Source organism: Papio anubis, chromosome 2, assembly GCF_008728515.1.
Source record: "Papio anubis isolate 15944 chromosome 2, Panubis1.0, whole genome shotgun sequence".
NCBI classification, from domain to species: Eukaryota; Metazoa; Chordata; class Mammalia; order Primates; family Cercopithecidae; genus Papio; species Papio anubis.
In genome coordinates this window covers 157,730,179-157,840,573 of record NC_044977.1, presented here as the reverse complement: position 1 = coordinate 157,840,573, position 110,395 = coordinate 157,730,179, and the positions used below count along the sequence as shown (strand labels likewise).

General features: G+C 46.5%; 2 protein-coding genes across 2 annotated transcripts; one reads left to right on the top strand and one right to left on the bottom strand.

The window, feature by feature from the left end:
* Positions 1–21,237: 21,237 nt before the first annotated feature.
* SRPRB (SRP receptor subunit beta) lies at positions 21,238–36,255 on the top strand. The gene is made up of 7 exons (XM_031663754.1): positions 21,238–21,752; positions 22,295–22,389; positions 23,459–23,536; positions 26,753–26,835; positions 30,900–31,036; positions 32,530–32,584; positions 35,128–36,255. Exons 1-7 carry the CDS (start codon positions 21,599–21,601, stop codon positions 35,339–35,341), a joined length of 816 nt encoding a protein of 271 aa, XP_031519614.1. The 5' UTR covers positions 21,238–21,598; the 3' UTR covers positions 35,342–36,255.
* A 4,093-nt stretch (positions 36,256–40,348) lies between these two features.
* On the bottom strand, positions 40,349–108,668 carry RAB6B (RAB6B, member RAS oncogene family). Its single transcript, XM_003895094.4, has 8 exons — positions 108,190–108,668; positions 77,689–77,747; positions 57,716–57,769; positions 57,391–57,496; positions 55,586–55,697; positions 54,248–54,341; positions 50,708–50,774; positions 40,349–44,951 (listed from the first exon to the last, which is right to left on the bottom strand). Exons 1-8 carry the CDS (start codon positions 108,257–108,259, stop codon positions 44,887–44,889), a joined length of 627 nt encoding a protein of 208 aa, XP_003895143.1. The 5' UTR covers positions 108,260–108,668; the 3' UTR covers positions 40,349–44,886.
* Between the last annotated feature and the right edge of the window lie 1,727 nt (positions 108,669–110,395).

The following is a 110,395-nucleotide window of genomic DNA, read 5'->3' as shown; positions in this document are numbered from 1 at the left end:
CTCGGGAGGCTGAGGTGGGAGAATTGCTTGAACTCAGGAGGTGGAGGTTGTGGTGAGCCGAGATCGCACCATTGCACTCCAGCCTGGGCAACAAGAGCGAAACTCTGTCTCAAAATAATACTAATACTACTACTAATAATAATAAATAAAGTGTTAAAAGTGGTAAAATAAAATTCAGTAAAGTGAAAGGAAATATTAAAATAAAAAATAACTTTCTTTTATACAAATAATAGTGAGGACAATAATAATTAACAAAAATAAATAAAATGTATCATTCAGCAAATGAATAAAAGCTGCATTTAAACCACACTTGTCAAAGTAAAAAATAATGTAAAGAAGACATATTGCCTTGGATAGGAAGACTCAGTATTGTAAAGATGTCAATTCTCCCTAAATTAGTCAATATGCAATTTTTTAACTTGACAAAATGATACTAATCCTCAACTAAAAAACGAAAGTGAGACAGATAAGAAAAATTCTGAGAAAAAAATAATGAGAGTGGATGAGCTCTTCCGGCTATTAAAATGTATGATAAGCTCCTGAACCTTGGCCTTAGCAATGATTTTTTGGCTATCACATCAAAAGCCCAGGCCACAAAGGCAAAAACGAATAAATGGGACTACACCAAGCTGAAAAGCTTCTGCATAGCAAACAAGCAACAAAATGAAATGGCAACCTATGGATTGGAAAAAATATTTGCAAACTATATATCTAATAAGATACATAAAATTGATAAAGAACTCATACAACTCAATAGCAGGAAAAAAAATGATCCCATTTAAAAACAGGCAAACATCTGAAAAGACATTTCTCCAAGAAGAAAAATGGCCAAGATGGATATGAAAAGGTATTCAACATCACTAATCACAAGGGAAATGTGAATTGAAACCATTATGAGATACTAGATAATACTAGGATGACTATTATCAAAAAGTCAAAAAATAGTAATAATAAATGTGGATAAGGGTGAAGAGAACAGAGAACCTTTGTGCATTGTTGGTGAGACTGTATAGCCATTGTGGAAAACAGTACGGAGCTTTCTAAATAAACTGAAAACAGAGCTACATATGACCCAACAATCCCTCTTTAGGGGATATACCCAAAGAAAATGAGATAACCACCTTGTATAGATATCTGCGATCCTATGTTCATTGTAGTATTGCAGCCAATACAGGGAAACAACCTAAATGCTTGTTGAAAAATGAATGGATAAAGAAATTGATATATATATGTATAATATATATATAATATTCCATCATATATATATATATCAGGATTAAAGAAATGCCAAAATTACTTTTATTTGTAAGTGATTACACACCTAGGAAATCCATGAGAACCAAATAATAAAATATATTAAATATAAGATTAAAACCATAATATATATATATCATGGAATATTGTTCATCCCAAAAAGAATATCTTGCCATTTGCCACAACATGGATGAAACTGGAGGACATTAAGTGAAATAAGGCAGACACAGAAAGAAAAGTATTACATTATTTCACTCATATGGGGAATCTAAAGAAAACATTCAAATACAGGTATACAGAGATAACAAAACCTGAGGTGGAGGGTGGAGAGATGTAGGTCAGAGGATACAAAGCAGCAGACAGGAGGGCTAGGCGCAGTAGCTCAGTGCTGTAATCCCAGGACTTTGGGAGGCAGAGGTGGGCGGATTGCTTGAACCCAGGAGTTTGAGACCAGCCTGGGCAACATGACAAAACCCCATCTCTGCGAGGCCTGGTGGTGCCCGCCTGCAGTCCCAGCTACTCAGGAGGATGGATTGAGCCTGGGAGGTCGAGGCTGCAGTGAGCAGTGATTTGATAGTGCCACTGCACTCCAGCCTGGGGACAGGAGACCCTGCCTCAAACGAAACAAAACCGAGTAGCTGATATGTATGATGAACATGCTAGAGATCTAATGTACAACACAAGGACCCCAGTATAGGTAATAAATTCTACTTTATTTGGGATTCCTTGCTTCACTGTAGTAATCTTTTTTTATTTTATTTATTTATTTATTTATTTTTTTGAGACGGAGTCTCTCTCTGTCGCCCAGGCTGGAGTGCAGTGGCGCGATCTCCACTCACTGCAAGCTCCGCCTCCCGGGTTCACGCCATTCTCCTGCCTCAGCCTCCCGTGTAGCTGGGACTACAGGCGCCCGCCACCGCGCCCGGCTAATTTTTGTATTTTTAGTAGAGACAGGGTTTCACCGTGTTAGTCAGGATGGTCTCGATCTCCTGACCTCGTGATCCACCCGTCTCGGCCTCCCAAAGTGCTAGGATTACGGGTGTGAGCCACTGCACCCGGCCGATCTTTTCTTATTTTTAACTACATAGGTAACTCATAACATGTTGTATACCTTAAATATATTCAACGAAGCTTATTTTAAAAAATGAAATGTATAATGATGACTGGAAAGGGTGGTAGTCACATGGAAATAATGAAGCAGAATAAAAGTTCCAGATATTAAATGCAAATGAGAATTTAGTACATGATAAAGCTGGCATTATACTCTGGGGGGATAGACAGGCTACTCATTAAAGCGCTTAGAAGCAAAGCGGCTGAAAATTTTGGCACAGAAGAAAATCTCGTGGACCTCTAACTCACTGGTTAAAGTAAAAACTTTCAAAACGTATTAAAGGTTTAAATATAAAATTAAAACCATAAAAACATTATTATGGTAACATATTTCTTATATAGTAAGTACTTGGGAAGATTTTCTAACATTCCACAAACCTAGTAGCAATTAAGGAAAATATTAATTTCAGATCATACAAAATTCAGAAGTCCTGTAAGACAAAAACAAATAAAATGTGAAGATTTTTAAGAAAGAACAAAGGGCTAATCCATATTTTGAAATCAGTATAAAAAGACGAACAGAATTTGAGAAGGGAGCGCGGCCAGCTCTGCTGGGCCCTCCAGGCCCTCCGCCCTGTAGAACCCAGAGCCCTGGCGGTGGCTGTCCCGCCGGGCCCATTTCTTGAAGCAGCTTTTCCCCACCCGACCGGCCGGCTGCCGGGTCTCCCCGCCCAACCTTGCCAGGCTCAGACGAAGCTTCCGCCGAGCCGCCTGGACGCAGAGCCCTGGGTGGCAGCAGCTGTGGCAGGGCGGGAAGCAGGGAGGCGGCCCCAATGCCGCGGAGGCCACTAGGGGGTGCGGAGGGCCAGGAAAGCGGGTCTACGCGCAGGCTCAGCTGCCCCTGTAGGCCGTGGAGCCGCGCACATCCGGATACTCGGGTGGCCGCAGTGTCCCAAGTGGGCGACACTCATCTAGTCCCGAGGACAACCGACAAAGTCCTTAACGGGCCCAGAAGGTGAGGGGAGTCTGGCAATGAGGGGTGGAAGGCTTAGCGGCCATCGCCCAGCTGGTTTTCCTTCTACCAGACGCTGGTGCCGGAAAACAGAAGTGGAAAAATAACTTGGCGCCATTAGGCCCATCGGAAAGGCCCAGCAACCTTTGGGACGATTATTGGCTGTTTATAGAAGGCCCGTGTGTATCCTATGAAAAAGCTGCTCTCAGCTTCCCCCCAGTCTTTTAAAAGAAAACATTTGCTACATCGAGCCCTTCTAGGTGTAAAGAGGTTGCGACTTACCAGAGTTAGAGAATCACACATCTTGTAAATTTCCATTTGTTAAAAATAATAGTAATAACAGGACATAAATGGCTTCTGGAGATGACTTTTTGCAATAAAGTTGTTAGACCACCTCTGGAAGTGACAGCAGGAGCCACACATCCACATTTATTAAGTGGAGTAGAGCAGGAGTCGCCAACCCCTGGATCTAGGTTGCATGCTCCTTATGAGACTCTAATAATGCCTGATGATCTGACGTGGAACAGTTTCATCCTGAAACCATGCCCCTACCTTCCATGGAAAATTTGCCTTCCCTGAAACCAGTCCCTGGTGCCAAAGAGTTTGGAGACCACTGGGTTAGAGGATGTGGGGCAGAAGACCTGAGAAGGAAAAGGACTTTTGGAAGTGAAATGATAACATCAACTCTAAGTGACACATGGCCCATATCCACCAGGTTGGTGGTGCAGAGGAGTTGGAAGAAATGAAGGATTCTAGATCAGAATGTTCCTATTTAGAAAACACTTCAAGTATAACCATGTGTGTACTTCATTCAACCCTACTGAGGCAGGAGAATAGGGTCTGGAGACAGGAAACATAAAGCAGATTCGTGCAGACTTCCTAGAACTAAATGAAATGGAAACACATCAGCTATCAGAGGAAATATACTTTCCATTTACATTGGGCATACACAGAGTAAATGACTGTTTTATTTCATCCTGTCTATTTACATAGGGCATATACCAAGTAAACGAGTTTGTAACTTTATTTCATCCTCTTCATTTACATAGGGTGTATACCAAGTAACCAATGGAAACCTTGAGAGGGTATTTAAACCCCAGAAAATTCTGTAACTGGACTCTTGAGCACCTAAGTGCAGGCCTTCTCCCACCCTGTGGAACATACTTTCATTTCATAAATCTCTGCTTTTGTTGCTTCATTCTTTCTTTGCTTTGTGTATTTTGTCCAATTCTTGGTTCAGTATGCCCAGAACCCGGACACCCTCCACTGGTAACGTATTTTGGCAAGCCAGCCAGGAGGTAAGCCCAAAGTTTGGGATTTTTCATCTTTTCCTTTCCACTCCATACAGAGGAATCTCTCCCTCTGTCTCTCTTTTCCTTTCCAACTCGGGACCCTTGGTGGGCAGCACCTAAATATGGAGGCAACTGTAGGTTTCTGGGTGGGGCCACCCTGAAGGACTTTTTTCTATCGTTCTGGTTGTGGTCCCTGATTCCTACGTATGGCGCAGCTCAGGGCAAACTTGCAGCTCAGGGCGAACTTGCACATGTTTCAGGCGACGGAAACCTTCTTTTCTAGGCTAACTTCTTCCCTTACCCTACTTGACTGGCTAAGGACAAAAGAAGCCTACCCAGCTTCCAGCTCCTGTCATTACAGTTCATGGCTATCACTCTAGTGGAACAGGAAGCATGGGATAGCGTGGCTTTATCAAATTAGAAAGATGCTAATTGTTAGTGATTACACCCAGGAACCAAAGGAAAGCTCACAATAGGCCATTGCCTCTGGAGGGAAACTATGCAAAGCGGCACTGGTGCCCACCTAAGGTCAGAGATGCCTGACACTCTTAAGACTGGACCCCAAAGGGAGATTCCCCAGGGGATCCTCTAGACCTCAGCCTCTCCAAAGGGGATGCCCTTGGCAGCAGTTCTAAGGACTAGTACTAAACCCTCCTTAGAATTTTCTCTTGCAGTTACAATACTGTTTGGCCCCAATATGGTTTGGAATCTGGCATTTGCTGTTGAATGGGAAAGTGGGATGCAGTTGCATGTATACAGGCTTTGGTGCTGCTGTTCTAAGCAGGGGCAGGCCTAGTTAGTATGTGATATTCTCCTTTGGTGCTGTTTGACCCCAGTGTTCTTTCGAGTCTGGGGAGGTTTGGCCTTTAAAATCAAACTGCCATGGAAATTGCTTTACCTGACATAATGGTTCACAGCCTTCATTGGATTACTTATTGGGTAAACGGAGTAAAATTGGCAAGCTTGTATTGCTATCTAATGGTTAGGGTTCCAAAGTAAAAGCTATTGAATCTTCATTTGTGTGTGTATATACATGTCTAGATGTGTTTATTTGTATGCACACTTGTTATATGTTATGTCTTGGCTTATAAGTAAGAGAGCACTCATAAATTAAGTAAATAAGTCTAAGCAATTTTCAAGTTCACGTGACTTAAGTATAACTTTCCTAAACAAGCTAGTTTTAAAATTATTGGTAAAGTAAAAATAGAAATGCCTTCAGAATTGTCAGCATACATTTTTGTCTGGATTTTATATTTGTCTCTCTTAGATATTTTGAGGTGTTAGGGTTTGGCATAGAGGGTTATAAAACTATAAACCCAGCCAAAACAAAATGATCTTGGTTTGTGTGTCTTTTTCTCTTTTTTTGACAAATGGGCATAATTTAATGTTAGCTAAATCTTCTGGGTGACTGGCAAAAAAACCTATGTATTTAACTTTGAGGATCTTACTTAGGTTTAGGTGAGCACCCAGTATTCACTGGCTGTTCAAAAGGTGGTTAACAAGGAAATAACTGACTTTAAATGATAGTGTCTAATATCTCAGTTTACAGAGGTAATCTAGATAAACTGTTAAAAGTGAAAGAATTGAGTACAGTGAATGGAACAAATGTTTTAGGTTTTGTGTAAAGTCTTAAAATTATTTTTGATACTCATTTAATATCTGGGCCATTTCCAATTAAGAAAGGTTGTGATATGGGGAAATATGTTTCTAAAATTGTGGAATTGTTCTTATCTATAAATTCCTGTATCTGATAGTTCAGGATTTCTTGCTTTTTAGCGTTTCACTAAAGTTTTAGGTTACTAAGGATAAGAATTCTAGTTAATACATAATTCTGTATACAAAACATGCCAGAAAAGTTGTGTTATTAGTGAGAAAAAGAGTAATTTTGTCTAATTTAGAAGTTACCTAAAAGTTAGTTCAAATTACAGATTTGAAAAGGTTACTTATGAAACAATGTATTAAGGAACCAGTAAGTAGAGGAAAAAGATGTAGAAAAAGTTGAGATAATAAAATATTCTTTAAAACCTGATAGAGAATTGGAGACATTTGGCTAATTAACATTTTCATAGTTAAAGCTCTTAGTCTTGATTAAAGTAAAATAAGCATTGTAAAGAAATGCATTAGCAGTTTGGCAATTCCTTTTTAATACAGTTAAGCATGAAGCTGGATTTAGTGTGAAGCCAAATTTCACATATATGCTTGCATTGCTTCACACTGTTTACTGCTTTGTGTGGACAGTGCTGGCACTGGAGTACTTATTGGCTATGGTCCTAGAGTGTATTTCTTGATTGCACAGGATGTATGGTGATATTGGTGAACTTAAGGATACTGAATTGTGTATCAGGAATAAAACATTCATTATGTGGGTTTTGGGGGGCCCTGGGTAAACACTATAGCCTCCAGGGTAGATTGAGAAGGAAAAATTTAGGGTTGGGTTCCTATTTGTTTTTGCTTCTAATTTTCATTTGTTTGCTATTTATTCTCCTCTGGCTTTGCTTGTGTATGCATATATAAAACCACATATATATATATATTTTAAATTTCTAGTGGAAGGCTTTTATTTGGTTCTGTGAATAGTTATTTTGTTCCCTGTGCATTTCTAGCAAGTCATCATTTGTTCCATTTATCTGGAATTCCTAGGCTACCTTTGTCAGGCTGCAAGGAATTGATGGAGCACACTAGCTTTTTAACCTTTAACTAACTTGTTGGATTTTAGGCTTCCTGATAATTTGAATGTGTTGAGTATATTTTCATAAACAGAATTTGAGTCATATTTCTCTCTCTGCCCATTTTCTCCAAAATTCATAAACTATCTGTGAATATTCTTAATTCATGGCAATGTGTTTGTTTGCATATAGTCAAGCAGGGTTCCTAGGGCCACTTTGGGAGACAGAACCCAGAAACATGGCATACTGGCAAAAGGGTAAGAATTTCTTACCAGCCAGACTCTGGTCTCTGTCTCTCTGTGCAAACTGGTTAAATGAATGGTAAAAGTCACTGTTTATCTCCTCTGTAAAGTTTTGATTAATACAAAAAAAGAATTCTGAGGCTGGTCTTAAACTGTAGTGAATCTGGTGTGCTTTGTGTCTTTCTGTATTGTTCTGTCATAAAGAGGGGTACCTTAGAATAAAATGTGTGCTTAGGACCCCATAGGCCTGCTGTTCAAGACATCCCAGCAGACTGATCAGTCATGTCTTTGGGAGCTTGACCTTGTAACCATGTGGCCATGCTTTCTCTTTTCACAATGGCAGCCTGGGTTTAGGGTTCAACTCCTGGCTTAGGGAATTAATCCTTTATCTTCTGTCTGTGTATTTATATGTGCTGTGTGTGTACTATAAAAGAGTATCAATTAATTGGTTTAATAATAATAAGAGCTTATATCAAATATTTTGTCAGAAAAGTAAAAAATGTAATGCCTTTTATTTACCTCATGTGACTTAAGTAATCTTTGGGAAATAAAGATAGTCTTAAAGATTATTGGTAAAATAAAAATATCTTCAAAATGCAAATATTTAGTCTAAATTATGCAGGTCAGATATTCGGTTTGTGAAATGCTTTAAGGTCATAAGCTGCTTCTTTGACTTTTAAGAATTGCTCAATTTATTTTGGAGCATTAGATTCTAGATAAGGCCTGGGGACAAATAGAATTAGCTATGCCCCCTAGCTATGCAAAGAAAGTTATAAAGAAAGGAGATTTTATATAAGAAAGGATTTTATATCATAAATTCTTGTCCTAAAGTAAAATAAGTGGTTGTTAAAAAAGAGGGATGTTTAGGACAAGTTAGAAAGTCCAAGCATGTCATAGATGGTCTGTGTAAGTCATGAAATAATTTACAAAAGAGAATGTATGCAAGAAATATACAATTTAACGGTGATTAAGACTCCTAAATGCTTCATAAAATGCCACTATGACTCTTAACTGTACAACTTGCCTGCTTTACAGCTAGGTAGATGCTGGAAAGAGTCAGACCTTATGTGTACTTCTGTCTGGGTCCTAGACTCCACACCTAATAAATAATTAAAATCCTGAACTTACTAAGGTTTTCACCAAAAGTAAAACTCGCTAAGAGTTAACATCGTAACACATGAGACTACTGAAGCAACAGTTTTACATGCAGGGTATGTAAGAAAAGTGAATGCATTTTCAGTGAAAGATTATAACAAGGCATGGGAATGTAGATTTTGTTTTTTTGCCTAAAGGGTTAAAGGATTGTTTTAAGTTCAGACAAAGCTAAAAGTTTGAATGAGTTGTGGAAGATTTATAAAAATTAATATTGTAAAAAATTATATGTGTGAACATATTGACTAAATTTAAAGGGGTATTTTCTGGTTTTTCCATAAATTGAACATCAAAATAAAAGCACAAACAAGGTTTTCTTAAAGCACTGATCTGCTCTTTAACAAAAATTTCTAAAGGGTTATATAAGGTTTATGAGAATCTCACCTTATGGTCAAACCAATTAAGATTGGAAAGATATGTCTACAAGGTTTTCTTAAAAATTGGGGCTGACATTAATAGTACACTAACACAAAGGTGAAATTTGACTTTCTCTCTTGAACAAGATTTTCATGCAATATTAAAAGATGATGAAAGATTTTTGCTTGCCTTTTGAATAAACTACCCCCCCCCCCCCACACACACCAAAAAAAAAGGAAGGGAAAGACAAGAGACAGATTGTTTGGAAAGTAAGTCTTCCCTCTATCAACAAGTAAAGGTTTTTGCCTTTTAACACATTTTTGAGTCATCATTTTGCTAAATGAATGACTATGGTAACCTGGAATTCTATTTCATAATATTGAGTGTTTTAAATCTTTTAACATACTTAATAGGCTTCCCAAAATCAAATTTCAGCTTCAGAATTGTTTTTTCTAACCTCTAACTTTGAGATGCTGCAGAGGGCCCCAGAAGCATCCAAAAGAGAGGTAAACAGAATTATTTGGCATGTTTAGTTACATGGGAAGCAATGTCAAAAATAAAAAAAATTTAATCTTCTTCAGATTATATTTTAGTGAATAATATTAATATATGTTCCAAAATTGTATGAGATTTCTAAAATTCTAATATGTCTGAGTATATGCTATCAATCATAATTATGTAGACCACAGAAATAACCAAATTTTCTTGTCAGGTATGTTTTTAACTATAACTATTTAAAGTCATTTCCACAGTTAATTGCTTAATACTGATGCAGTTTCTGAAAACTTCACAAACATGCAAAGTCCTAGAATATGGTGTCTTTTAGGAGATTCATAAAAGATTGGAAGGGACTCTAAAAAGCACTCTTGAATACAGGTTTCTAATAAGTTTAGAATCATGTCATTTGAACTGGGTAAGAATTGCTGGAACTTTAATGAAAAGACTGACTGGGTTATAAAACTGCTAATCCAAGTAGAACAAAAATTAATTAAATACCAAGAAAATTCTTTGCCAGATTTTCATGCTAAATTAGCTGATACTGAAACTGTTTAGATATACAATTTGAATACATTCCATCATCTAAATCAAAATACCTATGATAACCTATCAGTTATCAGTGTTATGCACCTAATTTGGGGAAACAACTGGTATTCAAGAGGATATAAGTCTAATGTTAATTAAGCATGAACTCATAGAGAACCAGGATGGCCACCTTTTCCTTCCTCAGTCCTTAAAGCTTTTGTTAGTAAAATTTCTGCATTACATGACTCATCATGGAAAAGATAAAATGATCCAAATTGAATATATTGATGTGGTGACTTATAAATTGCTAAAATAGTTTATAACAAATGTTTGGTCCCATATTCCTGGGAAAACAATAAAAGCTTCAGGTACATCCGGTCACCTGATGGGCCATTTAAACATTTTATAGAGGGATTTCATTCAATTGTTATTTTCAGTGCATGTTTTCTGGTTGTATAAAAGCTTTCCCATGCAAGAGGGCTGATGTTATAACACTGAGTTATTATGCCACCATGTATTTTCACAAGGTAAAGACAGCTTTTTATGGTTCACTAAGGACAATCAACTCCTTCACAACCTAGAACCCGAAGATTGGATCTTCTGAGAACATCAGATAAAGACTGTCCTTGCCATCCACACTACAGCAAAACTTCTGGACCTTGAACTTTGGGTTCATGATCTCACAACTGAGAAGAGTGCCTCCACACTCTTGGAACTGTACACCCATTGGAATCCTTAAGGCAAGGCTAACCAGGGAAGCTTCTCTCGAAGAAGAAGATGGCATCCTTGATGTGAACAGCTTTTCCCAAGATCATGAATCAAGACTTCTCTATTATCATGAGACTCTTATCTTTGAATATTTTTTCCTTGCTTATGCCTCTATGAAAAATAGAAGTGGAAAAGGGATCTATTGCGTACACTTATGGGGTATACTTTTATTTGTGAAGAACTTGGCGGCCAGCTTTAGGCCCCTTTTCCATGATTTGGAATAAAAGACGCAATGATTAGAAATGTATTCCTCATAATAGGCTCTATAGCAGTTTACTATAAAGGTTATGGTTGCATAATAGACTAAATTCTCTTAAGAAAGTTATGCTAAATAATAGAATTGGTTAAACAGAAGAGTATCTGTGCAGCTGCCAGCACTCAAGGCCTATGGAGAAAACATCAGGTATTACCGAGATTCGGTTGTAGCGAAATAATGAAGAGACTGCTTAGTTAAGTGAGTACACTCTTTATCTAGCTCATTCTTTCATCTATTTGAGTTTAGGAGGTTTGGTTTATGGGGACCCTGGATAAGGAGCATACTCGCAACTTTGGTATTATCCTCCTGATAGTCATAATAATAGTCTCCCTGGTGTGCTATATTCTCTCAAAGGTTTTAAATGTTTGCATACAGCCATCTCTAGAATGTCAAATGGTCTCTCTTAAACTGGAATGACAGGAACTGAAAGAAATGTGCGACCATGAGGACACTGTAACCTATGAATGATGTGCTGAGACCAAAAACCCAAAATATTGGTAACTGAGAGTGGTGCTAAGTAAGGCCCTAAGTTTTGGTCACACTCTCAGTTAAGTGAGAACCTGACCAAAAAAGGGAAATTTTTTAAACAAAATTATGGGAGGCCATTTTTTTTTGGACTGAGCTCATGCGCTAGGCCCCAACAGACTAAACCAAACCAAAATGGAGTCACCTATGCTAAGACCTTAAGCAAACACATAGATCCTAAAACAGACCACAAGCCAGGTTTTGTTTTTCTCCTACAAATCTCTATAACAAACATTCCTGATAGCATATGTATCCACCCTCTGAAGTTCCCATTAAATCTTTTAACTGAATTCATTTCCTCTTGCCAAAAGACCATAAAGCTTCAGATGATCATACAACAAAAGTTCCAGCCAGTTCCACCACCCCTGGCCATCAGGGAGCTACCCTGCCTTCACTAGACAGAGCAGGGTAGGAGTTCCGTGAGCCTCAATAGGTAGGGACTACACCTCAAGCCAGCATGCAGCAGTTACAGGAGAAAGACCATCGGCCCCTCCACCTCCCATAAAGATTTATGGGGATCACATCTCTGGAGGAAATGAGGCAGAAGAATAGGGTCTGGAGGCAGGGAATATATGGCAGAGGCATACTGACTTCCTAGAACTAAATAAAATGGAAACACTTCAGCTATCATGGGAAATGCCTTCTCTATTTACATAGGGCATACCCTGAGTAACCAATGGAAACCTCTAGAGGGTATTTAAACCCCAGAAAATTCTGTAACTGGGCTATTGAGCCCCTATGCTCAGGCCCTCTGCCACCCTGTGGAGTGTACTTTCGTTTTCAATAAATCTTTGCTTTTGTTGCTTCATTCTTTCCTTGCTTTATGCATTTTGTCCAATTATTTGTTCAAGAAGCCAAGAACCTGGACACCCTCCAGTGGTAACACTACTATGCATATAGTGGACAAAATTAAGTCCTTATTTGAAACATCTAGTCTTCTAGAGGTTTAGAAGTGCACAAAGTATGTTAAAAGTAGAGGTAGTAAATAACACATTTTGTAGATACCCTTTTGATTCATATGAAATAATTGTCTTTTAGAAATTGATCAAACCACTTCACATTATATTTATGCTGATTCAGGGAGGAAGGAGCAGAAGAAAGTGCAAAGGGCTTTATACCAGTGTGTTTACAGTATGACAGAATTGACTATTGTCCCTTATATCTGCATTTCCTTTTACTTTGCTGTGTATATAAACAAACATTTACATAGCTTCGGGATTTTGAATTGGTAAATATTCATGATGTGTGAAAAAGCGTGATACATACTGTATGATCCCAATCGCATAACATTGGATGGTGTCCTAATTTATAATATCTAGTCTTTCTGGATGTTAAAGAGGTTGCCAGCATATAACAAAACTAGAGTTAGTAAACTAATACATTGAGTACACTTTATGTTAAAATTCATAGGAAAGATTGTTCTTAAAAACATTTCAAAAGTAGAATTGTTAAAATTCCCTCTAAGTATTAGAGATGTTTATACCTGTCCACTGGGTTGATAGAGGTAGGAAGGGGAAGGGTTCTAGGCCATGTTCCTATTTAGAAGACACATTCAAATTATAGCCTGTGCTTTGTATGTGCACCATTTATTCAATGCTACTGTGTATAAAGTGGAAAACTCAAGTCCTATTTAAAACACCTAGTCTTTCTAGATGTTTAAAATTGCACAATATAGATTAAAAATAGAGGGCTAAAGTAACACCCTTTATGCATTTTTGTGGTGGTTGTTATTTCCTAGGACTGGTTGCATTTGAGAATGGAATTTTTAAACTTGATGCTGACTGTTCATTGGGTGGCGGCAGGCGGGAGGAGGAGGAAGTATGCAGGGAGAAGGGTTCTGGGCCCGTGAATTAGATTAGTTCAGATGGTCTAGCCATTGTTCTGTATGTGAATTTTAGTTAATATTGATGTGTTTTAAAGAATAAACAAGTCTTAATGCTCAAGGTAGTTTAAAAGTAGAGGTAGTAAACTATCCCTTTATAAATGTCCTTTTGTTAGTTTTTAGGAAGACCTGTCTTCTGGGAGTAACCTTTGTTAATCCACCTCTTGGAGCTAGACATAGTCCTGTACTTAGTCACTGGCATGGGAGAAGAGGAAGGGTGAAGGGAAGGGCTTTTCACTAGTATCTCCATATCCAGAAGATAGTTTGAGATGACAGCCATAGGTCTGTCAGCATTTTGGTAAAGTGCCCACGTTTATTGTGGACAGAGTTTATTTTTTGGAACACCTAACTTTTATGGATGTCCTGAGGTGACAATGTATGATTAAAAATAGAGCTAGTGAATTAGCCAATTTGTAAATATGTTTTTGTTATAATCGATAGAAAAGATGCATGTTGGACATAGAATTGTTAAACCACCACTGAGCAGTGTATATCAGGACTTGTTCATTAGGTTGGCAGCAGAGGGGCAAAAGGAAGTATAAAGGGGGGAGAGATATATGCAGATATACATTTACATTTTGATGATAGCTACTGATGTGTATGTGCATCTCTTTTGGCTGTACCATAGGAATACATTAAGTAATTCAATGAAAATATACCTTCTTGCTAATATTTTAATGGTATACATCTGCTAATGAATTCTCTTAGAAACATACTTAGTGTATTCTGTTGCTTTATGTTTCATTTTAAATTGAACATTAAGGGAATGCAGTATTTTAAGTGGAACTCTGCCAATGCTTTTATCTGGAGGTGTGATGCCATTTTTGTCTTTTATAAAATTTTTGTCCCAAGAAAGGCAGGATTATATTTTTTCTTAATAGATTGAGTTGGTGTAGTGTTTTCTTGACTATCAAAATACTCATATAGCTTTAGGATTTTGAATTGGTAAATATTCATTATGTGTAAAAAAGCATGACACATAAAATTGCATGATCTCAATCCCATAAATTTGGATGTTGTGTCTATACACACACAGGACCTAGAAGGACAAGTCAAACTGTAAACTGCCTGTGATTGTGGATGACTTTGCTCTTTGCTTCATGTGTTTTCCAGTTTCCTAAAATGCACATGTTAGCTTTTAAAAAATAAAGGATATTTTAAAAACCTTAAAAAAGATATGAACATTGTGATAACAGGCAAAAAATACTAGAGACAGTTACTAGATAACATACATAGAACCAACACACATCTAAAATAGGAAGCGACTCACTCATAACTAAAGAAATAGAATACATGAGAACATGCATTTTTTTTTTTTAGATCAGCTAAAGTTAAAAAACTGCTAACATGCAGAGGTGGGAAAGGAACAGAGAAAACGATTACTGTTACTACTTTTGATGTGACTCTAGATTGGAGAAATCTTTCCCTAGAGGGACGTTTCACCAAATCTGTTATCCTTCAAATGCATATGTCCTTTATTCTCGATTGCACTTCTACGAATATATCCCACGGAAGTACTCTCACAGAGTGTTTATAATAAGGTAAAAAAATATGAAATCCTAAATTTCCATCATTAGAGGACCAGAGTAATTTAGGACATATCTCAACACTGGGATACCCCGCAGCATTTACAGAGAGTGCAGTAGAGCTATATGAACTGCTGGGGAAAGGAGGTTCAGTAAAACAAGTTTCATAATCAGATGTATGGTATATAATCATATATTTGAATAAAAATCATGAACACATATGCTTGCGTGTGTGTGAAAGGACAGTTACACATAAGCAGTAGCCTTGGAAGGACAGAGAACAAAATAATCATTTTAATTTCGCATTTTTATATACCATTCAACTTCTCAAAATGAAGATCTATTACCTCAATTACTTTTTTCAAGTGGCTCTCAGGGAGAAGTTAAATAGTAAAATAATCTGAATTTTGCAATTCCTGGTATTATGCAATTGTGTATTTTAAGGTCTAAGGAAAGTATGCCCAGATAATTCTACAAAGGTCCCAGCTAGATTCTGTTAATATCAGGAAGGATTTAAAGTAGAAGAGGCCCCTTCTGTGTTTAACAGACAAAAAGTTATACTTGAATGTGAAGGAAAAAGTGCCATTGGGTGGAAAAGGCTGGGAAGGATGAACAGAAGTGAGTGGAATGTTCTCTTGTAGAACACCATGGTGGCTCTTCTCGTCTACATCACTGTAACACCAGCATGTGTACTTCCACATGCCAGTGAGCAGTAATGACAGCATGCTTTGAGTAAAGCCAGGACAGCTGTGGCTGACACCATTTTCCTTCTTCCCCCAGGAGAGAACCTGGAAGTGTGGCACGGTTCCTCTGTAGTACCAGGCTACCTGTGACTGAGGCTCAGGGCTGTAATCTGGCCTGGCCTTAAATCCTCCTCCTTGGTCTCAAAAGGATAAGGCATCATTTGTTCACACTGTGCTGCTCCATCAGCAGATAGGGACCGCCCAGGACCTCCAGGTGTTTCCTTCCAAGATCAAGGCATTTAAATAAGTGCAAAGTGGGTGCCTGCTAAGAGCCAGCAGTTTTGGTATAGAGCCAGATCCTCCCTATGCCTACACCTGAAGAATGGATGATTACATTGTTACAATGTATGCTGTGGGACTGTCCACAGTATCAGAGAGCTGAATAAGCTTAGATATGGTGCAATCAAGTGAGCAGGTCAGCTCTGAAGTGAAGCTCTTTGTCAGGACCTCTGGTATTTCCAGTAGACTCACCTTTCTCCCCTTCTGTCCTTTAAGAGACAGGAGGGAGCTGCCCAAGCTGTCTGGCCAGATGTCTGGACAAAGTGTGATTGATGGATGTGGGCGACTGATCCTACTTGTATCTGACTAAGAATATTGAATGATGTTAGAGAAAATCCTAAATGGTGCCTCTATTTAAATGTAATTATTATTATTATTATTTTTTTTCAGACAGAGTCTCACTCTGTCGCCCAGGCTGGAATGCAGTGGCGCGATCTCAGCTCACTGCAAGCTCTGCCTCCCGGGTTCATGCCATTCTCCTGCCTCAGCCTCCCAAGTAGCTGGGACTACAGGTGCCCACCACCATGCCTGGTTAATTTTTTGTATTTTTAGTAGAGACGGGGTTTCACCGTGTTAGCCAGGATGGTCTTGATCTCCTGACCTTGTGATCTGCCCACCTCAGCCTCCCAAAGTGCTGGGATTACAGGCATGAGCCACCATGCCTGGCCTTCAAATGTAATTATTCTTACCAGCAGATCCCACTTTCGAAGAAGCTAAAATTAGAAATTAAATTTGTTAGGCTAAGGTGACACATCCTCAAACCCGCTAAAGCAGGGATGTGAACCAGGAGGGTGTCAGACAGGAGCCTGGGGTACGGCAGTGGACACAGTAGGCCTGGGATCATTCATTCAACAGTTGACCAGTGCCTCCCATGAGCCAGGCACTGTTCAGGGACCGGGAATACAGAGGTGCGTACTATAATCTCTTTAAAAATAATGTGTTCATTTGTATTTACTGCTCTTATCCATACAGCCTTCTTATTAGTACATATGTACAGAGGAATGTCTGAAATATTATTTATCAGATATTATAGGTAGAAAAATGGAGGTGATCTGTGGCTTTCATTATTGCTTGAGTTTTTAATGTAATAAGCATGTGTTAAATTCTGTTTTTAAAAATCCTCTAAACATTTTTTTTTAAAGCCATAGCAGGGGAATCCCATGATTGGTATCCCTAGGTCTGAGGTATGTTCCATTGTACATTGGAGCTTTGGGGAGCAGATGGAAGAAGGTGTCTGGTGAGTGGGACATTTTAGTTTATGGAAGAGAAGGAAAAAATTCCCTGACTATATTGGTTTCATTGTAACTCTCCATCTGCTAGTGGAATCAAGAACTAAAAACTTACCAGTGGGCAGCAGTCAGCATCGCATGTCTTTCCTTTGCGTCTGTGCCCACAGAGCTCCTGATGAAGATGGGTGAGTACAGGGAAGCAGCTAATCTCACCCCTGCTGCTCATTCCTGAGAATGGGGGTGCTCACTTCTCTCTGAGTGTGGGAGTTGTGCACATTTCTTCTGCCCAGGAAACATACTGAAGAAAAAAAGTCTGTTTTCTTAAACCTTCTTTCTTCCTTTCCCAACTTCACCACCACGGCAGCCCTCTTCCATTCACATAGCTCTGACCAAATATCCTCAGAGAGTTAAGACAGTTACGGTTGGAACTCTCTGTGTCTGGCCCTTCCTTCTTCCCTGCATCTTTAGTCCCCAGTCAGGAGGTCTAATGGTAATATCCAGTGGTTTTTCTAAAGAGGAATCAGTGATTATATTATACAAGGGGTGTGTGTGTGTATGTGTGTTTTGAGTGGCGAATACAGAGCAGGGGTTAGGACCATAAGAAATAAGAGAAATGGAATGTGGCATGACTGCCGCCAGTTCTGATAGTTTTGAAATTGGTAATTTAAAATAAAGTAGTTGGTTTACTTACTTAAGCCTCACATCTTAACCATCCTTCCTTGATCTGGAGTTCCTATCACCTACCTTTATCAATAAAAATGCCTTGAAAATGAATCCTACTGTGTTAAAGCATACAGTTAAGTAGATAGAAGCCCATTGCTTGGGATGAAGTCCCAGGCCTGCTCATTACTATATATCCTTAGGGAGGTTACTCAACCCTGCTTCAGTTTCCCCTCTGTAAAGTTAGAAAATGAGTCAGTGTGAAAATTAAACAAATTAATACATTAGGCAGGGCGTGGTGGCTCATGCCTGTAATCCCACCACTTTGGGAGCTGAAGCAGGAGGATCGCTTGAGCCCAGGAGCTCAAGACCAGCCTGGGCAGCAGAGAGAGACTGTGTCTCTACAAAAATAAAAATAAAAAAACTACCTGGGCATGGTGTTCGTGCCTGTAGTCCCAGCTATTTGGGAGGCTGAAGCAGGAGGATCACTTGAGCCCAGGAGTTCCAGGCGTGAGCCATATCATCACTGCACTCCAGCCTCAGCAACAGAGTGAGACTCTGCCTGGAAAAAAAAAATACTAAAAGTATTTGGAATGATGCTTGGCACCAGGAAGTGCTCATTAACATTAGAAACTATCTTCATGCCCCACTGTCTTCCCCATACACCATAGTCTTGCTTCCATCCCCACACTCCCCCATCTCTTGCTTATCCCCTTGAGCTCAGACTCATTCAAAGCCTCGTCAAAGGAGTCTCTCTGCTACAGAAGATGCTACTGACTACTTATAGGACATGTCTGTTTTACTCCTGTGCCACTGACTCTTCTTTCCTAGGCTTTTTTGTGGGTTCCTTTCCTCATTCTTCATGCTCTTCATGATTTTAATGACCACTTATTTATTCCTGACTCCCAAATGAAAACCTAGTGTATACTTGTGGAACTTTATGTTTACTCATCACTTGCTTGACATAAGTTTTTAGATTTCCCAGAAGCACCTGAAACGCAACATATAGAAAAGAGACAGTTTTCATTCTGGCTACTCTTACATTGGATCCACAGCCCCAAGCCCCCTACCATTGAGGTCCCTAATTCATTTAATGGCTTTCTCATCTTCCTAGTCACCCACACCCACCACCTAGGATGCAGCCTTGATAACATTCCTTTTACTTAATTCACAATATCCAACTAATCACATCCTATGTATTTTAACTCTCAGACATCTCTCAAATTTGTGCCCTCATTTTCATACCTATTTCTGTCTCTGTATTAGATTCTGAGTATCCTTTGCCTAAATACTGCATCTTTTACCTAAATGCTCTCAGCTGCTCTCTCTGCCTGAAGTTTTTTTTTTTTTTTTTTTTCTCTCAAGTGTTAGTTCTCCATAGATCTGCCAATTATCTATATCACCCCAAATAAAACTTCTTACTGCATTCTGGATAAACTCTAAGATCCTCAACATAGCACACAAAATCCCTTCTGGTCTGATTCCTGCCAATCTTTCTAGCTTCATCTCCTGTCACTCCTACTTAAATGACTGCTCTAATCAATATTTGTAGATTTTATAATTGATGATTTGGCATCCATTCATCACCAGGCCAAACTAACAGCCAACATTGTTTACATTTCCCCCGTGGCCTGGCTTTTGAGGGTGTGCCTAAATCATATTACAAAGCTTCCTACCACAACCCTTAACATCTGTGTTTCACTTCTTGCCCAATCAAAAATGTCTCTATCTAGCTACTTGCTGACACATTAGTAATAAAGGCAGAGTCCCAGTTCCTCTCTTTTTTTCTTTTTTGGAGGCAGGGTCTAGCTCTGTTGCCCAGGCTGGAGTGTAGTGGCATGTGATCACAGCTCACGGTAACCTGGAATTCCTGAGCTCAAATGCTCCTGCCTCAGTCTCCCAAGTAGCTGGGACTGCAGGCATATGCCACCATGCTTGGCTAATTATTTTTTAATTAAAAAAATGTTTTTTTGCAGAGACAGGGTCTCACTATGTTGCCCAGGCTGGTCTTGAATTCTTGGCCTCAAGTAATCCTCCTGCCTTGGCCTCCCAAAGTGCTGGGATTAATAGCTGTGAGTCACCAGGTCCAATGCCAGTTCCTCTCTTTTTCCTGTCCCTGTGCACGTTGAGGTTTTGTGTGGCCCTGAGTGTTATCAAGCTAAATAACAAGCAGAGAGGGAGGCTCTAAAAGAAAATATTTATTCACCAATAGGTGTTGCAATGGGAATATGTATGCCATTTCAACTATGTGCACATTCAGGGAGGTGTAAAGGAAGACAAAGATTTTTAAAGAAAAATGAGTCAGATTCCATAACTGTTTTGAGATAATTATCCTCGGCTACAAAGATCAAACAGCAAGGATGGCATCAGTAGTAGGCTGGACAAGCAGTTGCTGGGTAGCTGTCCTCACACACATATTTTTTGTGTGTAAGGTTGCAATCGCCTTTGTGCACGGTTGTGGTTTTTGCAGTCTTCTGTGACAGTTTTTGTCATCAGGCATTGGTGCATGAGAACCCTCCCTCCATGGCCTTTCACCAGCTCCATTTTTCTGATTTAAATAAATAAATAAATAAATAAAGTGACTCCATTTTGATTCTGACAACTTTTTCAATGGCAATGTGGAACTGTAGTAACTTTTTTCAATCTTTCAGTGACACTGACATCTTCATGTCTCTACTCAGTCATACAATTAAATTAAATCATGTGTACATTTTAAAACAATGACACCTGTTTAATGACAGAGACTGTGAACTGGGCTGGGACCCTCGAGGTTGGCCACTTTTGGTGTTTTATTTGGGCCACAAGTTTTTTAATGCTTTCAATTACCTACCAAAATTTCAAAAGTGGAAAACTTCCCATAAAACCTGCCTTTATTGCTTCTCTTGAAAACTGGAAGAACTGGCCACCTAGGTCCCACAACACCTACCTGGCTGAATAGGGTCGGCCCCACTTTCAGCAGAAATAACCTCTGCAGTTTTCAACAGCCCCAGCTCTCCTGGGCGTTGATTTTCCTAGTTGCTTCCTTTAATGCAGACATTTGAGTTTGCAGCCCTAGATTTACAGTGTAGGGGCACTGAATTAGTTAGCTTTCCCACGCACATCATTTCTTATACTCATTTTCTTCTGCACAGCACCTCTTTTTCCTTTAACCACTCGCACATGCTAACTCGTTCTTCAGGACTCAGTTCGAATTTCCAGAAGCTTTTCTCTGAACTCATGATGGACTCTGCGTCCCATTATGTATTCCCGCATCGCTCCGTGCATCCATGTGGCACATCCCTTGCCACATTAAATTCAGATTAAATGTTTGTAGGATGCTTGAGTTCTTCACAAGTCTCACGTCACTTAGCGACGGTCAGGAAATCCTCAGTGGTAGTTTCGGGAGTCATTCATTGTATTGATTTCATCATTCTTTCAACAGCCATAACGTACGTGACGACGACTGACTCGTATCTTAAAAGATGTGTGTGTCCCTCGACCAATAACCTGTCTGCCCCTATCGTTCTGCGGGAGGACCGAGTACCAGAGAACTACAACTCCCATCAGGCACTTGGGGATCACCGCGGCTGAGGGAGAGACTAAGGCTTAGGAACCACCATTCGCGTGAGGCTCTGCTCCCTGCGCCTGCGCAGAGTGCAGGGCCACGTTGCTTTTGCGGTACCAGAGACCACGCGTCTCATCCATGGCTTCCGCGGACTTCCGCCGGGTGGCAGATGGCGGCGGTGCTGGGGGCACCTTCCAGCCCTACCTAGACTCCTTGCGGCAGGAGCTGCAACAAACGGACCCAACGCTGTTGTCAGTAGTGGTGGCGGTTCTTGCGGTGCTGCTGACGCTAGGTAAAAGGCGGCCGGTGGTTATGGCGGGTTCGGGGCGGGCAGAGGTCCGGGCTGAGAGAGCGCCTTGAGGGCATCAGGAGGGTGAGACCCACCCAGTCTACAGCCCACCTTCTCGCCTGAAGCAGCGGCAGCAGCGGGGCGTTAAGGGAGATCCCGGGCGACCCCCGGAGTTACATCCTGGTCTTTGGGGCGCGGATTGCTCTTCGTCATCTTCCCTGTCATGCTTGAGTGCGCTATTCCCCACCTTCCGCTGTTCTCAGTGCAAGGATTCAGGGTCTTGACAGCAACTTTCAGCCTATACCAAGGTAGTGAGATCGCACTTGAGTCCCCAGTCAGAGTAAGGAGTGCAAAGAAAAGTTGACAGTTGACACTGCCCGGCTCAGTGGGCCCCTAACAACAGCAATAGTAACCATTATGATAAAAGTCAGTTCCAGGTGAATGAGGTGTTTCATCACAGACTTCTGTGAATTTCCCCACCCCAGCCATGCACATATACTGATTGCCAAGGCGTAATTTCTGTTGTTTTTCTTTCTATTCCACAGTCTTCTGGAAGTTAATCCGGAGCAGAAGGAGCAGTCAGAGAGCTGTTCTTCTTGTTGGCCTTTGTGACTCCGGGAAAACGTTGCTCTTTGTCAGGGTAAATGATTTCATTTACACCCCTGTTAAGCTTAATAGAAAATTGTATAGCATCCCAGTATTCCTGTCATCTCATGGTTTATTTTGTAAAAGAAGCTGATGCTGGTAAATTTGAGAGTTACCAAATTTACTTGACTTACTTGGGAAAACAGAAAGACTCTTAGAAACCCATAATTGAGAAATGTTGATCATTTTTCCTCTTTTTTCTTTCTTTTTTTTTTTTTTTTGCCCTTGCCAGATGCTGATATTTAGTCTTTATCACATTTAAGGGTTTTATTTAATTAGTTTCATTCCAGAATAGCAGAAAGCACAGAAGCCAGTGGTCTACAGTTTATCATTCCTTGGTTAACAAATTCTTATGAGAGTTTATCAAAGACACTTTTTCACAGGATGATCCTTCTTTGACATAGTGGGCTAGTTAGCTTCTTTTTACTAATATTTATTTTTAATACATTTAGTATTTTTAACAGTGTGTTTTAACATGGTGAATAGGAGAGGTTTTCTGCTTTTTAACTTTTCTTTCTGAGAGTATAAATTATTTCCCTTCCATTCAAGAAATAGCTCAAATCTTTTTTTTTTTTTTTTTTTTTTTTTTAGGCAGGGTCTCGCTCCAATGCCCAGGCTGGAGTACAGTGGCGAGATCTCCGCTCATTGGAGCCTTGACTTCTGGGACTCAGATGATTCTCCCACCTCAGCCTCCGAGTAGCTGGGACTACAGGCGTGCGACACTAAGCCCGTCTAATTTTTTATATTTTTTGTAGAGATGAGATTTCGCCACATTGCCCAGGCTTCAAATCATTTTTGATGGTTAAAAATCTTTACAGAAGATTGGGAAATTTGGCCACTAACTGTCTTTTGAGAATAATGTTGTTTTTATACCATTAAGGAGTAAAATTTGCAATTAATTAGATTTTTTTTTCTACAGGTAAAAAATATTAATATGGTCTTTTTCACCTATTGCAAGCAGCATTCATTTACTTAACCTTACACCTGGGAGACTTAGAATAATATAACTCAATTTCGGTTTGCTATTAAAATGTTGAATATCTCCCATCTTGTTTTTTTTACAGTTGTTAACAGGCCTTTACAGAGACACTCAGACTTCCATTACTGACAGCTCTGCTGTATACAGAGTCAACAATAACAGGGTAAGATGTTTGTGGAGTTTTGGAGTCTGACAGTCTTACTTTACTGTGGTGTGTCAGTTAAGGACATTTTTAGGATGAGTTCATCTGAGGATGTAAGTACCATTTGTAGCTTATTTTTATGGAGAAACATATTCTTTGTGACAAATTCTGCTCTTGACAATCTGTACAGTAGATTTAATCATGCCCTCCTCTGCATTGTTGTACCTTAATGTACAGTAATGTTATATCACATTTTATTCTTATTTTTTGTTTCTGTGTCTTCTTTCCAACTTTACAGTGAGTTCTTAAGAGTGGGCATTAAACCTTTTATGTTTTGAATAGGTAATACATGCACGTGGTACAAAAATTCAAAAGGTTAGAAAGGATATTTGGTGAAAAGTAATTTTTCCTTTCCGTTCCCCACTACCCCGTCTTCTCCTTAGAAGCAGTAACTTACTTTTTTTGTGTGTAGCCTTCCAGATGTTCTGTGCATATATAAACATGTCTGTATATCCTTTATTGTTTTTCTTTTTAAATCCTGTTCTGCCCATTATTTTTTTTCATACAGCTGATACGACTTGGGCTTTTCTTATTCTCCTATATTTGTATACGTAGTACCACCTGGTTGGTTTATGAGCTGCATAGTACTCCACTTTGTTGCTATACCACACAATTAAATTCTTACTTAATCAGGACCATGTTAATAGACATTTAGTTTTGTTATCATAACCTTTGTTTTTACAAGCAGTGCTGCAATGGATATCTTGCAGAGTATATAGGAGTATATTTCAAATATAAGGAATCACGGGTCCTGGCTTGGTGGCTCATGCCTGTAATCCCAGCACTTTGGGAGGCCGAGGCAGGCAGATCACTTGAGGTCAGGAGTTCAAGACCAGCCTGGCCAACATAATTAAATCCCGTCTCTACTAAAAATGCAAAAATCAGCCTGGTATGGTGGCGGGTGCCTGTAATCCCAGCTACTCGGGAGGCAGAGGCATGAGAATCACTTGAACCCGGGTGGTGAAGGTTGCAGTGAACCAAGATTGTGCCACTGCACTCCAGCCTGGGCGATAGAGCGAGACCAAACAAATTGTAATGTGTAATAAGTTTGTTTGTTTATTTGCTTGTTTTTGAGAAACAGTCTCACTGTGTTGCCCAGGCTGGAGTGCAGTGGCGTGATCTTAGCTTACTGCAACCTCTGCCTTCGGAGTTGAAGCGATTCTCCTGCCTCAGCCTCCTGAGTAGCTGGGATTATAGGCACCCACCATCATGCCTGGCTAATTTTTGTATTTTTAGTAGAGATGGGGTTTCACCATGTTGGCCAGGCTGGTCTTGAACTCCTGACCTCAAGTGATCCTCCCACCTCGGCCTTCCAAAGTGCTGGGATTACAGGCGTGAGCCACTGCGCCCAGCCATGTAATAAGTTTTGGTGAGTGAGTGGAGTGAGGGCTGGTTGGAGGGTGTGGGTGGATGGATAGATGGATGAATTAGAATTGTGATTTGAGACCTTTTCTTCTTCTCTTTGTCTTCTTTCCCCTTTCTCAGGCCTCCAGAATTAAAGATTGTAAAGAAAGATAAAGGGACATATTTGTAAATATCTTAGAGAGATATATATATTTTTTTCAATGATGACACTCTTTGTGGCCCAGACCTTTCTAAACTCCCAAGGATTCAGATTTTGAAATTCCAGGTTTGGAAGGTCATCTGGTACCTGCACTAGATTTTTAACATAGGATATTCCAGGATACACTTTAGATGTGTACCTTCTAATATGTAGCCAATGGCCACATGTGACTGTTGAGCTATAAACTAGGACTAGTCCAAATTGAGACATGCTATAAATGTGAAGTACACACCAGATCTTGAAGACTTAGTATGGAAAAAAAGAATGTAAAGTATCATTAATACTTTCTTTTTTTCATTACATGTTAAAAGGTAATATTTTGGATATATTAGATTAAATAACTATTAAAATTAATTTTACCAATCTCTTTTTACTTTTTTATTATGGTTACTGGAATATTTAGAATTACATATGTGGCTTCTGTTAGTCTATATTTCTATTCTATCTCTATTTCTACTGAATATTTAGAGCATTTTTCCCTTCCTTCTTCACTCTTCCTCCTACCCCCTTACGTTTTCGATCTCATCTCTTTAGACAATAATGTACCTAGTAATGTATCTTCCAAATTGCTTAGGGTATGTGGTGTAGTGTTGCTTTTGAAATGGAGCAATAAGTCCCAACCTGGGGTCTCCAGACTCTTAACAGTCCTTAAAAAAAAGAGAGGGACTAATAAAAAACATTTATATTTGTCTATAAAGAAATGCACAGGCTATGTGAAAGGTAAGGTCATAATAAACCCAGCTGGAATTGTGTTAAACCTGTACAGATTGTCTGCTTCTGAACTGTGGGTATGGTTGGCTATGGATAACGTAGAACATCTAAGAAATGATCAGTGGGTCTGCTGCATGTACCAGGCCACATCTGAGAGTCTTATTGTTGAGCACAGCCACAACTGCACTGAATATAAGCTCTATTCCCATTCCAGGCCTTGACCTTATATTCAAGAATGGCGGCCTGGAATGGTGAATAGAACTTACTAGGGTGCATCATAGATTTGCTCAATAGGGGCTCCAGAATTGACACAAATACTGATCGAGTTGGAACAAATAAATGATGTGTCTGGAAGATAAATATTTTAAAAATTAGATTAAGCGTGGAAATGATTAAAGTGTACTTTGTTATAAAGATTGGAGATCCCAGTAAGTGTAATAAGCTCTATGAAAAATTGTAAGTTCTTATATTACATTATTAGTTTATGAGTATTTGTTACTGTTTTCACATTTTTGCTTATATTCATACTGTACTCCTACTTTGCTGTACTCACACTGGTTTATCTCCCAAGCTGACTCAGGTAAATCATGCTTCCCTGACACCCCCAGACAGGCTTCTCCTGTACCCTCAGAACATTTATCAACGTTCCCATTTTATATTTATGTGTAATTTTACTTTATGTTCACCTTTCTCATACATTTTGCCAGACCAGGAACTGTGTCTTTGGCCACTGTTACATCCCCAGAACGTTGACTAGTGTTTTATGAGTAGAAGATGCTCTGTGAACATTTGTTTGATTAATTGATTAGGTACCAGTCTGGTAGCCAAAATATGATACTAAAGGTTTATACTGTGAACGTGGAACTCTACTGAAACATTAATGTTATTGCTGCCATCCCCAGGGCAATAGTCTGACCTTGATTGACCTCCCCGGCCATGAGAGTTTGAGGCTTCAGTTCTTAGAGCGGTTTAAGTCTTCAGCCAGGTAAGAAGGAAAGAAGTGAAATGGGCTTGTCTAGGTCTGTATCTGTGTATCAAAGCCACTCATGTGATTTGCTCTGGTGGTGTTTGGGAGGCAGTTTGGTATCCTTTGGTAGGCCTTGAGGTGACCTTGGGGTCAGCCAGTTCTGGCTTGCAAGTCCACCTTCACCTGGATTATGAGGATTTTATGGGATTAAAATGCTTAAAAAGTGTTTTTTAGTGTTTAGGAAATGTTAACCCTTGTCATTGTTACTAAATGTTTGCATTTATTCTGAAGATGAATTTAATAATGTATATGACTATTAAAATCTGAAAAAAGAATTTTAAAGCTGGGCTGAATCCTAGAAGTTATTAAATGCCAACATCATTTATATATATAGTTTTTGGGTTTTTTTGAGACAGAGTCTCATTCTGTCGCCCTGGCTGAAGTGCAGTGGTGTTATCTTGGCTCACTGCAACTTCCACCTCCTGGGTTCAAGCGATTCTCCTGCCTCAGCCTACTGAGTAGCTGGGATTACAGGCACACGCCACCACACCCTGCTAATTTTTTATATTTTTAGTAGAGACGGGGTTTCACCATGTTGGCCAGGCTGGTCTCGAGCTCCACTGGCCTCGGCCTCACAAAGTGTTGGGATTACAGGCGTGAACCACTGCGCCCAGCCCATATATATTCTTAAAACCTAAAATTGATGTTTCAAGAAGTACAGAACAGTATTTCCATATTTCTTTTAGTGTGTGCCCTGGTGTTATTGATTCTTAAGTTCTTCCCTAAAAGTCTTATGCTGCAGTTTCAGATGCTTCTTTTTTGGTCTCTAACATTAATAAAAACTGAAGAGGAAAATCAGTATGCCACATTTCACTGATTTGAAGACACATTTTATTATCTCTGAATTTGGAATATATCTTACAGTTGATGGTGTCATAGTTTAATTGGCAATATTTTCTCTTAGGAGTCCCTAAAATAATGTCTTTTAATTGGCAGCATTTTAGTTTTGATGGAATGAAGTAGTTGATTCTTTGCCTTTTATTGAAGATGGCTAGACTGAAATTTCATTATTGCATCTTTGCCCATAAGATGGTGGTGATGAACAATTTGTCACAGATAAGAATGTGATTTTTATTCCTTGGATAATTGAGACAAATCTAGAACTGGTAAATTTTGCCATAATTGGGTTTTTATTTCCAATTAATTTTTTTTCTTTTTCTATTGCCAGTTCTAAATATTTTATGATTTGCAGTATAACTACTCTGTGATTCATGTATTTTGGGTAAATAAAACATGCAAAATATGAAGATAAAACTTAGTTCAAATACATTATAATAATGATACATGCAAGTTGAAAAGACATTTACTATATTGGTATGTGACTTTTTTAAATTCTGCTGTCTTGCTTTGCCAGGTTTCCCTAGTGGCTATTTTCCCTCTCCTGATTTGAACATATGCTATTGCTGTTCTTATCGTCGTCCCCTCCCCCACTTTTAAAACATTGCTTATTTGAGTGTCTGAAACCAATAATAGCAGTTTCCTTTTCCTGAACCTGAAACACTCCAACTTTGATCTTCCTCACATCTTCCTTTTATTTATGTTCCTTTTTAACCCCCAACCATACTTTTTTTTTCTCTTACATTCAGTGATAAGAATTACCAGGATGTTATGTTTATGGTCTTTTGCTCCCCATTGCTTCTTGAATTTTACTTCTTCTCTTTAGATTCAGTTTTCTCTCACTGAGTATATCTTTTAGAAGTGTTTCCAGAGAGGGTGATGAGTAGTCAAATGTTTTCAGTCTTTGTTCATTTGTATCTCTATTTGGCCCGCATTTTGGAATGACTGTTTTAGCTGAGTGCAGAGTCCTGGGTGGCAGCCGCATGACTCCTGACATCATTCATCTGTTGCAGATGAGAATGCTGTTGCCAGTCAGTCTAATTGTCATCTCACTGTAGTAAGTCTGCCTGATTTGACCTATCCAGGGATAGATTTTCTTCTGTTTAAGGATGGATTTAGCTTTATCATTCTTGGAATTCGGGTGTGCTGTTCCAGACCAAAGATTCTCCTCAGTTTTGGAAAATTCTCACCATCGTTTCTCCAGGTAGTGCTGTTTCCCCCATGATCATTTCTCACGCTCTGGAAATCTTATGAATGTTATTGAACCTTATTATTCTGCCTTTCTTATTTCCTCTCTATCATATCTTACAAATCTTTCTGCCTCGCATATTGTAAGATTCCCTCAGATTTGTTTTCTAGTTTATTACATTCTTTTCAGCTGAGCATAATCTCTGCTTAACTTTTCCATTGATTTATTAATATCATTTACTATATTTGTCTAAAATATTTACCTTTTCAAACCAGCCTGTTTCTTTTTATATTATTCTATTCTTTATTGTAGTTTGTAGTATTTTCTTAAATAATTTTAAACATTTACTTTATAGATAGATAGCTTTATTATCCTAGTTTTGGGGTGCTGATTATTCTCTTTGGGGTGCCAGTTATTCTCCCTCATAATTATTTTCTTCTGTGCCTTGTAATTTTTGATCCAGAACCTTTCTTCAAGAGTGACACATCGTTGATATTGTGGTTGGTCTTCTTTAATCCTGTAGGATATGAAAGCCTTGCTCCATAAGCAGTTCATAATTCCTTCTGTTGGGGCCACAGGGCTTCAATAAGTCTGGCCCAATTTTTACGTAAACCTTTCCCCTTGCGGGTCTTATACCTGGAGAGTATAAATTCATACCCTGTATCTGTGGGAGGCAGTGGAGGCCTGGTGTTTCTAAGGGAACCTTTTTTGCAAGCCCCGACCTCCCTGAGACTATTTTAAGTTGTAGGCTTTGTACAGGGCGTTCAGTTCTAGCTCCCTAGCTGCGTGTTGGCCATTGCATGTCTCTTATCTCCACCTGGGCATTCAAACCCTTGCCCATAAGGCTGGTATTTTGTTGTTTTTTTTTGAGATGGAGTCTCGCTTTGTCGCCCAGGCTGCAGTGTAGTGGCGTGATCTCCGTTCACTGCAACCTTTGCCTTCTGGGTTCAAGCAACTCATCTGTCTCAGCCTCTCAAGTAGCTGGGATTACAGGCTCCCGCCACCGTATCTGGCTAATTGTTATATTTTTAGTAGAGATTGGGTTTCTTCATGTTGCCCAGACTCGTCTCGAACTCCTGACCTCAAGTGATCCGCCCGTCTCAGCCCCCCAAATGCTGAGATTACAGGCGTGAGGCACCACACCTGGCCCCCTAAGACCTGTTGTCTACCGTTTCCCTGGGCTGCTGCACTTTAGCTTTGATATTTCTTTTTTTCTGTCACATGAGGAGTCCCACTATGGCTGCGTTAAGTGACGCCCTACCTGGTCACTGTGCTTCTAGTTCAAGCGCCCTCTAAGATTGCTTTGTCTTCCATTTACGCACCAGTATTCTTCATAAGACAGAAAAGCATGAACTCCACAGGTCATCGTGTCACGCTTCGCTGTCTGACTCGGTTCTCCTTCATTTCCCCATCTCCCCGTGTACCAGCTTACCTTGGCTTCCCCAGGGAATTTGTTTCATGTATTTGTGCCTTGAACATACTGTAGACTGAGTATCCCTTATCCATAATGCTTGGAACCAGAAATGTTTTAGATTTTAGATTTTGGATTTTTGGATTGGGGATACTCAACCTGTACTTTCCAGACAGTCTGTGTCCCAATTTTTGGTCTAAGATTCAACTCAACTGTTAACGTTCTCCTTAAAGTTACCTTTGACCTGGTCTCATTTAAATGATCTTTCTCTTTAATCCTGTTACACGTGTGCATAGTTCTGTCTTGGCATTTTTCTATGGTTCTCTATATGATGATTTGTCTTGGAGGACAGGCATCACTTCTTACTGTCTTTTTTCAGCTTCAGTCATTGATACACAGTAGCACTCAATAGTTCCTTGTTAAATGAGGATTTGTGTTGTATGATAACATATGCACAGACCTGCATGTGTGTCTGCTGAGTGTTAATCACCAAGACTGACTTTGAAGAAATTCAGGATAGTTTTTCAAGATAATGATGTCCTGTTACATGTTCACGTGCCAGTTTTTCTTTTTTTCTCCCACCAGGGCTATTGTGTTTGTTGTGGACAGTGCAGCATTCCAGCGAGAGGTGAAAGATGTGGCTGAGTTTTTGTATCAAGTCCTCATTGACAGTATGGGTCTGAAGAACACACCATCATTCTTGATAGCCTGCAATAAGCAAGGTGCCGCCATGTTTTCTTGCAATAATAATTGAGTTTTTTGGGGATTGCTGCTACTAAGAATTATTTCCATTATTTACAGTTGTTATTATTGAGGATGAGAGATAATTGCTATAAAGAACTATAAATTGAAGGATTTTTAATCTTAAAATTTATTTCCACTCCTGCCTTTTCACCAGTCTTCTAACCAGAAGACCAAGGAATGACAACCAAGAGACTGCTAACTGATTTTTCTTTGATACGGTGTTTTTTCCAATTATAAATTATTTTACCTTACCAAGTTAAATTCATCAGATTGACAATATGTGATATCAGATGCACAGTTTTGAAGGAGGGAGTCTTTGCTTTCAAACAAGTTTAACAAGTTTACTGTACAGCACATTTTTTTCCTTTTTTTTTTTTTTTGAGACGGAGTCTCGTTCTGTCACCCAGGTTTGAGTGCTGTGGCACAGTCTTGGCTCACTGCAAACTCTGCCTCCCGGGTTCATGCCATTCTCCTGCCTCAGCCTCCCGAGTAGCTGGGACTACAGGCGCCCACAACTGCGCCTGGCCAATTTTTTGTATTTTTAGTAGAGACGGGGTTTCACCGTGTTAGCCAGGATGGTCTCGATCTCCTGACCTTGTGATCTGCCCGCCTCGGCCTCCCAAAGTGCTGGGATTACAGGCATGAGCCACCACGCCCAGCCAAACCACAGGTCAGCAGCACATTTTATCAAGGGGAGTTTGCTGAAGTTGTTTTCTTTTAACCTGATAACCACTGAAAACTTTCCAGTAATCCCCAATAAAACTGGGCTTCAGTTCGGTGACCTGTACAATAAGATAGACTGGTGGATCTCTTCAGGTCTCTTTCAGATCTGAAATTCTGATTCTATGATGAGTCCAAGGCATTTCTCAGAAGTGACCAGTTAATATTGATAATGCCTTATCAGGAATGCAGTTATTAGCATCATTACCTGACCTCTTTATTTCTCTGATTGAGTATAAGGAAGGGAGTTATTGTTTATTTGCCATGAGCTTTGTGCCAAACCAGGGCTTGTTTCTTACCTTTAGTACACTTAATGCTTTAAACGTATCATCTTAGTATCAACTGGAAACATGCTAAGTTTACTTTTAAATGACAGGTAGGGCATTGTCTTTTGGTGTGTGAAGGCACTTCTCACAATCACAGCACTGGTAGGTTTTCTTTCTGTTAAACTGACTAAACTTATATGTGCATTGAATTGAAAGGTCTGTAAGGTGCGAAGAACTTTGGTGAAAGCTAAAGTTAGTGTTAGGGTCACCAGCATAATATGTTTATAAGCATTATCTTGGGAAAGCCCCTAGTGCAAGTATAAAGCTTACTTTGATAGAGAAGGAACTAGTAAAAAAGGTATTTTTTTTTTTAAAAGAGGAAAGAAACTTACTGGTTTAAGTAGGAATTTTCCTTCTGTATAAGAAGTCTTGGGAAAAAACCCATTCTCATTTAAACTACAACAGTGTCTTTTATTTCTTTACAGATGTTGCAATGGCAAAATCAGCAAAGTTAATTCAGCAGCAGCTGGAGAAAGAACTGTAAGTGTGAAAGAGGCCTGTTGGTTAATTATATATCTTAACACTTAGACTGTAAGCAGCATATGCATGTTTCTTTTGTTTGGTTGTATGTGATTATCACAATTATACACTGAAGATTAGTGTGATACATATTTGTTAAATAATTTACAAAATAATGGAATCACAGAAACTTACTGGGATGCTTATATTTTACAATTTCATGGAAAGATTTTTTTGAAACCATAAACTCAATTTATTTTACCATTGTTACTAAATCATTTATAGTTGAAAGGTTTTAGAAGCTAAAAAATTTTACATGCCAACTTGAGAACGGTGTTATTTCAGTGAGTGGAAGTGTTTGTTCACCACTCAATAATGCATGTGAAGCGGTATTTAAGGATGCATGTAAATAATAAAAAATAAAAACTGAGAGTCAGGAAAAAAGAAATTAAAACATTTAAAAGCCACTTTGGAAATTATTATTGACAGAATAAGAACAGAACACCGAGGAAGACTGCAAGTCTTTGATACTATATTGTAGCTTCTTAGATTATTAAAGTACTTGGCAATATTATATATCCTGCTTTGAGTGTTTCAAAGTTTATAAATTGAGCTTTTGAATTTTAAGGCATCTAGCATGTCTTCTGTGTTATGCCAATTTGTAAGAGCTAGCCAAAAGCTGGCTTAGAAGAAATGATCAACATTTATAGTAAAGCAAGTTATGTTTTCCTATTGCTTTTGTGTAAGGCCTTGAAAAGGATCTGATGAGGAAAAACTGTACAAATTCAACTTTTAGAATCTTGGCTCCTCACTATGATTTACTGACTCCCTTATTCATTTAAGAAGCACCTGTAGTGCATCTAGTAGATGCCAAGCCTGCAGTCGGGAGCAGCTGTAGGAGGAAATGTGTTCCTGTACTCAGGAGCTTAGAGTCTAGTAGAATCTAGTCAGCTTCGGGCATTGGCAAACTCCTGCCTGAGCTTGCAAGCCAAGAGTAAATCGACATTTTTAAAGGGCAGGTAGAAAACAGAGGAAAAATATGTGACAAAATATTTAATTTCTGGCTCTTTGCAGAACAATTCTGCCGGCCCTGCCTATGCCATTTTCAGTGGTTCCTTTCCCTCTGGAGCTGCGAGTTTATCACCCTGTCCTGGGCTCTTGATGCTCACTCTCTTGGATTGTATCTATTGCTTGCCGTTAGGTTAATAGGGACATTGGAACAATTCGATGGTTGGGTTTTTTCTAAAAATTCTCTTGCAATTGTTGGGAATTGTTTTGGGGAAGCCAAAGCTGTCATAATGTTATTTGTGAATCAGTCTTTGGTTATTTTTAACAGTACAGTCCAAGTCTTCCCCTGGTTAAAACACATTTTCCATAGGCTGTTTGCTTTTCACTCTGTAGACTTAGAGAAAAACAATACAGAAGGCAATGCTTTATTAAAAGGCAGTGAAACGAAATGTTGAAAAGTTGTAAAGGTTAACATCAGTTAAAACTAGGAATCTGACTAATTTTAGTTTAATTTCAGATTTATGAGAATTAGGTCCTGTTAGCTTTGAGGCATTTCATAGTCTCTGAATAGCAAGGTATACTATATTTACATGGCCTTATGGCAAAAGCTGAATACATACTTTTTTTCCTTAAAAATTTTTTATTGTAAAATATCTTACATATAAAACTCACATGCATTAAGCTTAAAAAATATTAAAATGAGTACCTATGTACTCACCACCATGCCTAGAATGCCCATTTTTCTCCCCAAAAGCTTTTCCCTCAGGAGGTTAGCAATATCCAGTTTTGTATTATTTTTTAAAAATACTTCTATAGTTTGTGTGTGTGTGTGTTCGTTCCTAAACAAGGTATTGCTTAGTTTTGTCTGTGGATTCTTCACTAATTTTGAAGCAACTTCACAGAACAAGAAATGCTTTATTTTGTAAGAAAGAAGATTGGCAGCATGCATTCCTGCTTCTGGATAGCAGAAAGGGAAGGGGAGGCCGGCAAATGAGTGTTGCTTATGCACCCTTTATTAGGACCAGCAGGTGGCAGTAAGGGGACTTACATTGGGAAGTTTTGGTGGTTAAAGAGGTTGGGTAATAGTAATTGTGCCCCAGTTAGATATGAGCATCTGGAGTTTGTGGATTTCTAAACTCCATATCCAAATAGACTCAAGATAAAAATACATACCCTATCTACCCACACTTAACTTTCAGAAACTTATGTTTTTATAACACTTATAGCATGTATTTTAAAAATATATTTTTAAATAGCATCATTCAGGAGATCCTCTTAGAAGGGGGCCCTGGACTGGAAGAAAGTTGGTGTGACCTGGTCCACTGCTGACCTGCCCTCTAGCCCTGTGACGTCCAACCCCCTCCCCCACTAACCTACCTCACCTGTCTGTCCAAGAGAGGGACTTATAAATGCAAAGGATTATTCAGCAATCTTAATAGCATAATTGGCAATTCTATGGTTAAGTTTTAAATGAGTGCTGAAATGTTTAGAAACTAATATGATTTAATTGCTGTATAAAAATATTGCCTCCTGACTTGTTTCCTTTTGCCCCACAGCAACACCTTACGAGTTACCCGTTCTGCTGCCCCTAGCACACTGGACAGTTCCAGCACTGCCCCTGCTCAGCTGGGGAAGAAAGGCAAAGAGTTTGAATTCTCACAGTTGGCCCTCAAAGTGGAGTTCTTGGAGTGCAGTGCCAAGGGTGGAAGAGGGGATGCGGGCTCTGCTGACATCCAGGACTTGGAGAAATGGCTGGCTAAAATTGCCTGAGAGGCAGCTCCAAAGCACAAGACCCGGATGTGTGTGATACACAGTTTTGGAAAATGGGCTGTGGTAGTCTGGAGTTGATAAGGAAGGGGTACAAAATGTGGTTAGAAACATTTCCTTGTTGAAACAAAGTACTGTTGAAACCAGCTTGGAATTTTTTTTTTTTTTTAAGTTCATTTCTCCCTTATGGCTGCCTTTCAAACAAGTAAGTACCTTTTATTTGATGCCTGTATCTTCCCTTTGTTAAGGTTTAACTTGATGTAGGGTCAAGGTTTTTGTGACAAGCAGACTTCACACAGAGAGGATATGATGAGATATGGCCATCACCTGAAAAGTTTTCTTATCTTCTCCTTCTATGCTTTGGTCCCTTTCTCCTGGAAACAAACCTGCCTGTGTATGAAGCTAGTTGATTTCCAGTTGCCTCTGACGTTCACAGGCAAAACATTGTCTAGTCCTTTGCGAATTTCTCTGATTTGTGGGCACAGTTAACGAAGTTTCCCCGCATGTGAAGACAAGTACAAAATAGCAGAGCCAAGCAGACAGTGGGTCTGTTCTTCATTAGCTCAGTGACTTGTCCACACTCCAGTCTTAGCACTTATGTTTCAAAAGCTTGTCACAAACCCTTGGAGTCATTCCCAGATAACAGAACTGGACGTGATAAATCCCCTAATGCCAAGGGTCTAGTGTGTTCTTAGTAGTTATACTGGGAAGTGTATGGAGATTTAGGTGCTGCTCTGCTTCTCTGGATGGCCGAAGGCTCCTGGGCCATCTTCATGTGCTGCTTGAAGATCTCCTATTTTGTACTCTTGGCTAGAATGCTGTGGAGCAAATACAAAGTGAAAAAAGTTCTCTGTAAATTTCTAAAGTGCATATTCATTGATGCCAAAAAAAAAAAAAAGTTGCCCCTTTTGAAGTGATGTTGTTTGCTGTCTTCTTAAACATGAGGCTTTTAAAAATGATTAGTATATTTTGTGGTAAAGAAAACAGGCTGTCTGGCTCAAAGCAATTAAATAGAATGGAATGGTGAGTACAAATGAGTGCACATGTCAGGATTCCGGCCTAACTCCTTGTTTCCTGAGCCTAAAGATTGCAACATACACAGGAACACACTCTCCTATTCCTACCTCACACACTCAAGGACAAGCCCAACTAAAGCTTACAAGGAGAGCAGGGTGGCTGTGTCCAGGTGAGAAGCCAGTTATGGAACAGTGCATTAAGAGCCATGGTAGGAGAGGCCCGCAGTTCTCTGGAGCATTCAGCAGGGGCACCCCACTTGGCCTTGAGGATCAGGGGGAGTCAAAGGATAAAGCATGGGGCTGATGCCATCTGAGGGAGTGTGATCGTCCATGTACAGCCTCTGCCTGCTGTCTCACACGTCCCTTCTGGTGGGTCACTTGGGCTCTGCGAGTACACGTCACCTCAAACCATCTGGCAGAAATACTCCAGGCTCCCACCCCAAAGCATGTGTCAGCCTTGCTGCTGGAGCACGAAGACAATGTAAATGAAACACGAAATGGAGAAGTCGTGAGACCCTGACCGAGTCCTTACTTGAAAGCTGCTGCTAGTGTTCTTAGTGTCTTTTGGACTCTATTTCTTGCCCTTTTCCTTATTAGGCAAGTAGTAACTTAGAAGTAGGTAAGAGCAATGAATGTGACATGCTTACATAATCATAGTAGGAGCTCATGGGAATAAAAGTCAGTGGCTTGATGCTTTTGTTAACAGGCATGTGTCCCTCTCAGCCTGTTCTTTTTTTCTGGTTAATATTTTACTTCATTGGAGGAAGCAGCACACCAGAAAAAGTGACTGAAGAAGGGGTGCAAGTTTGAATTTGATTCAAGACCTAAAGAAGGTCTTCCAGAAAAGGAAAATTCTATCTAGAACCACTAGTGGTCTCAAATGTTAGTGGGCGTCAGAATTACCTGCAATGCTTGTTAAACTGATCTGAGGACCTACTCTTAGACAACTTGATTCAATAGCAAGTCTGGTATTGCCTCAGCAATCTGCATGTTTAACCAGTCTTTTATCAGTGCCCCCAAGAGATGATCTGGCCTGGAGTGTCACATGTGCCTTTAATGTTGTTTTTAAAGTCTCTTGGGGCACACACCCTGCCAGTTTTTCTAACAGGGTCGAGTCGGCAGGCATGGGAACTCTGACCTTGCTTCTTGCTCCTGCAGGCATTCCGTTCTTGTGGCTTTGGGCCAGGATGAGGTCATAGTGACTAGTCCTTGGGAACTGGGAAGGCTTTTGATGGGAGGTCAAATGTGCTCTCTCCACTCAGGTAGTGCCCTCTTGTGGCCCTGAAGGCATTCTACTAAAGTAGGCCCATTTTGTGAGATGGGCAGGTGTGGCCAGAGTAGAAGGATGGATATCAGGTCATGGAGACGGGCCGACTAGGCACCAGTGTATGACACAGATGAGACATTTGAGCTTGAAACACCTTAGGAACGTGGAAGTGTGTGGACACCGAGACCTCCTAGGACAGCAGCTGCCTAATGCAAATGAACCTGTTCCCTGCTAAAGCTGAGGTGAGATGCTGTTGTGGAGGGAGCAGCTGTGATGAGTGAGCCCTGGGCACTCTGTTGATGAATATGTCCACTTCTGGAATGGAATCTCCCAGTGGGTATGGACGTGGACAGACCCAGAGGGGTCTAGGCACTGCACTGTTTCTTCCTTTGGCTCCTCTCCAGCCCGGGCCTTGGTAACCTCTCCACTACCAGGTGCCTGACAGTCCACTGGGGGTTCCTAATCAATAGCAGCTGCTGGTGGTGGGGAGTCCCTGGGGTCTGTCACTTCTTCCCACTGCCTCTGTCTCAGCGCCTCCTGGGCTGTCAGTGTTCCCCTGTGGTCCTGCCTTGTATGAAGCACTGACCATGCTCTGTTGATTTAGATCATTTCAGCCAGTCTCTGCTTTTTCTTGTTTTTGAAGTTTTGGGTTCAGCACAATTGTCAAAGCTTCAGTGGGCTCATGCCTGTCCTCACCTGAAGGCCATCAGTGGCAATTAAGATGCCTCTCTCTTTATCTCATCCCTTCACACATTTAAGGAAAGGTGATCACCACACCTACCTTCATTTAAATGCGCAGGAAAACAATCCCACTTACCTTCAACCATAAAGCTCACAAGAGCCTTGTACACATTTATCCATTGGGTAAATGCTACGCCTTGCAGCAGACCATGGAAATGCTAAAAAAACACAATTCCTGCTTTAGAGGCTGGTGGCCTCGTTCTGAGGTTAAGAAATGTGCCCTTTCAGTGTGGTTTCCCTACTCTCTCAGTAGTGTGAGCTCCATCACGGCTGCACTTGACTCCTAAGTGCTGTGTGGGCATGTGGTCGGCTGCCAGCCATGCAGCCCCAACAGGACTGCCACTTTTCCATTGGCCTCTGAAATGCCAGTGTTCCCATGATGCTTATGTGTGAGGCACATGGCCATGTTCTGTTGACTTGAATATTGTTTCAAGGGTTTTTTTGTTTTGTTCTGTTGAGACAGTCTCACTCTGTCGCCCAGGCTGGAGTGCAGTGGTGCTGTCTCAGCTCACTGCAACCTCTGCCTCCCGGGTTCAAATGATTCTGCTGCCTCAGCCTCCCCTAGTAGCTGGAATTACAGGCGTGTGGCACCATGCCTGGATAATTTTTAGTATTATTAGTAGCAATGGGGTTTCACCATGTTGGCCAGTCTGTTCTCAAACTCCTGGCCTCCATGATCTGTCCACTTTGGCCTCCCAAAGTGCTGGGATTACAGGCATAAGCCACTGTGCCCAGCCTGTGTTTCAAGTATTGAAATCATTTTGTTTCAAAAAATTTTTTTTTTTTTTTTAAATTTGAGTTTAGCACACAGTGACCTCCACTCTCGTACACTGATGAGGAGAACCATGCTGAGCAGTGTCGCTGAATGCCACACCGTGCACTCTAGGCAGGACCTTCACCACAGCTCTGCCATCGTCCCATCCATGGCTGAGGAATCCCAACAGCACTTCCTTAGTCTGCCAAAGGCAGGAACTGCTGGACAGCTGAGTGTGAATGCTGTCTCCAGTGAGACTACTCGCTTCCCTGTAGTGTGAAGTCGTGTCACCATAAATTATTGGGGAATGACTGCTTGTCTCGGAACCACTTCGCTCAAGCCTTAGTCTGGCCCATGCAAGTACCTACTCACTGGCCCTCAGCCCTCTGTCTTGCCACATCCCCTGTACCTGCTCTGCCTCACATTTTACAACTGGCAGCCAGAAAAAATAAGGCTTAGTAGGCAGGGACATCTACTTCTTGTCTCTTCTAATTAAAGATGGCTTCCTTGAGGTGGCAGCAGATTGGAGGGTGTTCTGGAACCTTTAGAAGCTTTAAAAGGGAGGTAATTAGTGAAGTTGGACTTGAAGAAGAGTGAGATTCCCAGGCTAGTGCAATTTACCTAATCTTGGCTTTTGTTCCTCTTTGGATTAGTCCCAGAACGGTGCTGGCTTTCTGAGCATCTTTTAGTCTGGAGATAACTGAGACCTGGAGGGGCCGCTCAGGGATGTTCCTAACTGGTGTGGGGTGGGGCTGGGGATGGAATATGGCAGCTGGATGTTGTCAAAGGTCATTATAGTTCACCTTAAGTTCTTGCCTTTAAATGGCTTTCTGAAAATCACCAGAAGCATAAGAGATCCAGTCCCTGTACCCTCTCCCCGCTTCCTAATCCCCGAGCCATGGCAAGCAGAGAGTGGGGATGAAGGAAGATACGGTACCCCTGACTCTCAGTTCTGCCTGGAGGCTCCCTTCCCATCAGCCTTTCAGCAGAATGGAGATTAGGGGAATGTGTGTGGATTTACTCTCATGAGTGTGTCCCACCTTTCCCCCTTTGGAGTTGGTGGACAGCCCAGCTCCACCAGTAGAAGGAAGAAGCAAAGCGGCAAAGGGCTTTAGGTAGTGGACATACCACCCAGGCATGAGAAGAGGGACTTTGTGGAGCACACACTTGAGGAACTCTTGTTTTTGAACCCCCCATTTATGACTGCACCACTTAAACACAGACCAGAAGCATTGTTTTGAGAATTAGGACAGTTTATTGTTTGACCAACATGCTGAGTCTTTTCCACATTTTACACAGTTTAATGTGAAATCAACATGGCGGCTATGTCTTCTGAGCCCATAACAGATGGAATTGCCACCCTCTGTGCTCCTCACAGCCAATCACTTTAAAGGGATGGGTGAGGGGAAAGTGAGGGGAGAAGTGGACACACACCGCGAGATGCAGGCTGGCCTTCGATGCTACGGAGGCTTCCCACCTCCTGAAGGAACCATCTAAACCCCTGCTGCAAGGATTTCCTGACGAAACCACATGCTTCTGGGAGTGCCAACCAGACAGGGGTCTGGAGTCCAAGGAGTTTGCACATTGAGATCCCAAGGTTTTGGAACACCTAAATAGTTCATGTCAAACAAAAATTCAAAGGGTGTCCTGATCTGTGTGGGTGCCTGTGACAATCAGAGTAGACTTGGGGACTGGCCCTTGTGCAGTAGAGGAGCCCAAAATGCCACTGATATTCTCACTCATATGCTGGGAAGAACCTAGTGTCCTAACCAAAGAGTAGAGATGGTCTGAGGAACACACCCACGCACAGCAGTCCTTGCTGTATAATAAATATGGAGTCACATTTGTTCACACACAGGGCAGCAATGGATGAAAAATGGAAACTTCACTGGTTCTGATCACTCCTATCCTAATAAGCAACTCGCCCTTCTCCATCCTGGTTTTCCTGCCTGTAGATAGGAAGAGTTGTGAGAGCTCTGCTTCACATAGCTGTAACAAGGTGACAATGCCTCACATTCTTTGGGGAGAGGTAGTTCGGAAACGAGTGGGCACACAATCTGCTCGGTTGATGCACACAGACATCCTTCTGTTCAGCTGCCCCTCACGTGGCTCAGACACGCCTCACCGTCCTCGGCTACCTGGTCCCATCTCATCCTGACAATCCTCACCTGCCTTCCATCTTGTGAAGGAACAAGGCTGCTCTACCTGCAGGACGCCGAAGCCAGGAGGGCCATCCCTTTACTGTCACAACTGGTACCCCCGGGCAGGGCCTCCCAGCACTGGCTAGCCACCAGGATGATGGAGACATTGCACCCCAGATGTGTCTGCACTCTTAACTACCACCATTTCAATCCTTGTTTCTGTTGCCAGAGACACTGAAACTGGTCTGGCCATTGCTCCCCGCAGACCTGGGAACGTGACTGAATGTTTAAGGATGACAAGAAGAAGAGAGCAGCGATAGATAGCAAGGAGGCCTCTGACCCAGGGAAACTGCTGCCAACAGCTACCAAGCCAACTAGCCTTGGATCAGACAACTGCAGCCATGGTGCTCATGATTCTGATGTCACACCTTCATGATGATGTATGTATGATCACCCAGCAAGTTAGGAGTGATCAGAACCAACGTGTTTCCACTTGTAAATAGGCTGTTTGCTTTTTCCATCTTACACTTATTTTTCCTGATGCCTGCACAACAGGAGCTTTGTTGATAGCTTTTGAGATTTACCCCCCTCCCATCATCCCAAAAAAGGCCAAAAGAAGAGGATCCTGCTAATCTGCCAGGTCAGGTCTAGTCTTTGGGGAGAGGGACTGAACTGCTCAACTGAGAACACTTCCTCAAAGGAATCCTCCACTTGGCCCTCTGCTAACTCATCTGGATTCAGTAAAGATGCAATGCTCTTGCTGGGGTGCTAAGGTGATGCCATGACATCTTCTTCAAGAGCACCTAACAGTTTATTATGGAACCTTACTCTGTGCCAATTCGACCTGCAAGCAAGGGGACAAGGATGGTGCCTGCTCAAGACAAAAATCAGGGAACCAACAACTTCTGAAAAAGAGGTCTGGCTGCCTTTCCACACCCCAGGAATGGAGGGGCAGAAACGGCACCTGCGGAAGGGAGCGTGATGGAACTGCTGAGATGGGAGGACAGGAGGAAGCCACCCTCAGCCTCAGAGGCCAAGGGGCTGGGGAGAACCCAAACTCAAAGAGAGGATGTTGTGTGCATGCTAGGAAAGGCAGGACTCACTAAGGCCATGTCAAACCAAATGCTATCTTCTACTGCTCCTCTAGGCCAGGATGGAAAAACAGTCCATGGTGCCTTGGATGTGTGTGCCCATGAGAAGGGAACTGAGTTTCTACTGTTTTATAGGATGTTTTTTTAAAAAAGCTAATCTTTAGTGCCAAGAAAATAAAAATCTACCATATGTTCATTCACTGAGACCCAGTGCAGATCCCTGTAAATGGGGCGGTCTCAGAGGCCACAGGTGATGGCCCTCACTGCCAACCAGGCAGGACGCTGTCATGTGGACTCCTGTAAATTCTCTCGAGGTAAGTAAGCACTCTTCCAACAAGCACCACTTGGGGGTGTGCCCATGGTGGGGGGACACTGGCCCACACAGGCATGCACACCCGTGCATATAAAGTACATAGAGAAATGGTGGAGATATTCCTGTGGGCTATGTTTGCCTGTAGTTTAACACAACTATGCATTATTTTATTGATGGCAAGACAATCACAAGTTATTTGACAATATTAAGTATTTCTTATTTCAACACGTTGCAGTACTTTTGAATTTCCAAAACTTATCACAATGCAAGTTCCAACTTGAGAGCAGGAGAAACAAGAATATACATTGAGCACATGTATCTCCGTGAGGATGTGTTTGTGGAAGGTGTATACACAAGTCTATCTCTATACATAATTATGTACACACATATAAAAACTAAACACATGACATCTGAAACACATTCAAACATTGGTCCTTGCCTTCTGCAAGAGGTGTTCAGTGGGATCCTGCTTCCTCTCTTCTTCACCTGAAGATAAATTCCTTGCTAGAGATGAGCTGTGGCATACAGCCTCCTAGGCAGAGGGTGTGTGGCAGGCCCACTGCACAGATATCAGTCCTGCCAGATTCTGCTGCACTTACTGCCTGCCATTTCAGATTAATTTCTGAGAAGTTTCAAAATTCATTCCAACAACCTTGTGGAGTTCAGCCCACCATACCCCAGATGGTCATTCATCCCATCTATGACATGCCCAGCAGCAGCCTGGAGGGAGAGCCAATGACAGCAGGGAGGGTGGGGTTTACATTTTGGCCAGACTCACTGCCCATTGCACCTGGCTCTGTGCAGGCTCAGGGCGGTAAGTCTGAGTCTATTTGGAATGCTGGCCAAGTAGGTTATATCACTTAGTGGGAAGAGAGAGTTCTCTTCAGAGACTCTGCAGGTTCTCAGGACTAAACCACTCTCAGGAATGAATCAAAAATGGAAGAGATGGCTCTCTGGGGGCAAGTCCTAGTGCCCTGGGCAGCCTTCTGGAGACCCCACCTGAACTATACCCTCAGGTGACCACAGCGCAGCCGCAGTAGCCAGAAAGATATGTCCACAAAGACTTCAACTGTGCCATGCCAGTGGGTAAAAACAGCAACAAATCAGCTTTTCCAGAAAGCACTCAACAGTATTAGCAGCTGAGGCTCTAAGAACATGGATCTTTCCAGGTGGTGGTTCTGCAGACAACACCCCCACCTCCCCAATCACAGAGGATCAACTCCGGCTGGTACAGGCTCCAGCTTCCCTGACATCCAGGAGGAAGGCTTCAGGATGGCACGCTGCCCAACATCACACAGAGTTTCTTAGACTTGGCCCAGGCATGTGTACTGACTGCTGGGTGGGCTGGTTAAAATATTTTCAGAACTACACATGGCACCCCAGTCTATAAACCATGCACCACGCAGCTGCAATTGCCAACAGCACCCCATCCTTCTGATGGCCTCTTGCTCTGCCAGTCCCTGAGGGCACAGAGAACACAAGGTTGCCTGTACCCTCAACCCCCTTCAAGGCTTTTCAGGGAAGGAGAAAGAGAGGTGGGAGCAGTTCCCCTGGGGGCTGCTGCCGGGCTGCCTAGAGCCCCCAGGCCTTGGTCTCAGTTCCACACAAGGTTGACGACCCACTCTGGCCATGGAAGGACAGAGTCAGAGCTACCTTTTCAGAGGCTGATGTGTTCAACCAATGTTTGATTTAAACGGAGTAGGGCCTGGAGAGTGGGGCCAGATGGCCCCAGACTGAAGCCTAATTAAGTTGCTCAGTTAATTGTTTTAATTTATTGGGCTGGGGATGGGAGGAAGGCAGAGGTGATGAAAGGTTCAAAGAGAACAGGAAGGAGGAGGTGTGTGGAAAGGTTCTCTATAAGTTTACAAATATACAAAAACAAAAAGCACATCTTTCAAATAAAAATGACTACATTTTTATCTGGCAAAAAATTGTATACACATGATTTAAATTTTTTTTAAATTTTAACAGTTTTTGGCAATCTTAATAAAGTACAATATATTACAACCAAACCAAAAAATAGTTGTTTAAGTAACAGCTGTTAAGAGTGATGTGATCCCTGATGCCCAGCCTCCCTCCCCATCCCACCCTACTCCTAGAGACAGAGAGAAAAGAAAAATCCTCCCATCTTGATAACTCGGTTCCCTCCCCCCTTAGGAAGCTAGCCAATAGGAAGCAACACAACAAGCAAGGAGTGTCATGGGAAGCCGCAGGTCGGCTCTGCATTAGCAGGAGCAGCCGCCCTCGCTGGCCGGGGGCTCCTGGGGTTTGTCCAGCTTGATGTCGATCACTGCAGGGGGACGGGCTAAGGAAGATGACTCTCCTGGAGAAGCTGCCACCCCACTCAGCCCTGTGCACTGTACCCTTCAGCTACTGCTCTGTTTCTCTGCAAATACCTAGGGACTTGGCTCTTGGTTTGGCTGGGCTAGGAAGGATGCAATACCAACTCCCACCTTGCCTCCTCTTCCCGTCACCCATCCATTTCCCCTAGCGCCTGTCCACCCAAGCAAAGCTTGTCTTGCCTGGGCTGTGGGATCACCATCCATACCAAGGCCAGGGAGTCCCTTTCCCAGAAGCCTTCCCTTGACCAGTGCTCAAACGCCAGCTCCCAGCCCTGGCCTCAGCCCGGTTACCTGTCAGCCCCACTCAAAGTGCAATGGAGATGAAGAGCCCACTGGGTTCACATCTCAAAGCACAGGGGTATGTGGGCCTTGCCTAATTGGCAGCAAGAGGAAAACCCTCAAACTTTAGTCAGAACACATCACTTAGATCCTGAGGATGGGTATTATGAGAAGCCACATCCATGGGGCCTAAGCACAGCCCCCTCGCCAGCCCTTTCCACTCAGGGGCTGTGGGCTAGAGAAGCACTTACCAGAACCACCAGAGGGACTGGTTCCAAACGCACAGCCAGGCTGGCCCTCTGCCTTCCTCATCGGGCTCAAAACCAACACTGTGTTTGAGGTTTTAGCCTTGCATCAAACCGGACATAATTAGAGCTGAGGATCAGGTCCTTCGATACCTCACAGAATTGCTCTTCCTGGACAGGGCTTTGGTGCCGGCTGTAGACGACTGCCCTGAGACAGGGGTGTGTGGGGTGTGGTGGTATAAGAAGCACTGTTTTGGAACTTCTTGCTGGCATCCTAGGATGCTTTTGTGGCTCCTATTTGAGGACAACAGGAGAGGTTCTTTTGGTTTAAGTATTATGAAAAGCCATGCTTCTCCTGAAGTTCACATTTTCTTTCATTGTCTTGGCTGTGAGAATGCTTAGAGCCAACTTTTTGGCCACCTCTAACAACCATGCAGCCATGGCATATATTTTGAGTATGACTTTATCTCTGACTTTTCTTTGCTTTTCCTACCTTTATTCTCCCTGTGTGTGTGTGTACACACATACACATACACCTTTATCTTGTGTGTACGTAGGTATATGTATCTTATACCATGGCAGTGTATAAATAAATAAGTAAATAGATAATAAGCCAGTGCCTTCCTTCCCACTGCCCACTGCAGCCCACCTTTTGTTCTCTCTACTCCAGTCAAGCAACCTACTTCTCTACCGCCTATCATTTTTTGGCAAACCCACTGCCAGGAATGCCCTGCTGTTTCTCCCAGCTGCAGTTCTATGGCCCATGCCAGCAGCGCGATCCCCTTCTGTATTGCTGGCCTGGGCACAGGCCTCCTTGAGGTCTCCTGGTCTTCTCTGAGTGCCCCTCTGAGCCCAGCCAGTTCTCTCTCAGCATAGTGGCTTCCCAAAGTCAGCTCTGGTGACAATCATGTCACACTCTGCTACAGAAACAAAGCGTCCATGGATTTCTCACTCTGGCATTTAAGGCCTCCCCATTTAAGGTCACCCCAACCACCTGTTGACGCGAGTTCATCCCCTTCCCTCTATCACATACCAAGGCTCCACCCACCAGATTTTCCACACTTTAAACATGTCCTATGCTTTCCTTCTTTCCTTTGTTCATGCTGTTCTTTTCTTCTAGAAGTGATGCTCCCTCCCCGACACCCAGCCTTCCTCCCCATTTCCACCTCTAAAAATGTCCTCACTCCTTGGTCCAGGGTGCACGCGTTAGTGGCCTCTCCTGCTGAGCACTTGCTCTGTGCTGAGCACTATAAATGCGCTCCCTCACTTCCACATTAGACCTCGTGCAGTGGGGAGTAAGAGCCACCTTCCAACTGGGAAGCTGAGGTGCCCAGGTACAAACCCAAGGCTATCCTTGACCGCAGCCTTCTACTTTCAATGACCTGGCTGTGCTAAGCCCCTTGTGGACCGGCTTCTCAGGCTCAACACTACTGACATTTTGGGCCAGACAATTCCATGTTATGAGGGGTTCCTGTAAACGTAGGACGATCAGAAGCATCCCTGACCACTATCTATGAGATGCCAGTTAAACCCCATTCCCCCTCCCCCAATTTATGGCGAGCCAAAACGTCTGAAGACATTGCCAAATGTCCCCTGTGAGGAGGGGAGGGAAGGGCTATCAGTCCTGGTTGAGAACCAGTAGTCTAGCTTAAAGCTTGGCCACTGTTACAGCACGACGTTCTGCCCAGTATTGAAGTCACCTACTACCACTAAAAAAATCTCACGTGCAATTTGAGTCACAATTCTTTTGTACACTGCACAGCAGTAGTTCTCAAATGGATTGCATCAAAATTTTCTGGGATATTTGTTAAAAATGTCTCGCTGGGTCCTACCTTGGTAGATGCAGCGATGGGCCCCAGATGTGTGTTTTTAACAAGTTCTTTGGAGAGTTCCAACACACAGACATCCAGGAAACCAATTCTACTGATACTCCCCGAACAGCCCTGTCCAAAGAACTTTCTCCGATGATGGAAATATTCTATATCTGCACTGTCCAAGATGTCACCATTAGCAACATGGGCAACTGGCCACTTGAAAGGATGCTAGTGCAAGTGAGGAAATGAACTTTCAATTCAACTGCATTTTAACTAATGGAAGTCGGAACAGCCACATGTGGCTGCAGCATTGGAGAGCACAGGCCCAGCTCTTCCGCTAGGAGCTTTCACACAGGCTCTCGTTTAATGTCACCTCCTTCCTTGTTACGGCACATGCTGCTGAAATGCAGTGCTCAGGAGCCGCTTGCTGATGATGGAGAGGATAGGTAAGAATGACTGGACCCATGTCTAAATAATGCGCCAGAAGGGGAAACTCACGGTTTCTCGTAAGCCTCAAGAGGTTTGGTATGTGCCTTTCCGGCAGGCATGGCCACAGCACACCCACCTCTTCCCTCTGGGTCAAGTGTGGCTCATCGCGGGCCACAATCACTGCCCACTGTCCCTTCTCCATGGTTCCTGGAACAGTGATGGGTAGGCCCAGACAGCCTGTTACAAACTTACCCCCTACTGCTGGGTATGCTCCCGCAGTCCCAGCGCCCCTGACTCTACCGCCGCGCAATCCTCTCCGTATCTGGAATGTCAAAGCACACCACAGCCCCACCAGAGAGTGCAACAGGGCTGTGGAATCCAATCATTTGGATGTGGTTCCAGCTCTGAATTAAGGAGCTGGGAGGCCTTGGGCATGCTCTATCTGGTTTGGGGTGTCACTGTCCTCACCTGCTTAGAGCCACTTCATGAAGTGCCCACACTATTGCTGTTCCTTTGCATAAGCCAGCCTTATTCAGAAAGAGTTCAGGGCCCATGCGATGGAGGCATACTGTATTTGAGCAGAAAGTGGGGGTTGGGGGGTTGTGTATGAAGAAGCAGTAAGGGGTTTATGGCTCTACCATTTGGTGGCCCCTTGGCCCCTACTTTGCTGAGAGAGCAGACCAGTGGAGGGTGCTGCTGGGCAGAAGTATCGGCCAGAGCGGCCCTGAGGGGGCCTCCTGTCTTGAATGTGAAGAAGAGGTGCAGCAGCCCCCCATCTGGACCTGCAAGCAGCAGATGGAAGCCTCAAGCCACACGTTCACCAAGCCCTGAGCCAAGCAGGTGAGGCCAAGTGTGAACAGTTTATACAGCGCCACAAAGCAGTGCCTCTGTGTGTCTGCTCTCAATGTTCAACACAATTATGAACATGACCCCAAAGCACCCACCTTCAAAACACCTGGATTTGGACTGTGAGTAAGCAGAAATGCCAGCACCCCACCCCCAATGAAGCAGAGTGACAGCTGCCTCTGCCTGGTCCCTCTGGGACCTCTGGTGGCCGCTCCAGCACCTGCCTCATGAGAAGCCCAGCAAGCTGGCTCCTGGGCAGAAGTGAGAGGATGGGGGTACATCTACCCAGATAAGGGGACCCCATAGCTAGAAAAAGGAACACACGCCACATTGCCCTGTGCAGTCTGTTTGCAACCTGCCCTGTATCCTTTCTCCCAAGGGGCCCAAAGGTCAGTGGTAGCTGGATGAAACGCTAGGCATACCAGGATGATGATGAGCTCACTGTCACCTGCACTCAGCCCAGTCTGACCTGATTGTGGGCCCAGCCTGGAGCCCTGAACAGTGCGACTCTGGGAGAATGTGAATGAAGTGATCACCACTCACCCTGGCCAGTGTGCCGCACCTTGGGAGCTGGTGGGATGGAGAGCGGGCAATGCAACCCTTCCCCTCGTTGGCAGGCATAGCGGAGATCGCCTACACCTTGTCTGCCCCTCTCCCTTGGTCCTGCTCCTATGTTTGCCCTTCAGGTTGGCTTCTGTATGTTCCTGGAACCTCAAAGGAGTCCCATGTGACAGGTGACTTCATGGGGGCTCTCTCCTGAGCTCTGGAGCCTGGCTCTGCTACTGAGAGCCATGGGGTGCCCTAGTCAAGTTTCTGAGCCTCAGTTTCCTCATCTGTGATTGGAGTCTTATAACTGATCAACCAGGAGATACTCCTCAAACCTCCTCCTCTCGGCCACTGCTTGTCCTCTGGTGACACACAGACCATGGGATTGCTGGGGCACCTGCTCCTTGGTGAGCCTTCCTGCCCGCTGCCCCCGCACGGGGGAAGGGTCTCGAGTCTGCTCAGAGAGCTCCTTGAGGAAGACTGGAGAGGCCCAGCTTCCCTCCAGGCCTGTGTCAGGCTCCCCCTTGCTGCAGCCCTGAGACTCACAGTGTCCTGCCCGCCCTGCCCCAGCAGCTCCATCAGGCCTCCAACATTAAGCTGTGTGCTCCTCTCGCTTTTTATTCTTATCAGCCCGAAGGTGCCCTTCCATCTTCCAAGTGCCCTTCTCTGATCTGCCAGGGATGTCTACCCTCAGAGGCCTGTGGGATCAGCGGGGGATGCTAGAGAGCTGCTGCATAGGGACAGGTCCATTCTAAAGGATGTCAGCCAGGGATCTGCGTGCCTGGTTTCTGGTGGCTTAATCAGGCGGGGACATCTGACTAGGTGCAGGGGAGGCCCAGGTGTGGGCAATGCCTTCCCCTGCTGAAACAGTTTTCATCTGATCCTCTCAAATGCCCTTAGAGAGACAGTGTCGCACATGGAATAGGGCTGGATATGGAGGAAGCAAGCCTGAGTGTGAATCCTAACTCTGTAACTGCTGTGTGACACTGGGCAAACCAGACTACCTCTCTGAACCTCCGTTTCAGCATCTAGGTGTCTCTTCAGGTTGGGGCTGGTCAGTGGGTGATGTGCAACTGTCCCACAGATCGGTGGGGAGCCTCAGGAGCTGTTCAGGGCTGGGCAGAGAAGGCAGGCAAGACAAGGAGGGGGCATCTGTCTGAAGGGGGTAGCTGTCTCGAGTAGACTGAACCATGTTGAGATCATATCCTCAGTGACAGAGCCTTCCCTGCAGCGGAGACTCTGCCTGTGTTCATGAAACCCACACCCATGCTCACTGTAAAGAGGGGCAGTCGCTGTTTCTCACTCCCCACCCCACAGCATCACTCTGTGCACACCCCTTTGCTATTCTGGAAGAAGTAGTAGATGGTTAGAGCCAGATGGGGCTCCAAACCATGGGGTTCAGCTGCATCCTGTCTAGAGGAGGCCCTGTGCCATTCCCGGCAGACCAGGGAAGGCCGGGCAGGGACTGGGCGAGTGTCTGTCCACTGCAAGTGAATAAATGGCTCCTGTACATCTTTTCACTTACTTGTCAAAGGAAAAGGATACTTCCTTCTTTGCTTTTCTCTTGGACATTCTCCATTCCAGGTAGAGCCGACGCCACACGTCGAAAAAGCTGGAAAGATGAAGAAATGCAGCCTGAACCCCAACCCTGGCCCTCCCCTCTGCTCCTCACTGTGCCTGTACCCTCTCCCCTCTTCCCCTCCCAACCTGCAGCTTTACTCTCTCATCCGCCCAGCGGACGGTGCCCTCAAAGGCAGGGGCTGTGCCTACATTCTCTCTCCCCTACCTGCAGTGCCTCTCACAGCATCAGGTCTGGGCAGGCCTCAGTAGCTCATGGAAGGAACAAAGCTGCGGACTCTTGCCCAAGCAGACTGGCCACAATGTCATTGGGGTAAGCTTACATTACGGCAGTGACTGCAAAGGACCTCCTCTGGTGCAGAAAATGGTTTGGGCCTCCAGGTGACAGGCCTTAAGGTGGGTTTCTGCACACAGCCTTCATGGGGACCAGGTGTGGGGAACTGATATGACCTTGAGACGAATGACTCTGCTCAGGGAGCCCTGCAGGTCCAGCGCCAAGGCAGCGAACAGCAGGGCCCGGGCCACATGGGCACAGCGGTGAGGCTTCTCTGAGAGCGCGAGGGATGCAGGAGTGTGAACACAATCTTGTGGGCTTGTTTGGATGTGGAGTGTGAGTTGTTGATTGTGTGTGGGAGTGTGTGTACAGTGTATGGGTTTTATCTGTAGGACTGCGTGGAGAATGTGTGTGTTGTGAGTGATGGGTGTGGGTAGGTGCATGTGTGTCTGTGTAAACATACAGGAGAATGTGTGGTGTGTGTGAATGTGTGGTACCTTTGTGTGCTTGTTTGTGTAAATGTGGGGGGAATGTGTCTATAGTGTCTCCTTGGTAAGGTGCGTGTCTGCGTACATGTGGGTTTTCTGTGTGTGTGTGTGTGTGTGTGCGCGCGCGCGCGCGCGTGTGTTGGGGCAGGCGTGGGTGGCAGGGGACAGGTAGGGTGAGGGCAGAGATGGAATCTTGGAGGTGACAAGTACAAGGCAGAAGTATGAGGCACAGAAGACTCTGAACTGCTATGCTCTAAATGCTGGTCCCCTGCAAATTCCTCTGTTGAAACAGAATCTCCAATGTGACAGTATAAAGAGGTGGGGCTTTAGGAGGTGCTCAGTCAGCAGGGTAGAGCCCTCATGAACGGGATGAGCACCCTTAGGAACGAGGCCGAGGGAGCCTGTCTGCCGCTTCCACATTGTGAGGATGCAGCAGGAAGGTGCCATCTAGGAGGAAATGGGCCCTCACCAGACTTTGAATCTGCCTGCACCTTGACTGTGGAGTTCCCAGCCTCCAGAGCTGTGAGCAATACATTTCTGTTGTTTATACGCTACCCCACCTATAGTGATTTGTTACAGTAGCCTGACAGGACTAACCCAGGAGCACTCCCTGCTCTCCTCACAAATACAAATTACAGGAGCTGGGTGGGCTCTGGGCTCATGCCCTCCACTGCATGAGCTCTCTGAAGACAGGGTGAGTCTTATTCATGGCCTCACCCCAGAGCCCAGCCCCAACTGAGCACCCGGGCTGAGTGACAGGGCTAAAGGCCGTGAGGGCCCAAGGCGGGAAGCAGCTGGTGGGCCCAGGACGGTGTGAGAGCCTTGTGGGCGGGCTGCAGAGGAGGCTCTGCAGTAGGGTAGCTATTAGTAGGCAAGGGGACAAAGGACCTGGGCCATCCTTCCTGAGCTTTCCTTCATGGCATTGGCCCTGGGCAGCTCCTATCTGCCTGTCTGGCTCTCAAAACGGTCACAGCCTCGACTAGTGGCCAAAATGCCACTAGGGATTTTGAAGGGTGCTCTAGGGTCAGGTACGGGTTTCTGTGAGTGGATATGCTCACATTTAGATCCAGGAGTCTGCACTGCATGGAGACTCCTCTGAGCCACGTAGGGTCCGAAACGGACCGCATTTAACTCCTGCTAAACCACTGCGTGGGTTCCAGAGTACTCTGGGGGTGGGGGCATCAGTGCCTCCCTGACCCTGACTGCTGAGGCAGATGCTACCTGCCCTATGGACCTGCTGGTGCTGCCCTCCCTCTGCTTCCCTGCTTCCCATTACTTTAGCGCTCCCAAAGAGCAGCAGCCCAGTCTCTCCTCCATGGCCCCCGGGAGCAGGAAGGACCATGGCAGCTTCAGCCCCACACCAAGGGAGGCTGGGAACAGATGGGAGTGAATGGAGCCCTGCTGAGGGCACTCCAGTTAGGGTGGGGTGCTGAGTCCTGGAGCTTTGGGGCCCCCAGTGTCACACAGTGTCCCTTCCACTCTGTCTCTTCTTGTCGCTCTGCCAGCCCACCCTCCCCATTGCCACCAGCACTGTTCGCACGGGGCAAACCATCACTGCATCCAAAAGGCCAGTGCTGCATACACAGCTTGCCGAGGGTTCCCAGCAATGCGGGGGGCAGGGCAGAAGCGAACGCCAGGCCAACCACACTCCTCATCCAGAGTCCCCTCCCCACACCTCGGGCACCCTGCAGCCACACCTGTGCTGCTCCCCTGCTTGGCATGCCCTCCCTCCTCACCACCTCTCCAAGTCCTATTCGCATCCCCAGTGGCAGGAGTTCTCAACCTTTCCGTGAGCCAAGGACCGCTCTGGCAGTCTGGTGAAGCCCATGGACTCCTTTGAAGTATGTGAAATCAATGACATAGGATGATAAAGGGAACTACTGAGTACTGGAATACACCTCATCGACATTCGTGCTTCCTTATGAACACATTGAACAGTGAGAACTAGTAAGAGATCTAATAACTACTGTGACACTGAAACACTGACGCATGTAAAGTTCAAGATATCTGCAACACTATGAGGTGATGGGAAGGCATCTGTGATTTCTACTGGTGGTAAAGCCATAGGCACCACTAATACGACTGAGCGTCATTGCCTACATTAATCACTGAAGGACAAACAGAAATCCTTCAGTGCTATGGACGGGTTAGTGGTTAGTGAAGATAAAAGGTGCAATGTTTTCCAGCCCTGTCTGCTGACCTGCTAAATTCCATCCATGGACCACTCAGGGGCCCTCATGCTGCAAGGCTCGGCCCTAACTCCACTGCCTCGCCCTCCTGTGAGTTCCAGCCACACCATGGTGGGCTCTTTTCTCCAGGCCTGAGTTGCCCTCCACAGCCCTAAGCACTTGCTAAGAGCAAGGCATGAACCCCAAATGCTGATCGGATTGAATTTTCCTGCACGCGTCATCCGAAGTGGGGTGAGGGGCTAGGGAACCACTGCTTCCCTCAGCCACCTGGAAGCTGGTGGCTTGACACTCTTAGGGACTGCTACACGGGCTGTGATTGGCCACTGCTATGGTGGCTGGTGACTTACATTCTCCAGTCGCCATGCCTGGAGTGCTCCCTCCCTCTCTTGGGCTTTACCAGCTCCGGAAATTAGCTCTTCCCGCCCTGGGCGCATCTATGGGTGTTCTGGTTGGCTGCCCCAACCCCGCCACCAGCCCCTCAGGGCAAGGCAGGTCTGAGCCTGAGGCTGACCACAGGAACACACCATGCCAGGCCCGGTGCCAGGTGTGTCCTCACCTGCTTCACGTTGTAGCCAGTCTTCGCGCTGGTCTCAATGAACATGACGCTCAGTTCTTTGGCGCGCTGCTCCCCCTCCTCGATGGTTATCTGCCTAGAGATGAAGGGAAGGGGGGAAATCAGTTCAGCAGAGGAGCAGCCCCTGGCAGAGATGAGGAGGGACCCGCCCAGCATGGCAGAGGGAGCCCACCAGGCCCTTGGTCAGCCCTGAAGACAGGCTCTGATCCCAGGGGTCCCTCCTGGGCACCAACCATAGTCTCTAGCACAAAGCGGGCACCAGGGAACAGCAGGACACTATCCCCTTCCCCCACTCCTTCCTTCGTGTCTTCTCAGCTTCAAAGCAGGCCCTGGGGTAGGGATGCCCCACGCCTGCCTTTCCCAGTAGTAATTACTGCAGAGCTTGTGCTTGTGAAGAGATTCAAGCCACACAGTCCACTCTGGGTGGTGCTATTAGTCGCATTTTCCGTATGAGAACACTAATGCTAAAAGTGTCTCCCCAGGGGCCACAAAGCTGCTTAGCAGAGAGGGCTCCATGATGGGGCAGGCAGAAGTGGGTGAGGGTATGAAGGGCCTGGGTGCCCTTTGTACTGGGATTTGAGCCCAGTTTTCCTTACTTTAAGGACAGAACTCTAGTAAAGCAGGCTCTAATTCAGATGATTCCTCAGGTGGTCAAGGGACACTGCAGGAAGCCTGCACTGCTTGCTGGAGTCCATGGCCTGTCACTTTATCTGCCCAAGTCAGGGTCACGTGAAACGAGTGGACAGCGTACACACATGGCACCTCAGTTCTCCCTGTGCATGGAGGGCAGCGTGGAGGAGACTCTTCAGAGAAAGCTTCATGCCAGACGCAGCCACAAACCAGGCTAAGCAGGCTACAGCTATAGGTTTGCGGTCTGAATGCTCTGCATGCTCACACCTAGGGCCCAGGGTGTTCACACCCCCATGCACACTGGTGCAGACACTTCACAGGCACAGACAGTTCGCAGTACACACACTGGGGCTTAGGGAACTGCTGTGTCTGGGGCAGTGCTGTGGCCATGGCAGGGTCTTAGACCATGCACTGCTGGGCCAAGCCAGGTGCACAGGGTTCTGTGTAGAGAGCACACGGAGGAGTGCCCTGCCCCTGCCTGGTGGTGGAAGACAGGGCTTCACAGATGAGACACCCAGGGGTGAGAGTCTACCAGGTGTTCTCAAAGCTCCTAGTGTCTCAAGGGACCTTTTCCGGATGCATGGTCAGAAGCACAGACACACCACTCACGCATCCCAGAGCTCCCTGTCCAGGAGCAGCTGGAGAGGAGTGGAGGGTGGTACCCTGCACCTGTGTGCCCTTTGCACCTACCTCTTATCAGCCAGGTCCGTCTTGTTGCCCACCAGCATGATGATAACATCACTGCCCCTCTCTGTCCTGACGTCGTCGATCCACTTAGAGGTCTGTTGGAAGGAGTTGAGATCTGGAGGCAGAAAGTGAGGAAAAACTGAAAGCCAGGGCCAGCCACCAGCAGGAGATGGGAAGGGGATGTGTGAGCCAGGAGCAGGCGGGAGGGTGAGCATGTGCCCTCAGATACCTAGGGAGGGGTGCGAGCTCAGTCAATACAGATCAGCCGGGTAGGGCCTTTCAGAGGGAACCGGGCCCTGCCCTGCAGCCCTGGGAGCCGCTTGCACTGTTTAGCCGCCCTTTGTGGGGGAGGAATCACCCCATCTGGAAGATCATGGTGTCATGATTTGCTACATGAAATAGTGGCTTTAGGGGCCCGCCTGAGAGTCAGACCTGACTCTGGGGATTCAGAGTGGAGTGTGAGAACTGGGTCACACGTGTGTGCATATATATACACACACACACACACACACAACTTGGCAAGTTTGGAAACAGTGAGGGGTGGGCAGAGGAGGACACAGAAGCCTCTAGGGAAGGAAGGACCCTACTGAGTGGCCTCCCCACCAGGGGAGCTCAGGAGAGTTAGGGGAAGGCCAGAGGGATTTCTGAAGAGAACCCTCAGGCTCTGCAGGTGAGAGGAGGGGAAAGGTGGCCCCAGGACTAGTCAGGGGAGCCAGGTGCACTCAAAAATCCAGGAGAGACAAGGCCACTTCTTGGCAGCCTGACCTCCCTCAGCTGCCATGACAAGCCTTGCAGGGCAGAGCAGCTCTAAGGCAAAGCCCACCACTCCGCAGCCTGCACACCCAAGGGGAGGGGAGGCAGCTGTCCTCAGAAGCCTCAGTTTCACACAGCCTGGTATCCCTTCTGATGCGCCTCAGGCCATGTGAACTCAGGCCCTTATGGGCCCAGCTCCCACCTGCACTCAGGTGTGGATGGGGCCTGTGGTCAGAAGAGGGGTGGACAGACGGGGCGGGCAGGGCCAGGGCAGCAGGATGGGTGGTGGGGGCATGCACCAGCATGGGGTCACACATGCTTCCTTGTGTGATTTTAGGGCTGTGGACAGCACCTAGGGCATCCGCCCACTTCACGGTAACCACAGCCCTGAGGGCTTATCAGGTGTGTTCCATTACAGCAGCCTTGCAGGTCTGGCTTCTGCATCAGCCCCCGCCCCCCCCCCCGCCCCCACCTCTGGCCCTGTGCACCCTCGAGGCTGTGCAGTCCTGTTAAGAACACCTGCTCTGGCCTGAAGAGCCACGGTGCTGGAGAAGGATTACCAGTCTACTGCGCTTCCAGACCCCCTTGGCCTACCTTCCCAGGGAGTCCTGCACCCACAGCTGCTGGGCCGGGGTTGACCTAGGGACCAGCATCTTCTCCCATGGTGACACACATACAGAAGTAGCTCCTTACGGAGCTTTCTGACAGCCAGGGAGAGGGAGGGTGCAGAGAGGCTGGAGCAGGGCCAACCTTGTGAGCATCTGCTCACACCACATGCTGGCCCCTGCTCTGAGCAGGGCCAACCTGGCCCTGTAAACCCCTGCCTGTTGCAGGAGGGTGAGGGGCAGTGGAAAACATGTTGGTGTTCAAAGGCAACTCACCACTGCTCCCTGCCTTTCTCCATTTAGGGAGCAATCGCACACACATGTGCACACAGATGCATGTGCACAAACATGCATACACACACACGCATACACACAGGCCTGGCCACAGTCACACCTGGGCCCTGGAACCCCCAATGAGCCACCCTCCCTTAGGCGCAGACGCTCACTCACTTGTGATGTCGTACACCACCACAGCCACTGTGGAGTCCCGGATGTAGCTGGGGATCAGGCTGCGGAACCTCTCCTGACCAGCTGTGTCCCAGAGCTGCAGTCGCACCTGTCTCAGGGAGGGTAGGACCACAGGCAGACGGGTCAGTGGGGCAGTGAGGTCCTCCTGGTCCGGGGAACTGGGAGAGCCAGGCTCTGCAATGCTGGCACCACCAGCTCCAGTCCCCAGTGTCGGCAGGGGCTCTCAGTAGTGACCAGCTAAAGATCCTAGGGGATAAGCCCAAAGGAACCCTCCCTGTCCCTCCCAGTCCTAATATTAGGTGCTCACCGTGCGGTCCTCCAAGTACATGGTTTTTGACAAGAAGTCAATCCCAATGGTTGCCTGTTAGAGAAAAGCACAGAACAGTCAAAACCAAAAGGCCTCAGACAAAGGGGCAAAAGCCTGGTGACGCAGGTGGTGGCGTAACCAGCAAGAGGGGACGTCCATGTCAGGTCTAACGTGGCCATGCTCTGTCCTCCCTGCCCCTCCACCCACTACTCAGCAGCCCTCTTACTGAGGGATCAAGCTGAGGAAAGATGGGGGTGGCCTTTATAGGGCGAGATCCTCTCTGGAGAGGGAAAGTGCTTCGGGAGCAGTGAGAGCACCGTGGTGAGGAGGCCGCCCCAGGAGCAAGGCCACTCAGGCCACTCAACACACATATCCTGCCCTCCCCACCTGGGTTCCCTGCCTTGTTCCCCTCACTGCCTAATCTGCAGCTTCCAAAGCCTCTTCCCGCTGCCCTAAAGCATGGCCCTGGGCTCAACACTGGCCTCGGGAGGGTGGGAGGAGGCAGCTTGCTGCTGTGTGGGGGCAAACAGCAGCATGGCTTTTCTCAGGTGCAGGCACTGCAGACCACCCAGAGTGGCCTCTCACTGGGAGGCCCCACTGGCTCTTTTCTCCTCAAGCCAAAACGTTGGAAGCTGTCACCAGCTCCCCTGTGCCACACCTATGCCTCTTCTGCCCTGGCACCTGCGAGAGGCAGCCAGTCTTGTGGCCAGATGGCCAGGATTCTGTGTGTCCTTGGGCAGGCCACCAACCTCTCTGGGCCTCACATGCACCCAGTACCTGTCAGTAGGACTGAGATGCTGTCAATGTAAAATGGAGATATCATTGCTATGTAATCAATAATAACAAAGACTTTGACACAGCCCAAATGTCCAGGACACTGAATAAGCATAGTGTGGTACATCCATGTGATTAGAATCCTTGGCAGCTGTTAACAATCACATTCTTGAAAACATATTTAAGGCTTTGGGGAAATGGTCATCCAGTTAAAAAAAAAAACCAGGTTATAAAACATCATGTGGTGAGTGATCCCAATTAGATTAACTCAAGTAGATCTATGAGTATTTTTCATGTTTTCTTCGACACTGAAGTGAAGGGAATCTGCTAAAGTGTTAATAGCATCACAGTCTGAATAGTGGCAGTGCATTTTGTTTCCTTCATTACACTTTTCTCTACTTTCCACAATGAACATATAACAGTTCTAAAATTAGAAAAAGTCCTTTGAAATAAAGTTTAATAAGTAAGTTTAATTGTGTGGAATGCTATGATTTTCGACTGCAAAAAACAAAACCAAAGGAAGCCCAAGAAAATAGAAAAGGTCATGTCTCCAGGCCCCCCAGGCTGAATGCAAAGGTGTGCACCAATGTGTGTGTAGAAGTGTGCATGTTTACATAGTCACACTCCCAAATCGTTCCACAAAGGACTGAGGGTGGCTGCATCCTCCTGGAAGCTTGCTTCATAACACAAAGATATGGAGGGTGATTCTATGTTCTGGAGCATATGATGCTAGAATGAGGGCACTAGACAAGCACCTTAGATACAACCCAATTAATCCCTTACTTTGGCGATGAAAGAACAGACCAAGAGGGTTAAAGGACATGCCTAGTGTGACTTCTCTCATCAGGAGCAGGGCTGGGAAGATCAGAGCTGCAACCTCGGCAGCACCTGGGCTCTTCCCAGCCCAGCTTCGCATATTGTAGCCACCGAGGGACAAATCTGCAATGACCAGTGCTTGTGGATGCAGACTTTTTCCTTCACAGGTATATGTTAGATTGACAATCCTTGTCTTCTGATTCCCTTATGGAGAAATGTGCATAGCAGGTAGAAGTCTCTCAACTCCTCAGTGCTCAACAGGTTCCCCAGGAGTGACATGCTCCTTTTGTAGAGTCACCCTTGAAAGAAAACCAGGTGCATGAGCTTAGGTCTGGTGGCAGGGACCGCTGGTTGTCCCCAGTATGTAGTCTCCCTTTCTATAGTAACAGAATTCTGGGTGTGCAGATGGACTCAGGGCTGCCCCAAATAAAGACCATATTTCCCAGCCTTCTTTGCAGCTGGGTGGCTACGTTCTGGTTAATGGGATGTGAAGGTGATGCAGGCATATTTGGGGACAGGTCCTCTGTGGGCAAGGAGTACCCACAGCTGCTCCCTTTCCCACTGTCCGGTGGGGATGAGTCATAGTGGCCCATCCAGATGAGGATGACAGAGGAGCGATGACATCAACAAAGCCTGACTCCCTGACCCTGAGGAGCTACTTCAGCAGCGCTGGACTGCTCAATTGTTCTATTTTGTTTAAGCCACTGTTATTTTGGGTTTCTGTTAACATAGCCTAACTATAGCCTAACTGACAAGCAAAGAACCACGGAGAAATGTATCCCTCAAAGGTAGGCACCCAATGGTAATGCTACTGATAACTATAATGATGACAATCCCATCACACCTCACATGTCACAAGGCACTTCTGCTTCCATGAAGGGCAGAGAAGTCACCAAATGAAACAAGGAATTGTGCTACTTGGATGAAGTCCCAGCAAAGCTCAACCCAGTGGCCTCCACAATCATAAACACCATTACTGAACATCCATATACTTTCTCTCACATCCCATAACAGCTTGACCAGAGGCAGCAACGAGGAAACTGAATGAGGCCAACATCCCATTTTCTCCAGCTCTCTCTTAATTCCCACTTCCAGCTTCCCCATCAGAGAAACCTCTGGTCCCTTAACTGTCCACTCTCTCAGACCTGTTCTAGCCACATTCTCCATCTGACCAGGCCACTGAGCCACTGAAGAACTTCCATAGTTGTGGAGATGGCGCCAAAGCATAGGCATTGTCTCTGGGTGTAACTGAGCCCTCAGCTCTGCTCAAAAACATATTCCTAAGTTTTGCTTTCAATAATGGCTGAGTGGCTTGTATCAAACAAACCCTCGCACAGAAAACTATTTTAATATCTGGAAAAATACAAGAAATAACAATTTGCAAGCACTGAAGAATGATCAAAAGCAGGACGAGGCAGGGCGCAGTGGCTCATGCCTATAATCCCAGCACTTTGAAAGGCCGAGGCATAAGGATCACTTGAACCCAGGAGTTTGAGAGCAGCCTGTGTAATATAGTGAGACTCTGCCTCTATAAAAAATAAAAAATAAAAATTAATCAGGTGCAGGGGTGCCCACCTGTAGTCCCAGCTACTTGTGAGGCTGAGGGGGAAGAATTGCTTGAGGCTGGTAGGGCTGAGGGTGCAGTGAGCCATGATGACACTACTGTACTCCAGGTTGGTCAACAGAGCAAGACTCTGGCTCAGAAGAAAAAAACAAAACAAAACAAAAACGTACTCAGAGGTTACAATCGCTGAAGGAATGGAAGAGAACTAGGTAGATTCTACATTAAATCAATTTGCCTCCTGAAGAAACTCCCCAGTCCCACCAAATTAAAAGAATTTCAAAAACACCTCAGACGCCACTGAAACACCAGAAAGGCTGGCTTTGGGAGGAACAAGATCATCTCAGGACTGAGGGTTACACCAGAGGACTAAGAGAAAACCAAAATAAATCTATTGCTATGGTCTGAATGTGTCCCCTGCAACCTCAAATTCAAATGCTGAAACTTAATCCTCAATGTGACAGTATTAAAAGGCACATCCTTTGTGGAAATGATTAAGTCATGAGGACTCTGACTTCTTGAATAGGATTAGAACTCTTATAAAAGAGGCTTAAGGGAGTGCCCTGGCTCCCCTCTGCCGTGTGAGGACACAGTGTTCGTCCCTTCCACCACGGAGGACACAGCATAAAGGTGACATTTTTGAAGCAGAAAGCAAGTCCTCACCAGATGCAGAATCTGCTGGAGGCTTGATCTTGGAAGGAAATCCCAGACTCCTGAATTGTGAGCAATAAATGTCAATTGCTTATACATTACCCAGTCTATTTTGTTATAGCAACCTGAATGGATGAAGACATCTGTCTTCACAAGGTCCATACATGATAACTAACCATTCCCTAAAAAATATTAACTGCCCATCATTTAATTGCCTATTAAAATAAAACAACACTCTTCAGAGGAAGGTAACAAAATCCAGGACTATAACTTATTATTCATGAGGTCCACTGTATAATAAAAAAGGACTAGAAATGTGAAGAAACAGAAAATTCAAGCCATAATCAAGGGAAAAAGCTCAACAGACCCCTACACGACCCAAATGTTGAATTAGTAGACAAAGACTTTAAAAGTCTTATAAATATGTAAAAAAAAATTAAAAATAAACAATGGGTGACTGTCAAGAGATTTATGAAAATTCTAAAAACGAAATGGAACTTTTAACACTAAAAATTATAATATCTGAAATAAAAATGTATTGGATTTAAACAACAGTAGCTAGGACACTGCAGAGGAAAGCTCAGTGAACCTGAAGACAGGCCAAAATAAATTGCTCAAACTGAAGCACAGAGAGAAAAATGATGCAATAAAAATAAAGAGAGCTTCAAGCACTCCTAGGACAATATGAAGTGAGCTGATATAAATGCAATTAGAGGCCGGGCATGGTGACTCATGCCTAAATCCTAGCACTCTGGGAGGCCGAGGCAAGCAGATCACCTGAGGTCAGGAGTTTGAGACCAGCCTGCCCAACACAGTGAAACCCCATCTCTACTAAAAATATAAAAATTAGCCAGGTATCTTGGCGGGCGCCTGTAATCCCAGCTACTTAGGAGGATGAGGCAGGAGACTCATTTGAATCTGGGAGGCAGAGGTTGCAGTGAGCTGAGATCGCACCACTGCACTCCAGCCTGAGCAACAGAGCAAGACTCTGTCCCCCAAAAAATAATAAAATAAAAAAATGGAACTAGAGTCTCAGAAGGACAGCAGAAACAGATGCAAGCAAAAAACATCTTGAGAATAGCCCCAATTTCCCCCAAGTTAATTAGAAACATCAACCCACAGTTCCAAGAAGTTCAGTGAACCCAAAACAGGGTAAATCTGTAAAAAACTAAACCAAGGTATGTCATAGTCAAATTGCTGAAAATAAAAAAATAGAAAACCGTAATAGCAGCCAGAAAACAGAACAACACGTTACATACAAGGCAACAATGGTAAGAATTAGAGTTGATTTATCATCATAAATAATGGAAGACAGAAGACAAGGGAATAACATCTCTAAACTGCTTAAAAAATAAAACAAGACACACACACAAAAACCCTGTCAGCCTAGAATTCTATAGCTGGTGAAAATTTTCTTCGAAAATGAAGACAAAACATAAATATTTTCACATAAGGGAAAGTCACATAATTTGTCACCAGCATGCACTCATTGTAAGAGATGCTTTAGGCTAAAGAGAAATTTTGTAGACGGAAATTAGAATCTTTAAGGCTGGAATACAAGTGCACCAGAAATGGCAAATCTATGGGCAAATATAAAAACATGCTACTTGTCCTTAATTGCTTCCTATCACAGTAACAATGACATCCACAGTAACAACAACTAAACATCTCAGCACTTCATCAATTCCCAGCTCTTGTACTAACTGCTTTAGATACATTACTTAATTTCATCTGGACAATAAATCTGTGTGATGAGTTAGGCTCTTCTGTATTCTGTGTCACTGCTAAGAAAACGGAATACAAGAGATGGTAAGTGACTTGTCAAATGTCCACAGCTGAGACTGCAGTCAAGACTCAAAAGGTATTTGCAAAGTTGTCTACGTATGTCCAGACTTATCCCCACACGCCTCCAGGCTCTGAGTATTTGTTATTTCTCCTGTTTAAAGAAAGCCTCTTCCTAGGCCCTTTTGGCCCTGGTCTTCTCTGGATGATGCTTTCTCAGCCATCTCCTTTATCTTCTGTATCTCAATGTCTCATTCTCTACTCACTCTTTCCTTTCATCCAAAAAAACATTCTCAAGATTCTCACATCTTTGAGTGGAAAAATCCCTCATTTTCACTAAGTTGCTCTCTAGTCATCTGCTGATCTCTCACCTCTTCTCAATGGGCTTCTTGGAAAAGGACTTCAAACCCACTGTATCTATTTCCTCTATGCCCACCCATTTCTCAGCTAGGTCACTCTGGTTTCTGTCCCTCTGCTCATAGCTCTTGCTATGGTCATCAGTTGCCATTTCATCACCAAATCACGAGGACACGGTATAGGCCAGACTCAACACACTTGACCCTGCTGACCATTCCTCTTCTATGGCATTTGTTTCTTCTTTGCTTTCCATGACTTTACTTGTTTCTGGCTTTCCCTGTCTCTCTAATTGCTGTTCCTTATTGTTCTCTTCTACCTCTCTTTTCCTAAAATGTTGGCATTTCCTACTGTTTTGTTTCAGGGGGAACTCATTTACTCTCGATGCTTCACTATGATATACTGATCAGTTCCCAATCTATAACCCAGGCCTTACCCCTGTTCTGAGCCCCAAATCTATGCATCCAGCTACTTACTACAAATCCCATTTAATTATCCACTAGACAGTTGACTAAATATAGTATGTTCTGAAAAGAGCCTATCATCTTCCTCCAAACCTGCTTCTGCTATTTTTCCTATTTCAATAAATGGCACCTTGACCACCCAGGGCGCCCACATCTCTGGAACCTTGAAAGCCCTCCTGAGTTGCTCCTCTTTACTTGCTGTCTGTTCCCTCACATCAAATGAATACTGAACTGGTTACTTGGCCTCCTAAGGGCTCTCACCCAGCTCTCTTTTTCTCCATCCCCAACCCCACTGCCCTAGTTTAGACACTGAACTTCTTTTACCTAAATAACACCAACAGCTTCCTGACTATCCCTCATGCTTTCCACTGTAATTAATCTTTCATGTAGCAGGCAGGATGTCTTAGTCCATTTTCTGCTGCTGTAACAGAATACCACAGACTGGATAATTTATTTTATTATTATTATTATTATTTTTTTTTTTTTTTTTTGAGACAGAGTCTCGCTGTGTCTCCCAGACGGGAGTGCTGTGGCGCGATCTTGGCTCACTGCAAGCTCCGCCTCCCAGGTTCACGCCATTCTCCTGCCTCAGCCTCCCTGGATAATTTGTTTTAAAAAGAAATTTACTTATCACAATTCTGGAAGCTGGGAAGTCCAAGAACATGGCACTGGTATCTGGGGAGGGCCTTTGTGCTGTGCCATCCCATGTCAGAAGGTGGAAGGGAAAGTGAACACACAGAGAAAAAGGGGCCCAAACTCCCATGGTAATCAACCCACTGCTGCAATAACTGCATGAATCCATTCATGAGGGTGAAGCCCTCATTACCTAAATCACCACTTAAAGGCTCCACCTTTTTTTTTTTTTTTAAGTAGCTGCATCCTTCTAGGATCACCTCTTAATACCATCACAATGGCAATTAAATTTCAATATGAGTTTTGATGGTGACATTGAAACCATTGCACAGGGTTATTTTTCTGAAATATTAATATGATCATATCACTCTCTACTGCCTCTAAAAAATAGCTCAAACACTTCAAGCTGGCCTATAATGCTGTTCAGGGCCTGTCCCTGGCATTCTATGGACTCATTCCCTCCTTGCCCAGCCCGCACTTTATACTTTAGAAATACTATTCTATACAGAACTCCTCACAAACAAGTTCCTTTGTGTGTCTGGGCCTTTTCTAATACTGTTCCCTCCTCTGGAATGCTCTTCCACATGGTTTATACTTATCCGGAATTCAAGATTCAGCTCTTCTACAAATCATTTTCTGGGCCCTCAGGTTGGTCCAGGGCCCCTCATTTAATACTTTCTCTGTTAAACTGGAAAGATCTCATACTGATCAATCTCTCCCACTGGCCAGTGATTCAATGATTCTCAGTATGTAGCCCATGAGTCACTTGCATCAGAATCACATCAGGAGCACATTAAACATGTAGGTTCCTGAGCTCCACTCAGACAGACAGAATCACAATCTCTGGGAATCAGAATTCCAGACAAGCCCTCAGATAACTCATTTGTGCAGTAAAGTTTGCAAACTGCCTTCTGTTGTAATGAGAGTCTGGGAAGGTTGTGATGTCCAGGAGTGGCAGATGCCCTGTACGGGGTGAGAGACAAGAGGGAGATGCTTATGCATGAGAAGGTGCCATTCACAGAAGCAAGCAAGGCTTACTCAGAACCAAGGTCACACAGTCAGTGGTGTCAGTATCAGTTTCCGTGAGTGCAAAGTCCCTGCTCTTGACTATTCAGTTGTACTCCCTCTCCTTCCTGAAATCCCTTCATTTCTGAACCTGTCATGTGCCCTGAAGCTGTCACTGAATATTCCTGGGGGTCACATACTATCTGGCTACCTACTGTCATAATCTTATGGTCATCAGCCATAATAGTTCAGCAGCGCCCACTTAAGATGAAGTTCATTTGCCAGAAGAGAAAAGTCAGCTCTCTAAGGACAGAACAGAAACAAGAACTTTTTTTTTTCTTTTTTTTTTTTTTTTTTGAGATGGAGTCTCACTCTGTTGCCCAGGCTGGAGTGCGGTGGCCGGATCTCAGCTCACTGCAAGCTCTGCCTCCTGGGTTTACACCATTCTCCTGCCTCAGCCTCCAGAGTAGCTGGGACTACAGGCGCCCGCCACCTCGCCCAGCTAGTTTTTTGTATTTTTTAGTAGAGATGGGGTTTCACCGGGTTAGCCAGGATGGTCTCGATCTCCTGACCTCGTGATCCGCCCGTCTTGGCCTCCCAAAGTGCTGGGATTACAGGCTTGAGCCACCGTGCCCAGCCAAAACAAGAACTTTTAAGAGGGCCTTGGCTGGGCCTCAGTTACCAGAAAATTTCTAGCTCTTTGACATCATCTATTGCCTCAAATAAGGCACAGACAGTTTTACTGGTTGAGAAATTTGAGAACAATCCGCAAAGCTACTACAGCAGCCAGAAAGTGTGGAAAATCCTGGAAGTGACATAGATACAGAGAGGTGACCCCAAATTCTGCATATAAATGCTACCCAAATCTCTGACTGACCCGAGCAGACCCTAAGCAGCAGCCTACCTAAGACCGAAAACAAAACAAAACAGGCAAACAAAAAAATCTGAACATAACTTTCAGTTGCTGCCTACCACAGTGGGGAGAATTGAGAATCTGGGTCCAGACAATTTAGCTGCCCACTAAAACCAAGAACACTCTTCACAGGACCAAATAGAATCCACAGTTTTAACATAATGTATAACCCAAAATTACTAGTCATATGAATTAAGAAGAAAATGTGAGCCATATTCAAGAAAAAAGAGATTAAATGGAGACTAACTCTGAGGTACCCAGATGTTGAAAATAGCAGGCAAGTATTTAAAAATAGCTCATATAACTGCTCAAATATAAAAATAAGCTCATAATAAAGGCACAGATTTAAAAATCTCAACAGAGAAACTAAAACTCTTTGCCCTAGGAACCTCTGTGGTTGCAATCCCTATAAACATCCCAATAACTGAGTATTCCCAGAGCTTCAGGAACGGCTGACCTTCAGAGAGGTGGGTTCGAAAGGAGAGTACTTCCCTCTTCTAGCTTGCCGTGGAGTCTCTTGGTCAAAGCATTCTTTCTCTGAACTTCATTTTCTCTTGTGAGGTACGAAGCAAATTATTTTTGCTGGTAACTATTTTACAGGGATGTAAGCACAGGATATCATGACAACATGAGCAGCAGGCCTGTCCTTGGGGAGTCTCCTGCCAGCCAGTCCACAATCCCTATGAACCTCCTCGGCTGTGCTGGGTGCACCTCCTGCACTGCACCATGTCCTCTGAGAAGGCTGAGCTGCACGCTGCTGGGATTAGACGGCTCCAAACCTGGCAATGCTTATTTATTCCTTTAATATCTTTGTGCTTACAAATAGCACTGTATATGAGAAATGGCAGGCACTTCATTTTATGCAAAATGTGAGGAACCTTATGAGTATGGATTTCATAGCTGCATCCACATTTATCTTCTTCTGAACGTGGTATTAAACAGTATCTACAGGGGTTCAGACATACAGTGCAGAATGACAGTACATTACACGCTTCCTTCTGCACAGAAGCTTCCACTGGCCCAGCTGATCCCGGAGGAAGGAGAGGTTTCCGGAGGCACTTGTTGAAGTCTTCTTTGCTATGTGCATTTATTATGAAATACAGTTTTATATCCACATTCTGACAAGACACAGTAATAAAGTCTGCAATGGAAATCTGCATGGTAATTTGCATAAATTGACTCAAGATTCTCTTCTCAGGAAGAGAAATAATGAAAAGGCATGTATGTGCGTCTTCTTTTAGCCTTGGCCAGGCCTGGGCCCAGGGCTGGGGAAGCATCCATAAGTGGCAGAAAGCAGCTGGGCATGACAAGCCTTTGACAATGAAGTTGCTGTTTGTGCTCTGCACCACTAACCATTAGATTAAAGTATCAGGGTAAAGTCATGCAAATTAGCTTGCAAATGAGCCTGCTGAAACTTCAGCATCCAGACTGGCAAGTGGGTGCTTTGGAGAGATGAGACAGCAGTCTCTGGCAAATAGGCTGGGCATGTCCTTGCCAGAAGCGCAGTAATGCGCCCTGGGGGAGGGGATTTTGGCTCAGAAGGCCACAGTACAGTTACCTGCATTCTTCCAGACACCTCAGTTTCAAAGTCTGTCTGATCCTGGAGGCCACGTTTCACCCAATGGAGAGTGGCTTGTACTTTAGTCACCACCCAATTTAAATATGTGACTGCTCTTTTATTTCCTGACTGTGGTTTGAAAACAACACATACCTTCAAACTTTAAAAAAGGTTAAATTTCATCAATATCAGTGGGTCCCTTCAAAAGTCACTCATATGTGAAGGTTGTGTGGCCTGAAGCTCCCTGAGAGGCCTCCCAAAGGGTGACAAACGGATCCATGTGTGCCAGCCCACCCCTCCCCTTTTGCTTTATCTTACAGCAAAAGATACTCTAGGTGTTGGACTTCTGAGGGCATCTAAGAACTTACTTATGGTAACCTACAAAATGAATTAGGAAAGATGACTAAAGCCTGAAGCAGAGATCTGCATCCTGAGTCCATTCCACTTATTAAATGTATCAGGAGCTAGTGGTGGGCTCACCCGTACCCATTGGCAACCTCCCACTCCCTCGCTTGACTACTTTGGACTGTAAAAGCTAAACTTGGCTTTCCCAGCCTCTCTAGAGGCGAAGGGTAATGGTGTGACTCCATTCTGGCCAATAAGACACAGGAAACAGTCTGCTGGAGCGGGAGGGATTCCAGGGAAGCTCTTGCTTTTTCTGCCTTGAAAGTGGATGTGATGTCTGGAGCAGCAACAGCCAGCCCGCACGAAGATGAGAACCCACAGGCCACGACGGCAGAATGGAAAAAGCAATAGTCCAGGGGCCTGATGGTAGCACCACTCAGTGTGCCAACCACATGACCTCTTGCACCTACAAAATTAAAACTCTCCTTCATTTATGCCACTGTTCATCAGCCTTCCATACTAGAAGGCGACATTTCTAATTTGCATGTGCTGACTAAGAAGTGGACAGGAGGGCACAGGAGAGGAGGGAGAGAAAGAAAGGATGTTAGAGCCTGGGCAGTGTGGTTGGCACACTGAATGGTGGTACATCAGGCCCCTGGACTACTGCCTATTCTGTTCTGCTGTCATGGCCCATGGGTTCTCATCTTTGTGCAGACTGTCTGTTGCTGCTCCAGACATCACATCCACTTTCAAGGCAGAAAAAGTAGGCAAGAGCTTCCCTGGAATCCTTCCCCCCAAGCAGACTGCTGCTTGTGTCTTATTGGCCAGAATGGAGTCACACCATTACCCTTCGCCTCTAGAGAGGCTGGGAAAGCCAAGTTTAGCTTTTACAGTCTAAAGTAGTCAAGCGAGGGAGTAGGAGGTTGCCAATGGGTACGGGTGAGCCCACCACTAGCTCCTGATACATTTAATAAGTGGAATGGACTCAGGATGCAGATCTCTGCTTCAGGCTTTTAGTCATCTTTCCTAATTCATTTTGTAGGTTACCATAAGTAAGTTCTTAGATGCCCTCAGAAGTCCAACACCTAGAGTATCTTTTGCCGGGTCAATGTCCAGAGGGAACACCTGGATGACCTACGGTGCCCCAGTAGGTTTCTGAGGCAGGGTCATCTTGCCAGAGTGATTGGCATTCAGATTTCATGACATAAGAGTGTCAACTCATATTGTGACCCCAGAACATAATGTCTGCAAAAAATGAAACTCCACTCTATTAATACAAAAAATATCCTCATGTTGCTAGGGTTAACCGAGGACTACAGTCCAGTGCTCTGCCCGAAGTCAATGGGGTCAAGCATCATTTGGCAGAGCAGCAAAGCACAGCACAAGTGCACATGCAGGGATGGTCAGGACACTGCGGAAAGTTATCATTTGTTTCACTTTATCATTATCATCTTGGTTTGTTGCAGGGTTGCCATCATTCTTTCTGTAGAGTAATGCACATTTGTATCAACAGTGGTTTTGGCCCATAATTTTCTACCACCTCGACTTTAATACCTCTGTGAGCCATAGTTTAAATACAAATTAATTACATTCCTACTTCCAAAGTTGAAGGCCACTGGTTTAGGTGATAGAGGGCCTAAATTCCATCTGAATAATTTCCAGGTTAAAAAAAAAAAAAGTAATACTAAGAAACTGAAAAGCTTGGCCCAGGTCTCCCAGTGAAGTGGGACTTGAACATGGGGCTTAAACCCAGGCCTCTTTTCAAAGGGAAAAGAAAAAAAAAGGGACTGAGGCATAGGGGACATGCTGAATCCTTCTCCTCGGCGTGTGCCCTCACTCTGACCACCTCTACCAGGGCAGAAGATCCTGTCCCCATCTCCCCCGGGTGCTGGGGACACAAGGCATTTTAGATTCTGTGGGTAAAAGGCCCCTTCTTCTGGCACTCTGCCTCCGTGCTACATTCCGTTAGAGAAAAACACACCCAGTTTTAGGGCTTTAGGAATCTAGATTTGCCCAGTCTCCCACAGGCTGGCCTCAGAGAACACCCATTTTCAAGCATTTTGGCTGTTTGATCATTACTTCCCACTGGACTCTTCCTTTTTCTTTGTGTCAATGGCATCAATATTCTTCCAGCATGTCCAGACAGAAACCTGGGGCACATTCAGGCCTCTTCCTCTTCTGTATGTAACCCACAGACACACTGTTCGCTGGCCCCTTCCACTTCCTGTGCTGTCTCTCCTAGGCCCCTCGCTTACCTCCCACACAGCGCTGCATGGTTCCTCCCTCGCCCCTGCCCTCCCTCCCTGCCCTTCCACACACAGCTGTATCTGAGTCTTTGTGTGTCCCGCCTCAGCTGCCACCCCTGGTCCCGGCCCAGTCCCTCCAGCCCTGCCTGCCACAAACTCTGTATCTTTGATCCCGTCAGTGTCTGGGTCAGGAGCCCTCCGTGGCGCACCCTTCCTACCCAGGGATCCCAACTCACTCTTGGGCCTTCCACAGTCCCAGTCACTGGGGCCAACTCACCCATCAGGCATGAGGGGCACAGAGCCCAGTGCCCACAAGACATGTAAGGGCCAAGGAGAATGTTTCCATTTTAATTTATCTTAAAATCAGAAGAAGAAATGACTATAATTATAATGAATCCAGTCTGAGTTACATTCATCTCTATACCAATGTAGCTGTAAAAATATAATTCTTAACCTTTTTTAAAGGAAGAAACCTGTATTCGTTTCCTAGGTCTGCCATAACAAAGTACCGCAGACTGGACAGCTTCAACGACAGAGTCATTTCCTCACAGCTCTGGAGGCTGGAATCCGAGACTGAGGTGTAGACACAGTTGGCTTCTTCCGAGGCCCTCCCTGGCTTACAGATGGCTGTCCCGTCCTGTGTCCTCACGCTGTCTTTCTCTGTGAATGTCAATGTCCTCATTTCCTCTTCTTCTAAGGACACCAGTCATATTGAACTAGGGCCACCCTAATAATCTCATTTTCCTTCTGTAGAGACCCTATCTTGATTTACAGTCCCATTCCGCGATACTTGGGGCCAGGACTTCGACACAGGAACTTTGAGGAGACACAATTCAGCCCATGTTAGGGCCCATGAAGCGAAATGCCTGAGGCTCATGAAAGTCAAAATGCAGCCCTGCCAACAGCCCACTCACAGGTCCCACTACTGCCCTCCCTCCACCCCAACACACCAAGCTTTCCAGCCTCTTAGTACTGCATTGTTTTAACCTGGAAATTAATCAGATGGAATTTAACCCCTGTATCATCTAGACCAGTGGCCTACTTTAGAGGCAGAAATGTGGCAAATATGTATGTATATATTTATGAATTGATTGACTGATTGAAACAGGGTCTTGCTCTGTCACCCAGGCTGGAGTGCGGTGGCATGATCATGGCTCACTGCAGCCTTGACCTCACAGGCTCAAGCAATCCTCCCATCTCAGCCTCCTGAGTAGCTGGGACCACAGGCTCATGCCACTATATACAACTAATTTTTTAAAAAATTACAAAAACGGGGCCTCATTATGTTGACCAGGCTGGTCTGGAATTCTTGGCCTCAAGCAATCCTCTGGCCTTGGCCTCCCAAAGTGCTGGGATTACAGATATGAACCCCCACCCTCGGCTGTAAATTTGTATTTAAACCATAGCTTATATAGGTCTTAAAGTCTAGATGATGGAAAATTACACCAAGAAGAAAGTGCTTAGCAACCTCAGAATCTTGCCCAAAGTCTTACAGGTGTCTCTTTTCACGCCCGTTTTCTATTCCTGGGTTGGGCGTGGGTGTCAGGGTCCAGTGTCTGTGAGTGTGTGAGTGTCTGTCCACAGGGAACCTCTGGCTTGACCCCCGCTCAGGTCTGTTTTCCTCACTGGGCCCTACCTCACTCACACCAGCAAAGGCAGTGCGGGGGCTTTTTAGGCCTGAGTCTCTGTTTGTTAAGGTCATGCTGCTCAAGGCTGGCAACACGCAGGGCCACCTGAGAATGCGCTGACCTGGAAAGAGATGGCAGAGCACCAAATACCATGTTGAATAAAGCATAGCCTTCCATGCACCGTGACCTCTCCTGTTTGCCCCCTCCCTAAGCAGTTGGGATGTGCTGCGTGTGGATGTGCCTCGGCTCCTCTTAGAAGGGCAAGATCACTGGGGAGGGGCAGGTGCTGGTTTACGGGCTAAGCAGCCAGATAAGTGGCCTGCAGACACAATGGCCAGGCCCCAGGAAACACTCATATTTATTTCATTAAATCAACTTACAAATGTTACACAAAGAAATAATCTGGAGACACTTTGTGAGAATAAAAAGACATGCTGCCAAGATAGGATCCTGGGGGAAATGGCCTCACCAGGTCAAGATGGTGGGCAGAAGGCACGTGAAGGGCCCGAGGGGCTGGGAGCCTGCAGGGGCTATGCTGGGGGATGCGGTGAGGCGCCCAAGCTGAGGAACAGGCCAGAAGGTCCAGACCCCACTGGGATCAGACTGGGAGGTGCTAGGATTTTGGAGTGAGTTGAAGGGTATCCATCCCCAAATTCATGTCCACTTGGAACTTCAGAATATGAGCTTATTTGAAAATTGCAGTTTTGAAGATGCGATTAGTTAAGGATCTTGAGATGAAAAATCATCCAGAATTTAGGGTGGGTCCTTAAATCCAATGACGGGTGTCCTCATAAGATAAGGCGAGGACAGAAAGAGACAGGAGGCCTGCTGAAGACAGAGGCGGAGAGTGGAGTGATGCAGCCACTTGCCGAGGAAGGCCCAGAGGCACTGGGAGAAAAGGATTCTCTCCCAGCGCCTTCAGAGAACAAGGCCCTCTGTGCCTTGATTTTGGACTTCAGCCTCCAGAATGGTAAGAAAATAAACGTCTGTTGTTTAAGGTCCCTCTGCGCAATTTGTTAAGGCAGCCCCAGGAGGAGAGAGAAGAAAGCCTCAGGGCAGAGCGGCAGGAATGCAGTGAGGATCACCTGTGAGGCCAGAACATCTCAGGCAACCCCTTGGCCTGGGAGGGCGAGGAGGCAGCCACTCTGTTCCCAACGGTTCTGTGGGACCCAGGAAGGGACCCAGCGCAGGTAAAGCTTCATAGGCCTCCAGAAATGCTCCTCCACACTGTCAGTGTGTCCTGAGAGCAGCTGAGTGAGCTCTGGCAGGCCAGGGACCTGCTCCCAGGGACAGCCCATTAGGTCAGTGGTTTCCTAATTTGTGCCATAGTGTGAGGCCCAGGGACGTGCCAGTGGGCTCTAAGTGCTTCACAATCACTGCTGAGGCTTTAAGCATGCTAATGCCCGAGCCAGCCCTTGTATCTCCCAAAAGGCAATGCTAACAGGCTTCACTCCTGGCTAGGAGTGATGGGGGCCCATGAGAGACCCCAGAAGAGTGCTGCTACCAAGTCCTCCCCCTCCATCCCTAGCAGCCGCCTGCAGAGACTGAATCCTTCCACGGCGGCGTGAGTGCAGGTTTCACACAGGTGGCTCACAGACCAGGCCTGCAGGTGTGTTTCATTTGGCCTGCAGAAGAGGAAGCGGGGCTGGCCCCAAAGACAGCCAAGTCTCATCACAGTGCACATACTGGAAGGTTTTTTCCTATCATAAATTTGGAAAGTACTTACTTAGTTGGGGTTTTATATGAGAACCACTGCAGACATGAATTTCACCCGGCTCTGACTCTTGTTTTTTTACTTCTTCAAGTGAGTGGATTTAGATGGGGGTGATGGGCAGGGTGTTGAGAGGCCAGAGAGTACATGTGTTATGAGAACATGTGTGTGCATGCGTGTGTGTGTGTGTGTGTGTGTTTGGGGGTAAGGAGGTAAGTGTGAGGCAAGAGGAGGTGGAAGACCTGCTCCCCTGGGGCATCTCACGGGGCCTATCAGGTAGACGAAAAGTCTTGAGAGGTCTGTAGAACCCAGCGCCACACACCCAGGTCCTCATGCCAGCCCCTCAGGGTCTCCTGCATGCTCAGCTTTAGACCGAGGGAGAACTCAGCAGCTGTCACTGAGGATAGGGTTAGACACCCCCCTCCCAGCCCTCCATGCCCTGGCTGAAGGCAGGGCCAGATTCTGTGGCCAGGCCACTTTCTTCTGCCTCTCCAAACATAGAGTAGGCACTTGACAAACATCTTTTGTCAGAATGAGTGGACGAGAGGGGAGTAGTGGGGCCAGAGACAGAAAGCATGGGAGGGAAAGAGGGAAGGAGGGATAGATACCATTCTAGGAACTGTCTGGGCACCTCAGTCAATCAAGGCAAGGCAGCTCTGCCAGGTTGTACAGCTGGAAGGGTATCTGAAGGGGTGGTGAGGAGTGATTGCTGTGCAGGGGCACAACTTGGGGTGAGGTCTGCTGAGCCCCCAAAGACCCTGGGATCTTGTCTACTTCTCAAATGCCTCTGCCACCACATTAGGAAAAACAAACAAAATAACATTTCCCCCTCTCCATCTCCACAGATTTCATTGAAATGAGCCTCTGTATGCACAGAATTGGAGCCCTGGTCTCCCAGCCTAATTATCATTTTTAAGGGCACTGGGAAAGGAATTCCACCTGCTGCAATACTGAAAAAAAAAAAAAAAAGAGAAAGCCTGGGATGGGGAGGGCAGTCCTCTCTGAGGTTTCTCTCCGTCTTGTCACCACATTGGGTCCTTGGGGCCTCTTGATCTGATGGGTCTAAAACCCGAGGCCAACTCTCCATGCTTTTTTTTTTTGTGCCAGCAGGCACTGGTGACTCCAAGTATGGTCAGGCCTGTGCTAGACTCATGAATGCAGTGGTGGGTCCGAGGGTCCTGGCCTCAGCCAAGCGCAGAACCCAGCCCAGAGCCAGAAGCACACAGGAGCTACTGCACAGCTGAGAGGCTAAACCAGCCCTGAGGATGATGCTATAGGAGAGACGGTCATGGAGGGGACAGAGGATGAAAGGGCCTCACCACTCAGACCAAACATGTGCTCCGGGCCTTGATGCATCCAGAGAATTCTCGCAGCAGAGAAGAGAGGAAAAGGCATTCCGGCAGAGACAATGACATGAGCCAAGATGCGGAAGCATAACAGTGTCACTCCAAGAGCAGCAGGAGCAGGGAAGTCGGCTAGACCACAGGATGAGGGACAAGCAGTAGGCAATGGGAGACGACACTGAACGTGGAGGTAGGGCATGATTTTGAGGACCTTGAATGACATGGGGAGTAGTTGAGGCTTTGATCCACACTGACGGGACCCACTGCACAGGCCTGGGAGGAGGCCTTTGTCACCCACCACTGCCAAGAACACCAACCAACCAACCGTCTCACTGTTTTCAAGGGGACACTAACAAGAGGCATAAGTAACTTAATAGTAAAAAATCCAAATAATATATGAGATCATTCACATACACACATGCACGCACAAAAATAAAGGAATACCAAGTCAGACTTCAGAACTAAGTCTGCTGCAGCTGTCATCTTGAATTCAAACCGATCCAGTAGAACTCCCCTCATTAGGAGGACAGGCTTGGTGCTACAAAGCCCTGGCCCAGAGAGGATACAACAAAGACAAAGTGTGACCAAGGTGAACATCCCACAGTCCACGCCTGAGGCTGTGCACATCAGCCAGGGCCCCTCTCCCAGAGCCTCTGTCAATTCCTATGGTCAGTTCCACCAAGTCCATGGGCTAGCCAGTATTTCAGACCACAGCAGAGCAGAAGCAGAGGTAAAGTAAAAATTGAGACCACAGCAGAGAAAGAGTAAAGATTAGAGAGAGGTGGACAGAGGGGCTGTATTTAAGGCAAGGAGGATAATTGGTCCAGAGGGAGACAGACAGACTAAAAAGTAGACACAGAGCTGCAATCTGCAGTGAGCTGTGCTCCACATACTCTGTAAATCCAGAAAGGCGGAGGGACATCTTAGAAGAGCAGTCCCTGGTGTGTTCTATAAATATTTGTCCTTTGAGAACTCAATGACCAAGGGATTCCATGATCAAATACATCTGGGAGATCCTACACACTATATCTCTCTTTCAATAAATCAAAACCATCCACTGACAGAGTCAGGCTCTGAGAAGCCCTGCAGCACAGCAGATTTACTTTTGTTCGCCCAGTGTTCCCTAAATCTGTACAAGCTCTGAACCCACCCGCCCCACACCTACCAACACCTCTTGGAATTAGTATCTCACAGAATCCACTGGTGTAGAAAAATGCATTATCATTTGTCTCTATCTAAGGAAGAAAACAGCACCTTTTTTCCTTGAAAGAGTTGAAATGATTACGTTTGGTGCCTTTTGCAAAAAGCTATAGTTGCATGGAAAATTCACTTTACTTGCACAAACCTCCCTACTCACCAGGGTGACAGGAAAGTGACATGGTATTAACCCCCCCCAAGAGCTTGGCCTTCAGGGCACCTGGAACCACCTCTGGGCCTCTGGTTGATCCCAGACTACCCCTCCAGGGCCAGGAGCTGCAGAGGTCACTACATCCAGCCTCCTGCCTATGTAGGGCAGGGCAAGCTCATCACACCAGCCTCTCCAAGGAAGGAAGTGCCTCAGCAACCATGTGTGTATGCGCGCGCACGTGTGTGCGTGTGTGGGCGTGCGTGCATGTGTGCGCATGTGTGTGCGTGCGTGTGTGCACGTGTGTGCGTGCGTGTGTGCGTGCACATGCATGTATGTGTGTGTGCGTGTGTGCGTGCGCATGCATGTATGTGTGTGTGCGTGTGTGCGTGTAGGGGGCAGGGAGCGAAAGAGGAGGTCCCAGCAAACACAACCATTACAACCATGCATGAGATGCAAGCTCGCCTAACACTCTCATTTTCACCTCTCTCAATTTTCATCTTGTTCCTCCTCCACATGATGACTCCCCTGAATAACCAAACACTATCATGGTTTGGATCTGCCTGTGAGGAACAAGAGAACACAGACTCTATTTTTAGAATTTTCCTCTGGAAAATGTTTCCTTTACCAAGGTGTGGATTTTCAGAAGGGCTCAAGCTCCTTACAGTATAGAGGTGGGAAGTATAGTATAGAGATGGGGCCAGTATAGAGGTGGGAAGCTCCTCCATAGCGAAATGACACCCTGGGAACCCAGGGCCATTCCACTCCCACCCCAGCTCAGCAAGTTTCAAAGAGAGGCCGGCTGCTGCCAGGTGATATGGAGGGTGAGCACCCAGGACCTCACCTGGTACGTGTTGTCGAAGCTGTCGTACATGAACCTCGTAATCAGAGACGTCTTCCCGACTGCAAAACAACAAGGAGAGAGGTTTTCAGTCACGGCATCTGAGCTAGGCTCTTCTAAACACACTGCATTTGAAGAAAACAGATAAAACCAAAAAGCACAGAGGAAAGGCCGAGTTGCAGAAATACAGAAGTGGGAGATAGGTCCCTGCCAAGGACCCCGTGGTGTGGCCACCGAGTCTCTATCCCAGGTGGGCTGAGAGCTATTCCTGCCAGGCACCAGGCTGCTGCCAAGGAGGAGGTGTCCCACTGCCCCATGAATTTCCACTACCCAAATCCAGGTCTTCCTTGACCCAGGAGAACCCAGCTGATGCAAGAACCATCTATGAAGAATCAGGGTAAGTGACGCGAAACAGGAGGCTCCTCTCGTACTTGCCCACGTACACTTGGTTGTTGGTCATACACTGGGATGGAAACCTGCCCTTTAAGTCCTGTTAATTCAGCCTGAAGATTGGTGGGGACAGTGGTTTTCTAAGGAACCAAGGGCGGGGAGGCAAATGTCATTTCCCAGTGTCTCTCATGGACAGGACTATTCTTTGTGTACCTGACCGTCCCGCTCATTGCAGGATGGTTAGTATACCTGGAACCCCGCTGGGCAAATGCCAGGAGGATCGATCCCCAGTCACTGTGACAACTGTGGACTCACTCACACATCTGCAAATGCCCTGTAGGGGCAGTGACACCCCAACTGAGAACCACTGGCAAGGCTGAGAGAAACCAGGATGTCTCTTGGGAATCCTACAAATGCTAATTTCCCAGACTGTAGAATTTGGCTTTTGACCTCACCCTGGGCAGCTCCCCTGGGGCCTGGCAGTGACAGAAATGTCAGCTGCTGCATTTCTAACCATCTAGAGTGGGAGAAGAGGGCAGTCAAGGGACATTCATTAGGACAGGCCCTGCACGGTGCTTCTCTGTACTATACCATCATGTCTGCGCCATGGCCCTCGGAGGTTCAGTGAGGAATCTGTCCAGCTCTGCTGGCTCAGAGCCCTCTCTGCACTGGGCTGCAGGAGGACAGGTAACGCTGGCAGGCAAAGCAAAAGCGCCCTCGCCCTCCCATTTCCCAGGCTGGCAGGACATTCGCAAGCTGTGCCTGGTGGGGCGGCTGGTCACTCCCTGGAGGGAGCAGGACAAGCCAACAGGACCCCTTGGCAAAGGCCCTTTACCAGCTTTGAAGCCTCAACGGTGCACCACGTAACAGACAAGTGCAGTTAGCTCCCAGCCGCCAGCATGTGCTAGGGGAAAGATGATCATCTACTCAGAAGGAGCATCTGACTCACTGTGTTTGGGGTGAACTCGGAAGACCCCATCTTTAACCCAAATTTGGTTAGCTGGATTGAAATCCTACTGGGGTACTTTTCAGCTGTGTCACCTTGAGGTGATCCCCATCCCAGGACCTCAGTTCCTCATTTAAAAATGGATACATTAACAATGAAGACTTCAGGGGGCTGTAGTAAGAACTAAATCAGGTAAAAAGTACAAGGCACATGGGAAATGTTTTAAAGTGGAAGGAGGCAGCAGGTAACTGAGCTAGGTAAGGCAGTTTCCAGAGTATCAGATGGAAAAAATATATGTATCACCACCACCCCAGCCCTCAACTCTGGGCGGCACTCAAGTCATCCCCATTTCACACAATGGGCAATTAGGTGGCAGCTCCTGGCCCAGGTCGGAGCTGAGCGGGGCTGGGATGTGGCTGCCTGACCAGGTGCTCAGTTCCTATCCAGGTCTTCCTTGATAGGTCATGCTGGGTTCAGGATTCTGCCAGGTCAGGAGTCTGCCCTTGTTGGAGAATACTGACCACCATGCCAACCCTGGGTGGTCAGTGCCAGAAGTGAATTGTAGGGTACCAGCTGGTGTCAGAACAGCCCCATTTTTAAAAGAACATTTCTGGGGTGAGCAGAAATGTGCCCAGGATCTCTTCTAATTATACCTGGAAGCAGCCTTTTACACTTCTGATAGAAATGAGGCTATAAAGAGCATTCTGACTGCTTTCAATCTCCCCTTAAATTTCACATGAAGGTGAGAAGTAGGGGGCCTCCCACACCTGGAGGATCAGCTCTGAGGCCATGAAGCCACAGGCACCTGGCTGAGGACCACAGAGGGAAAAGTGTGGCAACCCTGAGCTAGCAAGAGGCAGATGCAATTGGGGAGAACAAGGCATCCGCCTTTTTGAGAGGCCGTGGAAAGTTACTGCCTCCTCAGAAAAAGAGGCATCCCGGGGTGCGCTGGTCACTTCCCTAGGCAGTGATGCTCTGCATCTTGCACCTTAGGGAAAGGGGCGTGCATCAGGGATCAGGGTGGGGAGATGGACAGGAAGATACTGAGCCTCTTCTCCCAGTAGGTTCCTCCCTGGGGCCTCCAAGCACAGAGAGGAGAGAAAGCAGAATCTCCAAAAAGCCACTAAGGGCACAGGAAGTTCATGGAGTAGCTGAGAACTTGGAAATCCCTGCAACACCGTCCAATGCCAAGGTGCCCCTCCTTCAGACACCAGCCACTGGCAGTGAATTAGTACCGGCTCACAGGTCTAGGTGGCAGGAAAACATCCCCCGAAAGTTTTTTACTGGGACTGTGCAGGAGGAGCTTTTAGGTGTGGGGTCCTGGCCAGTGCCAATATTTTCTATGGGGGAATGCACAGAAAATAGGACCATAATACGCAACACATGACCCCAGCATTTACAGAGCATGTTCCAGGCACACAGTAGGAGCTGAGTCAGGCACAGAATTGACATGAGAACAGTAAACAGAGGAGACGTGGCACCTGCCCATGGAAGCTTGCAGCAACACCCGGCACCACACCTCCCAGCCCTCAACTCTGGGTGGCACTAATGTCATGCGCACTTCACACAACGGGCAATAAGGTGGCAGCGCCTGCCCCAGGGTCAGAGCTGAGTGGGGCTGGGATGTGGCTGCCTGATCAGGTGCTCAGTTCTTATCCGGGTACTCCTTGATAGGTCATGCTGGGTTCAGGATTCTGCCAGGCCATTATTGCCATTGCTGTGGCGCTCCAGGGAACAGCCCGTCCCAGGCCAAGTCTGGAACTGGGGGCCTTTCTCTACTTGGGAGGGGCTTGATCCAATCTGAAAGGTCAGAAACTGGTCACTGAGGCGCCCTGGAGGTGCTCTGTCGGGCACAAGGAGGGCTCGGAAAGTGAGAATTTTAATATCTGGGGCCCAGCACCCCAACTCAGGCTTGAAACGGATGAGGGACTCATTCTTGCTTTGATGCAAAAGGCAATGACTTTACGCTATTCCTCTAAGCTTGTTTTTCTCATTTCTCGGAGCTGAAGCCTTCTTCCCCACCTCAGAGCCCGCTAAGACGACCCATGTTCTCATCACACCAGCCAGGGTAATGTGTTCTATCCCTGCAGTGGTATCCAAGACCCTTGACCTCCATGCTTTGTCTCTGGGGAAGCGTCCGCAGACCTGAGGCAGAGCTTAGTAAAAGGAGCTCCTCTTGTCCATTTCTGCCCAGCCTCTGCCCATGGTATCACATAAAGGAGCTGAGTGGGTAAGGGGTTGCCCTGCGCTAAGCTCCTCTCCCCTCTAAAGGGCAAAGACCCCTTCCCTCAGCCCACATCTGCCCTCAACAACTGCCCAGGGTGGAAGGTGCTGGAACCTGCAAATGGAGAGCTTGCACACTGCATCTACCTGGCTACTTTCTCAGTCCCCCAACCATAAAGGGTGGGCAGTACCCATCCCTAGCCGCCTGACCGGGTACTCCCACTCAGCCTGAGAGGAGCAGTAGCACAGGGCATCCCAGCAGCCCTGCAGGCGGGCAGGTGGAAGAGCCAGGAGCTCCTCCTGTGTCCCCCCGCCTCGCAACAGCTGCCAGAGCTTCTGTGGGAGCTGTCCTCCCGCCAGCTCTGTTCTCAAGGTCACACCGCCGTGCTTCTACCGCAGTTCTCGGACGCCACTGCAGCAAAGTGGAGCTTTTCCTGAGGACAAAGATTCAGCTCCACTGGCAGGTTTTATTAAAAATAAGCAGGCAAATCATTATTGAGCTTTTTTATTTTCTCTCTGCTCATGGCTCAGCAATATTCTTGTAATCTTCTGGTAGTTTAGTCCCACATGATTAAGCAGGGAGATGCATTTCTCCTTTTTCAACCAAATGAGGGTGAGAAAATTCATTACCGAGCATTTACCAGGAGATGCTAGAAAGAAGGAGAGGAAACTCAAACTCTTACTGGGCCTCTATTTGGCAGCAGACGAGAATTTGGCACTTTATTTAGGTTCTCTCATTTAATCCTCATCACGATCCAATGAGTTAGTTATTATTCCAAGGTCACAGAGCTGGGAAGTGGTGGAGCTGGAATAGGAGCACAGATTTGAGCCAGAGTCGATGCCTCATCCACTCTGCTGTGCTGGTTTATGTAAAGGTCTGACAGCAGCAAAGCGGCAGATCCCAAAGGCAGGGGTGCAGGTGGCCGGGCAGTCTGGATGGCTGCGAGGAGGAGGCAGGGCAGCTGCGGGGCTGGGGAAGGCTGTGGGTGGGGGTGAAGGGGAATTCTAGACAGAGGCAACAATGTGCGCAAAGGCACAGAGGCAGGGAGAGAAAACACTCGTGAGAAGACACAGGAGGCAACAGACTAGGTTGTTATGGGGGAAACACTTGGAGGTCCCTCAGCCTGAGGTTCATCTCAGGGCAAGTGGAGCCAGACACAGTGTGTGGGGAGGAGTGAGCGGCAAACACTGTTCATGGAAGCTCCATGTGGCTGTCAGGTTGATTTAAGCCAAACCCATCTCTGGGGCCAGTTGTGGAGGGAGGGAGGGGCAGACAGAAGCACGAAGGCAGGGGCAGGGGCCAGACGGCACAGGCCATGTCAGCCACATGGAGAAGCGCGGATTCTAGCCCAAAGGCAGTGGGAGCTTCAGAAAGGATCTTCAGCAGAAGGATGGTGTGAACAGGTGTGGCAGTTCATAATTTCCATAGTGAGCTCATAAAATATCCCCACCCCATGTGCTCTTCTTACAATCCAACTCTGACATTCCATTATGGGGTGAATATGGGCAGGCCTGTGACTACAGCAGAAATGGCCCTGTGGGAATCCCAAGGCTAGCTTAGAAAGAACAGCACAGCTTCTGCCTGGAGCGCGTTCACACTCACACACTCTGGAAGCCAGCCCTGCAACCCAGCTACCATGCTGTGAGGAAGCCCAAGAAAGCCTACAGGAGGAAGACACGCATGCAGCAACCAACTGGGGCCCCGGCCAACAGCAACCAGCAGACCTGTGAGTGAGTGAGCCTTCAGGTGACTCCTGCCGGCAGACTTCAAGTCGCCTTCAATGCTGCATGGAACAAAGCCACAACTTCCCTACCAGGTCCTACTCAAACTACAAATTCGTGAGCAATGTAAATATTCTTACGGTCTTGAGCCACTAAGTTTTGGGGTGGTTTGTTACACAGCATTAGGTAATCAGAGCAATAGACTTGTGCTTTAAAAAGAAGAAAACTTGTTAGTCCATTCTCACACTGCTATGAAGAAATACACGAGACTGGGTCATTTATAAAGGAAACAGGTTTAATTGACTCACAGTTCCCCATTGCTGGAAAAGCCTCAGGAAACTTACAATCGTGGCAGAAGGCAAAGGAGAAACAGGCACCTTCTTCACAGGGCAGCGGGATGGAGTGAGTGCAAGCAGGGGAAATGTCAGATGCTTATAAAACCATCAGATCTCATGAGACCTCACTATCACAAGAACAGCATGGGGGAAACTGCCCCCATGATCCAATCACCTCCAGCTGGTCCCGTCCTTGACACGTGGGGATTATGGGGATTACAATTCAAGGTAAGATTTGGGTGGGGACACTCTGCTACAGAATGGCCTACGGAAGCCGGACTGGGGGCAGAAATCTTGCCAGAGATGGAGGATCTCAGTGAACAATGCAGAGGTGGTGGGGCTGGAGAAAATGGGGAGGAGAGCAGGGGACAGGACCAGTGACTGGTCAGATTCAGAGAGGAGCCCAGAACTCTTCCCTGCAACCTGGGTTCGTGGCCATTAGATGCTAGAGCTAGTCCCTGAGCCCAAGCCAACTGGGCAAGGAAAAACACCAAGCAATCACCTTGGATTCAGGTCACTCATAAAAGCCTTCTTCATAATTGTCAGATCAAAAGCACAAATGCCAACACTGCATTCAGAAAAAGCAATTAACAATAATCACTCAATCTCCTGAGCTAAAGATGTAAGCTTATTTTTCACTATTGGCATCAGCATGAAACAGTTTTCTTACCCTAGTGAGAACTACTGTCCCAGGGGTCTTGCATACCCATGGGGATGTCCAGAGGAGCTTGGTCCCATGTACCCTAGAAATCCCACCAATGCAGGGTGCACCACATGCTGGCCCTTCACAATCAGCTACCACTGCCTACCTGGACCTCACCTATGGGGGCCATTCACTCCATCAGTGCCCACCATGGGCCCCAGGCCCCCATCTCACTGGCAGGTCCCAGGTAAACAGATTCTTGTACATTATGGTGGTTTCTAGGTAGTTGCAGAGGCCAGTGAGGCCTCTCCAGCCATTCAGCAAACATCCACTGGGGCTCATTGTGTACCAGTCCTGCGCAGGGCACAGAATTTGTAGTGACAAAGCAGATGCACCTCTGGCCTCAAGCAATCCATATCCAGTGGTGAAGTGAGACACAGATCCAAATACTAAAATGCCAGGCAATATGGGAAGGGTCTCCTGAGAGGCCCATACAAGGAAAGGCCACTCTGCTGGGAAAATCACAGTAACCTCTTGAAAGAAGTACCATTTGGGCTGAGCCTTGATTGATGGAGATGAGGGGGTCACAGGGAATGACATTCCTGGGGGAGGAACTGAATGAAACCACAGTCGTGTGAGGCTGAGATTCCTTTGCTTAAAATCATTTGCCCACATTTCTCCACTGCTGCCACGTGACGCCAAATCCACCCAGGGCTTCGGGGTCCGTGGCTATGAGGACTTCTGGTCTTGTCTTGTGCCCACATCACAGGCTGAAAGCTGAGTGGGTGGTAAGTCCCCAGACTCCTCCACTGACACTGCCTCCCTCCACGAAGGACAGCTCTCCTCCCTGTTGCCTCCACAGCGGGTGTGGATGTGGGTGGTGAGGCTGCTGTAAGGGCCAGAAACTGGGAAGAGCGGGAGGCAGAGCACAGACTTTAGCCAGAGACTGCATGGAGGGTTTGCCAGGACCTGGCAGAAGGTGCACCACCCACTAGCTAGCCCCTCGCAGAGCCAAGCCAGAACCCTGGCCCACAATCTGCTCTTGGCTGTGCATCCACACTTACCACACACACCAGCTCCTCAGAGCTCCTGGCCAAACAGTGGGATCCTGATCCTCCTGGGGTTCACAGAGCTGGGCTCAGGGCCTAGGGCCCCAGGAGTTCTGGGAGGAGATGGCAGGCAGGACAGATGTGGCATAACTCACTGCCATTTCTAGGCCACCTTGGTGGGCTGCCCACCTCTCAGATGCCTGTGTTTTCAGGAAAACAGTCACTATGCCAGGGAAAGAACCTCTGCATCCCTGGCCCCCAGCCCCCAGCAGCCAAGCCCATTTCAGATAATGTCTGCAGCTGCCAGAAGGTGGTCCTCAGGGCTGAAAAGGCAAATCTGCTTCCTCATTGTGCAGACCAGTAACCCAGTCCTAGCAGAGACCCGGCTGACTCAGTCATCCCATCAGCTCAGTTTCTAGAACAGAAGTGGGAATTGCTGGTATAAATGCTGAGAAGGACCTGCAGAGGGACTTGGCTCTTGTCCTGCAGCTGGGAAAGAGGCCAGGCTACTCACATCCCTGCTGCACAGGGCCCTTGTGGGGAGGCCTCCACCATCCTTGTAACCTCTGCTCATGGTCTACCACTCCTGGCCTGACTGTGAGGTGCGGCCCCCAGGCCCTGTGGTGACAAGCAAAACAGTTAGAGACACCATCTATATCCGTCAACTTTGTTTCCTTTGGCTCTGTTTTCACCAAACAGAGTGTGTAGCCCCATTCTTCCTCAAAGGCAGGTAAGCTTGGGAGCCAGGCTCCCCGCTCCACACCCCACCCTGCCACCCTGGGCTCCAAAAGGCAGCCCCAAACTGGGCATGCATCTTTGGCAGCTCCTACTAGAGCCCTGAGGTATGGCTGGCTCACCGTAGGCTAAATGAGGAAACACGTGAAAAACCCCATTTCAAACCATCCCCCAAAAGACTCAGATGGTAATTAAGAAATATGTAAAGCTCTTCATTGGACACTTTAATTAAGTGTGTTAATTCCCTCTGCTAGAGGACGCTCAGCCGCCTGGGCCTCACCCAGGGATCCAGAGAAGATGGAAAGGGGAGGGTAGAGGGGAGGGAGGAGTCGAAATAAGGTGAGGGAGGGAGGGGTCAGCCAGACAGTGGCGCAGGCTGGTATGGCCCAGGCCCTTCTCCTGCACCAGCGAGGAGGCAGACCGATGCCTGACCCTCTCACTTCTCCACTGAGTGTCCCATCTCACTATCCTGCACCCACCCCATCTCCTCTATCCAAGCTCAGGGGGCCCAGTAAGCCTGCCCATCACAGCAAGAAGGAACAGGGCGAGTACATCCTAAAGGATCCCATCCACATAACAGTTATGGGATCCCATCCTAAAGGATCCCATCCACATATGTCAATGTACATAACAGTACATTGACAAGGGCAGAAAAAGGAAAGGCAAAATAAAGGTCCCCTGTGATCAGGAAAACTAAGATTCTAGACAGGAGTGTTCCCAGGATGGCTGGTCCTCCAGCTCCTCCTGAACACCTTCAGCAGCTCTGTGGTTGCCGGGGACATGATGGTCTGCTGGGGCTCCACATGGTGACTGGCTGGAGAATGTAAGATTTAGTCTCAGTTTTCCTTCCTATACCAACACCCTGGACCTCCTCCTGCTTTTTTCCCCCAGAGGCTCCACCTTTAACGCAAAGAGGCAAATTCCAGAGAAACATGCTGCCAGCACAGCTGGGCTGGGAGAGGCCCCATCCTCAGGGACCCGACCAAAGCCCTGGCTGCCACAGAGGAGGGTTCAGGCCCCTTTCCTGCCCTGCACAAGGTGCTATCATCTTTGGTTTTCTTCTTTTCTCTCTAGCTTCCTCTCTTCCTGCCTCCACCCCAAGGTTTATTGAGGTACAATCAACAAACAAAAAATGTATATATTCAAGGTGTAAAATGTGATGTTTTAATATATAGAGAGTTGACCCTTGAAGAAGGCAAGAGTTTGGGCACTGATACCCTGCATAGTCAAAAATCCTCATATGACTTTTGAGTCCCCCAAAACTTAACTATTATAATAGCTACTGTTGACCAAAGCCTTCCTGATAACACAAACGTTGATTAACAGGTATTTTGTGTGTTGTATGTATTATATACTCTATTCTTAAAATAAGCTATGTGTTATACGTATTATATATTCTTATAATAAACAAGCTAGAGAAAAGAAAATTATGAAAATCATAGGGAAGAGAAAATAGATTTACTGTTCATTAAGTGAAAGTGGATCATCATAAAGGTCTTCATCTTTGTCGTCTTTACGTTGAATAGGCTGAAGAGAAGGAGGACGGGAAAGGGTTGGTCTTGCTGTCTCAAAAATGGCAGAGAAGAGGTGAAAGAGGTGGACAGGGAGGCAGAACAGGAAGGCACACTGGTGTGAATTTTATTGAAAAATATCTACCTTTAAGTGGATATGCATAGTTCAAACCCATCCTGTTCAAGGCTTATCTATCTATCTATCTATCTATCTATCGTCATGCTTTGCTTAATGACAGGGATAAGTTCTGAGAAATGCATCATTAGGTGATTCTGCCGTAGTGCAAACATCATAAAGTATGCTTCCCAAACCTAGATGGTACAGCCTACTACACACCTAGGCTATAATCGTACCCTACTGCTTCTAGGCTGCAAACCTGCACAGCACATTATCGCAGTGAGTACTGTAGACAATTGTAACTCAGTGGTATTTGTGTATCCAAACATATTTAAACAGCAAAGGTACAGTAAAAGTACGGTATAAAACATAAAAATTGAATAGAGCCATAGGACTGGAAGCTGTTCTGGGTGAGCAAGTCAGTGAGTGGTGAGTAAATGTGAAGGCCTATGACATCACACAGCAATAGACTTTATAAATACTGTATATTTAGGCTACACTAAATCTATTTAATAATTTTTTCTTTCTTTAATAATAAACTTAGCTCACTACAACTTTTTTTACTTTATAAACTTTTTAATTTGTTTTAACATTTTGACTCTTTTGTAATAACACTTAGCTTAAAATACATACATTGTACAGCTATACAAAAATTATTTCTTTGTATCCTTATTCTATATGTTTTTGTCTATTAAATTTTTTTTTTTTACTTTTTAAACGTTTTTGTTAAAAACTAAGAGACAAGCATACACATTAGCCTAGGCCTACATGGGGTCGGGATCACCAACATCGCCGTCTTCCACCTCCACGTCTCCCACCAGAAGGTCTTCAGGGGCAGTAACACACATGGCACTGTCATTTCCTGTGATAACAATACTGCTTTCTGGAATTCCTCCTGAAGGACCTGCCTGAGGCTGTGTTACAGTTACCTTTTTCAAAAAAAACAAGTAGAAGGTGTACATTCTAAAATAACAACATAAAGTATAGCATAGGCAATCTTTGGAATAGGAATAGGCAAAAATAGGAATTCTTGAGCTCCATTATAATCTTATGGGACGACCTTCATATATGTGGTCTGTCATTAACCAAAACACTGCTATGCAGCACATGACTATATATACATTGTGAAATGATCACCACAATCAAGCTAATTAACATATTAATTGCTTCACATAATTACATGTTTGTAGGTATGTGTGTGATAAGAATACTTAAGATCTACTCGACAAGATACAGAAAGACAAATACTGCATGATCTCACTTATATGTGGAAACTAAAAAAGTAGAACTCATACAAACAGAGGGTAGAAGGGTGGTTACCAGGGGTCAGAGGTGGGGAAATGCTGATTAAAGGGTGCAAATTTGCAGTTATAAGAGAAGTAAGTTCTGGAGACCCACTATACAGCACAGTGACTCCAATTAATAATAATGTATACTTGAAATTTCCAGCTTTTCTTCTTCACGTTCCAAAGCCCCCAGGCCCAGCCTGCACATCAGTCTTGGCCTCAGTCCTTCCATCCTCCCGCAGAGCCTCCGGAGCTCTCAGGACACTGCAAATCATCCCGGTCCTGGGGCTTCTAAACTGAGAGTCCATACCTGACTTGAGATTTCCTCTTGTCCCCCAGCCTGAAGCAGATGCTCAGGGCACTAGGGACAATCCATTTCCCTAACTGCTACAGTCAAGTCTGCTGTGAGGACTAATGACTTGGGCTACGCTGCCCACAGAATGCATCCCATTACCTTACCCCAAGAAATGTTGGAGCCAAGAGTCAACCCCAGCTTCAAAATCAGGCAGAGGCGAACCGAATGCACTGGTGTGGAGGGAGAGGCAGTGCTATCCGGAATGCGACTACTGTGCACAAGGAGTACTTGTACTTATGACTCATGAAAATAAGATTTGAAAACATAATTATTTAAAATAGTATCAGAATAAAGTAGCTATATATCAAAACAATGAACAGCCTCCCAGTCCCTCTGAATACCCCTACTGTGTTTGGGGAGGTCCAAAACCATTCTCCCCAGTGTAGAAGCCTCCTTTGCAGCTATTTTGTAGGCACATAACTGAGCCTTCTCCCAACAGATGTTCACGCAAGACTACCAGATTCAACTGACATGAATCTGGTGAGACAGAGAATTCCCTCTGGATTCTAAATTCAGGGGCAGCCATGATGTGCGTTTCAACAATGGCACCTGCCAGAACCCATCATAGGAGCTGCGTCTTCCCCTGGACCAGTTCTATATGACTCGGGCTGCTGCTCTAAGCCCAGACCTCTGACCCTCCCACGGATTCTATGAACTTCCCAATCATTCCTCTAATACATTCACTGTTTGCTCAAATCTGCTGGATAGAGACAGTTTCTCTCTCTTATTCACAACTACAGATGCCGAGAGAGATAAAATATAAGGCAAAAGTTATGTAAGCTAAAAAGAGAAAGCTAGACCAAAAATTTGCTTACAAAAAAAAATCTTGAAAAATCTTCCCTAATTATTGAAGTTAGACTAAGAAATTGTCTAAGCTCTCCGGAAGCCAAAGGGGAAAAAAAGAAGCACGACCGACAGTAAGATTCACAGTGTTCAGGAGATGAAACTACATCAATTGCCAATATTGAGCTTTTTATAAGAGCTGGGCAGCAGAAAGTTCTCAAAAAGAGTCTGGAGTGCAGAAATTTTGTTGCCACTTAAAGGGGAAGTCTACACATTTATACAGTCAACTGGATGAACATCCCAGATGAAAATCAAGGCTGATAAACCAGACCACACAACACTGCCTGCCCAGACTGATGTTCCCTACAAACAAATGAATACACAATAAAACAAAAGTCCCAAGACTTTAGCTCTGGTCAAAATGGAGTAACAGGGACCAGATTTAGCCTCTAACCTGAAATGACCAAAAGACAGACAAGATACATGAAACAACAATTTTCAAGTCATTGGATATTAGGCAATGATGACCCCTGAGATACACGAAACAAAGGAGGGGAGCCCCACAGATTACTGCCCTCAGAAAATTTCAGGCCACAGCACAGGGAGTAGGGACCCAGGTGAAACCCAGTGGACACCCTAGGTTGAGAGGATAGGGCTGAGGCTCAGAGAAAACACAGCAGCTAGAGTTCAGAAGATGGAATACCAGAGAGGAGGGAGGCGCAGAAAGGGAACTGCGGAGACCTGCACAGGGTTTCCCTCAAGCCTTCAGCTGAGCACTGATCAGCAAATGTGTATGAGGAAACTACTTGAGACTGGGGAAAGACTGCCCAAATGGACTAGAGGAAACAGTGCTTGGCATCTACACCAGCCTGGAGACAGTGCTCATTCCCAGCAGCCACAGCAGAAAGTCTCATCATTCACGGGATGCTGGGGAGAGTTCTCAGAAGGGCGGGGCCTCATAGTGGGTAATAATTAGCCATATACTGAGGCCTACTCTGGCCACAGCTAGCAAATCTTAAGAATATTTATGGGAATAGAAAAACTATCCACACACAACATGGCAAAATCACAATGTCTGATATCCAATAAAAAATTATCAGGCATGTAAAAAAGAAAACAGACTCATAAAGAGGAGAAAAAACAATCAACTGAAACCAACCCTAAACTGACAGAGATGTTATAATTAGCAGATAAAGATATTAAGAAATAGTTCTTATATATAACTGTTACATAATATTATATTATATACAACTTAGTTACTATATATTATATATAACTTACTTATTATATATAGTATATATGTTATATGCTATATCTTAGTATAATAACATACAGTATAATATGTTTAAGAAGTTACACAGAGGAGAAAAATAGATTTTCAAAGACACAAATCAAACTTCCAGAGGTAACAACTACTGGCTGACATGATTAGACAGCTTAGATGTTGCAGAAGAAAAGATCAATGAACCTGAAGACAGTAATAAAAATTACCTAAAGTGAAACATGGTGAAAAAAGAATGAAAATAAATGATCAGAACACCAGTAAGCTCCATGATAATGTCAAGTGGTCTAACATCCATGTAATTGGAGTCTTCAAAGGATGAAGGGAAAGGCAGTGACAGAAAAAAATATTTGAAGAAATGACTGAAAATACTCCAAAATTAAAGCAAACTAGACATCCACAGATTCAAAAACCCCAAGCACAGGAAACATAAAGGAAACTACAGCAAGGCACATCATAGTCAAATTGCATAGTCAGTGATAAAGAAAAAAATCATAAAAGTAGTCAGAGAAAAAAAGACACATTATGTACAGAGAAACAAACAAAAAAAGGACAGTAGATTTCTCCTCAGAAACAATGCAAGCAAGAAAACAATGGTGCAGTATCTATAAAGTACTGAAAGAAAAAACCTGTTAACCTATAATTCTATGTCCAGGGACAACATCTTTTGAAAGCAAAGGTGAGATGAAGACTTTTTCAAACATACAAACGCTGACAGAATTCATCACCAGCAGACCCTCACAACAAGAAATGTTAAAGAAAGTCCTTCAGGAAGAAGTGAAATGAAACCAGATGGAAATGCGGATTTATACAATGGAATGATGAACATAGGAAATGGTCACTACATGGGTATGTAAGATCTTTCTCTTATTATTTGAGTCTCTTTAAAGGATAATTGACTATTTAAACAAAATTAGCAACAATATATTAGATCACAGACCTAAGAAAACACAGAGAAATATCTGTTACACTGTCAGATGCTACACACACTGGGAGAAAATGAAGTACCACCTTTGAAACACTAAAAGAAAAACACTGTCAACATAGAATTCTATACCTGGCAAAAATCGTTCAAAAATGAAGGTGAAATAAAGGCATATGTTGAGACAATTCACTGCTAACACAACAATAATACAAGAAAGAAAGCTCTTTGGGCAGAAGGAGCAGTATACCTGCACATTCACACTTAGATCACATGTGGTCAGCATGTGCACTAAGGTCTGACTGACCTAGGTTTTAATCCTGGCTCTGCTACTCATTTCTTGTGTGATCTTGGGTTAGTTCCTATTCTCTCTGAGGCTCAGCTTTCTTCATACATCCAATAAGGACAAAAATGCCTATCTCACAGAATTGTTATGAATTCTATGAAAGCAGTAACAAGTTAAAATTCAGGGTATCTGGGTGAAAGGCATATGCAAAGTCTTTGTCCAATCCTAAAAGTCAGTCAAAATAAAAAGTTAAAGAAAAAATGGTAATTACTTTAATTACGTGCACACATCCATGTTTCTTAGATTCCTGGCACATTCAGAAAATGGCTTATTCTGACTAATTAAACATTCTGGTCAGCATGAAATTTTCCTAAGGAACTGGAATATAACTGTACTTGGCATCAACTCAGGATTCACGAAGGACCAGGACTTAGCTGGGCACTGCAGAACGGCTACGTGCGCCTCCAATCACAGGCCAGGAGATAGAGAAAGCCTGACTCAATCAATTCAGTGGCCGGGGTCCATGTGTAACCACCATGTGTTCACATGCACAGAGAAGAATGCAAGTACGCATATATACACATGTGTACTTGCTCAACTCAGCAGGCACCAAAGGCCCTGGTGTGGGTAAGAACTCTAGTTCCCCCGGTGTCTTAGCTATGAGGACTGACAGTCAAGGGCAATACCTTCAGGGTTACTTGAAAACCACCTGAGATCTGACCAAACAGCTTGTATAGACTGTATACCTCTGTGGTTAGCCCACTCATGTTCTGAATCCTCTCTGCCTTGCTGAGCCTTCTCACATACCCTTGGCAATTTCAAAAAGGAGCAGGATCTCTCCACCTGAACCTAAGAGCTTAGCACCAGCACCAGCTAGCTTTGAGCGCTAGCCACACTCCCTCCTCTTAGAGCTCAGAGAACAGGAGTCTACATCCTTAGCATACACAGTTACCCTCTGCCATAGCTTCCCTGGAGAGCTAGACTGGAGCAGGCAGAATACAGTCTATTTCAATTGGTTTGAGGCTCAACCCAACTCTGGCCAGACCCTACACAGGCCAATCCTGCCTGTGCATTTGAGCAGTTGCATGGGTGCTGTGAAGAATTAATTCATAGTGAGTATGTGTATGTTGTAGAGAAGGAGGAAGTTAAATTCCCACCACCATCTGATCTTTGACAAGGCTGGTATTAATGTAATTTGGTAGCTTATTTAACAGACAGGAAGTCTTGGCCCATTCAACCAGCACGGAGTTTGGCAAAGTAATGTACATGCTTTGATACTCAAGGCTTAACTGCTGGTAGTGATGATTGTAAAAGACTCAGTAATAGGAAAAGAAGGCTGAGGCAGGGAGAATGAGTAGACAGAGTACTGAGAGCAAAGCTTGTGTTTCCCAGGTTGTCAGCTGAGATCCAGTCAGAGGCCTGTGACAAGGCCAATGGGCCCATAACCCCCACCAATGATGACACAGCTGTGGCCTGGCCATGAGACCAAGCTTGCTCAGGCAAGTGGAAGGAGGACTCCAGACTGCAGGCTGATGTAGGCAAGGCATCATCCCAGATGCCCACCCCCTTCTCAGAGGAACTCTTGGCCTTGGCAGCCGTAGTGCTGACCTGCTAACCCAGGAGGTCCTGTGGTCTCCATGAACATAGGGAGCTGTCCCTGCACTTCTGCAGCCGCAGCTTCTCTTCCTGTACTTCCAGACACCCTCACACAGCCTGCTCACTGCTGCTCAACCTTTCTGCTTTGCCAAGAAGGAGGAGGGCACAGGCCCAGCCTCTGCCCCTGCCCCTGCAGAGCCAGGTGGTGAGGGCAGCACAAGGCGCAGAGTGAATTTCTAGACCTCCTCATTCAGTCAACAGAAAGAACCCTCCTCCTGTCCCTAGAAGGACTCAATGTCACCTGCTCAGGATTGATTCGAGAGTAGGGATGGCCTTTCCAGTGAAGTTTAGAGATGAAGACCACTGACTCTGCGGTGGAAAATGCACGTTAGATCCCAAGGACCCTGGGCCTGGGAGTAGGCACAGGACCACCCAGCAGGCCAGGGGGCCCACTGTGTCTCTAGCCCTTATGGACAGAGACTGCTGGTCAGGCATCAGGGTCACCAGAGGGCCAGGCTGGGGGATGGATCAAGGGGAGCTATGTCAATGTCCACATATGCCCCCCTGGACTTGGATACTTGGGCACCAGGGCAAGGAGATGGTGGCCAGGCTCACCTGTCCCCATGCTGCAAGCTCTCGGTCCCTAAGGTTAGCCCTTCTCAAAAGCAGCACCACAGACGAGCCACAGAGGAGACTGTAGCTGATCTTGTCAGAGGAGATGCGAAGAGCGGCCACAGAAGAGGGGCCGCTTGCCCAGGATCTATAGCACCAGGGTCAGGGCCAGACGCTATCTCTTTTGGTGCGCAGATCTCAGAGACTGCTCTTCTTACACCTGCTTTTGCCACTAATCTGAGCCCAGAAGGCTTACCAATGTGTACCCATGTCATGAGGCCCAAATGGAAACACACAACATGGGAAGTGCCAAGGAGCAGCAGAGAGTGAACCACACTAAAGTCTGGAAGCCCAGCTTCTAGAAGGATCACAGATGATCAGAGTAGCCCCAGAAAACCAGGTCATGACAAGAAGGGCCTACAGAATGTCTGGTCTAGCCCTGCATGCCACAGAGGAAAAATATGAGGCCTAGAAAGAAGAAAGGTTTACTCAGAACACAAAGACAGAACAGGAAGAAAGAACAATAGCAGATCAAGAACCAGGGCCTGACCCCAGTGAGTGCTTCATGGGTTGGACCAGGCTGGCTACTTAACCTGGGACAGGTCTCAGCTCCTCCTGGACACTCCAATTCCTTATGTGTAAAATGAGACCATCTCAGGTGTCACCTTCCTCTAAAATCTTCATCCCATCTGTATTAGTTATCTGTATTCGCAAATACCAGCAATTCAGTGGCTTAAAACAATATATTAATACATTTATTATGTCACAGTTTCCATGGGTCAGGAGTCTGAACATGACTTAACTGGGTCCTCTGCTCAGCATGTAACAAGGATGGAATCGAGGTGTCAGCTGGGCTATATTTCTTTCTGGATCAGGGAGTCATTTTCCAAGCTTGTGTGCTTGTTGACAGAATTTGGTTCCTTGTGGTTGTAGGACTTTCCCCCAGGGGCTGCTCTTATTTCCTGAAGGCCACCCACATCCCCTGCCACATGACCCCCTCACAGGCCCTCTCCCAGCACAGCTGCTTACTTCTTCAAGGCCAGCAAGAGGAGTCTCATAAAGAAACATAATCATGGGAGGGACTATCCCATCACCTTTGAACCTCTGCCACATAAACTGATGAAAGGAACGCCACCCATCACCTTTGCCACACTATATTTGCTACAAGGAAGTCACAAATTCCATCAGCACTCAGGAGAGGAGCCTGCGCAAGGGTGTGACTCACCTGGGGTCACCTTAGGTTGTGTCTACCACACCATCTCACAGTCAGGTTCCTAAGAGATGCAGCCTTTACTCTTTACTACACCTCTGCCTTTTCTCCTACTGTGGCAAACTCGGCTAATCACCTGGAAGAAAACCTCACCGGTCTCTGCCTTAAGACTAAAGCGCTCCTAGCTGGCCGGGGCAGAGGCTGAGTCCTGCCTGTGTACTTCACTGGGCATTTGCATGCTGCTCCATCCAGTTCTCCCACATTGCACCCAGCCCTCCCCAAGGCAGAGGTGGAAGGACCAGCAGACACAGCTGCCCAGACCACACCTCCAGCTAACAGTGGACTTCTTGCTACATGACAGAGGCAGGAGACGAGCTGAGTTCTTCTGGCCCAACATCTGGGATGCTATCCTCTTCTGATAAAGACGGGTGAGAGCCAGGGTCAGGCAGCTAGGCTAGGTACCTCTTCAGGTCTCCAGTTCACTTCTAATCTGGGCAGCAGGCCGCAGTGTTTGGGTTGAATGTAGGGGACGGAGAGGGCATTTAATGAATCAGAATCAGGGGAGAATTTCCAGATCCTGGTGCTACAAGTAGGATTTGTTAATATCCCTAAGATAATTTGGGAGTGGTTTCTCCCCCTAAGGAAACCCTTGGAGGTTTTCTCTGTTCTGAGAAGTGCAGAACCAGACGAAGATTACCCAGTGCCAAGCCCTGACTCTACTCGCAGCAGCCCAGAGACAGTCTGGGAACTTCAGGGTCTGTTCCCAGACCCTGGGCAGGGTGGGGCAGAGCCAGACAGCCTTGGGGAGGAAGAACAAAGCTCAGTCTGCTCCTCAAAGCCAGTGCTGGCAGCACAGAGGCAGTGTGCTGGAAAAAAACCTTCCCTCAACCTCCAAGGTAAGGTAAGAGCCTTTCTCTCTTTTCATTCCCCCTGCTTTGCTGGGCTGGAGCTCCTCATCTTGTCTTCCACGCAAACACAGAACTGGTCACATCGTCCTGTGCCCCCATACTCCATGCCCCCAGTGGCTCCACGGGAACCTCCAGCCTTTAATTACCTTTAATTAAATTTGGTCAGAACCCTGGGATGGACAGCACCCCGCCTGGAGCTTGACCTACCCTGGCTCCCAAGGACCCTGTGCATAGCCAACAAGCCCCCGTCTAGGTCTGGTAGGAAGCAGTGTCTGTGAGCCTCTCCCTTTGGTCTCAGCACTTCTGTAGATCTCTCTTCTCCAGTGCCCCTTGCTTCCCCTGTTTGCCCTCTTAGCCCTCCCCCTTTACTGGACAGGGGAAAGAAACAAGAAACGCATTCTAAGTGCCTCACTTACTGTTTAGTCTATGCAGTGTTTATTCCTCCCACTCACAAACAAGGTCAGAAGAGAACATTTTCTCTTCCTTTCTCAGAATTAGCACAGCCACTCCCAGAGAGAAAGGTTTTCCTTATCTCTAGGGACTTGTTTCTGGCGCACAGGCCAAAGTTGCTGCTCTCCAATCCTGAGCCAGAATGGTTCTCCTCCTGCCTGCTCCACAGTTGGGGGAAATGGAGGGACCAGAGGAGGGTGGAACAGGTCAAAGCTGGGCTGAGTTGTTTGTGGCCCAGCTTTCCAAACCAGTCTTTCTCTGGGCCAGCTGCTTCAGGCAGAAGAGCCACCTCTGCTGAGCACCAAGATGAGGGGGCAGTTCTCTTTACCCACCCTGAACTCACAGACAACCTGGCACTGCTCAAAGAGGCCAAGGGTGGTAACTGAAAAATGCTATAACCACTGATGCTGCAAAATTAGGATTACTCCATGCACCAGCTGCACTGGCAAAGGAATACCCAGGTGGTGCTCAGTAACCTCCAATGGGCAATGCCTGTGTAGAAGCACAGGAAGGGTAGGGAGCAAAAGTCATCAGGCCTTTGGAAGGTGGGGTTTCAAGCCTTAGGGTAGATCACGAGCTGACCCGTGAGCAAGGGTCTGCACCAATTGGCCTGAACAGGCTGCCCTCTCTGGGTTAGGGGAGGGTTCAAAACGGCAGTCCCTGCCTCCACTCTGGCCCCCCGGCTTTCAGCCGTAGCTTTTTGTGCAGCCAGCTTAAGATAGGTCTCTGTTCTCCAAGGCATGGAAAGGGGCACTCCCCTCTACAATGCTGCTCTCTCTCAAGTCCTAGGGGACTCTGGAGCTTGCTGGGGTGATGAAATCCAGCAGACAGGCATAGGGGAAAATATCCAAGAAAGCAAAGAAAGTGATCAAGTGTCCACGAGAAGAGAAGTCCAGTGAGACAGGGAGGGACAGGAGGCTGCATAACAGGGCCAGGGGGGCTCATATAACTAATGACCGGAGGATGGGGGGGCTCACATACACAGTGCCCAAAGGACGGGGGGCTCATATATCCCAATAACCAGAGGACGGGGGGCTCACATATCCCAATAACCAGAGGACGGGGGACTCACATATCCCAATAACCAGAGGACGGGGGATTCGCACACCAATGACCAGAGAACGGGGGATTCACACACCAATGACCAGAGGACAAGGGGCTCACACACCCAATTACCAGAGGACGGGGGCTCATACACCCAATTACCAGAGGATGGGGGACTCACACACCCAACAGCCAGAGGATAGGGGGGCTCACACACCCAGTGGCCAGTTTCTAGTCATATGCCACATCCAACCTGAGCAGGTAGCAGAGGGGGAGGAGTCCAGAAGGGCTGCCAACAGTCCCGCAGAACACCCATGGAAGGCCACAGCTGTCTGCGAACCCAGGGCACTGTGGAGATAGGATGGACAGGGGAGCTTAAATGGGCTAGCTTTGGTCCATCTGGGTACAGTGTGGCCTTGCAGAGAGAGACAACAGTCCCTCCCTTACAATCCTTCATTGTTCCTGAGGCCTCACTCTAAGAGAAAGAATCAAGAAAATATACATCTGCAGTAGAGCTGAGCTTCAGAACTGGAAGGAAGCTTAGGTTTACAAGCCCTCTCTATAAATTCCATCCTCGGAATGTTTCTGTTCTGACCTAGTTCAGCCACCTGGATCTGCTGCCTCCAATCAGACCACATTCTGCCTTCACCTTCTAATCCATGGGCATGTCCCTCTGGGTCAAAACTCTCCAGTGGATCCCCACTGCCTGCAGGGAGGTCCTCCAGGGCCTGACCCTAATGACTCCTCTAGGCTCAACTCCTCCTCCCACCACCATTTCCCCACCTGCACCAGAATCCCACCACCCTGAACCACATCCGATTCCCCAGAAGCCCCAAGCCTTTCACTGCCTGGGCACGGCCAGGCCCTCTGCCCTCAATGCCTCCCCTTGTTTGCTGGTGAGTTCCTGCTCACTATGCAAAACCTCCTCCGGAAAGCCTTCCCTGACTCCTCCAAGCACATCACACCCACAGCCTTGCTTGTGTATGTAATATTAATCTGAATACTGGCTGAGATTTGTTGCCTGCTTATTGTGGGCCGAGTACTGCCGACCTCACACGCCTGAAGGCATATAACTCCAGTGCTGCAAAGCCTCTGCCCTTATAGTCCACCCTGGCTGAGCTCCTTAGGGGAAGTAACAGAGCTGTGAAGATGAAGTGCTCTTCCCCTGAGCAGCTTTTGTGGCCCCAGACGAGCAGGCATGGTGAGTCTGTCCCACTTTTCACCAGCCTGTCTCTGAGCAGGGATGGGGAGCTGGGGAAAACACTGGCCAGGGAGTCAAAGGGTCCTTCCATCTGTGTAAAAGCCTTCACCTGGCAGACCTTCGCTTTCTTTATAAAACGGGATGAGCAGCTCTTCCTGCCAGATCATGAGGATGTGGACCCCAGAGTTCACAATATAGAAATGATCAATAATTCTCAAAACTTTGCACCCTACTTCTGCAAGGAGGGAGGACATGGAGATTGCTGTTACTATTTCATTAACAACGAGCTGAGCGTTTATCATGTGAGCTTTAATCACATGCCATGTATAGATGCACTTGATCTTCCTGGAACCCCCAACTAGGTAATGATCACCCTCCTGCACAGGTGAGGAAAATGAGCACAGGTGGTGCCACTGCATACCAACACTATCCATTCAGCAGAAGGGTAGGCAAGCCCAGGATGCAGGAGGACCATTATGGTGATGGGGTAGGAGTGGCAGCTGCAGCCGGGTCTCCAAGCCCTCCTTGGTCTGCTGGGGACACCATATACCCCTCTTGGCTCTGCCCTTTCCCTGCCCTCCCAGCTTACCCCTACCACCAGGCTGTGGAAAGGGGTGCCCCTGGGCTAGGAGCACCTGGGATGTGTGACCTGCCTTGTTGTCCTCATCACGGTTCCTCTCTGTGTGGAAGAAACACCTCCTGGAAGCAGAAGTGCAGGACAGCCCCATCCCTGTTGCTTGGCAACCAGAGCCAAGCACATCATCAGGAGAGGGGAGCCAGCATGCCCCTCCGCCACATTGTGCCCCCAGGGTGGGTTGCACTAAGGTGTAGGTGGGCCAGGAATGCCTCCCAGGAGAGGAGGTGGTAGGTTGGAGAGGATCCTGCATGTGGGACCCAGGGCAGTTCTGGGGGCAACAGTCGGCAGAGCCCCTGATCCCACACCTCACTCCTGCAGCCCCTCTCAACAGCAGCATGCTTGTCTCCAGGCTGAGAGTGTTACTGGCTTGGCCTCATACTCAGAGCTGGCACTGAATTGCAGAACCAGAGTTAGAGCTCCACTGGCCCAAGGGGTCACCCAGCCCAGTAGCCTTGAGGGGATACACAGAAAACGCCAGAGATGGGCTGGGGCTTATCCAACATACGGCCAGCCAGTGGCAGACCGGGAATAGAATCAGGGTCTCCAGGGCCCTAGTATCTCCAAGCCAGGAGGGAGGATGTGGCCAGGAAAGGGTTACCCCAGAGTAGGTGGGAACCAGCCATTTAGTTTAATTGGTTCTTCCCTGGTTAGTAATTAGTTCTCAGCTAGAACCATGGCAGTGGGCTGAGGGCTGACTTGGGGGGGGATTTAGCTGCCCCCATAGGCTCTATCAACTCCCTTCAAAGCACCCCAAATAGTTCATTCCATGGAAGAACAGGGTGCCTGCTGTGCAAGACCAGCTCCAGCAGCTCCCACACAGAGACCCTGCTTCCCTCCTCCCTGCTTAGGGCCCCGCAGGTTCCTCTTTAGCAAAGAGCTTGGCACAAACACTCCCCACAAGTCATGCACAGCAGACCTCGTGTTCAGAAGACCTCAGTGTTCTTCTGTCTCCTCCACTCCAGTCCTGGGCCAGAGCCTGCCTTTCAGGCAAGAGGTCCGACAGTCCACTGTGTTTCCCACAGTGACCTAGGTCTGAATTCTAATTCTGCCACACTCACAGTCCTTCGGCAGGGCCAGCTCTCTCTGAGCCTCTGCCTCCTGACCCACAAAATAGGGATGATCTCATATCCATCACAGGGTGGCTGGGAAGATAAAAAGTGCCCTGTGTGGAGCCTCCGGCAGAGAGGATGTTCAATAAATGCCACGTGAGTGAACTCACGTGAGGAAGGACACGGGCTGCCATTCTTTTTATGCGTTTCCTGGAAGTAACCTTTGCTTTGAAAGGTCTATTCTGCCCTCAGGGGTGAGGTATCATCTGCCTCCTCAGGACTTGCGCCTGTCCCTTAGGTATGTCAGCCCCTTGGGACAGGTGATGGCTGGCCCAGAGCATGTGATCTGGTCACCTGGGCTCCCTCTGGCCTTGTTACCAAGAGATCAGAATAAGTTTTTCTACTAAAAATAAATCACTTCATTAAAATGCTAAGTTATGTATATCAGTCAATATTTTTAAAAAAGATCTTACTTTGGGCAAAAGTTATGAAAATAATGAAAACAATTTTGAAATCTCAAGCCCCAAGGTATGGTAAAGAACATCCTAGGAGTCCTTAGGAGTTGTGAGTCTTCACATTTTCCTTCCCTTGTTCTAGGAAACAAAGACTGGCCTGCCATTCCAAGTTCCCAGGGGCTTCCAGTCCCCAGGCCCTGCTTGGAGCCCCATTTCCTGGCAGCCTCTCTTTCCGCCCTAACAAAAGCTGTCCATCTCAGGGCGTGTCTGGTACTTCTCCCTGGCAACCTCAACCAGAGCTCCCCTGGCTTCTCTTCCCTGTGGTGAGAAATGGAAAAGGATGGCAGACGCAGAGAAAATGCCCGGCAGCTTTCCCGGTAGTCCACCCCGAATGTTTACGAATTCTGCTGTTCTGCCTAGCCTTCTCTTACCTTCCCCAGTGGTTCTGTCCAATAATTTCCCAAAATTATCCACACTGAAACCAGACAGCCCTACACATTCAATGGCTAATGCATTTGGCAACAATGGACGACATGGGTGGGGAGGACAGGGGAAATCTACAGCCTGGATGGGATACAAATGTTACTACCCTTGGGCCTGTCCCCAGTGAGTTTGCAATGTAGGGGCAACACCTATAAAGATAAATATTTATAGACTGATTTTTGGGATAGAATCAGGAACAAAAGGGCAATAAGGTTGTTTTGTTTTATTTTTATATATATATATATATATATTTATTTATTTATTTATTTATTTTGAGACGGAGTTTCGCTCTGTTGCCCAGGGTGGATTGCAGTGGTGCCATCTAGGCTCACTGAAACCTCTGCCTCCCAGGTTCAAGCGATTCTCCTGCTTCAGCTTCTCAAGCAGCTGGGATTATAGGCATGCACCACCATGCCTGGCTAATGTTTGTATTTCTTAGTAGAGACAGGATTTCACCATGTTGGCCAGGCTGGTCTGGAACTCCTGACCTCAAGTGATCTGCCCACCTTGCCACCTCGGTCTCCCAAAGTGCTGGGATTACAGGCGTGAACCACCGCGCCCAGCCTTATTTTGTTATAATTTAATGTGATTCATTATAATCTGGGGGCTGCAAATGATGATGATAATCAGATCATGCAAAAGACAGTAATTATTATTACATCTATGCAGCCAGAACACATTCTAAGTTTCTCTCTTTGCTGATAAGTTCTCTTGCTATGTATCATCAAATTAAAGGCGCCCCCTTCCTCTTCTACCAAGTCCAGGTTAATTCTCATCCTGGTGTCTGTCTGACTCTCTACTCACACACATCTCTTTAAACAAATAAAAAAGCAAAGGTTCTGGGTCTATACCCAACATCCACAACGGTGCCCCTTCTTACGCCAGCCACTGAGGAAAGGAGAAAAATTGGGAAGAGAGAAATCAAAAGAAGGAAGCTAAGGCTCAGGGCAACAGGGTGATTTCTTCCAGATCTCAAAGTGAGCTCTGGCAAGCTGAGGTCTAGTGTGTCCCTTTCCACCTCTGGTGGTCTGGTTGTTCTCATGCACTTTTTCAGACACTAGGAATGAGGAAGTGCCCCCAAGAACTTCAGGTTTTTGAGATGAACTGTGAGTTGGGCATGACCAAAGTTAAATGATCCAGCTGGGCACTGTGGCTCACACCTGTAAACCCAGCACTCTGGAAGGCTGTGGGCAGATCACTTGATGTCAGAAGTTCGAGACCAGCCTGGCCAACATGGTGAAACCCCATCTCTACTAAAAATACAAAAATTAGCCGGGCATATTGGTGTGGGTCTGTAGTCCCAGCTACTTGGGAGGCTGAGGCACAAGAATCGCTTGAACCCAGGAGGTAGAGGTTGCAGCAAGCCGAGATTGCACCACTGCACTCCAGTCTGGGCCACAGAGCAAGACTCCATCTCAAAAAAAAAAAAAAAAAAAAAAAGGTTAAATGATTCAATCCTTCAGAAAAGATTCTTAGATATTGCTGGTCAAAAAATCTGGCTTGAAAAGCAGCTGGTGTCAGGAATGTGAAATAGGAATCCTATTTCAAAGCCACCTCAACTTCCTTGACTTTCAATCTACTGATGGGCCATCAGCAAATCTCACACAGCGAGGATAATCTCATCATTTTCAAATCAAGAGATTTAATAAGCACAAACCACCTGCAGGTGGGGAGGGGTGAAATGATGACTAAGACATAGTCCTCAGAAGACGCTTAAAATTCAATTACGGTTTTTGTACCTGAAAAAGTTAACATTTTAAAATCCTTAGCTAACAGAGACAACAGAAGACAGGTCATGGCGAAGCATATGATTGTATTTAAGAAATGTTCAGAGAAAACCAAAGCTATGCCACGATGTGTGGCCAGGCGAGCTGGTAGCCCAGGGGAGCAGGAGTGGAAGTGAGCACCTAAGAGCGGGTAAGTCTGGAAATTGCTGGGAGGAAGAAACTTGCTAGGAGGGGCTGCTGGCACATCTACCAGGCCGATGAAGGGCTCCCTGCAGGAGGGCAGGTGTTCCATGGTGTGGCCAGTGGGAGGGCAGGGGTCAGAATGGGTCAGGCTGTGGGCAGAGGAGTGAGCCTTCCAGGCAGTGGGGGCCACTGAATGATCATCAACCCTTAACCACAGAGGAATGGGCTGAAAGTGCAGGGACAGCCCCTACTCGGTACCAGCAAGCCAGATACCTGAGAGTCACCCTTGTCCTCCTGAACCTCCACCTCATGTACTTTCTACAAAGCAGAACAGAACAGGCAAGGCCCTCGGGGTAGGGTGGGCTCGTTCCAAGACCTACTTTCTACACACAGCCCAAAGACGAAGTAGTAGCAGCCTACTGCCTATAGAAGCATCCCTTGCTAGCCTACGGAAGCTGCCTCTGACACCAGCCCCCAGAGGCGGGTCAGGTGCCCCTGCTCTAGGCCCCAGTAGCAGCTGTTCTTCTCTCATCATGACTCTCATAGACCTTTACTATAATTATATCCACAAATGTCTGTGTTCCCAGCGGACTAGAAGTTCCAGGAGGGCAGGAATACGCTCAAAGAATAAATAAATAAACAGGTAACAGAGGGAGGACAGAAGAGAGAAGGAGCAGGAGGGAAGGATACATGAACAAATGACTAAACAACAGAACAACAAAAAGGCAGCTGCCTGCAGGGTCGCTTCATTGCACAGCTCCAAGGAATGCTATTCACATTATGCTCAACATGGACAGCACCTCCAGCAGCACAATGCCAGGGGCAGGGCAGGCAGGTGGCTGGTCAGAGCGAGAAACTGGCCTGCTGGCCTCAGCTAGGAAAGCAGAGAGAGCTTTTACATCTCCATCCAATCCTCCTGCTTTCGCTGGAAGAGTCTTGGGGAAGGGGAGGTCAGAAGACAGTGCATAACAGACACATCCCTGACCCTCCCTTCCCACCACACACACTGAGATGTACCGAGTGAGGCCTAAAAGCCGACAGAATGCCATTAGAGCTTAGGAGGAAGATGTGGGTCCCACAGGCCCACTCTCCTTCCTCAGACACCTGCTCCTTCTTGTCTTCTCGGACGCCATCAAATGCCCCAGTTGGGACTGATGTATGTCACCCCCCATGTCTCCTACCACTGCCATCAGCAAAAGGGCATATCCAGTGGCCCAGAGAACCATTTGGCACCAGTGGGACTGCACAGCCTCCCTGCCACAAGGAAATCTCTCACCCTGGACCCAGAGCACCCTCCCCACAATCCCAGCCTATATTCCACGGGCCAGGGGGACAGCTGCCAGGAGGGGGCTCTTTCACCGGCTTGAGGTATTTCCTCCAGAGCGGCTTCTCAAGGGCCTCCCATTTAAACCAGTTCCCTGATATCTTTAAAGACCTGATGTCCACCCGGGATTATCTGGCCCAGGGTGTGCTCCACCCCCTGGTCCATGCACGCCACTCTTCTTGGAAATCCACTGCCGTTGCCCACCAGCCTAGAGAAAAGCCACCATTATGCTAGGCACAGGAAATAAGATAAAGCCACATCCCTCTAGCTCCTTCCCCTGGCCCATCTCCAGGGGACTCGGCTCATATCGGCAAGCCCATGTTGCTCTGAAAGATTCTGCTGAGCTCAGCGGGCCCAAGTCCCCCATGTACAGAAGGTAAAGGAACTCTGAGGTCATATAAAAAGAGCCAGGGCCAGCATGAGGGCCAGCCCTCAGGAGGCTCTCTCCACTGCACAGGCTGCAGAGAATGCTGGCACAAATGACCAACAGATGCAAAATTGTGCAGGCAAGGTAGAAGAAGCGGCTGTGGAGGTGACTCCCCGTCCCATAAGGCTTAGAGACGCACATGTCCCCTACCTAACTCAAAAGCTCTGTAAAACCTAAAACAACCCACTAACGATGCAACAAAGTGGAAACAGGAAACAGGCTTTTCGGGGCCTTGGAACTCCCTGACAGAAGGCACCAGGTGAGATGCCAGTAGCCATCTCGCTGACAGCAGTGATTCTCTAATGACCATGTTCCAAGGGCCCACAATCCTGCTCCTGACCAACTACTCAGCATTCCTATCAGTCACAGGCCCCAGCTATAAGCCTGGCCGTACAGAAGCAACCCAACTCCCTCTTGGGGAGGCTCCCCAGTTGTTGGCTTCCCCAATTCAAGGTCATCTTACTTCACAATGACACGCTAGTGAAAAATATTGGACTGGAAACGAGAGGTGAGGCTCCAGCCCAGAAGTATTAGCAACTCACAATGGGACTCTGGGCAAGGCCTCCCTGTTCCCTGGGGCTCAGACTTTCCATTTGAACATGTGGGAGAGGTGGTGGGTTCATTTCTTAGACTTCAGCTATCATTTCTGTGCTTCTGGGAGCAAAGGGGGTCTGTGGAGCCCAGCAGGGGTCTCTGTTCATCAGGAATTCTGAGGGAGCCCAGATGTTCCCTCAAATTCACCAGAGACAGTTTATTCACCAAACTCCTAGTCCTTTCTAAAGCTTTTGCAGACTTAGAACAATCAATGTTTGTTGAGAACCTACCAGGGTCCAGGCACTTTGAGAGGCACTAAGGAAACATGAAGAAGTAAAAGAATTGTCTTCAACCATTTTTCAGAGACAGAAAGTGAGTCACAGAGAGGCCTCAAATTTTACTAAAGGCAACACAGCTAAGAATTCAACTCCCAGGCTGCCTGATCCCCACAGGTTATCTCCCAGGGCTCCAGGCCCGGTGAGACTAGCACTGGGATGTGAATACCACCAAAATCCCTTCCAGACACAGGGAATGGTTAGCTCCATGAAACTGGGATCTACTAAAACAGGCAATCAGAATCCAAGGCAAATGCTGGCTGGCTGGCTGAGAGGAACTTCTGAAACACCCAGCCTGGCCCCCAAACCCATCTCCATATTGGGCCTGGACACTACCTTCTAACGTCCTTCTCTGAATCATCCATCTCAGGCAATGAGCATCAGCAGACAGGGGCCAGTCACATGACCTCCATAACCCTCATGTACACACAGCACAGTAGCACTGTTCATGGCCCACCCAGTCCTTCCACAGTTGCCTTTCTTTTGGACCCCCTTGTCAGAGAGGGTCTGCAGAGCCAGAGCTGGGGTCCTGCCCGACAAGGACAGCCTTCTGGGGTCCTGCTCGGCAAGGACAGCCTTCTCCCAGAGCAGAGCTGACCAGAGCTCAGTTTGTCTCCCTGCAGCCCCATTCGAGAGGCCTCTGGAAGGATGCTCCGAAAGCCACTCCTTCCTACAGGTGGCAGAGGGGTCCCTGCTCTTCAATCTGGGCTTCCCGCCTCGGGACCAAGCTGGTTTTCAGAGATGTTTTCCTGGGGAGGGAGCCAGGCAGCAGAGAAGCAGTCTCCCCCTCCCCCAGCTCTGGCCGGCTGCCACGGTGACCTCCCCTCCCCCAAGAAGGGCGGTGAGCTGGGAGGTGGGGGTGGGAAGAATCCACCGATGCTCTCAGGAGGAGTGCTGGGAAGCAAGGCAGGGCGTGTCGCCTGGGCCTTTCTCTGCCCAGAGCCAGACTTCACAGCCTCTTGGTGTGAGCTGCCCCTGTATCATTCCCCAAATCGCCTCGAGTTGGGGTAGCCTTCACTGTCATTGCCAAGACCCCTGAACAGCAAGGAGGCTACCGAGCGCTGGCGAAGGGCACCGGGTCTAGAACCTTCTGTGCCCAGTCGGACGTGAGATAGGGGAGGTAGGCGCCCCGTTCCCTCATGGCCTGCACTCGCTCTTTGGAACAGAGACAGGTGCCGGTCTTTTCTCCCCGGTGGCTATTTGTCCCAGCGCCTGGACGTGCCCTTTCGCATGGTTACCGGCAGGGTCCGCAGGGAACCCCCCTCCAGTGCAGCGGAGTGGGGGTCGGCCAGACCCCAGTTTCGCTTCGTTCTCCAAGGGGGGCGCCCGTCGCTCTCCCCACCCCCGGCAGCACCCAGCCACCTGCGCGGTCGCCCGCAGCCGGTGCCGCAGTGTGAGCTAGCCAGCGAGCCCGGGTCCTTCACGCCCTGGTCCGCGCGGCGGAGCCAGCCGCCGCCCTCCGAGCTCCCTGCGGCGCCGCACCTGCACCCGCACCCCGGGCCCCCCACCCAGAGCCCATCCTCACCTCCACCCCGGGCGCCAGCACCTCCTCCGTCCTCACCCTTAGCCCCTCCCCAGTCCGACCCCGCCCGAGCCGGCCCCGACCTCCCCATCCCTGTCCCTCTCCTCTATCCTGACACGGAGGGGCCTTTCCGAGCCGCGGCCGGTGGTCCCAATGGGGTGGGCGCTTGGGCGGCGGGGGTCGACTCGGCGACAAGCCAAGAGATTAAGCCGGGTACTTACCGCTCTGCTCCCCTAGGAACACCAACTTGAATTTTCTCAGTGGATTCCCAAAATCTCCCCCTGCGGACATGGTGCTGGCAGCCGGGGCCGGGAGAGGAGGAGGAAAAAGCGAAGGAGCAGGGAGGGGAGAGGAGGAGGGCGAGGGGAGGCGGCCGGCGGTGCGGGAGCCGGAGGGGGAAGGGCTGGCTGCGCGCGTCCCTGACTCCCCAGCTGCGTCCCGGCCCCGGCCTGCGGCTGCGTGTCCGGCGGCGGCGGCGGCGGAGGAGGAGAGGGAGGAGGAGGCGGAGGAAGGCTGGGGCTGGGCTGCTGCGGGCGGCACTGGCTGCGGTGCGAGGGGCGCGCTCTTTACGCCCGAGGCGCGGCGTTGGGAGAGAGGCGCGGGCGGAGCGGGGCGCAGGGACGGCGCGCGGGGCGGAGGAGCGCTCTCTAGAGCCGCGCCAGTCGGCCCCCTCCCGCCTCCCTCCTCCGCCGGCGCCTGCGCTCTGCGCGCTCCCCAGCCTCTGATGTCATGCGGGGCCCGCGGCGCTGTGGGGCTGAGGGGCGTGCGCCCGCCCACCCGAGCCCGCACCCGGGCAGGAGAGAACCTCCTCGCTGCACCCCTGAGAGGCCCCCGGGTCGGACCGTCTCTCACTGCCCCGCTGCGTCTTTCTTTCTCACTCTACCCCTCTTTCGAATCCTGAAAATGACACGAAATTGTCAGGGGACATTTGTTTCTGGTCTTTTAAACCTAGATGCCAGTCCCTTCCTCCACCTCGCGAGACACCGATGCACAGCGCAGTCGTCCGACAGGGCGGAAAGGAACGAAGGTGGGGGAGAGCCAGGGTGTGGCGAGGCGCTTCAGGGCGGGCAGACCTAGGGAAACCTGGCGTACTTGGCGCAGATGGAGCTCGACTCTTGCCCTGTGTGGCTTCTAGCCCGCCCTCCCCTCTTGAGGCCTAGACCGTTTATTTGGGCGGCCTCTTGTGGGGTCTGTGGGTGCCCCTGCAGACCTGGCCAGCGAGAGAAGAGCTGCCAATATAGGGCGCGCCTACCTCAAACCAGCTGTTCATTCGGATCATTTTATGCTAAATCATAACCTGCCCCATGGGAGAGAAGGAACGGTGACACTCTGAATGCCAGTGCCACTATCTCCAGGACAGTGCAGTGCCCTGCGTTTCTTGATCCTGGGGTCGCCAGGCTGACAACGCCACTCCCCACCCTGGCAATTACGTGTATCTGGACAATGAGCTCTCTGAGGACACGTGGGTGACCTCTCCTTGGCCTCTACTTGCCTGGTCCATCAAGGCACGCAGACCAAGCTGTGAGTGGGTGAGAGCAAAGAGCAGAAGCCAAGCGCTAGAAACACTCCCAGGACAGCCCGAGCCTAAGGCATGCTGGTTAATTGAGGTTTGACAAAGCTGCCCCTTACTCTTCTGCCACAGCGCGGTCTTGTTCGTTTATGGCTGTTCAGTGAGCATTTATTTGAGATAATAGTCTGCATGTTGGTGAACACGATGGTGTGTGCACGCATGTGTTATACAAAGAGAAAGAGGAGTGAGACACAACCTTCATCTCCAGATTTCTCGGACACTTGTTACCCACTTTTTGACTGATGGGGCTTGCTTGGGCAAGCCTGTCTGTCTCCCTGGTGTGCTCACCTCGAATCTCTCTTCTATTTCTTGTTAAAAACCTGCCCGCAAGTTCCATAAAAGCAGTTGTCCCGAGGACATAGCTCAGAGTTTAAGAAATAGTTGTTGAATGTTCCAATGAACATCTAGGACTCAAATCAAAATAACTGTCCTATTCTCATAATCACCTTTAGTTTGGAACGTCAAGGGTTGTAAGTCATCACCTAGAGTATCTGCCCCATTGTGGCTGGCACCAGGCTCAGGGTAACCCTCCAGACGCCCACCCACTTCTTTGGGGCTCCTGCTCTCTTAGGAGACCATATCCAGCTTAGGGCTGAAGAAAGCTCTAGAAGGAGAGGAGACTCCCAAGTCACAGCCTGTCCTGTCTCTGTAAGTGATTCCTCCAAAGAAGGGCCAGGGAGCTACTGGCCAAGGTACCCAGCCATGCAACACTCCTCCAACCTGCACCTTCTCCTAACATCTGGTGCTGTCTCCCTGTACCTTCTCATCCTGACCTGAGGAGATCATCGGTGGCAAGACAAAGCAGCTGAGGTGTGCCAGAAAAGGCAGCATCTTTTGGGTAAGCCTTGGCAAGTCCT

Coding starts and splice junctions, on each gene's coding strand:
- SRPRB (XM_031663754.1), top strand. CDS start 21,599: ATGGCTTCCGCGGACTTCCGCCGGGTGGCAGATGGCGGCGGTGCTGGG. Junction 31,037..32,529: donor GATAGCCTGCAATAAGCAAG/GTGCCGCCATGT, acceptor ATTTCTTTACAG/ATGTTGCAATGGCAAAATCA. Junction 32,585..35,127: donor CAGCAGCTGGAGAAAGAACT/GTAAGTGTGAAA, acceptor TTTGCCCCACAG/CAACACCTTACGAGTTACCC.
- RAB6B (XM_003895094.4), bottom strand. CDS start 108,259: ATGTCCGCAGGGGGAGATTTTGGGAATCCACTGAGAAAATTCAAGTTG. Junction 77,748..108,189: donor GTTCCTAGGGGAGCAGAGCG/GTAAGTACCCGG, acceptor GTTGTTTTGCAG/TCGGGAAGACGTCTCTGATT. Junction 44,952..50,707: donor AGAGAAAAGCAAAGAAGGAA/GTATCCTTTTCC, acceptor GTCCCCCTGCAG/TGATCGACATCAAGCTGGAC.